Source organism: Siphateles boraxobius, unplaced genomic scaffold (genome assembly GCF_051911475.1).
Source record: "Siphateles boraxobius isolate OS27281-9 unplaced genomic scaffold, OSU_SipBor_1 92, whole genome shotgun sequence".
Classification (NCBI taxonomy): domain Eukaryota; kingdom Metazoa; phylum Chordata; class Actinopteri; order Cypriniformes; family Leuciscidae; genus Siphateles; species Siphateles boraxobius.
This window is the reverse complement of record NW_027509222.1, coordinates 2,744,015-2,888,193: the sequence shown is the minus strand read 5'-3', so window position 1 is coordinate 2,888,193 and position 144,179 is coordinate 2,744,015. Positions and strand designations below refer to the sequence as shown.

The window sequence follows — 144,179 nt, the reverse complement described above, 5'->3', positions numbered from 1 at the left end:
ACTGAAGCTACAGAAGCCCAGTGTGTGGTTATGGTGATGCCTGCAGTGAGCTCTGTTATGCTTGACGTTCTAAAAGTACTGCCGGAACAATTCAATTCAAACAACTTTATTTATCGCCGTAGGGCAATTCAGTTTTAGCCTACCAGTCGTATCATTAAGACAAGAAGACAACACTTAATCAAGCATTCAGAAACACTGTCAATGACATCATATTGCATTTGGGCACCAGAACAAAGCAGCAAATACACAGGCCACAATACATGGACTAAGCAGGGACCAAAGTTCAAGTAGATAAATAAATAAATAGATAATAATACTAAGTAAATAATAAATAAATACAGAGGTTTACGATTCCTAGCGCATATCTATTTGCAACTGTCAACAGTATTTAAAAGCCTGATGGCAGAGGGAATAAAAGAATTTGCATATCTGTTAGTTTTCCTTGGGGCGGCAAGGTAGCGGCGTCCTGAGGGCATTAGATAGAATTCCTGACTAAGAACGTGGTCAGGATTAAGCCGAACAAGGCGAAGCCATATGGGACTTGACTCAAGCTTTTCAGAAATGGATTTTACACTGCACTAAGCCTGGATCTGTGAATCGTACTAAATCTAAAATGGAGCCCAGGTTACCTGATGATGGCCAGCCTATCTGCTTTAAGTGTAATAGGGTGGGGCACATAGCCAAAAACTGTGTGAGAAGAAGCAAACAAACTGTCAAGGAGGATGCATCTGTGTCCATGCCACAGGGAAATACAAACCCTGGGTTCCTGTAAGCCAGATGATGCGAGGGCAATCTCGACTCCCAAGGACTCAGATCATGATCGACTATCCAACATGCTGTGGGGAGACTTTAAAATTGGGGGAGTGAGTGTTTCATGTTTACTTGACACAGGGAGCCAAATCAGTACAATTACAGAACATTTAGAGCACTTAGCAGGTGAAGCAGACGATATGCTTTCCACATTCGGCTAGCTCAAAAGTACTGCCGCCAATGGTTTAGACATCCCATACCATACCCTAATCTTGAGCTACCAGTTGAAACCATGGTAATCACCCCGCCAGACTGTGGTTTTCTAGTAGTCTGGGATGCACATATCTCTTCAGGCATTCAAAACTGTTGTTGGAGCCTTGAAATTCACTTTTATATGGGGGCTTGACAGTGGTACCTTCCCCTTGTGTCCACTGTAAAACCATTGTTTCTAGTACACGTTGTAAATCTCTTCATAGAGGATATATGGTTACAGCCCCTTACCTGGCTGGGTACTCTCTGTCCTGTTCAATCCTTAACCCCCTGGGGTGGGGGGGTCGTGCCACATCACCTCTTGGATCACTTGCAGCAGCGAGACGGAGGAGGAGACGCTGCGAGCGGTGGCAGAAGAGAGGGCAAGCGGGCTGGCTTGTTAGCTTGATTAAAGGTTAACCCATTTAAGCCATCGCTCCCTACCATCTTCCTCTCGAATGCTAGATCAATCATCAATAAGATGGACGAGATTCATTTATGACTGACAACGCAGAGGAATATAGCCAACTGTTGCAGCATGATCTTCACGGAGACCTGGCTGGATTACACCATCCCGGACGCGGCTATCGAGTTAGCCGGCCTCACTGTCCATCGAGCCGACAGAACAGCTGATTCGGGTAAGAAGATCGGGGGAGGATTGTGTATTTACATTAACAACTCGTGGTGCACAAATACGACTGTAGTTAAAAGTCTCTGCTGCCCTGATGTAGAGTTCATCCTGCTTAAATGCAGGCCGTTTTATCTACCAAGAGAATTCTCTATTGTGTATATCTGTGTTGTGTATATTCCCCCAGATGCTAATGCTAAACAGGCTCTAGCACAACTACACGACAATATTAATAACAGCCTGGCTGCGCATCCTGATAGTGTCTTTATAGCAGCGGGGGATTTTAACCATGCTGACTTAAAGACTGTACTACATAAATTTCATCGTAATGTGAATTGTGCAACCAGAGGAGATAAAACACTAGATCAGGTGTATACCAATGTAGCTGAGGCTTACAGGAATATCCTCATCTGGGTTTGAGTGATCATATTTCACTTATGCTTCATCCCCGGTATGCTCCCATCATTAAGTCTGCTGGGCCCGAGGTGAAACTCGTTAGAATATGGCCCAAAAATGCTGTCTCTGAGCTACAGGACTGTTTCTATCACACAGACTGGGATGTTTTTAGAGACCAGGAAATATCAACATGTCAGGCCCTTGATGAGTATACTGGCACAGTTATGGACTATATAAATTTTTGTGTAGACAGGGTTACATCCTGGAAAACAATCCATATCTTTCCTAATCAAAAGCCATGGATGACACAAGAGGTGCGACTAAAGACAGTTGATTAAAGACAGGGATGCACCCTATAGGTCTGGTGACAGTAGGGCCTACAGCACAGCCAGGAGGGCTCTTAGAAGGGGCATCAAGTCTGCCAAGACAATTTATAAAAGGAAGATTGAAGCTCATTTCAACACCTTCACTGACTTACGGCAGGTCTGGGAAGGAATAAGGGCACTTTCGGATTTCAAGGGAACAACATCAGCCTTTGTGAGTGGTTCGTCCACTGTGGCGGCAGAATTAAATCAGTTCTATGCACGTTTTGATAGGGGGAACAAGGCTGCTTTGTGCCCCCACTTGCCCTCCTACGACGATACGTCACCAGTCCTGAGCCTTCATGAAGTGAGACTCTGCCTAGGTAACATCAATCCTAGGAAGGCATCTGATCCGGATGGAGTATTGGGATGGATTGTGCGTCCGAGCTAGCAGAAGTTTTTACCATTATCTTCAACCTGTCGCTGTCCAGGTCATGGGTTCCATCATGTTTTAAAGCAGCAACAATTATTCCTGTCCCTAAACAAGCCAATGTCACATACCTGAATGACTATAGGCCTGTTGCACTCACATCTATCCCTGCAAAGTGTTGGTCATGAAACACTTAAAAAAGGCCATACCACCAGCTTTAGACCGGTACCAGTTTGCATATAAGGAAAAAAGATCAACGGAGGATGCCATTGCTATGGTGCTTCACCTACTGTTGGAACATCTAGAGCAAAAAAAACACCTATGCACGGCTGCTTTTCATTGACTTTAGTTCAGCCTTCAACACAATACGGCCAAATATACTTCTGCTGAAATTGTGTAATCTTGGATTGAACAAGTCACTATGTTACTGGATACTGGATTTTCTAACCTACCGCTCCCAATGTGTGAAAATAGGCGAGCACGTTTCTAACACCATATACATCAACACTGGTGCACCTCAAGGCTGCGTGCTCAGTCCCCTAATTTACACATTTTACACACATGACTGTTCCGCTTCTTTTCCCACTAAACATGTCATTAAATTTGCTGAAGACACAACTGTGCTCGGCCTCATAACAGCCAGCAATGAGAAGGCATACAGGGCGGAGATCGAACTGCTAACAGAGTGGTTTAAAAACCATAACCTGTTACTGAACATCAAAAAGACAAAAGAAATCATAGTTGACTTTCGTAAGTCAAACAATCTAGGTCACTCATCCCTCAACATCAATGGAGAGGCAGTCGAGAGGGTGAAACACTTTAAATTTCTGGGTGTTACTATGTCGGAGGATCTGTCCTGGGGCAGTAGCATTAGTACAGCGGTAGGGAAGGCCCAGCGGCGGCTCTTTTACCTGAGGAAGCTGAGAAGAGTGAAACTCCCCCAGAGGCTTATGATAAATTTTTACAACTGGGCAATTCAAAGTGTGCTGACCTATGGGCTGTTGGTGTGGTTTTCTAGCTGCACCACAGCGGAACGACAGTTGATTCAGAAGGTGGTGAAAACTGCAGGCAAAATCATCGGGACTATCCTCCCGGAGATCTCATCTGTGTACACCTCCCGCTGTCTGCGTAAAAAACACAACATCATAAGAGACCGGTTCCATCCAGCACACGGCTTGTTCCGCCTGCTGCCGTCGGGCAGGAGGTACAGGTCTCTTTCAGCCAGAACCACTAGAATGGCCAACTGCCTCTACCCTCAGGCAGTTAGACTGCTGAATGAGCACCATTCCCGACTACCTCCTTCTCTTACCTAATTTACTCATCAACTGCAATAACTGTGGACTGGACTCTGCATTGTTGCAGCACACATAATTATACATTTTTACTGATTGGTAGTGATTCGCCTCATATGCCCCTTCTTTGTTTATATGTGTCACATTGGCCCTGTTTTTGGTGCTATTATGGACTTTATCATCCAACAATTGCAATAATTGTAACTGGACTTTGCAGCTCTATAAGTGATTACACTTGATATCCCTTTTTCTTAGTTGTTGTCTGATGCGGTGCCCTGTAAACAAACTGTTTTTATTGGTGATCTTTTGCACTTCGATTGTTGCTCAGATGTAATTTTGTTGTACTTGCAATGACAATAAATAAATAATAATAATAATAATAATAAGTATTCGTTTAAGTAATCCGTATGAAAGCAACGAGAGGTACAGTTTCTCAAACGAGTGCTCATTATCTCTAATGTGATCACACATATGCGTGCAAGAGCAATTCAGATGCAAATCGTCCACGTGGAGGAACGTGGACCTGTAACCGCCCTCATTACCTCAATTCACAGCATGAAGAGAGAAGAGAACCTGCTCATTTTGTGCGTTTCATAGAGTTAGGAATACACGCTGTGAGTTTACACTGGCTTTACCTCAGAAGAAGAAAAACACGATTTGAAGATAAGATTTTTAAGGTAAGAAATCTATTCCGATTTATAATAGTTAGCTTGTTATTGGTGCAGAAACGTCCCGGGTTACGTATGTAACCCTAGTTCCCCGAAGGGACGGACGCTGCGTGAAATCGCAGTGGGAACGCCCTCAGCGTGACGCGTCTGAAGCATGAATGAAATCAGTCAATGGAGAGAATGAGCGTACGGCGAGTGACGTCATCGACCAGGAAGCTATAAATATCCCCTGAGTACACAACACGCCAGAACTATAGGTCTAACTGAAACAGTTGGAACCTTAGGAACATAACCTGGTCTCGGAAAGAGAAAGGCCTTAACCAACCAGGAGCAAATTCCAGGCACGAGGGAGCCACCGAAAGTGCTTGAATATCTCCAATTCTTTTTAGAGATGAGAAAGCGAGAAGAAGGATAGTCTTTAGAGTAAGAAACTTTTCCGAAACTTCCTCGATGGGCTCGAAAGGAGCAAGGGAGAGACCTTCTAAGATGACGGCCAGATCCCAAGCTGGTACCCTTGTGCGAACTGCAGGCCTCAGCCTCAAGGTGACACGAAGGAAGCGAGACATAAGCGGGTGTTTCCCGAGGGAACCTCCACTTGAAGGGTTGTGGTAAGCAGCTAAGGCCGCCACATACACCTTCAGTGTGGAGTGGGATAACCCTGTGGAGAGACGGTCCTGCAGGAAATCCAGGACTGTACCAACCGGGCAGTTAACTGGGTCCTGCTGGCGCTCTCCACACCAAGAGGTGAAAAGTTTCCACCTCGCGGCATATAACTTCCTCGTGGAGGGAGCTCTGGATCGGAGGATGGTCTCAACGACCTCAGCCGAGAGACCAGAATCTATGAGCTGGGCCCCCTCAGAGGCCAAGCCCACAGCCTCCATTGCTCTAGACGGGGGTGAAAGATCGACCCACTCGCCTGAGAGAGCAGATCTCTCCTGATCGGTATCTCTAGGGGAGAGCCGTTGAGGAGAGACACTAGGTCCGCAAACCATACCCGGGCCGACCAGAACGGGGCTATTAGCAGGAGACTGAGCCCGTCCCGGCGAACCCTCTCCAGAACTCCTGGGAGCAGAGCGATCGGGGGAAAAGCGTACAAGCGTGACCTCGGCCACGGATGTACCATCGCATCCAACCCCAGCGGGGCTGGATGGCTGAGAGAGAACCACAGCGGGCAGTGTGATGTTTCTCGAGAAGCAAATAGGTCTACCTCGGCAAGACCGAAATGTTTCCATAGGAGTTCCACCACCTCGGGGTGAAGACTCCATTCCCCGGGCCTCGGCCCCTGTCTTAACAGGATGTCTGCCCCCTGATTTAAATACCCCGGGAGATAAAAGCTCTCAGAGAAAGAATTTTCCCCTGGGACCATAGAAGGATCTGACGTGCCAGTTTGTAAAGCGGGCGAGAACGCAAACCCCCCTGATGGTTGATATAAGAAACCACCGATGTGTTGTCTGTCTGGACAAGAACATGGTGGCCCCTTAGGTCTGGGAGGAAGTGTTTCAGAGCCTGAAACACCGCCAACATCTCTAGGCAGTTTAAGTGCCACAGACGATGATGGTCCTCCCACAGACCCTGAGCCCACCCGTGAGAGAGGCATCTGTCATTAGCATAACGCGACGACAAGGAGCTCCTAACACAGGGCCTTGGGACAGAAACCAAGGATCTTTCCACATGATCAGGGCGTGATGACACCGTCGCAAACTCACGATCATGCGAAGCGGATTTCCCCTCGGGGAGAATCCCTTGGTCCTGAGCCACCACTGTAACAGTCTCATGTGCAAGAGGCCAAGAGGTATCACGTTGGACGCAGCTGCTATGAGACCTAGCAGTCTCTGGAACTGTTTTACAGTGGATGACTGGCCTAGCTTGACCTGATCTACTGCAGCGAGAATCAAAGCAATACGAGCAGGTGACAATCGTGCCTGCATCGTCGTTGAATCCCACACTACACCTAGAAAAGTGGTTCTCTGTAATGGAGAAAGAACACTCTTTTTGGCGTTGAGCCTCAGCCCCAGTCACTTGATATGAGCAAGAACGACATCTCGGTGCCGAACCGCCTGTTGTTCCGATTGAGCTAGAATCAAGCAATCGTCTATATAGTACAGAAAGCGGATGCCCTATAACCTCAGCGGGGCTATAGCAGCATCCGTACACTTCGTGAATGTTCGGGGTGACAGTGCTAGGCCGAACGGAAGAACCCGATATTGGTACGCTTCGCCCCCGAAAGCGAACCTCAGGAACTTCCTGTGTTGAGGGAGGATAGATACATGGAAGTAAACGTCCTTTAGATCTATCATGACAAACCAGTCCTCGGATCTGATTTGAACATCCCCAGTGACAGACACAGCGCCCTGTAACGTACTGGCAGGGAACAGCTGGTCTGGGCACTCCACAACCCTCCTCGGAGGGGGCGAGCGTCCCTCGGGAAATCGCTCGCCGAGTCTCTCTACGCCCTGTGAAGGCAGGGTTAGTAGAGCAGACCACTGAGGGCATCGGAAAAGACAGGGCACCGTGTTCTTGTGCAGTGAACTCAGGTCTTTCACGATAGGGACCACCCTCAGAACCCTGACGTTCAGCACGTCAGGATTTTTTTTTTTTCGATGAAGTAGTATCCTAACTCCCTGCTGGGTGGGGGACCCATTCCGCCAGGAACTCTACTAAGGGAACCAGCCTCTCGAGGCTGGCCTCCGGATGAACATCCCGAGTGACAGACACAGCGCCCTGTAACATACTGGCAGGAAACAGCTGGTCTGAGCACTCCACAACCCTCCTTGGAGGGGGCGAGCGTCCCTCGGGAAATCGCTCGCCGAGTCTCTCTACGCCCTGTATAGGCAGGGTTAGTAGAACAGACCCCTGACGGCATCGAGAAAGACAGGGCACCGTGTTTTTGTGCGGTGAACTCAAGTTTTTCCCGATGGGGACCACCCTCAGAGTCCTGACGTTCAGCCAGTCAGGACTTTTTCTACGCGGCCTTTCTGGCGACAATGACTGTCCTCAGATCAGTCCTGCCCCGAGAAGGCCGCGCCGGAGAGCACCCCGCCTCGTCCCTCCAGTTTCTCTGCAGGGGGGCACGAGACGTGACACTCCGCTTCTGCTGTGCTCTTTTTGAAGACGAACTCGACGAAAGACTTTGCTCTGGTTGAACATTCTGCGTGACAGACACAGTGCCCTGTAACGGCGCACCGGCAGGGAACGACTGGTCTGAACACACTAGAACCCTCCTTAGAGGCGGCGAGCGTCCCTCGGGAAAGCACTCGCCAGACCCTTCTACGCCCTGTTTCGGCAGGGTTAGTAGGACGGGCCCCTGAGGGCGCCGGGAGAGACAGGGCACCCTTAAGGGAGGTGAACGCAAGTCTCTCTCGGCGGGGACCCCCCTCAGATTTCCTTTGAGCAGGTTGGCCTGAAAAGCCTGCATAAAAGTCATCGTATGCAAACATGCAGCCGCCTGCCGAGCCACCGAGTAAGCCTTCCCCACCAGCACAGAGGTATATATATTTATTTATTTATTTATTTTTTGGTGGAAGAGCCGGTGCTTTAAGTGAAGACGATGAAGCAGGAGAGAGATAGCTCGCAAGCGTCTCCTCCGCCTACAGTATCGTCACATAACCAGCAGATTTAGCACCAACAATGTTACCATAAGCATTGGACTGATTTGTGTAAATTCTGCTTGAAACCGGTCTAACCCAGGTCTTTGAAAACTCAGCATGAAGATCTGGGAAGAACGGTAAGCACCGGCTAGAAGGTTGAGGTCGTGCAGACAGAAATCTATCATCTAGATTGCTTTTAATTCTAGAAACCTGTCTATCAGCTGGCCACTCGATACTGTTATTTTATTATTATTATTTTTTAGCTTTTCAACAGCCCGAGATAATACATCCATCAAACCTTCTTCATTTGCAGTATAATGTGATAAACTAGTTTTCTCTGATAATAAACTTTCGACATCCAGCTCCTCAGAACTGGAAAATCTCAATTCAACATCATCATGTGCCTCCACCCGGGCAGAAGTAACCGCCGCAGCGCGTGCTTCCAGAGCCGGGTGAGAGGCACTAGATCTCGTCGGAGATAGCTGAGATAGGGCGGAGCCCGTCTCAACGTCGCCAGCGAGATCCATCTGCGAGCCCCAAGACAAGCGCCGCCGCTCTGCCTCAACAGAAGCGGGACCCGAGCCTCGGGGAGCTCGCAGCAAATCACTCTCCTCGAAGAGCGATCGCCGCGAGCGCAGAGTTCTCAAGGGAAAACGCTCGCAATGCTGACAATCGACTCCCTCGAGAGCCGACTGGGCATTGCTGCACTCCCAAACAAGCCACACTTAGCTCGTGTGAATCCCCACCCGTGATGTGCCGAGTACAGGGGGGAACACACTTCTTATACTGCTCGCTCATATTGGTTTTTTTATATAAAATATATATAGTGAAAACTCCTGACAAAACAGACAAACACAATCGACAGATTCAGACACACACAGAGCTGCTGAAGTAACTAAAAGCTGGCGTGTTGTGTACTCAGGGGATATTTATAGCTTCCTGGTCGATGACGTCACTCGCCGTACGCTCATTCTCTCCATTGACTGATTTCATTCATGCTTCAGACGCGTCACGCTGAGGGCGTTCCCACTGCGATTTCACGCAGCGGTAGTCCCTGAAGGGGAACTTCACATTGTACTTGTTGAACTGGTGTCTAAAATGTATGATATCGATGGAAACGTTGAAATATGAACTATAGACAGGCAGGCAACCTTTCAATGCTACATTTATATACTTGTTTGACAGGAGGATGTTTGAATGTTTGATAAAAAAAACACAGTATGAGTGTTTTTATGAGTGTGAGTAGTATGTATGAGTGTGAGTTTGAGTCATTCGTGCTCTGCGTTTGAAAAGCAAAACGCACCAAACAATAGGCTTCATGTTTTTACTCCAATCTCATTTCATAACGTCATAACGATTGGAACCATTTGAAGTTACATATGATAATCCATATATTTTACATTAGTGTAGTGTACTGTCTACAATTTATTGGCCGCCTGCTATAGGCTATTGTTATTATTATTTTATGCAGCCCTACAAGTATATGCCTACAAGGCACCACAAACCTGGTGTCTATTTTATATATATATATATATATATATATATTTTTTTTTTTTTTTTTTTTTTTTTTTTTTGTAGATTTTAAATCACAATTTTAACCAGAAAAATCTAAAATGTATTCCCAGAATTGTGCAGCCATATAGTTTGATATCAGCAATTTTTTTTTTTACAGGGACCAGATGCCACTGATGAGTCCTGCTGACTTAGACATTCACATGAAACTCTGTACATGAACATGGTAAAAGCACCTGATAGGGTCATTATGGGAGGGTCTTTGTCTTTCTCAGGTGTGCAACACATGAATATTCATGATTGATCATGATCCTCCTCGCATAGAGCTTTCTTACATAAAACATGTCTTACAAATTTTAAATCAATATATCTGAATTAGTACGCAAGATGATTTTCACATAGTTTTGAGGCAAATATTCTAGGCTAAGTGATACAATTTTCAAAAGTCTTGTGAAGAAATAATCAGTATGGGTTTCATGACCTTATTTCTCTGACAATTTGTTTTCTCACAAACCACGCATAGACATCATTATCTCAAAACTACAATTTTTTACATACATGCTGCTGACATATTATTGTAGCAGAGTTTGTGCTGAATACAGTTTAATCAGACTTTAGCCATGGAAATGTCACAAGTAAAAGGTCTCATGGCAATATTTCTTGAGCATGGATTTCAACGTTTGGTGCCAGCGCTCCAAAGCTCTCCGTGACTCAGGGTGATAGGCGCTAGACACTGAGTGAGCGATTCCCAATGAGCTGAGAGTTTGTTTGAACACCTTAGAAAGGAAATTAGTTCCCTGATCGGTTTGTACCGTCTTGGGCAAACCATATGTAGTGAAGAATTTGATTAGTGCCTTGGTTACTGACACTGCCGTGATTCTGCACAGGGGAATGGCTTCCGGAAAACGGGTAGCGACACACATCATGGTGAGCAGGAACTGATTACCAACTTTGGTTTTGGGTAACGGACTGACACAGTCAACCATGACGTGTTCAAATGGTTCACCAACCATGGGAATGGACTGCAACGGGGCCGGTGGAACAGGCTGGTTTGGTTTGCCGACAAGTTGACAGGTCCTGCAGGTTTTACAAAAAAAATCTAAAATGTATTCCCAAAATTGTGCAGCCATATGTTGTATAATACATCTGCGATGCTACCATACACCCATTTCTAATGGATGAAGCCTTGGCCTGGGAGAGAGGTCATCAAGTGGTCCTCAACCTTCACTGGGTGTTTCAACCCTTGACCACAACACCCTCCAGTTGGCGGGTCAGCAGTGACTGGCCAGGTCACTGCCCCTCTCCTCCAGGCTTCCAGCTTGTGTCCTCTCTCATGTGCCAGAGCCAACAGGAGGCTCTCTCTGACGCTTCTCCCAGCCTACGAATGGCAGCTTTCCTTAAGTGGCCCCTCAACCCAACCTTTGTTAATATATTCCACGCCGATTGAGCCGGGAATCCCCGACATCCGACATCCGACTTCCACCGTCATCAGCCACGCCATCCACACCTTGTCCCGGCAGTCTTGGACAAGTTGCTGGTATTTGGCTTTTTTCCTCTCTGCAGCTTCCTCACAGCCCTCCTCCCACGGCACCGTCAACTCCACCAGAATGATCTACCTTTCCTCTGGAAACCACCTGATGATTTCAGGCCTTAGAGTTATGGACAATACCGCCTCGGGGAAGTGGAGTCCCCTCTCAAGATCAACCTCCATCTCCCATCCCGGGGCTGACTACATGAGATTCTGCCTGGCTTGGCTGTGGATGACAGGTCTTTGGCCCTCTTTCACAAATGCGATGGTGGTCAGCAGTGGTCTTGCTTTCGCTGGTTGCTTCTTCCTCCTTTCTTGCTCCAGGATGTCTGCGAGCACTGCCAACACCTTATCATGGCGCCACCTGTATCTCCCCTGTGTCAATGTGGTCTTACACCCGGCCAGAATGTGTGTCATTGTTCCTTTCCCACCACACAACCTGTACAGTGGGTCCTCCCTCATCCCCCACCTGTGCAAATTGACTGGGGTTGGTAAGGTGTCGTACACTGCTCGGAGTAGAAAGGATATACGGAAGGGCTCCAGACGCCACAATTCACTCCATGTGATTGTTCTCTTGGGGAGGTTCCACCTCGTCCAGGCGCCTTGGGTTGCGAGCTCAATGGATTTTGCTCTTCTCCCTTCTTCCTCAAGGTTTCGGACTTCATCCTGTATCATGGTTCTCTTCTCCCTCGGGGTGGACTTTGACCACTGCTGAAAATGTGCTGTTCCTAGACCCAATCTTCCAGTGCAAGGGTTTCCGATGATATCTTTGGTCATGAGAGAACATTCTGCCCAGTTAATTGCCGTGCTGGCGGCCCACTTACGGCCAGATCTTTTCCTTACTACTGCTTAGCAGGTGAGTTGGTCTTGAGAGTCCCTATATGTCAGGGACTGTCTGCATTTGGCGACTTTAAACTCCTCCACCACTGAAGACAGGGGAAGCTGGAGCTGGCCCGACCTCATGTAGAGCCCCAAGGTTGTAAAGCTCGGGGGTATTCCCAACCATTTTCTAAGGTGCTTGTTGAACTTCCTCTCCATTTCTTCAACAGTTGATAGAAGCACCTCATATACCGTGAGAAGCCACATGAGTCTCAGGAGCAGGCCATGTTGGTAGATCCAGCACTTATATTTCCCAGGCAGGCCCGACTTCTCGATCTTTTTCAGCCATTCTTCAACTTGTTTTCCGGTGCTGGAGATGCTGTTCCTGTCTGACAGGGAATCATCATACCACTTTCCAAGGAATCTAATTGGGTTCCCCTGGATGTTCGGGATCACTTCCCCTTGAACAAGTAGCTTGAACTTTCCAGTTGTTTTGCCCTTTTGGATCACCAGGCTCCTTGATTTTTTTGGCTTGAAGACCATCTTTGCCCAAGTGGCCATGCGATCCAATTCTCCCAGGACCCATCTTGCCTGCACGTGAGTTGGTGTTATCACGGTAAGGTCATCCATGAATGCCCTGATTGCTTGCTGTTGACATCCTGCTGTGGTCTTCGGCCCTCTTGACTTTGTGCTCACTGCAGAGATAATCAGGTTCATTCCCATGATGAACAAGATGGGAGAGATTGTGCATCCTGCCACTATCCCCTTCTCCTCTGGCTGCCACTTTGTTGTAAACTTGGCGGACTGGAATCGCAGCTTGATGTCTCTCAGGTAACTGGTGATCATACCCTGGATGCTATGTGGGATGTGGTAGTAGTCCAAAGCAACTTGGATCAAATTATGGGGAATAGACCCAAATGCATTTGCCAAGCCAAGCCAGACAACTGTTAGGCTCCCTTTCTTCTCCTTTGCTTCTTGGATGAGTTGGCTGAGGACCCCTGTATGCTCCAAGCACCCGGAAAACCCTTCAACACCAGCCTTCTGGATAGAGGTGTTAATATATCCATTCTGGGTCATGTAAGCGCTCATTCTCTTCGCAAGCACAGCAAAGAAAATCTTTCCCTCCACACTAAGTAGGGAGATAGTTTGGAACTGACTGATCTGTGTGGATCCCTGTTCTTTGGGCACAAAGCACCCTTCTGCCCTTCTCCAGCTTGTTGGAATGGTTCCCTTAGACCAAATTACCCGCATAAGGTTCCATAGCCTTCGGAGGAGCTTAAGGCATTTTTTGTATACTTTGTATGGTATACCGCTGGGACCTGGAGCAGAAGATGATCTTGCGTGCTTGACTACCTCTTGAACCTCTCTCCATGATGGTCACTCTGTGGTGAGGGATATAGTAGGTGGGTCGATGTTGATAAGCCCTTGATTTCCTTCCAGGGCTTCGTCTCTTGTAGGGTCACTGAATGCCTCCTCAACAGACTGCTCCACCGCCTCTTTGGAACTTGTTAGAGTCCCAGACCTCGCCTCCCCCAGAAGTGATTTGGTGAAGCGGTAAGGGTCCTTTATAAACTGGGCTCGAGCAGCTTCCTGCTTCTTCCGCCTCTGCTTGAACCTCTCAGCTCTTCTTGTTCTGATGAGCTGCTCACGGAGGCTGGCTGTCAGCTCTTTTATTCCTTCCTTTTCTCCTGTGCTTGCCAGTTTAAATTGCTTCCTCAGGGTTTTGATCTCCTTCCTAAGTTGTCTGATCTTTCTTTCTCTTCTGTTTTCCTGCTTTCCTGGTCAAAATATAGAATAATATATCAAATATAGTTTGATATCAGCGTGTTCGCAGTTGTTTCGGGTGTACATTTTTTTTTTTTTACAGGGACCAGATGTCACTGATGAGTCCTGCTGACTTAAACATTCACATGAAACTCTGTACATGAACATGGTACAATGAAAAATCAAACACCTTGGAAATGACAGGTATGTACTATGTTTCAATGGCACAAAGGTGTGTGACTGTTCAAGTCTCTGTCTTTAGATCAGTGTGTTCAATAATGTGCTTTTTTTTGTTCGTTGTTGTGTATCTTTGGATTACGTTGTGTTGTAAATAAATCCAAACAATCAAAAAGCCATTCTTTGTTAAATCTCTCCTCATTCTTTGTGTAAGGTTCCTCATAATGATAGGGCCTGATAGCACCTGATAGGGCCATTATAGGAGGGTCTTTGTCTTTCTCAGGTGTGAAACACATCAATATTCATGATTGATCATGATCCTCTTTGCATAGAGCTTTCTTACACAAAATATGTCTGACAAATTTTAAATCAGTATATCTGAATGAGTATGCAAGATGATTTTAACATAGTTATGAGGCAAATATTCTAGGCTAAGAGATACAATTTTAAAAGTCTTGTGAAATAATAATCAGTATGGGTTTCATGACCTTATTTCTCTGACAATTTGTTTTTGTTTTTTCACAAACGATGCAAAGACATAATCACAAAACTACAATTTTTAACATACATGCTGCTGACATATTATTGTAGCAGGGTTTGTGCTGAATGCAGTGTAATCAGACTTTAGCCATGGAAATGTCACAAGTAACAGAAATAACCACAAATGCCAGAGCATGTCAGAACACCTCCAGGGCCCAGAAAACACCTCAGACCCCAGAGGGTTAAATACAACTGAGGGTTGTGAAGTGAACTCTCGACTGGAGTGGAAGAGATAACTATAAACTCAGAAAAGAAACAGGTACTGGCGAATACCTTAACAGACATTCTTAAGAACCTACAGTTAGGTGGTACAGCTGAGCAACAGGCGGAGCTTAAATCTTTGCTATTGAGGTATGTGGATGTATTCACACTGGACGATGAAGAATGAGGATTTTCTGACAAGGTGCAGGAGATCCATCTGGTAGATGTTGTTCATATTTCTCAGCCCTATCGGCGCTACCCACCAACACAGTATGGTGAGGCCAGGGAACATATCACCAAGCTTCATAAGAAGGGGGTCCATAAACATTTCCAGAGACTAGATTTCGTTTTCAACAGATTGGAGGAAATGGGGCTCAATGTTAAGCTTGGAAAATGCAAACATAAATATCTGCTCAAGGCATTGGTACTGACCCTGGAAAAATCAAGGCTGTGAGAAACTCCTGGCACAGTAAATGAGCTAAGATCATTCTTAGGCTTCTGTACTTATTACAGAATGTTCATTGAAGGTTTTTCCAAAATCGCTGGCCCTCTTAATGACTTGTGCCTGAAACAGCACATAATTGTGGGTAAGCCTTTGAGCTTTTGAATAAGAAGCTTACATCTGCTCCAATATTAGGCTATGCAGACTTTTCTCTATCATTTATAGTGGAGACAGATGCTAGTGTTAGGATATACAAACACTGGACAAGAATGTAAGCTTAAATCCAACACTTTATTTAGGTCACATAGTGGGGATCAACACAAGCAGGTGCAGGTTCCCAAAAGCTGGGAAGCACACCTCAGCGTCTGACTGACGAATGGAACACAGGAGCAACAACAGGAAATAAGTTCAAGTTCAAGACCTTTATTTGTCCCCAAGGGGCGATTAGTTTTGCTGCAGTAGCCAAATAGATTAACATGCAGTACACAACAACATCAACATCAATTCAAATACAGGGTCAGACAGATGAAAATAAAATAACAACCACAACATTTAACATTGAAGTTCAAGTATGTCTTATGTGCAGACATTACCTATTCTTTACGAAGTTAAGCAGAGAGATCACAGAGGGTACAAAGGAGAATTTAAATCTGTTTGTTTTGGCTGGTGGCTGATTGAAGCGAGAACCAGAAGGCAGCACCTTAAATTCTACATACAAGGGATGAGAACTATCAGACATGACAGATTCTGCCTTTTTAAGTACATGTCTATTGTATAGTTCAGTTAGTTTTATCTGCTGAATCCTGATGATTTTACCGCTAACTTTATGTACCATTTCTAATGTGTTTTTCCGCTTTAAACTAAGAGAAGCATACCAACAAATAAATGAAAAAGTAAAAATAGATTCAATAAAAGATTTATAAAACAATGTCATCAGGGATCTGTCCACTTAGCCAGCTTTCTCAGACAAAAAAGACGTTGCTGACTTTTCTTACTCAGCATTTCTGTGTTTTTTTCAAAGGTCAATTTGTTGTCAATGATAATTCCCAGATACTTGTACGACTCAACAATTTCAACCTCTTTTCCATCTATAAAGGTATTTTCAGGAGTCGGCTGGTGACGTCTAAAATCAATACACATTTCCTTCGTCTTTGTAACATTTAAGTCTAAAAAGGCTTCTTTGCACCAGTTTAAAAAACACGGTAATACAGGGCCGTGAGATGTTTCAGTGGGGTCCATTAGACTTACTATGACTGTGTCATCTGCAAACTTTATGATATAGTTATTGGTCAGTTCACTATGGCAGTCATTAGTGTACATAATGTATAACAGAGGAGAGAGAACACAGCCTTGTGGAGAGCCGGTTGAAGTCACTGATATTCCAGAAAGATGTCCATTTACTCTCACTCTCTGTGTCCTGTTAGTGAGAAAGTCCAAAATCCAGCCCACCAAGTTGCAGTCCCACCCGAGATTTTCTATGAGCTTCTGCACTAATAAATGGGGTGGGTAATAACAGGTAAGTTCAAGGAGATTGTTCACGGGAGAACTGGAGATAGTTCACTGGAATTCTGTAAATCACTGTAGAGAGTCTGTATCCAAACTGAGGCTTGACAACGACTGAGCTGAAATGTGTGCTTTTATGCTGGAGCTGATTAGGGTGTGCTGAATGAGTTTAGGTGTGCAGAATGTAGGTGATTGGGATCGTTGCATGGTGGTGAGAGAGCCTGGTGACTCTGTGACAGCACTCCCGAGGGCTGGGGACCTCAACGCCATGGTGGCCGCCCTCTCTTCTTGGGTGCTGGATGCTGTGGATGTTGCTGGTGGAACAGTGTGAGGAGAGTGGGATCCAAGATCTTGTAACGTGACCCAACTCCTTCAGTCCGTACCCCTCCCAGTCTATGAGGTACTCGAGATGGCCTCAACAACGTATAGTGTCCAGGATCTCTTTTACCGTATAGATGGGTTCCGCGTCCACAATCTTGGGTACTGGGGGGTCATCACAGGTACCAGGCTCTGTAGAGGAAGCAGAAAGCAGATGGTGAGGTTTGAGCAGGGATACGTGAAAAGTGGGATGAATTCTGAAGTGTGGGGGTAACTTTAACTCAAATGTGACAGAGTTGATTTATTTGATGACCTGGAAGGGACCAATATATTTAGGACTCAGCTTTCGGCAGGGGAGTTGCAGACAGATGTCTCTGGTAGAGACCCACGCTTTCTGCTGGGTTGGTAGATGGGTGCTGGTTGTCTACAGGCAGGGTCCTCAGGGAGCAGCTTTCCTCTCCATCTGCCCCTTAGACTGAGTATGGTATCCGGATGTCAGACTCACGGTCATACTTAGAAGGGAGAAAAAGGCCTTCCATACAGTACATGATATAAACTGTGGCCCTAGATCAGACACCACATTTTCAGGGATACCAAAATTTCTGAATACCTGGTTGAACCTCTGCAGTTTCCATTGCAGTTGGAAGACCTCATAAAAGTTATCAACTTGCAGGCTTTGGAGAAATGGTCTACGATTACTAGGATGCAGTGTGTCCATCTGATGAAGGATGCGGGTAGAAGGCAGCACTGGTTAGTAATTCACCAGAATCGACTCAGAAAAGCTCACATAAAAGCGAGAGAATATGCAGAGGTCAATGCCGCTGAGAGACTCGCTCCGTTAAATGACTAGATCTACTGTCCTAAGGTGTGTGTTGGTCAGACCGTGTATTTGCGTCACCAACCTGCTGGCAGAAACAAGATCCAGGATGCTTGGGCTCCAACAGTGTATTGGGTCAAAGAGGTACAGGGCACCACATGTACGGTTGAGCCTCTGGAAGATCCCAGTTAAAGAGTCCACAGTCGACTTACTCCCTTGTTTGAATCCTATTGTGGAACCAGTGGTAACAGAGAGTAGTTTGTCGTCATCATCTAAGACTCCGGTTGAACAGCTGGATGTTGGCTTATCCGGGTCAGCTGAGGAAGCCTTAGGTGGGGGAGCTGTTTCCCTTCTGGATAGTGTCCAACATCCAGCAGAATCTGAGCCATTGGTTGAACATGAACATTACCCTGCCCCTTCTGTAAACAAACATGTGTCTAGGAGGCCTGTTCACACACCCAGAAGAACCACTCGAGCCAATGCTGGTATCATCCAAATTCATTTAATGCTGTTTCACTCAGTCCTGAAGTTTTTTTTCCCAGGTTTTGACAAGCCTTGGTAGTGTGTTCTTCAGAGATGTGAAGTTAAGAATGTACTGAGTCATTGAGAACAATGACTTCTTAGCATGGGAGAGTGTGGCCAAGTGATATAAATATACATGTATAAATATACTCAACATAGGTATGCTCCCAAATATAATACCACATACACTTAATCCCTATCCTCAACTTAGCTGGTAATGTTACAACAACAACAACAAAAAACATTTAAATCACACACAGGTAGAATTAATCAGACCATAATGAGTCCAGGCAATGGGTTATGTGAAATGTATTTCATGATGGGAAAGCAAAGGAGATGGGAGGAATTCCCTCTGCCTGCAGAGGTGTCAAGTAACTAAGTACAAATACTTCACCTTACTTAAGTAGACATTTTGGGTATCTATACTTTACTGGAGTAATTATTTTTCAGCCGACTTTTTACTTGTACTCCTTACATTTTCGCGCAATTATCTGTACTTTCTACTCCTTACCCGTCACAGAAACCAGGGACACAAGTCGGCAGCACAACTTTCGAGCAAAATGAGAAAGAAGAGTTTTTTTTCAAAATTGGTGAATTTCTATTTTTTGCAGAATCTGTTAATTGAAATCACGAAGAAGCCTCACCATGTTTGAGATAGCAGTATTGGTATATTTAAAAGCTTACATTTTGAGGTTGAAATCAGTTTGTTTTTGGAGATTCAAGCATGCAGTAGGGGCGTGGCGTGTCATTGTCTGTGTGTATTTCCATACTGAATAACCCGGCGTTTTTGCCCCCACCCTCCAAGTGAACCGCATGGCTACTTATTATGCTGTGCTCTGGCCGGCTCTATCTGATATCCAAATTCAATGAAGATGGATGCCGCAAAACTGACAGCGGTGGCTGGCTGTTTCATATGTGACGTCACGATTACTTTGAATGGGGAACGTTTTGTGAACAGGGAACAGAGTTAATGGACTGGCAACAATCTCCATAGAACATGAACTGGCACAGAGAATCGAAATAGAGGATGCAGTTAAGACCTTTGCTGCGATGAAGGCCTGCCGTGCGCGTTTCTGAAATGTAAGTTAAGCTTCATTTGCTCTTTAGTCGTTATTTAAGATGCTGAACCTGCTGATGATATAATGTGCTTGCAGACATTTCATTTGTGTGTGTATACGCACATAAGAAAGTGGTGTAAAGAGATTTGCAACAGTAATTTGAGGAGGTGAAATGTGATTATTTGGAAAATTCCTGTCATGACTGCTTTAAGAAAAATGCCAGCAGGCATTTGCCTCCTGCATAAACTTTAATATTGTTGACATTTTGGGCACACGAGCGTTGCGCACTATTTGCGTTATATGTAGGCCTATGGCTTATTGGTCTTTGTGTGTTGTTGCTGGTTTTGCGTTATATGTACAGGTCCTTCTCAAAAAATTAGCATATTGTGATAAAGTTCATTATTTTCCATAATGTAATGATAAAAATTAAACTTTCATATATTTTAGATTCATTGCACACCAACTGAAATATTTCAGGTCTTTTATTGTTTTAATACTGATGATTTTGGCATACAGCTCATGAAAACCCAAAATTCCTGTCTCAAAAAATTAGCATATCATGAAAAGGGTCTCTAAACGAGCTATTAACCTAATCATCTGAATCAACTAATTAACTCTAAACACCTGCATAAGATTCCTGAGGCTTTTAAAAACTCCCAGCCTGTTTCATTACTCAAAACCGCAATCATGGGTAAGACTGCCAATCTGACTGCTGTCCAGAAGGCCATCATTGACACCCTCAAGCAAGAGGGTAAGACACAGAAAGACATTTCTGAACAAATAGGCTGTTCCCAGAGTGCTGTATCAAGGCACCTCAGTGGGAAGTCTGTGGGAAGGAAAAAGTGTGGCAAAAAACGCTGCACAACGAGAAGAGGTGACCGGACCCTGAGGAAGATTGTGGAGAAGGACCGATTCCAGACCTTGGGGGACCTGCGGAAGCAGTGGACTGAGTCTGGAGTAGAAACATCCAGAGACATCGTGCACAGGCGTGTGCAGGAAATGGGCTACAGGTGCCGCATTCCCCAGGTCAAGACACTTTTGAACCAGAAACAGCGGCAGAAGCGCCTGACCTGGGCTAAAGAGAAGCAGCACTGGACTGTTGCTCAGTTTTGCATGTCATTCGGAAATCAAGGTGCCAGAGTCTGGAGGAAGACTGGGGAGAAGGAAATGCCAAAATGCCTGAAGTCCAGTGTCAAGTACCCACAGTCAGTGATGGTCTGGGGTGCAATGTCAACTGCTGGTGTTGGTCCACTGTGTTTCATCAAGGGCAGGGTCAATGCAGCTAGCTATCAGGAGATTTTGGAGCACTTCATGCTTCCATCTGCTGAAAAGCTTTATGGAGATGAAGATTTCATTTTTCAGCACGACCTGGCACCTGCTCACAGTGCCAAAACCACTGGTAAATGGTTTACTGACCATGGTATTACTGTGCTCAATTGGCCTGCCAACTCTCCTGACCTGAACCCCATAGAGAATCTGTGGGATATTGTGAAGAGAAAGTTGAGAGACGCAAGACCCAACACTCTGGATGAGCTTAAGGCCGCTATCGAAGCATCCTGGGCCTCCATAACACCTCAGCAGTGCCACAGGCTGATTGCCTCCATGCCACGCCGCATTGAAGCAGTCATTTCTGCAAAAGGATTCCCGACCAAGTATTGTGTGCATAACTGAACATAATTATTTGAAGGTTGACTTTTTTTGTTGTATTAAAAACACTTCTTTTATTGGTCGGATGAAATATGCTAATTTTTTGAGACAGGAATTTTGGGTTTTCATGAGCTGTATGCCAAAATCATCAGTATTAAAACAATAAAAGACCTGAAATATTTCAGTTGGTGTGCAATGAATCTAAAATATATGAAAGTTTAATTTTTATCATTACATTATGGAAAATAATTAACTTTATCACAATATGCTAATTTTTTGAGAAGGACCTGTATATGGCATATTGGTCTTTGGGTGTTGTTGCTGGTTTTGCGTTATATGTAGGCTATATGGCATATTGGTCTTTGGGTGTTGTTGCTGGTTTTGCTAAATGAGATGTAAATGAGCCCTATTGTCACTCCCAGCAGCAGAGACAGGTGAGAACTGCACAATCTTTAGAGGTCGTTTTCTCATCTTTGAGCTTTTTTAAGTGCCTACTTTAAAATGGCCACAACTTCTCCAAATATTATCAGATTTCCACATGTTACACATCGTTGGAAAGCTTGGAGATTAAACTTTCAGAATCTATGAATAACTCAAAATGCCCCAGAACCGACTTGTGTCCCTAGTTTCCGTGACCGGTCACAATTGTCTCGTTACTACCATTTCATTTCGGCTTGTTGTCATTCCGGCTTGTCATCGTTCAAAAAAATGACCAATAACACACACGGTTATCTGAGTACCGCCTCCTTGAACACACATCGCTAAACTGATTGGCTTTGTGTTTTCTTTCTAAATTGTGAGAGGCTGTGGTAAATTTTGGTTGTGCGAAGAGGCAAAACTCGGAGAAATCAACAGTTTTTTGTTCAAGGATACGGGGCAAATCGTGTCAACTATTGATTTGACGCGTGATAAGTGGCAAAGATAATCGTTAGTGTGTCTGTGTGTGTGTGTGTGTGTGTGTGTGTGTGTGAGCGTGTGTGTGTGTGTGTGTGTGCGTGTGTGTGTGTGTGTGTGTGTGTGTGTGTGTGTGTGTCTGTGTGTGAGAGAGAGAGAGAGTGCGAGAGAAGAGAGAGAGAGAGAGAGAGAGTGTGTGTGTGTGTGTGTGTGTGTGTGTGTGTGTGTGTGTGTGTGTGTGTGTGTGTGTGTGTGTGTGTGTGTGTGTGTGTGTGTGTGTGTGTGTGTGTTAGAGAGAGAAGAGATTGTGTGTGTGTGTGTGTGTGTGTGTGTGTGTGTTAGAAAGAGAGAGAGAGAGAGAGAGAGAGAGAGAGAGAGAAGAGAGTGTGTGTGTGTTTGTGTGTGTGTGTGAGAGAGAGAGAGTGAGAGAGAGAGAGTGTGTGTGTGTGTGTGAGAGAGAGAGAGAGTGCGAGAGAAGAGAGAGAGAGAGAGAGAGAGAGAGAGTGTGTGTGTGTGTGTGTGTGTGTGTGTGTGTGTGTGTGTGTGTGTGTGTGTGTGTGTGTGTGTGTGTGTGGTGTGAGAGAAGAGAAGAGAAGAGAAGAGAAGAGAAGAGAAGAGAAGAGAAGAGAAGAGAAGAGAAGAGAAGAGAAGAGAGAGTGTGATCGGCAATATTCGAAATGCTTGTCCTTGTGGGGAATTTTTTTTTTTTTGGAAAACAGCTTATAAACAGACTAAGTAGAAAATTCAAAAATTCATTGTATTGTGCAAGGAAGTACATGGAAATAAGTATTTATTATAGTTGACAATCTGCCCCCATAATCATAATTTACATTTCACTGTCACTAGTGTTCATTTCAGATGGAAACTGCAGTGAATTGTATTTTTTGTTTAGTTTTGTGAAAATTAAGTTGGTTGCACATTTTTCCAATGAGCCTAGGTTGGATAGTTTGTTGAAGATTGAAGTTGAGATCTGCTACATTGTTTCACTTTATGTCAGAATACTTTAGGTAAAATTGGATGTGTGTATAATGTTTGTTAAAGTTAGTAATTCAGTTTACAGTGATTTTGAATCTGAGGATTATGAAATCTGTCACACTTGTCAGGATGTTTCGCTGTGCCTTGCTGTTTTATGTTGTTTTGTTTTTGTGTGTGAAGTTTAAATAGTTGCTAGACCCCTGTTTTCTGCTCCATTTTGTTATGGGAACAGCTGTCTTTGAATGCAAGAACCGGGCCTGTGTCAGCACCCTTGAGAAATGCGCCGAATAGCTATCTAGTGCCTATAGACCTCTGTAAGGGGTACCTAAACGCGGATCATTCAGAAAACACTGACTAGTCGAAATATACCATTTTCACATCCCTAACAGAGAAAGCACTCCTTGTGATGATGTGAGACTTTGAACAACTTTGATGTGCTCCATAGGCCACATCTGTCCTCTAGCTGCACAGAACAATGACATTTTATAGTGGATGGAAGAAAACCAGCCCAAAAAGGAATCAATACAAAAAGGAAATAAATGGCCAGAATACACAGATAAAGCAAGCATGGACTGAACAGCTGAGAAATGCAGGGTTACTATAGGTATGTGTCCAGGGTCAACAGTGAGTGAATCACCCTGCTCTTTTCTTTCTATTTCTGCTCTATGCTTCCAGCAGGATAGATAACGTTAATTCAGAATGATTGATCTTTTGTGTGTCTTTGCTGGCTTACTGGAGAGACTCTGAGCCTAGAGGCCCTTGTTCTACATTTTCAATGTCATCGCCTAAGAAACATTCAAGAGGTATTAAAAACGAGTAAAGTGCTTAATACAGATCTATGCCAAATCTACACTCTGTTATTTTCTTTTGATGAACACAAAAATGAATTTGGAAAACACCATAAAAGTATCATGAAAGCAGTATTGTAGCACTCGAGACTAGACTCGAGTCCATCTAAAGCCCAAGCCCAAGACACATATTGTCATACTCTTGGTCTTGGACTCGGGCGCAATTGGTTACACACCAAAAGTACGTCTTTTGTTCTTCATTTTCTTGCAAAAAAATAATGTATTGGCTATTAAATGATAACTTAAGTATCAAAATTACTTGAAAGCACAAATAGGAACTTTTCAGGAGGACTGGAAAGCAACATACTTATAAGTCTGGTGGAAGTTAGCGAAACTATTAACATCTCTTACAGCACCTGTGTTTACAGTGCTGCACCTGCAAGGGCTTTATTAGTATGTGATGGAAGATCTTCCTCCCCTCGTAACATCGTCGCCCCAGCACTATTTGTCGTCTCAAAACCCCATACTCTCTGCAGGAGCAGTTAGCTAAGAGTCAATAGAGATTGCTGTGGGCGGCGTGTGATGAGGTGCAGCTGAAGTTATTACCACCTCCGTCTCTCACAGGACCACAAACACGCTCAAGGTGCCCAGGGTCCAGGCGAGATGTAATGTACTCAGGTCACAACAGAGACGACCTGATAAAACAATCTACAGCTTCTCTGCACAACACATGCTTCACTTCCCAATGTGATGAGAGCACCACTTACCCCAGTTATATGATCACACTTCTCCCATTGGCACTTTATTGCCCTTTTTTAATATATTTTTAATAAAAGGTTCACCAGTGACCCAAACCTCACTGTATCAGTCTAAGCCCTAATGCACACATCTTGCTTCAACAACACATAAGCAATGAGTTTATTATCAGATTGCTGTATTCACTGCACACGTAAACAAATTTTGGCACTTAGCCAATTTCAGCAGAAATTACAATGAAAATGGACTCTAAAACTTTCCAGTATATCCTAGATATGCAATATTTCGCAATACAGGTTTTATGAAGAACCATACAATCATGTGTGTGAAGCATGAACTACTCGCCCATTGTTTGACAGTACTTGCATTAAGTGTTTATTCTACTTCATATATTTATAAGTGTTATGCTACTTCAATCTCATAATGTTGAAACTCTATTGTTGAAACTTTGTCACTTCATTCCCTTAAAAGACCTATTATGAGATGATTTATTCATAATGCTACGACTTCATTCTTGAAATCTACATTTTTATGTGGCACTAAATGCATTTCTGATTTCAAATCTGTAATAATAATTCACAAAGACAATTCCTTATAACCATTTTATTATTTATGTTTGTTATTAAAGTAAAAATATTCAATGTATTAATCCAGAAATAATTTTATCATCTGTATAAAGTGGTGATTATGTTACACAGCAGAGATGTTATCAATGTTAAAGTGCTTTCTTCTATCCCAATTTTATATGCTAATCGATCTACTTCTACCTTTAAATTTTAATTACTACAAATTCATTTCAGATTGTGGATTTCAACTGGAATTCAAAAAGCATTATTAGTTCAAATGTGAATGGCAAACAATCCTTCCTCAAATCATGCAGCTTGTTGAGGAGAGATGTGCTACTCTTTTAGCAGGTGAAAAATCCCATTGACTTAAATTTCCCATAGACTGTAGTTCAGGGAAACCCTACGTTATGGAGACAAAAGATGGCAATACCCGAAATCTTGTCCTTTTGGAGATATTTTTTTGGCCCCCATGAGGAAAAGAGTTTATAAATCACACTAAGTGATGCTTTTTGAAAATCTAAAAATGCAGAACGTTTTCTGTGTGTTTGTGTGTGTGTGTGTGTGTGTGTGTGTGTGTGTGTGTGTGTGTGTGTGTGTGTGTGTGTGTGTGTGTGTGTGTGTGTGTGTGTGTGTGTGTGTGTGTGTGTGTGTGTGTGTGTGTGTGTGTGAGAGAGAGAGACTGAATGACTGGTCACTCCTTTCGATATGACATTGGATATGAAATCAATGATTTATGTTTATACAGACAATGAATTCTTACCTTACCAATAATAGTACAAACACTAGAATGTATTATTGATGTGTTTTAAAGTGTGCTTTAGTTCCATGTGCGATGTACTGAAGTTTGCAATGTCATGTCCAATAAATGTTCAGACGCCTCTTTTTGATCAGTGTTGTCTTACTAATGTATTTTTCATCTTCGTTTCTTCAAATCAATCTTCACACTGCAAATTGATAACCTAGGCTGGTTTACACAGTGTTGAAAGTGTTTTAAAAGCCTTATATAGTCTTTCACTTTCAGAATAAAACTCTTTACATTTAATCAATACTTCATTATGTTGGTCATCATTCTGTTTAACAATGTCATATATAATGCTTTCCGACTTCTACTGTCTTTTCTCTGACATGTTGACAGCCATTCCAATTTGAAGTGTGAGAATATGAACCAGTGATGTAAACTGACATCTGCAAATGGACTAGAAGAAGCCAAAGGCATAGGCCGGGCAGATGCTTTTATCCAACTTACAGGTGCTTTTATGCGAATTACATTGCATTCAAGGTATACATTTTTATATGTCTTTGTATTCCGTGCAAACCAGTAGCAGTGAGTTTTGCATGAGCGTCAACATTTTTATATATATATATATATATATATATATATATATATATATTGTCACGGTGTGGGTTCATGTCTTGTTCCTGTCTGTCCTGTGTTTCCCTTGTCTTGTGTGAACTTTAGTTATCTCCTGTGCTGTGTCATGTTTTGTAGTCCCTTGTAGTTTTTCTAGTTTAAAAGTATCCCCAGGTGTTCTGATTAACCACGCCCTCTTGTTATCTTGTTTAGCTCGTTTACCCCTGTATTTAAGCCCTGTGTTTCAGCCCTGTCTTTGTGAGTTGTTAATGTTGTAATGGTTGCTGTTTCTGTGTTCCTGGTCTGAGTTTCTTTTGTTTGTTTTATTAAAAAATGTGCTTGCAATTGGATTCACTGCTCGCTTCATTCTTCCCGCATCGCTCAAACTCACAACTATACACAACTCACCAAATATGAATCCAGCAGCACGGATATCGCTTGATCTACACAGGCTAGACCGGGAGTTCGCTGGACAGATCACGGCCTTGGCCCTGGAAAGCCTTGATCTGTTCCAGTATACGTGGGGATTTGTTCCTCTTGCTGCCTCCTGCTCCCTGGATGGCGAGGCAATTAAAGTCTGTTACCGGCTGGGGGCTAAGGAGGTCAACCCGGGGGAACTCCCCGATCTCTCCGGTCTGGGCTGGAGAGAGGCGCTCTCCAGATGTTTGGAGAGCTTCATCCCGTGTCACGCCAGGCCTTCACCGCTGGTCCCTGTTCCGGTGGTCCCAGTTCCGGTGGTTCCCGATTCCGGTGACGGAGAAGGAGGAGAAGAATGGCCTCCTCAACGACGTGTCCGGTGGCTCCTAAGCCAGAGACCGTCCAGCCAGAGACCGTCCAGCCAGAGATCGTCCAGCCAGAGCTTCACGTCAGCTACGTCCAGCCAGAGCTTCACGTCAGCCACGTCCAGCCAGAGCTTCACTTCAGCCACATCCAGCAAGAGCCAGTCTTCGAGCAAGAGCCAAAGCCAGTCTTCGAGCATAGCCAGAGCCAGTCTTCAAGCAGAGCCAGTCTTCGAGCAAGAGCAAGAGCCAGTCTTCGAGCAAGAGCCAGTCTTCGAGCAAGAGCCAGAGCCAGTCTTCGAGCAAGAGCCAGAGCCAGTCTTCGAGCAAGAGCCAGAGCCAGTCTTCGAGCAAGAGCCAGAGCCAGTCTTCGAGCAAGAGCCAGAGCCAGTCTTCGAGCAAGAGCCAGAGCCAATCTTCGAGCCAGAGCCAGTCTTCGAGCAAGAGCCAGAGCCAATCTTCGAGCCAGAGCCAGGCTTCGAGCAAGAACCAGAGCCAGTCTTCGAGCCTAGAGCCTGAGCCTGTCGCCTGTTCGCCAGAACCGGAGCCAATCACCTGTCCGCCAGAGACTGAACACACCGCACTTGAGTCTGCTCTGGAAGACACAGCGCTCATTGTGGTGTCCATGGCTGTTTTGTGTGTGTGGGCAGCACACACATCAGCGACAGCCCATGAACCCAGCCCAGAGTTTCCTTCACCATTGGTCCTGCCCAGCACAAAGCCCTCTTCGCTGCTGATCATGTCCAGCCCAGAGCCCGTTGATCCTGCGCCAGAGCCCGCCGATCCAGAGACTTTCCTCGTCACTTCTGCCGATCCAGAGACTGTCCACGTCACTTCTGCCCAGTCAGAGACTGTTCACGTCACTTCAGCTGATCCAGAGACGGTTCACGTCACGTCTGCCATGTCAGAGACTGTTCACGTCACTTCCTTCGAGCCAGTGTCTAAGGACAAGATGGCCGAGCCAGAGACCATTCACGTCACTTCCTCCGAGCCAGTGTCTACGGACAAGATGGCCGAGCCAGAGACCATTCACGTCACTTCCTCCGAGCCAGTGTCTAAGGACAAGATGGCCTATTCAGAGACTGTTCACATCACTTCCTCCGAGCCACTGTCTATGGACAAGATGGCCTATTCAGAGACTGTTTCTGTTCCCGAGCCAGTGAGTGTGTTGTCTGTTCCCGAGCCAGTGAGTGTGTTGTCTGTTCCCGAGCCAGTGAGTGTGTTGTCTGTTCCCGAGCCAGTGTGTGTGTTGTCGGTTCCCGAACCAGTGTGTGTGTTGTCTGTTCCCGAGCCAGTGTGTGTGTTGTCTGTTCCCGAGCAAGTGAGTGTGTTGTCTGTTCCCGAGCCAGTGAGTGTGTTGTCTGTTCCCGAGCCAGTGAGTGTGTTGTCTGTTCCCGAGCCAGTGTGTGTGTTGTCTGTTCCCGAGCCAGTGTGTGTGTTGTCTGTTCCTGAGCCCGAACCAGGGTGTGTTTTGTCTGTTCCCAAACCAGTGTGTGTGTTGTCTGTTCCCGAGCCAGGGTGTGTGTTGTCTGTTCCCGAACCAGGGTGTGTGTTGTCTGTTCTCGAGCCAGTGTGTGTGTTGTCTGTTCCCGAGCCAGTGTGTGTGTTGTCTGTTCCCGAGCCAGTGTGTGTGTTGTCTGTTCCTGAGCCAGTGTGTGTGTTGTCTGTTCCTGAGCCTGAACCAGGGTGTGTGTTGTCTGTTCGCGAGCCAGTGTGTGTGTTGGCTGTTCCCGAGCCAGTGTGTGTGTTGGCTGTTCCCGAGCCAGTGTGTGTGTTGGCTGTTTCCGAGCCAGTGTGTGTGTTGGCTGTTCCCAAGCCAGTTTGTGTGTTGGCTGTTCCCGAGCCGGTGTCTGCTGTTCCTGATCCGGTGTCTGCTGTTCCTGAGCCAGTGTCTGCTGTTCCTGAGCGGTGTCTGTTCCTGAGCCGGTGTCTGTTCCTGAGCTGGTGTCTATTCCTGTGCCGGTGTCTGTTCCTGAGCCGGTGTCTGTTGTTCCTGAGCCGGTGTCTGCTGTTCCTGAGCCGGTGTCTGCTGTTCCTGAGCCGGTGTCTGCTGTTCTTGAGCCGGTGTCTGCTGTTCCTGAGCCGGTGTCTGCTGTTCCTGAGCCGGTGTCTGTTCCTGAGCCGGTGTCTGTTCCTGAGCCGGTGTCTGTTCCTGAGCCGGTGTCTGTTCCTGAGCCGGTGTCTGCACCTCCCTGGCCGCCCGAGGGGTCGTCTGCACCTCCCTGGTTGCCCGAGGGGTCGTCTTCACCGCCCTGGCCGCCCGAGGGGTCGTCTTCACCGCCCTGGCCGCCCGAGGGGTCGTCTTCACCGCCCTGGCCGCCCGAGGGGTCGTCTTCACCGCCCTGGCCGCCCGAGGGGTCGTCTTCACCGCCCTGGCCGCCCGAGGGGTCGTCTTCACCGCCCTGGCCGCCCGATGGGGTTGTCTGCTTCGCCCTGGCCGCCCGAGGGGTCGTCTGCTTCGCCCTGGCCGCCGCCTGCGCGTCCTGCTCCGCCCACGTTCCATGGCCCATGCCCGCCATTGCAAGGCCCTGGTCCTGTTCCCTGCGCGGACCTGGCCCTCCATCCCTCCCCCAAGACCGCCTCCACTTCAACACCCTCCTGAACTTTTTTTTTGTTTGTTTTTTTTACGGGCGTCGGGAGCCGCCCATAGGGGGAGGGCTATGTCACGGTGTGGGTTCATGTCTTGTTCCTGTCTGTCCTGTGTTTCCCTTGTCTTGTGTGAACTTTAGTTATTTCCTGTGCTGTGTCATGTGTTGTAGTCCTTTGTAGTTTTTCTAGTTTATAAGTATCCCCAGGTGTTCTGATTAACCACGCCCTCTTGTTATCTTGTTTAGCTCGTTTACCCCTGTATTTAAGCCCTGTGTTTCAGCCCTGTCTTTGTGAGTTGTTAATGTTGTAATGGTTGCTGTTTCTGTGTTCCTGGTCTGAGTTTCTTTTGTTTGTTTTATTAATAAATGTACTTGCAATTGGATTCACTGCTCGCTTCATTCTTCCCGCATCGCTACATATATATATATAACTTATTATTATGGCACTGCAAGTAATAATTTCAGTATTTTTCTGTTTACTAAATACTGGGAAAAACTCAGCCATCAGATTAGGGCACTGTAAGATACTGTTATTTAAAACAAGACAAATAAACTTGCTTTGCAAAACTAATTGTGAAATTCTACCAGGCTACACATCTCACTCTTGAAGTCTGCCCACTTAGACAATTTTTAAAGTCACTTTCATTTGGTCTCATCCCACATTTGCTGTCGAACCTTGGAGGGTTCGGAGTGACATGAAAGACTAAACCGAGTCTGTTTTGGGAATGCTTCTCTAGAACGTGTTAATGGACTAGTCATGTTCCTGGTGGAGGTCTCAGCTGGACGTCCATGTGGCATTGATGAACCCTGTTATCACTCAGTTCTTCAAAGCCCATGTTGCACTAGCAGGATTGTAGTATTTTGTCTTACACTGACAAACAGTTTTGAAAGTTTTGAAAGATGTGCAAATACTAATATAACACCTTTGTTTTCTTCCCCTTACCTAAACACCTTTCAAGATATATCCCAGTGGTTGTCATGGATCACTTTACAAAGACATACACTTTTTTTTCTGCACTTTAGGCATTCTCTTGACTATAAATAACGTTGAACGTTTTACTCTCAGTAGAATATTAGCATTAGTATTAGGGTTAGTAGAATAAGGAGTTAGGGTTGGTATATAAGTGGACATATACTTGCAGTTACTTATAGTTCACTTTACTCATTGACACCCGCCAACCCGCCACATGCTGGTGTGTAACACAGTCTCTTCCAGGTGTGAGTGATTATGAATGATGTACAGGTGGGACCCAATGAGGGTGATGGGAAATGTAGTGCAGAGGATGATGGTGACTACGTGGAAATGTGACACATGCGTGCAGGTTACGTGTTTCTTCCAGTGTCTCAGAGCAGCTCCGTTCACAGTAAATGATGCTACACACAAACTCAGTCTCTGCATGTGCTGTTTGTTTGGGTTTCCAATAATGTGCATTTGGGAAAGCATATTCAGTCTGATATGCTTTGGGTTTCATGGTGAAGTGTTGCATTGTTATAATTAACTTGCGTGGAGCGTCTCAGCAGATCGGTAAAAAACTCTATCTCTGCATATGCTGTGAGTTTGGGTTGCTTTTAACATTCATCTGGGAATGCAACGTGTGCCATTTTACCAGATTTGTAACGTAAATCATTTATAAATCAACGCCAACACTGGAGAATACATCAATATTTTTGTAAATATGTAAATTCTTGTTCATCTATCGTAAAGAAGTGGCCAAATATTAAAGATTAAGTGGACATTTGTATTACATGTTGTTTGGCCAATATTAAACAAGGATTTGATCTTCTGTAAAGTGTAACAACAACAATCACCAGGCCATTGGAGCCCTCTTCAGACATTTGTTATAACATGTAAGGTACATAAGTTGATTGTTCATACTGATGTATTACATTATGTATTTTAATAGCATTGTTCGATAAATGATGTGATCACTTGCTTTTGTTGTATTTGAACCCATTATTGTCTCATTGTTGTTATATTTGGCAACACTTTGAAATGAGGTTGTTACATGTATGTCCTGTGTTTCCCCCTGCATTGTGTTTTTGGTTCAGTCCTGTTACCTAGTTTTCCCTGTCTCTTTAATTAGTCACTCCATTCACCTGTGTTAAGTAAATTACCTGATTATGTTCCTTTGTTTGCCCATGCATTTATACCCTGTTTTCTCCCTCAGTCATTGTCTGTTCTCGTTTGTAGTATACGTGTTATGTGGTTCCCGATTTCTATTAAAATTCCTCCTCGTCTTCCTCGTGCTTCCTATCACCATGTACCGTAACAAAGGTTCATTAGTTTTTTAGTTAACATGAACTAAGAATGAACAATAAATGTGTTACCGTATTTATTGATCTTTAATAAATTTATTGATAATTTATTGATCTAATAAATTATTAAAATCTCATATTGTATTTCTTAACATTAGTTAATGCACTGTGAACTAAAATGAACTAACAATTAATGACTGTATTTATATTAACTAACATTAATAAAGATTAACAAATACTATAAGAAATGCATTTTTCATGGTCAGTTCATGTTAGTTAATGCATTAACTAATGTTAACAAATGAGACCTTATTGTAAAGTGTTACCTTGTATTTTAAGTTGTTTTAAGGACTATTGTTCAATTAGGTACATTTTTATTATCACAAAAGATACCCAATTACTCGTCAAAATAATCTAATGATTACTCGAATAATCCTCAATGATTAGTTTTAGATTAATCTAGATTAGTTCAAATATTTCAAATTGCACCTGCATTATTTTGCACTTTGTGACCATCAGTCGAAATAAAAATATTGTCTCGTCTCATTCTCGTGAACCCAATATATTGAGTGTTAAAGTTCTAAAAAGTAATACAGGTTTATCCACTAAAGTAATCCATGTTTAATCCTTTGGTTCTTTGTAAATTGTAATGCAACAGAGCCATATTTACAAGTCTGAAATCATCCACAAAAAACAAAACAAAGTATAACAAAGTGTAAACTGTATTAGTGAGTCTGTAAGCTGAACTATTTGCCGTGTTTAATACTTCAAGTTAAATATGTTTCAGAGCAAACTCTAATCTGGAATAGCAATACAGTGCTGAACTCTGCAAATACTGTTGTAACATTTTGCTGTTTCATTATATTACGGCGCACTCTCCGTTTGATGTTTCTACTCCAAAAATAGACCCTGCCGCACCAAGGTCATGGACTCGATTCCCATGGAATCCATGAACTGATAACATGTGAATCTTTATTCTAATATAAGTCGTTTTAGATCAAATCGCCTGCCAAATGCAGCTATTTTTGGATGAGTCGTGACTCAAAAAATGGGTCACAGGTCTGTTCTGAGATAGTCATGAAAGAGAAAACGATGCTAAATCCAACCTTTTTTTTTTTGAGAGTGTTACAAACTAACCATATCATCATAAATGGGTCATTCATTCAATCTGGTACCTTTTGGAAATAAAAAAGTTTTCCAAACTTCACAGACTTCAATTCCACTATTTACAGAAATATTTTAAGCAACTGACTGAAACAAAATGTCCACCCAGTTATGGATAAATATATAAAAGCCGTATGACATAAAACATTTTAAACTTTGAATAGACACTAAAATACTTCAGCATTAATACATTGGTAATTCTTTACAATAAGGTCTCAGTTGTTTACATAAGTTGATGCATTAGCTGACCTAACAATGTATTTGAACAGCATTTATTAATTTTTTACCAATGGAAGTTAATAGAAATACAATTGCTTTGATTCATTACATCTTTTGACTTTAAAATGCGTTAGTAAATACTGAAATTATTTTTTCAGTTTTTCAGCCTGTACCATGTGAATTATATTATATCTGTGGTTTATGGTCATTTTAATACATTTTATTTTACTTGTGTACAACAACAACAAAAACTGGTACAGTCTGGTCACACTTTGGGCTCTATTGTAACTATATAAGCACATAGATTGTTACAATGTCATAGCAGATGCATTTGCTATTTAAACAACGCGGCACAGAACTTGAAAATGATAACTGTGTCGGGCTGAAACTAGCAAAAAACACTTGCGTTGTGCCTGGCGCTGCATTGCGGAGGGTGTATGATAGGGCCCATAATGTCCAAGGTCAAATTTCAATAATTGCATTTATTTTGCTTGTGTACAAAAACAAAAACTGGTACTGTTTGGTCACACTTGATGTCCAAGGTCCTATTTCCTCATGCAAAACCAGTTGAGAACCACTGGTCTATACAACCCTGCATAAGTTGAAATGACTGAGCAAATTTAGTTTATGCTGATTCTAATGTCTTCTACATTCAACTTCAGGCACCAGCTTCAAGCTTATCACATTATCCAAAGGAGCAGCTGCCTGGAGGAATCACATGTCAAGTCCTGTCCAGGTGATTCCTCCAGCACCTGGGCCATGTCAGCAGAGCCGTCGGTCAGCCTGCGGGAAGCTCGCTCTGACCTCATTTATGCGGAAGAGAGAGGCTTTTTTGACAAGCCAAAGCATGTGCACTCATGCAGACAGCGATACAGACTGGCTGCTTCTGAACGCTTAAAGAATCTCACCAGACGCAAGAACAGGCATACTCCAGCCAGGTTTCATCAACGCAATGCGTGGCATCAGACCTTGTTTCAACTTAGTAAATCACTTGAGGAGTGACACAAAACCTTTTCACTTGGTAAATATAATAATTCAGAAACAAATATATCTCACTTATAGACAGCACTGCGTTTAAGTGGAGAGCTTGGCTCAATTCTGGCTCAATGTTTCCCCCAGACTCATGCTAGCGAGTTAAGCAGACGCTTATATGTCCTTGTGTTGTGATTGAGAGGACCAGGTGAACATTCTGGTACCAAATCTTTATTTGGAACTCCACTAATATTGTGGCATTGGTTGCGTAAGGAAATTATTGCTGCCTTTGGGGAATAAGGCACAACTGGCAAATTTACAAAGAAAATGATGTTTCGCACTGAAGATTGTAAATGATAAAAATGGAATACAGTAACAATTTATAATAAGTTTCCACTTTTTAACATTATTTAATAGGGGTGTAACAATATATTGTGTCACAATATATTGCAATACAAAAATGCATTAATATGTTTCGTGGATAGTGACAATAAGTATTGTGTATAGTCCACCCAAAATGAAAATTACTATGTGTGAAAAAAATCAAGTTTTTAGAGTTTTAGTGTCATTGCGACATTAAACTACTTATATAATGCTGAATATAATGTATAATAATGCAATGGGGGAATATTTGTGGGTCTTGATAATGCCATGTGTCTGATGTTACCAGTAAAAAGTGACCAACATTATATTAAATATATCTAGTCAGTGACAGACTGTAAGCATCTGAAATAATTCTGTATTTTCAGCTTCAGAATCATGAATATTTTTATTCTGGTGTCTCTATTGTCCTGTGCTTTGGGTTATCAGCACCAAGTCCAGGGCTATTCATTTACACATCCAATGTAAAACCGAATTGAGCATTTTAATCAACAGTACATTTTTTGTTAACCTTTTACCATATGTCTTGGAGTTCAGTATTGTGATATGTATTGAATTGTGAAATAAGGGTATCAATCCATCCCTAGTAGTTAATCTTTGTTAGTGTTAATTTTAACATCTACTAATACAATATTAAAACCAAAAGTTGTATCTTTTGATATTATTTAATGGACCTGAGCTGACATGAACTAACAATGAACAGTTGTATGTTACTGTTATTGTGCATTACCATTAATACCTCTTTCAAGACTATTTAAATATAAAAAATGGCTAAAATGGAACGGGTTAAACTGTTGCCATTGATGATTCTTGTGTACTGTTGCAAGAAGCAAACAATTGGTAAGATTATCACCTTTCTTAGTCACAACAACACAGTGAAAGAGTTGAAGAGCTTTTAGCATCAGGTTAGTAGGAAGTCCCCTCTCTTGAACGGGAAGGAAAAGCTGTTATACACCATCCAATACTAGTTAATGGAGAAAAAACAACTGGTTTCTTGTTATATGTTGTGTTTTTAAGGACTGGAAATTTGCTGCTCCCATTTGCGTTGCAAAGGGGGTGAACTACCATGGTTTTTGTGCACTTTAAAGTAGGTTACAGTCAAAGCTATTCATTTGTCATCTACGACAATGTGATTAATCATGTAAGGGCCAGTGTTGAATCCCCCATTGGGCTGTGTTCACCAGGTGGCTCATCCTGAATGTCACTGCTCAGCCTCAAGGAACTCAGCATGGCTCCGCAAAAACTGTCAATCAAGTGCGCTGGCTGAAATCAGTTCTTCCTACAGTATATCCTGTTTGCTCCCGTTCTCACTTTTAAACACACTGCATGGTTTAATATACATTACCATACCTGTCAACACTCCCGTTTTTCCCCGGGAGTCTCCTGTATTTCACACCCATCTTCTGCCCTCCTCCCGTTTTGTTATTTCTCCCGGGAAACTCCCATAATTTGTATGGCCCAAACCTCTTCATATGAATAATCACATCAATATATTTTTCCAAGGTTGTTCAGTTGCCAGATCTTGTATGAAACGTATCCTACTCACACAATCGACACATCATTGGAAACCCACAACCCAGCTGTGCTTTTGATATCTGCACAGGTAGTAGACGCGGGAAGTTGAATCAAGCATCACTGGTAGAAATGGGAGGAGAAGGCTCAGGTGGTCAAGAAAAAAAAAATTATATATATATATATATGTAAATTTAACGAAAGAATTTAATTTCATATCTCGAAGCCATATCGACAAAGCCCACGCCTTTTGCACTGATTTTAATATCGGACACAGTGTCACAGAAGGGCACACATTATTATCATAATAACGTGACGTGACTTATTCATGTTTATTTTTATGTTTTTTAATAAATATATATTATGTACTTATTTATATTTATTTAGCATGTATTTTTTATTGATCACTTGTATTGACCGAAATTGGAAATGAATGGGAGACAAATTTCATCTCTTTTGGTACTGCACCCAAACAAAATCTTACTGAAAGCTCAGTTTTTGAGATGTCAACCTCAAATTTCTTTAGATTTATGGCTTTGATTTTTTTTCCAGTTTTACAGTAAAACATGTTTTGAAAAAATATTTATTTTCAAAAATAAAAAAATAGTACGTTTGTGAGTTTTAATAATAATAATACATTTTAACTATTATATAATGTTTTTTGTTTCACTTATTAAAATTTAACAATAATCTGCCATGAGTCTAACTGTCACCGTCCCGCTACCGGGACACCTAAGTTTACTTCACTATATTGTTATTAAATCCTCGAATCATGACAAACTATATATCGTTGGAAAGGTCTAAGACTCCAAATAGATATTTTACCACTGTTTTTACCACAAAAATAGATTTGTTTATAACAAGAGCGCACCTCAAAAATCTACATCATAACAGGAGTTCTGGCCTTTGTCACAAAAAGTCGACGCACACACTTTTAATAACTGAAACGTCTCGGTTACCTATGTAACCCTTGTTCCCTGAGTAGGGAATGAAGACGTTACGTCGGATGACGACGAATGGGGTTTCGCTTAGAAAGCCTGTCGACTTCGAGTTTACAAAACGAGCCAATGGCAAAGAAATGCCATGGGTCTGCGGAATTTGCATAGCGTATCTCCGCCTTACCTCGTGGGTATAAAAGGAGGACGCTGGCAACATGCAGATATGTTTCTGCTCTGCCGCTCCTCGGCTTTGGAATGCCCTCCCTGACCATCTGAGAGCACCACAGACTATTGAGACTTTCAAAAAAGGACTAAAAACATTACTTTTTAGCAGAATATATGAATTTTAACCTTGTACAATATCGTTGTTGCACTTTTTTATATTTTACATTGATGTTTTTATGATCATACCTGTAGTACTTTGAGGTTTGTCTTAAATGTAAAGTGCATTAGAAATAAAATGTATTATTATTATTATTATTATTATTATTATGTTTCTTCGCTGAGGAGCCAAGACTGAGCTCAGGCGATCCCCGCGGTACAGCGGAAAGTGGCAGGAAGACGTAACGTACGTACTCAGGGGACGAGGGTTACATACGTATCCGAGACGTTCCCTTTCATTGTCACTCCGAGTTACGTCGGATGACGATGAATGGGGTTACCAGTCTAATCACGCCAGCTTCTCAGCTGTCTTCCAGTGCCCTGCGTAAATCTGAGATCCCTGTCGTGAGACTGGCACGGACGAATGACTCCTATTTAGCACAGCAATACCAAGGTACACTGGGGAGCATATCTCATAGGTTTAGAGGAAATATGCAATTATTGCCAACCCAGAGGGGGGGTGGGGGGGACTAAGAGAATACACATATGACCCGGAGGGAAGCATATGGAAAAACACTGGAGTGTCCAGCCGCAGGTGGAATATTTCAACCCCAGGGGTGGCAAGGTTGCTTGCCAAGGGAAAGAAACATGCTCAGAGAGGCTTACAGTGGAAATACACATGTGGGGGTCACTCAGAGGAGGGACCATGCACAAGGGAGGAACCTAGCCGACGCGCAGACAATAGACACTGGCGCCGACGTCAGGAGTGCTGGAGGAACTATATCGAATATATCGCACGTATCCAATCCTTGGAGTGGAATGGCGAGCAAGCGAAGACACCTGAGCGGGTGCAGTACTAGCTAGTTGAAGCGAGTACATAAGAGGACACAGGCTCCACTCTGAGATTATAGAATCTGGCGAATGTGTTCGGTGTCGCCCAGCCTGCAGCTCTGCAGATGTCTGCTAGCGAGGCGCCATGCGCTAGAGCCCAAGAGGACGCCACACTCCGGCTAGAGTGGGCAGTCACACCAAGGGGGCACGGTCGACCTTGCTGCTGGTAAGCCAAAGCAATGGCTTCCACCAGTGTTAATTTTGGCAGCAATTTTTGATTTAGTCTTAGTTTTCATCTTCAGACGAAAATGCTTATTGGTCTTAGTCACATTTTAGTCATTTTGTCTTTCATAGTTTTAGTCTAGTTTTAGTTGACGAAAAGTCATTGCATTTTTTTTCAACTTTGTCATTACTTTTAGTCAAATTGCAGTTACCGAATTTTGGCATATGTAGCCTAGTCTTCAGACAAAAAATGTCATAAACATTTTTCTCTCTAGGACAGTTCAGTAAGCTTATGAGAAATTTGAATCAAGGTAACAGGCTGTATTGACATTGCACTCTAGCAGTAGCACTTGTGCAATTCTACATATCCATTTTCCTTAGTTCAGTGGTTCTTCAATTATTTAGAGTGCCGTAACCACTCTTCCACTTAGATTGCTGTCACACCTTTTCCATTAAGGGACAATATTTGCCCTCTTTAATCGATTTTTCCAATTTATTTTTTACCTTTATAAATACCTTTATAAAATAAATAATGATTTAAATAAAACAATGTTCAATAAATATGCAATGATGGTAAAAACGAAGTTATACTTTTAAATATTAAATTAAAATGGCCACTAGGTGGCGGTAAGTCTGTCTATAGTTTATGAGTGTGCCATCGAGCCATTCATTCATTCAGTAACGAAGCAAGTTGCTGTACTTATGAACGGATCATTGAATCTCACGATTCGTTCAAAGCCACAGATTCGTTCACGAATCACTGCTGTGTGCTGCAGTTCTGCTGTGGCGTTTGTTGCAAAATAGAGCAATAGCCTACTGACAATACAGTTTTAAATGTAGTAGGCCTACATCACTTAATGTTACCCTTTTGTTTGTTGAACTGTTGTATAAAATCAATGTCACATTTGAAATCGTGTGGATATTCGGGAAACATTGCATTCTTGCTCGTATAGGGCTAATATGATCAACATTAAAAACACTGCTGGATATCATCCTGAATTTTGACCGCAGATTTAGTCTCACAGACAGCGCAAGCGGCTAGTGACAGAAAAAAGACAGACTGAATGATACTTTAATTTAAGTAGAAAATCTCAAATGAAGATCGCTGAACTCTGTTTTTTCAGATCATCCGCGCTTCTTCAGCATGTAGAGAGAGCGCCCGCGCATGGTTGCAGATACTATTGAAAAGACCGGTTAGAAAACGTGTTATTTAAACAGAAAATTTTAACTGGGGATTAAATTACTGAAATATGGCAACCGTAAGCATGAACGCTCGCAAACAGTCTGTAATGTGTGGTCTTCTCCTTTATTCGACAAAACAAGTGGTTTTGGTAAAGTCTTGTTTTTGTTTTAACCGATCAGTCTCGTCTTTTTTCGTCAACGATATTGCATGTGTTGATAGTCACAGTTATCGTTTAATGACGTGGGTGTCGTCTCTCATCGTCTCGTCTTAGTCAGGGGAAAAAAGGTCGTCGACGAACATTTTTCGTCATAGTTTTCGTTAACGAAATTAACACTGGCGTCCACTATCCAGTGAGACAACCTCTGCTTGGAGAGAGCCTTTCCCTTCAGCTTCCCACCATAACAGACAAAGAGCTGGTCTGAGGTCCTGAAACACTGCGTCCTGTCTACATAAGCGGGGAGAGTGCTCCTGGGTCTGCCTCCTCCAGGGGCAGCGCTTGCAGGTTCACCACCTGGTCCCGGAAGGGAGTGGTAGGAACCTTAGGCACATATCCAGGCCGGGGTCTCAGGATCACGTGAGAGTAAGCCGGCCCGAATTCCAGGCACACTTCGTCAACACCGGCTCAGGAACAGACACAGACGAAGCAGACGACCCATCAGGCGGCCAGGGAGGTGATGACCACTCGGGCGACACCGGCTCAGGAACAGACACAGACACAGACACCGGCTCAGGAACAGACACCGGCTCAGGAACAGACACCGGCTCAGGAACAGACACCAGAACAGTAACAGCCACAAGGACAGACACCAGAACAGTAACAGCCACAAGGACAGACACAAACACAGAAACAAACATTGGCTCAGGAACAGCAGACACTGGCTCCGGCTCAGGAACAGCAGACACTGGCTCCGGCTCAGGAACAGCAGACACTGGCTCCGGCTCAGGAACAGCAGACACTGGCTCCGGCTCAGGAACAGCAGACACTGGCTCCGGCTCAGGAACAGCAGACACTGGCTCCGGCTCAGGAACAGCAGACACTGGCTCCGGCTCAGGAACAGCAGACACTGGCTCCGGCTCAGGAACAGCAGACACTGGCTCCGGCTCAGGAACAGCAGACACTGGCTCCGGCTCAGGAACAGCAGACACTGGCTCCGGCTCAGGAACAGCAGACACTGGCTCCGGCTCAGGAACAGCAGACACTGGCTCCGGCTCAGGAACAGCAGACACTGGCTCCGGCTCAGGAACAGCAGACACTGGCTCCGGCTCAGGAACAGCAGTCACGGAGGAAGTCTTCCTTCTCTATAAAATATTCATGCTGCTGGATCCGTTTGATGACGGAGTCATTCTGTCACGACAGATAGTGGAGAAGTGGGTGGATCCAAATGCAGCAATAGTATAGTCAGGGCAATCCAAATCATCGTCATCCATGCAAGCATCATAATCCAAATAATCAGAATCGTAGTCATCAATGCCAGTGTCGAAATCCATTTAATCAGTCCGAATAATAATATTACAAAACAAGCAAGAACAAAACGAGAACAGACAAGAAACAAACCTTAGAGTTGCAGCGTGACAAACAATACAATGACTCTGTGACATAAACTAACAAAAGGTATTTATGCACAGACACTAACAACATAAATGGGAACAGCTGGGTGCAATCACAAGTGATGGGAACAAACAAGGACTATGGGAAATGTGGTTCTAGAGTGAATGGATACAGGAAGGAAGGGACTTCTAGGGGACACCGAGTGAAAACACAACCAGACACTGTGACACACACACACACTCACAAAATATATACTAAAATTCAAACTAAAATTAAAATTAAAACAAAATATCCCAGAAGTCCCCCTGTAGTCAATTATTTTATCCCTTAAAACCAATCTTTGATCACCAAAAGGACATTTTTAAATGTTTTTTTTCCTTTTTTTAAAAAACATTTCTTCATGCCTTAAAATATCTTGAATGTAACTCGACACCCTTGCCTCATTTAGGCCCCGTCCACAATACTGCGTTTTCGTTTAAAAACGGAGAATTAAAACGAAAACGATCTCAGTCCACACCAGCGTTTTAGCTGCGTATTAGAATTGATCTCCGTCCACATTAAAACGACTGAAAACTCGGATCACGTGACCATTCTCCAACACTGTGCATGCGCGTGCCGGTGTAAACAGGAAACGGATGGACTATTCCTCAGATTTGATGAGGAAGCAAGTAACGTTAGCTACCTCTGCAAAGATTAGAAAATGTCGAAGACCAGAGATTTCTTTTCATGGACCGCCGCTGCACACGGGAATTGTCATAGATCGCTCGAATAATAGTTTGCCTCCGGCGCATGTAGGCAGTTATAGCATTGTAAAATGCAGAATTTGCTTGCACAACAGCTGCTAACAAAGACATCAAAGTAAGTAACGCTTGTAATTCGTTATCCATGTTGCACTCACTAACATCAGCTACGTAGTCCAGGATGTTTTTGTTTGTTTTCTTCCGGTGACGGGACATGTGATGGGTGGCTGACGAATCAGGGAAGGATACGTCATGGGTGATGACACCCAATCATAGAGCCGAGCGTGACCTTCTACGTCATCGTTTCTAAACTCCTCCGTTTTGTCCCGTCTACACTAAAACGCCCTCCGGAGATTCAAAACGAAAAACGGAGCTGCCGCGTTTCTAAACTTCTCCGTTTTGGGTCTTCGTTTTTCCCGTTTTAGTGTGGATGGGAGGTGCAAACGTAGCAAAAGGTCTCCGTTTTTAAACGAAAACGCAGTAGTGTGGATGGGGCCTTAGTATACGTGGTTCTATGAATATGCAAATGAGCCCCGCCTCCACTCACTCACTCAGCTCAGAGATCCACTCGCTGATGATCACACGTTGATCTGATTGGTTAAAAGGTAGTTTGTGACCTCAGAAACACCAGCGATTTCAAACCGTGTTTTTGAGACTGAGGAGAAAATACTCAGCAATGATGTTGACATGAATTTGCACATGATTTGTCCTAAAGCATATTAAAAAACCCACATAGACATAAACAACATTAAACGCTGGATTTCCACCACAGGGGGACATTAACAAAAATTATAATAGTATATCAATGATAATAAAATAACACTGATCATACCCCACATATCCCAAATTGTCAAGAAGATCTCCTCTGTTAACGTTTCTAAATGATCAAACATTCGAGTTCCAGCTGTCAAGGGTACAAAAATAGGTTGGGGGAATATGATACACACTGGGCCTAGAAACCAGTATATAATAGAGAGTTTGGGGAGGGGGGTGGGGGAGTGGGGGGCTGGGGGTCTTTCGCCATAGAAACTACTCAGATCACCTAAGAAACCCCACAGCTACACTCAAACCACGTACAATACAGAACAGAACAGCAATGCACTGTAATCACCCTCGGCTCTCTATGGTGGTGCTTAGCAAGCTAAGCTCATAGATAAATGTAAAAAAAAAAGAAAAGCTAGTTAATATTGCATTTGAGAGAACAAATTGGGCTATTATGCGTTTTTTGTAGCTCAACCATGACGCTACACTAGCAATGCCAAGGTTATGTTTTTTTGTTTGCTTGTTCGTTTGCATGTTTGATTCCCATGAAATGCAAGACATGATTATTTTGAATAAGATGTAAGGTGCTTTGGATAAGTGTCTGCCAAATGTTTAAATTAAAAGTATTTGAAAATAATTCGATATTTGGCATTATTTGTAGCTCACGGGAGACAGGAACGTATTGGGACTTGTTGGTCTTGTGGATTTTCGAGCAGGTGCCATACTAAAGATGTCTCTTAAGATGTCTAGTAAGGGGTATATGCCAAATATAATTTTAGCTTGTGCTCATTAGACCGAGACCCCCCAGTAGGTTTGTTATTCTCCTATCGTGCCACAGTGGATGCGTGTCTAGGCATACTGGAGAGCCGTGATAAAACTGTATATTTCACTCCAAACTGGATGAACTGCAGAGATAGGTGGCACATGTGTGGGAGATCTCTCCTGTAGATCAGCGATAAAGCATCAAAACTCCCACATGCTCATCACGTAACATTTCCTAAGCAGAGGCTTGTAGACCCCTTGTTAACTTTTTCTGTCTTTTCCACATGCATTAATCAAAATGGCGACACTTTCAAATAGCTATGTTTTGCCATATGCACAAATGCCAAGTTAGGCCTACAGTACTTAGTAACCTTTTACATGACCATTTTTTCAATGTTAATATTTATATTGTAATCTGTTGTATGTGTGGTATGATATGGCTTTTGGTGGTTCATTCAATCAGAATTTAGAGTCGGAGAATGCTTTAAGCCTTAAAGTAAATCTCTTTCTGCACTGACTTTTGTTAAAAATATGCATTACCACAAGGTTATTTCACATATAAAACATTCGTTGTTGATTTTGATTTTCCAGCTAACGCCACTATATCATAATGCAGTTGCCATGATAAAAGGTTTTAAACATACTGCCCATGATAATCTCTTCTATGACCTTATGGATGGCGTGGCAATACTTTATCCTTGTCAGGATGAGAATCCTTTAAGCCTTTCATTAGTTACTCTCGCATAGCCAGACCTTCATACTGACGGCAGAAGGTCTGGACTCCATCGCAGATTTCATTGGCCAATGATGCCCAACAGGACGTCTGACTGACATGTAAAGCAACCAATCACAGTTCTTTTTGTTCAGCTTCATGTTTGTGGGCGTGACAATGTAAAGTCGATGGCCCTACAATAACAAAACAGTGTTCAAAACTCTTAGACGTATTTTAGAGTCTAATCCCCAGGTTTCACAGACTAGCCTTAAGCCCAGTCCTGGACTAAAATGCTTGTTTGAGCTGTTTTACATTTATTTATTCATTTAGCTGACGCTTTTATCCAAAGCGGCTTACAATTGCTATATTTCAGATATATTTTATATATTTTGGAGCAACTAGGGGTTAAGTGTCTTGCTCAGGGATACATTGGTGTCTTACAAGTATTTTTACAAGTATCAAGTATTTAACTGATATATCTTAAAATATGTCAGTGCCACTGTTTTGTTGATGCACACCAGTAATGTTTTTTTTTCTTTCTAAGGCACATTTATAAAAGCTATTTAAATGTCCTAATTTAACTAAGCCCTAATCCTGGCTTGGTCTAAATCCTGTCTGTGAAACAAGGCCTAAGAGTCAGATACTTCTCATTCTTTTTAAAATCCAGTGTTTCGTTGATCCTCCAGCTAAGTGAGGCAGGTCCTGATTTTGTTGAGTGAGACGCATTTCTGGGTCAATATATTTTGTTGATCCTGAAACAACATTCCTGTCAAAAAGGTTATCCTAACCCTATCCCTACCTCTTAACCTAACCCTAACCATAAATTATCCCTAGAATCGTAGGGAATAAGGAATAAGGAATCTTTTGACTTGTCCGTCACAACCCCCCTCGGCCCCTTACCTCCCGCTACCACGCCCCAGCCTATCCTGATTCTAAGCAAACATATTTTGTTGATCCTGGAATAACATTCCTGTCCCAAAATTTAGTCCTTACCCTATCCCTATCCCTACCCCTAAACCTAACCCTACCCATAACTTTTCCCTAAAATCAGAGGGAAATGATAGATGAATAACACTCATGTTGAAGTACCTTACCCTGGTTCTAAGTCTAAACTTGACATAAACTGTAAACTTGTCCCTCAAATCTGATTGGTTGATCTGAAAGTTGTTCCGGGATCAACAAAGATGTTGATCCAGGAACATGTGGTACTTAGTGAATTCACGTTCACCGAAATGAGGTTCTGCATAAGTGCTCATTGTCACAGGTGTAAACAATACAGCTTTCTTGTTCCATGAGGGGGTTTCGCATCACGACGGCTTTGCTTCCTGGCGGACCGTTAAATAATGTGACACACGAGTCTCCCGGAAATCCTGTAGAATTCAACCAATCAAAAGATGACTTTGAAACTCCTGAAGTGTTTCCAATTTTGTGTGTGTCATACACATCAAACATTCAGCCAATGATCAGTGGGCGTGACGTCTGAGACTGAGACTATTCATAGTTGACTTAAAACTTACCCATAATGTATGTCTCAAATAGTGACATTGTGCATTAATATTATGCAGGGGAACCTGCTCTAGAAATCATACTTCATTTGAAGTCAGAATGTTTTGAAGTCATAACCTTTTACCATTATGATCTTTTGAGAGTATTTGTGACCACAAATCAATGTAGTAACCTACATTAGGCTTTATTTAATCACCCAGTTAATGGCATGTCGATCATCATCTTTAAAGTCGAGCTGGGTTAAACCTCATTGCATGAAATTACAAACATCTGCAAACCTTTTATTAATGCAGACATGATATGCATATACAAGTACTTTTACCAGTACAGCTACAGTATAAGGACATTTTAAAACACAATCTGGTATGGCAGCAACACCGTGTGAAAGAACAGATTATTAATAGAGAGGATTTTTTATCATTATTGAAGAATATTTAAGCAATCGTGTTCTCTGCATGAGGGATCTTTGTAATTAACCTCAGTTTCATTTTTTAGTGTTTGAATGCAGTGCATCAGTGTGGTCTTTCTGCCATCTAGAGGCGTAAAACGTGGACGCTGTTCTACTGCGTCAACCAGGTTTTAAAAAAAGCTTTCACGTTTTGACCCACCCTTGTTTCCATGGTGCTGCTTTACTGCCAAATGATATTGAGATTTACAGAAATAACATTTGGCTCTTTATTAAACCAGAGGCGATATTAGAAACAGGGCCAAAGGGAAAGGCTCAATTTCATCAGCTTAAATATCAAACTTTTTGGCATTTATTTTAAAACAGGTATTATACACTTTTCAACAACAAAAAGAATTTCGGGACACATCAAAATGAAGACACTCCACACTTTCTGCAAAACATGTAATGTGATGAGATACAAATATAGTTATTCTTCTAGGACGTCTTCTTCAAATCATCTTAACAGCAGTTGCACCAAGTCATTTACGGTGTGTTTGGTCTGTGATGAAAACGCGAGGTGAAGCTTTTTCTACAGGCTATATATAGAAATAAGAAAAGCTCGACTTTAATTATGTGAATTTCTAGTGTTCAAAAAATATAATTACATATTTGAATGCACAGAGGACATTTTTATCAGGGAAGTTGGCTGGGAAAATAATTATAGATAATGCAGCTGCTGTAATTAGGTGCTCTTTTAATGAACAGTGTTTTAAAGCCAAGCGCAGATTGTGGGAATTAGTCAGATGTACAGTCTAGCACAATCCATTCTCTGAAACCTGGTGGCGGTGCCAATTCCAGTTTGATAAGGGGAATTTTGTATGTTTTTAAACATTTCATTAGATACAGTAAAATGTGTGTATGTGTTAATAAACTGCAATGTGCCATCTCACGTTAAATCACTATATTTCTATTTACATTTTGGTACACATGTACCCTAACTCAAACCTTAAGGTAGATTGACAGTTTAGAGCACAATCTGAAGCAAGTCAAATGTCCAAAAAAAAGCTATCCTCATGAAGAGATCAAAAGAAATAAACCAATAAAAAACATAAACATACATTAAAGGTTATATGAAGGACACAAATAGCATTTAGGTTAAATGACCAATGAATAATTATACTTGCGTTTACCTACTGTAATTACCAACAAAGGATTTTACAGTTAAACCGAAAGAAATCCAATCCCATGCAAATTGTATTGACGTAAATGAACGAAATGATCGAAGTGTTTTGTCCCAATGTCCTCATCATTTACCCTGGCCGCACATATTGTCAGTCTTCCTGGTAATTGACTACTATGACCACCCCCCTCAGACTGCAACCATACACACATTTATCAAAACCTGTCCGATAAGTGCTGTGCGTCTCTATTGTGATTCATATTCTCTCTCCCGAACTGATCCATCAGGACTGTCTCCCTGGTCTTTGCTCAATATCTGATTGACTGTGATTCATGTGACACTCACCTCACCAGCCCAATCAAACACAGCTTTCAGCAGCCACGACAGTGAGCTAGACCTGCCAGCTTCCAGACATCTACTAGAACATTCTAATATGACCTAGGTTATATAACTGAGAATCTTCAAAGACATATTCACGGTGAAGGAAAATCCCGAATGCGTGTGAAGGTCTGTGAAAACAAGCAACAAAACTATGACAGTACTTGTTGGAGTATCACACTATTAGTTTAGCAACATGTTAGCTTCAAACTCTATTGAGGTCAGTTGAGCTGAGCTCCTTGTGCGTGGTGTGATCGGATAAAATTGAGGTTCAAAGTGAGATGGCATAAAATGATGGGAGAGTCATTTCCTCTCCAATGGAAAAATAACCTTCCAGCTGTGCTAGGACAATCAAACTCATTTATCTCAAATATGATGTATAATAATTCAGTCAGTGCAAATTGGCCAAATATGGGTTGCTTCAAACTGGCACAAAATGTTAATTCAGCAAGTGAAAAGACTGAATACTGCAAGTTAGCAGTTCAAAGCAGCGACTTGGCCGTAGGAGGCACTTCTGAAGAATACAAAACACTTCTACTTGGATTCAAAATGCAATGGCTCCCTCTTTCTGTGGCTTTTAAAACTACATGGTGTCACTGCCCAGTTGCAGTTGAGTGATATGTTAAAGAAAAGGTTCTAAGACATTTTTATCATTGTATTTAGGAGGATCCCACTTAGGGGAAGACTAATAGAAAAGCATAAAACTTTGCAAATGATTTGTGGAACTCTCAGGTATGTTTTCCAGTTCTGCTTTGGGAACCAAAGAAAAGGGACAACGCCCTCAAAGTCAACATGAAGTCAAAATTGACACAGTTTACGCCTTAATGCACATCCCTGGTGGTATTGTGCATGGTCCACCAAGTTAAAGTCAAGTCACCTTTATTTATATAGCGCTTTTTACAATACAGATTGTTTCAAAGCAGCTTTACAGAGATAACAGGAAAAAATATGTTGTAATAGTCAGTGCACATTGTTGCATAGAAAATATGTTTGTCTTTGATCCGCCCTACTTTTTTCTCACATTACTAAAGCAAAATTGGTTGCAAATGTTAACTAAACATAATGAAATACTGATAAAGTCTGACAGAGAAGTGTGCTAGTTTAACAATCTAATCAAAAAGACTTTATGATGTCACTTCCTATATAGTAATCCTTTTTAAAGGGGTCATGAAATGCTTTCTTTTAAATGTTTTATTTATTCCTTAAGGTTCACTTATTAGCTAATTGCTATTTTGTTGAAAAAGTCAAGTCATTGTTGGATCGAGGAAGGGTTGTTGGTGCTGTTTTTCTGGATTTAAAAAAAGCATTTGACACCATTAATCATGGAGTTCTTCTATCTAAATTACAAACTTTTAATTTTGCCACTGGCACTATTAAATGGGTAGAATCTTACTTAACACATCGGACTCAGTTTGTTAGAGTTGGCAATCATCAATCAGGTGTTACTTCTTTGTCTGCAGGTGTCCCACAGGGCTCTATTTTGGGGCCATTTTTATTTTCTTTGTATGTAAATGACTTGCCAAATGTTTGTCCTAATGCCAACATCCAAATGTACGCAGATGACACAGTAATCTTTGCACATGCTAACAGTGCAGCTCAAGCTGCTGATTGGCTATCAAACTCGATGCAAAATATAACAGAATGGTTAAATCATAATTGCCTTCAGTTGAATATGTCCAAAACTGTATGTTTTTTAGTAAATCAAAAGGTCACTGTGCGGAACCGGATGTAGTCGTAGCAGGTGAGACTACAAGTGTTTTTTCTATTATTATTTTTTTATATATTGACCCATTGTTTTGTTTTATATGTTGGTTTTAGTTGATATTAACCTGTATGTACTAGTTTAATCCATTTTCTTTTTTTTTCTTTTTTTAGGTGTGACATATTAAGATCTGTCCAGGAACAGCAGATGTAAAATAGCCTTTTGGCTAATTCTGGCATACTATACATTAATTTATGTATTATTAGTATGCGATTAAATAAACCTGAAAAAAATAAGTAAATACACTTATGATGTTATAAAGCAAAATTTTATGCACATAAAACAGCCATATATTTTCTAAACATTGTCATTTTTAACCTGTCAGAAACACTGGTTTTGCTGCTGCATCTCCTTTAAGACTTGTTAGTAAATGTCCACTTTTATGCCTGGCTAATGGGAAGGTAAAGTAGAAGCTGATGCAAAGGTAGTCAGATGCAAACATCTACAAATCTACAAAAGTGTGACGTCACATTGTGGAGGAAGTAGTTTTGGCAGCACTTTTTTTGGAGTGAGGAGGAATTTTTGAAATCTGAAACTTTTTTATGCTGCAATGACCTCTTGTATGTCAAAATATCAATACAAATTTGATTCCTCATGTCAAATTACTTGAAGCAATTGGATGAACTTAATAAAATTGTGTTTTTCACATCTTACCACTCACCAGTCTTTCTATCTGAGTCCTACCATAACTTAGCCCAGAAACTATTGATACTATACTGACACCACTTTAGATAGACAATATCTGACTTTAAAGAGAAAACTAAACATTGAAGAATGTGTTTTAGCACCTCAGCATACTTGTTCTGCATAATGAATTACAATCTGACACATTTCGGAAAGCAATATGAACGAAACTGAGCTTGTGTAGCTAGAAGCACTTGCGTTATACTCATACTTTTCTCCAATAGAGGCCGGTGACAAGAATCTCAAAATTAAAATGCAATTCAGAGCCTTGGAAAGTGGTGCATTGCTGCAGTTGGAGGAAGGGGGGGGGGGGGCTGGGACACTGTTGCTAGGAAACACTTGTGGCATCGTTGCACACTCTCCTTGCCAATTCAAACAAACTGAGGAGCTTGAGTGAAATGCCATGTGACCCCTCCATGGGCTTCGTCCAACATCTTCATGCTGCCCAAATTTGCCCAAATGTGTATTAAAGAGAGCCCTTGAGTTAAGTTATTGTCTCACTCAGGCTGGTTAATCTGTGTTAACTAAAGTGTCATCTCTCTTCAGCACCCCCTGGTTGACACCATAACCCTCTTCCAATTGCATTACTGGATGCCATATCGATTGTAGACACAACTTTCTGCAATAAACACATGTGAAATCAAGGCACACACTCCATAAATACATTAAACTGTGCAGCAGAGGTTTCTCATCTGTATTAAAATTCAGTTTGTGCAGCACCAGAAGCCCCTGGAGTCCAAGAGAAAGACAATATCTTCCTCTCTGAATTAATACACCTGAAGCTACACATTCCCAGAACCCCCGGCAGCAGTAATCTCCTCTTTATACACACACACACACACACCTAAAAAAGTTAGTGACAGAGCAAAACATAGTGGAAGGGTATTTGAAAGTTGATGCTAATGATGATATGACGTAAATATTATGTAACAGCGTACAATATTTTGAAAGACCTTACAGATGCCAAATTGTGATTGGAGGCTACATAGTCCTGCATCCTGGACTAACAAATGGATCAGATATGACACCAGAGTAATATTTCAAGGAAATAACCAATTAATGTAATGTTATGTTTGGTTACACTATATACATACAAATGAATAGGTCTGTACCTTGTAGGTTTGTACAAAATCAAAGGGGTTGAGGGTCTTTCAGAAGAAACTTCTCTTGCCCACTTTTCAAATTTGAACAGGCTTCCATTAAGGCAGCACAGATTCCCACAATGTTAAATCCTTAGGGAAGTTAGTGAATGTGTGTGGGTTATTTTAGTTAAAACTAAAACCATATACAAACTATACAGACATATAAAAAAATAAACACTATGTAACTCTTGGCCCTCTAGCAGTTAAAAAACAAAGCTGCATTCATTTTGTGGAAGAACATTCACTACTAGGCTTAAGAGATATAACCGGTTTAGACAGAGGGGATCTCAGGCTGACTAGCTAAAGACGTTACTGTAGCTTCACCCATTAACACACACACTACTGCCTTGAAAATAAATACCAGCACAGCACTACAACAACCATAATGAAATGATCTTCACAATAGATAATGCTTTACACTACACTCTGTTAGAGAGCTAGATATAGCAATTTATCTGTCCAATAAAATACTTTACTCTCCTGTTGAGTGAATAAAACGCCACTTCTAACATTTCAAATCCTTCCGTTCTCGCCATCTCCAAAGAGCCAAGCCGATGTTGATTCTTGTTTTATTACAAGCTCTGCGCGTTCTCTTTTTTCCAGCAGACTGTACCTCTCTGTTTGACGGTTGTTTAAAACGGGTGATTCCCCAGAGGTGTGGAGATTTAGCTGCTACATGTCAAACTTTCTCTCTCACTGTGACAAAATAACCTACGCACACACACACACACACACACAAACACACACACACACATTAAACTAACCTATGCCACTCCCCCACCAGACACACGACAAGTCAAAGTAGAAATTTATAACAAGACACTCCAGGGCGAATGACGTACGCAATTTCCCATGAAAACCATCCTGTCAGGTCCAAAATATAAACACTTATAATGGTGTTTATAAACTATAAGTAGTGTACCTTTAACTAAAATGAAAAAAAAAAATATATATATATATATATATTAATAAAAACTAGTTATAATAGTATCTCAATGATACTAAAATAATACTGGTTAAAATAATAGTGCCCTTAACCAATCGTTTGGGAAATGCATATGCTGAAATAATTGAAAATTAGATGTTGCTGGACAAATATTTTGCAAATACAAAGCAACTTGTGAATGTCCATCAATGAGGGATTAACTGATTAAATAAAACATCTATTGGCATATAAAACACATCAAAATTACTAAAACTTTAGGTAACACTTTATTTGGATAGTCCACTTTAGACATTCTACTAACTAAAAGTAACTTTGCAGCTACATGTCAACTAACATTAGACTATGAGTAGACTGTCTGCTTAATATCTGCTAACTATTTATTTTGTTGGTCCCCCAACAGATATTTAACTGACTATAAGTAACTTAGCAACTACAAGTCAACTTGTTCTCCTAACCCGAACCCTAACACCTAACCATAACCTAACAGTCTACTGACAGTCTATTACAGTCTACTAATACTCTAATGACAGTTAGTTGACATATAGTTGAAAAGTTACTTTTAGTTAGTATAATGTCTAAAGTGACTATCGAAATAAAGTGTAACCAAACTTTACCTTAAATTAAAATGAAAACAGAAAATACAATTAGAAAATCACATTCAAAATATTAACAAAATCTATATCAATGATACTAAAATGGTACTGAAGAAGACAAGGATGTGATACAGTTCAAATGTTTCTCTCATGTTTCAGTTACTTTTCTAAAACTGTCTCTTAAATGTTGCAAAGGAACATCTTTACTGGCCAATATCAACATTGGCAAAGCGAGGCTCATCATGTGGCATAAGCTCATGTTTGCCTCTGCTGACACAGGGCTCATTTTGTTCTGCTCTGGGTTCTACACTAGGGTAAGCACTATTTTAATTGTAAACTACATGTATCCTTGGATCTGTATATTCAATTGAAACAATGATTCCATATTTTGTGATGTCATATTCACAACTATTTCCTGCTTTTTCCCAGATATTTGACCTCAAAAGATGTTGATGAAAATGTCCTTGATTTTTCTTTTCCTGGCGTGTTGTAAGTAGACTGACTCTCTAGGCATCTGTAATGCACTGTAATATAGAAACTACAGAATTTGGGTTTCTTCAACTACTAGCACTTTCATCAGATTTATTTTTGTAATGGTCATATTAAACTTAAAAATGTAGATTTTTACTACTTTACAAATGTCTTTTATGTACATTTTATGTCTGAGAAAAAGAAAACATATGGTCACCCTGATGTTTGATGGTTTGCCATTATTCCATTTTAAAAACAAACATTATGATGGGGGTATGTATATGTATTTATTGTTATTACTGTGTGCATTCAGGTTTAAGTCCCCACCAGGATAGAAAAACATGCACACACACACACACACACTGCATAGATACTTCATTATTTAATCACACTGGCTTTACAGCAGGTTGTGTTGGCTGAAGTCAGATTAATTCAGCTGTTGTTTTTTTTTTTTTTTTTTGGTGTTATTTACCAGTGGTCACTCTGCTACATTTACAGCTGAAAAAAGTAAACTAGGCATGTTTAACAAGATTTCATCTTTAATATGAATTAGTTTGTCTGATTTTTTCACAGTTTTTTCTTGTATACTTTTAAGTTCCATTTATTTGGTGCTTTGTTCAATCTCAAACCATTATTTTATTTTATTATTAAAATGTCAAGATGTACAAGAGTTAACTGTAATCTGGGCAAACATTAAACTTAATTTTTGCTGAAATTAAGCGTCTCGCTTTGGTCTACACTGGAAGTGTTTTGTTTGTTCTGCTAAACTATAATTACTAAAAGTAAAACTGAAACTAAATAAAATAAAAACTAAATAGAAATGTCTTTGCAAAATGAAAACTTAACTAAAACTAACAAAACCATTAATGAAACTAACTAAAACTAAACTGAAATTTAAAGCAAAATTGAAAACGATTTTTAAATTAAAAACTAATTTAAAAAAGCAAAACTATAATAACCTTGGTCAGAAAGAGGGTGGAAAATTGCCATGCATAAAATTAAATAAACTTTTTTTTTGGTAAAAAAAAACTGTTTAATAATGTTTTTATTACTTTAAGAGTGGACATCAGGCGAAAATAATAAAAATAGTATGATATATGATATATAGTATGATATAAAAATAGAATCCATCGTTTTCATTACAGAATGCTATGTAAGACATTTTGCACTAACATTATTGAGGAAATTATATCATGCTGTTTCAGAAAACAAACAGAAAAATCTACTGTATGTTGCATGTATTGTATGTCCATTGTTTGATCCATTTAATATTAAATTAAATAATAAACTGCAAAAGAAATGTCCATAAAAACAGTGCCTAATGAAAACAGTAATTTTCCGTATAGATATTTCACAGGTGTTTTATCCGTATTTTGAATTACATTTTGAATTGTGCTGTGTTATAAGATTAAAGAATAATTCTGTAAACTTCTGAAGAAAATGACCAGTAACTTTTGTTTTTTTTACTTTTTTTTGTCTTACAGTATAGTAAGTTAGTATAGTAAGTTTTTTACTTTTTTTTGTCTTACAGTATAGTAAGAGTGTGAAACGTATGTTTAAAAAGATCCCACATTGAAGAAATTGCCCCTAATTAAAGAAATATCCTTCTATGAAATTAAACTCTTCAGAGTCCTAAATGACTGGAAAGAGGACAGTTATTTCCAAGTAGCATAGATTGATAGATTGACTGAGGAATTAATGCACCAATAATGCTGGGATTAATGAGATCGTTCCACTTACTGACTTCCATAATTACATACATAATTACATACATGCTGTTGAACAAGACCAGGAATAGATGTGTGTTTTGGATCATTAGACAACATATTATATAGGAATTTGTCATTAACATTTTTGAAATTCAAACCTCTTGCAAAGAAATTTTTTATGAATGATTGAAGACATAAATTCTAAGTAAGCTGAGCATTGGATAGTTGTCAGTGATACATGCTGTTCCAAACCTGTATTACTTTGTTTCTTTCAGGAGACACAAAAGAAGATAATTGAATGTCCATGATCCTCTTTTCCATACAAAGAAAGCATACAGCATACAATATCTAAAAAGAACAGTGCTATTATAAATACTGCAAAAGTTATGTATATGACTTATGCACTGCAGGTCTTGATTTAGCTTTGTGGGGAATAGACTGCCAGTACAAAAATGGGTTGTACCATGTTTCATGTAAGTGATACCAAATGACACTAGTTATTGTGTTTCTTGTATCCAAGTAGCGCAGTAGAGAGAGTATGGGGAAACATCAGTGAGATTTGAGTTATTGTGGATGGGAAGATTTTATTTTGTTCCTCACACAATGCTTATAATACATCCTAATATATAAATATATTTAATATGGACAATAATGGTCTGAGACAGCATGAGTATTATGCAGATTTCTCTTGAAATGTTAGAAAATTGCTCTCTCAAAGCACTAATACAAAACAAAGCCTTTCAATTTGGAAAAACTGCCAGAATAATAGTGTAGCTTTGAATGCCAAGCTTACAGACTGCCAATTTATCCATTTCAGGCCTGTGGAAAGAAATGAACGACTAACCTGCCAGAAGACAATAAAACTTATCTGTATTTTTATATTGTGCATTATTATTGAATTTTATTGAAATAAGTATTTAATTTTACAGAAATATAGTTTTAGAATTACACATGTAAGGTACGTTATAAAATGGACCGTAACAATGGTGAATGGTGTCTGGTCAATACAGAGTTCCAGCTGTGCTATACTCAACATAAAGTGAACCAGTGGGGTTCTACTGTACAGTAAAATCCCATTCATTTCTTCCATAGAGATATGGATTTCTAATGATAACCTAAACCTTTCAAGGGAGATCTAGCATGAGCACTGAGGTTAATGTGTCAAGCCATCCTAGGTGTATAAGTTCTTCTTTCAGCCAAACACAATCTGAATCATTCTAAAAAATATCCTGGCTCTTCCAAGCTTTATAACTGGAGTGAATGGTACCTTAGCAGATGTATACGCAGCAGGGGGATGTCCTCGGCAACGGACAGGTAGAGGGGCAGCCCCTGGCGATCTGGTGGCAGCAGCATCCCGACAGAGCAGGATGTGAATTGTCGAGAACTGCTGGGCAAAGTCCTCGATAGTGATGCCGAAAAAGCTGGCCTGTGAGATGGGGAAGTCGAGAAAGCGGATTTTGTCAACAGTGACAACACTTATTTAAGAATTGCAACAGAGGTTCCCTTTACGAAGTAGAACTTTGACACTGCGCCATGGAGTTGAAATAGAACTTTGATGCTGTGTCATGGAGTTGATGCTATGCCATCAGCGTGACCGGAGTCTGAAGCACATATAACAAACATGCCAATCTCATTGGCCGATGACAATCCATAATGTCACAGGCGGATTGACAGATATACATCATCAGCTTTTTTCTCTTCAGGAGCCACTTGTTTGTATGTGCGTTAGATAAAAGATGGGTGCGTTCATTACGTTGCATTCACTGCAAGCTCTGTCCTTGCTTCATTCTCTCCTGAGGGATGAGATTCTAGCGTTTGCACGGAGTGTGAGGAAATCTTGAGTCAATGGGAGGCTATCATGGTGATGAATTCATAGTAAAAGGCTCTTATATTGCTTGATTCTCTCTAGGGATAAGAATCTAGCGTTATAACAGAGCACATTTGGCTCTCAAGGGAGCTAACGGAGCATTAAGTTTAAATGAAAAATAGAGCTGAATATCATCTGCATAGCAGTGGTAGGAGATGCCATGTAACTTTATGATCTTGCCCAGTGAAGTTGTGTAAATGAAAAGAGAAAACAATCTCCCATCTGTCTTGCTCCGCTCTTTCTCCGAAGTATCTTTTTCCAACGTTGAGCCATATTCACCTATATACTAAGGTCAAAATTAGAACTGCATGCTCCCTTATGGATGGTTGCTTGGTAAGTGTACCCCCTAAGGGTTTTGTAGAGTTATGCAGGACAATATGGATTCCCTCTATGGGATGGGATGGATGGGATGGGTGCTTTATAGGTCTCTCTAGTATGACCCATGTTCAAGAACCTGACAAGTAGAGGTAGACGGCATACTATAGTTAGTGCTAGAGTAAAGTGCTAGCTATAGCAGATCCTGGAGAAGTGCCTTCATTTCAGGGTTAACCTGCTCTCCCCCAGTGTATTGGGGTTTTTAAGTAGGACATATCTCCCCTTTGGATGGCCCTAGGGGTTGATGCAAGGTGAAGGGAGTCATGTAGGGTGTTATAGATTGTTATAAAAACTGGTCTTGAAGTAGGAATATCCCTCCCCTTTGAATGGATGCTCTACTATGGCCTTGGTTTGAAAATGCTAATAAGTAGAGGAATTTCACCTGTGGGTAATCCCTACCATCCAAGAGCAACTTCCAAATCATCAGTACTCATCTTGCTGGATCTGTCTGCTGCTTTTGACACAGTTAACCACCAGATTCTCCTCTGAACTCTCATAGTGAAGGGCATCTCAGAAGCCCCACTCCAGTAGTTCAAGTCTTACCTCTCAGTGTGTCTTGGAGGGGTGAGGTGTCTAAGTCGCAACATCTAGCTACTGGGGTGCCTCAGGGCTCAGTGATTGGACCTCTTTTCTTCTCCATCTACATGTCATCACTTGGATCTGCCATTCATAATCATGGCATTTTCTATTACTGTTATGCTGATCACAGAACTCTATCTCTCTCATATCGTCTTCCTGTGGACATATATATTTTCTGTGCTCACTTGAAAATTCTGCGCCATCCTCGATATATCCACCGAGGATCTCGGCGCAATATCTGTAAAGACACGCAGTTCACTTTTTTGGTTAACGACGTCATTCCAGTAATTTCATCTTGCCGGTCTTCTTTAAAGTCGGATGCAGAGTTACGGTCAGTAAACCCGCTAAATCTCTTTTCTATCAAGATTTCATCTCCAAATGATGAAAAAGCTGAGTCAACGACACTGAGGATGGCCTTGATAAATGCAAGGTCATTATCTAATAAATCATTCAATTTAAATGACTTTTTCATTAGAAACTCACTGGAATTTTTATTTGTGACTGAAACATGACTGAAACTGGATGAATTTTCATCTCTTGGTGAACTTTCTCCCCCGGATTGTGCTTTTTTTTAGCACTCCAATACAGTCACGGTGGTGGTGTTGCTACTGTTTTTAAAAATCATTTTAAACGCAAACAACTACAAACGGATGTGTATTCCAGTTTTGAGGTACAGTTAATGAGAATCAACATAGGGGGTCCTGTATTATGTGCATTGATTTACAGGCCTCCGAAATTTAACAAGGATTTCATCCAACAATTCTCTGAGTTCCTCTCGAAATGATGTTTTATTAACGTAGTTCAGGAGGAACACGTCAATAAGCCACTCAAGTGCCACCTGCTGTCTACAATCATTCATTCATACATCTTCCTCCGCTTATCCGGGGCCGGGTCGCGGGGGCAGCAGTCTGAGCAGAGAAGCCCAGACTTCCCTCTCCCTGGACACTTCCTCCAGCTCTTCCGGGGGGACACCGAGGCGTTCCCAGGCCAGCCGGGAGACATAGTCTCTCCAGCGTGTCCTAGGTTTTCCCCGGGGTCTCCTCCCAGTGGGACATGCCCGGAACACCTCCCCGGGAAGGCGTCCAGGAGGCATCCGGAACAGATGCCCGGGCCACCTCAGCTGACCCCTCTCGATGTGGAGGAGCAGCGGCTCTACTCTGAGCTCCTCCCGAGTGACCGAGCTTCTCACCCTATCTCTAAGGGATCGGCCAGCCACCCTGCGGAGAAAGCTCATTTCGGCCGCCTGTATCCGGGATCTTGTCCTTTCGGTCATGACCCAAAGCTCATGACCATAGGTGAGAGTAGCAACGTAGATTGACCGGTAAATCGGGAGCTTTGCCTTACGGCTCAGCTCCTTCTTCATCACAACAGACCGGTACATCGACCGCATTACTGCAGAAGCTGCACCGATCCGTCTGTCAATCTCCCGTTCCATCCTTCCCTCTCTCGTGAACAAAACCCCAAGATACTTAAACTCCTCCACTTGAGGAAGGATCTCTCCACCAACCTGAAGTGAGCAAGCCACCCTTTTCCGACTGAGGACCATGGCCTCGGATTTGGAGGTGCTGATTTTCATCCCAGCCGCTTCACACTCGGCTGCAAACCGTCCCAGTGCATGCTGAAGGTCCTGGTGTGAAGGGGCCAACACGACAACATCATCCGCAAAAAGCAGAGACAAAATCGCGTGGTCCCCAAACCTGACACCCTCCGGCCCCTGGCTGCGCCTAGAAATTCTGTCCATAAAAACTATGAACAGAACCGGCGACAAAGGGCAGCCCTGCCGGAGTCCAACATGCACCGGGAAGAAGTCTGACTTACTACCGGCAATGCGAACCAAGCTCCTGCTTCGGTCATACAGGGACCGGCAGCCCTTAGCAAAGGACCCCGGACCCCATACTCCCGGAGCACCCTCCACAGGCCGCCGCGAGGGACACAGTCGAATGCCTTCTCCAAATCCACAAAGCACATGTGGACTGGTTGGGCAAACTCCCATGAACCCTCCAGCACCCTGTAGAGAGTATAGAGCTGGTCCAGTTTTCCACGGCCTGGACGAAAACCGCACTGTTCCTCCTGAATCCGAGGTTCCACTATAAGCCGTATTCTCCTCTCCAGTACCCTGGCATAGACTTTCCGAGGGAGGCTGAGAAGTGTGATCCCCCTGTAGTTGGAACATACCCTCCGGTCCCCCTTCTTAAAAAGAGGGACCACCACCCCGGTCTGCCATCCCAGAGGCACTGTCCCCGACCGCCACGCGATGCTGCAGAGGCGTGTCAGCCAAGACAGCCCCACAACATCCAGAGACTTGAGGTACTCAGGGCGGATCTCATCCACCCCCGGTGCTTTGCCACCAAGGAGTTTCTTGACTACCTCGGTGACCTCAGCTAGGGTGATGGACGAGTCTACCTCTGAGCCCTCAGCCTCTGCTTCCTCAATAGAAGACGTGACGGCGGGATTGAGGAGATCCTCGAAGTATTCCTTCCACCGTCCGACGACATACCAGTTGAGGTCAACAGCTGCCCACCTCCACTGTAAACAGCGTTGGTAGGGCATTGCCCTCTCCTGAGGCGCCGGACAGTTTGCCAGAATCTCTTCGAGGCCAGCCGATAGTCCTTCTCCATGGCCTCACCGAACTCCTCCCAGGCCTGAGTTTTTGCCTCCAAAATCACCCGGGCTGCAGTCCGCTTGGCCTGCCGGTACCTGTCAGCTGCCTCAGGAGTCCCACAAGCCAACCAGGCCCGATAGGACTCCCTCTCAGCTTGACGGCATCCTTTACTTCCGGTGTCCACCACCGGGTTCGGGGATTGCCGCCTCGACAGGCACCAGAGACCTTACGGCCACAGCTCCGAGCAGCCGCTTCGACAATGGAGGTGGAGAACATGGTCCACTCAGACTCAATATTTCCAGCCTCCCTCGGGATCCGGTCGTGGCTCTGCCGGAGGTGGGAGTTGAAGATCTCTCTGACAGGAGACTCGGTCAAACGTTCCCAGCAAACCCTTACAGTACGCTTGGGTCTGCCGAGTCTGTCCAGCCTCCTCCCCGCCATCGTATCCAACTCACCACCAGGTGGTGATCAGTTGACAGCTCCGCTCCTCTCTTCACCCGAGTGTCCAAGACATACGGCCGCAGGTCATATGAAACGACCACAAAGTCGATCATCGATCTGCGACCTAGGGTGTCCTGGTACGTGCACTGGTGGACACCCTTATGCTTGAACATGGTGTTCGTTATGGACAAACTGTAACTAGCACAGAAGTCCAATAACTGAACACCGCTCGGGTTCAGGTCGGGGGGGCCGTTCCTCCCAATCATGCCCCTCCAGGTGTCACTGTCGCTGCCCACGTGAGCGTTGAAGTCCCCCAGTAGAACGACGGAGTCCCCAGTCGGAGCACTTTCCAGCACTCCTCCCAGAGACCCCAAGAAGGCCGGGTACTCTGCACTGCCGTTTGGCCCGTAGGCACACACGACAGTGAGAGACCTATCCCCAACCCGTAGGCGCAGGGAAACGACCCTCTCGTTCACCGGAGTAAACTCCAACACATGGCGGCTGAGCTGGAGGGCTATAAGCAAACCCACACCAGCCCGTCGCCTCTCACCATGGGAAACTCCAGAGTGGTGAAGAGTCCATCCTCTCTCAAGGAGTGTGGTTCCAGAGCCCAAGCCATGCGTAGAGGTGATCCCGACTATCTCTAGTCGGAACCTCTCAACCTCACGCACCATCTCAGGCTCCTTCCCCGCCAGCGAGGTGATGTTCCTAGTCCCTAAGGCTAGTTTCCGTGTCCAGGGATCGGGTCGTCGAGGTCCCCGCCTTCGACTGCCACCCGATCCTCTCTGCACCGGCCCCTTACGTCTCTTCCTGCAGGTGGTGAGCCCACGGGAAGGCGGTCCCACGTCACTCCTTCGGGCTGAGCCCGGCCGGACCCCATGGGGAGTGGCCCGGCCACCAGGCGCTCGCATACGAGCCCCAACCCCGGGCCTGGCTCCAGGGTGGGGCCCCGGCTGCACCATACCGGGCGACGTCACGGTCCTTGAATGTTTGTCCATCATAAGGGGGGTTTGAACCGCTCTTAGTCAGACTCGTCGCCTAGGACCTGTTTGCCTTGGGAGACCCTACCAGGGGCATATAGCCCCAGACAACATAGCTCCTAGGGTCATTCGGGTACTCAAACCCCTCCACCACGTTAAGGTGGCAGTTCAAGGAGGGGCTGTCTACAATCAGTAACCAACAAATACTCTAGTATCATCAGCTGTCTACAATCAGTAATCAACAAATACTCTAGTATCACCAGCTGTCTACAATCAGTAATCAACATATCTACCCAATCAGCACGAAGGCAAACCATATATTATCACAGTCAAATCCACCTAAGGATTCTCTAAACACTTCAGAACAGGTTTCGCCTAACAGCCGCCATGGCGGGGCTTGAACTCTTCCCGTCCGATGACGAATCTCTCTACTCTTAGGACTCTGCATCAATTCCAGCCACCCCAAAGAGCACCATTACACCACCAGGCGCTGTCACCGATTCTCCAGCTTCAGTGTGCGGTGGGGCCAGATATACAGAGGTCGTCTGCACCATATTTCCCCATAGGAGGCACGAGCTCAGTGACTATCTCGCGATTGTGGCAGAGCTCGCGTTATCCTATGGGGGATCACATTTTACACGTACCACAAGCTGTTTGCAGCTAAATGCGCTGTCCAAATCACCCAATGTAATCAGTGCCCATATTGGGGCGCGCTCGACATGGATCTCCACAATAAAATCTTCTTGGGCGTTTCCGGCACAGTCTGAAATATTTCCTGCACAGTCTGAAGGTCACTCGCCCATTCCACCACGTCTTGCCCTCAAGTAAATCCATCAATTCCTCCAATTCTGGTTGTGTGAACTCGTGAAATTATGTTTTATTAACGTAGTTCGGGAGGAACACGTCAAAATAAGCCACTCAAGTGCCACCTGCTGTCTACAATCAGTAACCAACAAATACTCTAGTATCATCAGCTGTCTACAATCAGTAATCAACAAATACTCTAGTATCACCAGCTGTCTTCAATCAGTAATCAACATATCTACCCAATCAGCACGAAGGCAAACCATTTATTATCACAGTCAACCCACCTAAGGATTCTCTACAGTCTTCAGAATCCCTCCACCACCCCGTCTCCTCTCACTCACCAGGTCACTTCCTAAACCTTGGGGAGATACTCTGCATTCGGGCCAATTACCAAGATCAGAGCCCTCTCCCCAGACAGCACGCCAAATAAGTTTACCAATTTAATCTATCCGACTTATTTGTAAGTGTGAACTCGTGAATATTGTATCTCGCTGTGATAGACTGTTGATTCTAGGAGACTTAAATATTCATATTTGCTGTCCATCTAAACCTTTGGTGAAAGAGTTTTTATGTCTTATTGAATCTCTTAATCCAGTGTTTCTCAACCTTTTTGGAGTATTGGAGCCCCATAATATCTGAAACCAGCCTCATGGACCCCCCCTACCCCTGTTCTCACCAGCCTTCCACTGTTTTATTTCCATTCACAATGATTTTCACAGTTAAACGCTATGAATGCAATATCAGTGAATGCAAGTTAAGTAATTAATATATTTTTTTAATGACTGGCAACTAGAATTGCATCTGGCCATTGAATTTGATTGCATCGAAATGGCACAACACATTACACAATCAATCACAACAACATTGTCAATTTCAGAACAATATTCTACTGCATTCTATAAAACATCACATGTCCATTAATGTCCAATTTGAGATTATTTTAACAACGTCCATTTGAATGTTACTTTCTTTTGTAAAATGTACACTTTTTTAATACTAAAATTTCATTCTACTGCATTAAAATTACACAACAAATGCTTCATATACAACCAATTCTTTGGAACAACATTCTCTTTCAACACATGGAACAGTTTCAACACTGCCATCTATGTAATTTGGCTTTAACTTTTTAACATGTCCATCTGAATGTTATTTTACTTGAATCTTTTGTTTAATGTGAAATTTGCACCTGTTTATCACAAATAAGCTTTTACATCCTGGGGTGAAGTGTAGCAACAGCAGCAATAAGGTTCCTCTCCGAGCTGAGTCTGTTTCTCTGTTTTGTCTTTATGTGTGCCATGGCTGAAAATGTGACCTCACACAAATAGGTTGATCCAAAAGGCAGCAGTTCATACAGAGTATGTTTCCCAACATCAGGGTACTCCTTTTCAACATTGCACCAAAACTGTGTCAGTGATGTTTCTGAAAACATTATTTTCAAACCCCTATCTGAGGACAAATCAATAAGTCTTACCTGGAGAGTAACAGGAACGGTCTGTGTGCAGGTAGTCACAAAAGGGTTCCTTATCCAGTCAAGTGCAGAATTATGAACCTCAATTTCAGGAAAATATGATCTGAACTCAGAGGAAAGTTTGTCCAAGTGTGCCTGTACTGTCTGCAGAATGCTCACTTTTTCAGCTCTAGCATTAACAAGACACATGACCAGCTGAGGGAAACTACTGACATCCCCATTCTGGCATTTCCGACACCAGATCTCAATTTTCTTCATGAACCCTGAAACTCGATCATACAGGTGTAGGACAGTTGTGTCTTTACCTTGCAATTCCAAGTTCAAGTCATTCAGCCTGTTGAAAACATCTGCCAGGTATGCTAAATATGCCAGCCAGCTGTTGTTCTTCAGCACTGGTGCAAATGAATGCAAGTGCTCAGAGAGAAAGTCATTGACTTGATCACGTAACTCAAACAGTCTCTGGAGTGTTTTTCCCCTTGAGAGCCAGCGTATATCAGTGTGAAGCAACAATTGCTGGTGTTCAGAATTTGCTCCATCACATAGTTTTTCAAACAGTCTGGCATTTAGAGGTCGGGATTTAATGAAGTTGATGATTTTAACAGCATCTTTAAGGACTTAGTGTAATTTGGGGCACATACGTTTTGAAGCGTCTTAATGCCAGGGTTTACCTGTTTTACGCGTGCGAGGAATCCACGGGTGCGCCCCCCATTGATGCTGCTCCTTCCGTGCAGATATGTGAGCAGCGCTGCCAGTTCAACGAGTGCTCCGTGAAAAAAGAATCCACAACATTAAAAACATCCTCGCCGGTGGTTCTGGCCAGCATTGTCTTGCAGAAAAGAATATGTTCGGTGATATTATCTTTGTCTTTGAAGCGAACAAACGCTACCAGTTGTGATTTGCCACTAAAGTCAGTTGACTCGTCTAATTGTAAAGCAAAACAGTCAGACCGCTTTAATTTTTCCACCACTTGCGCAAGGATATCCGCAGACATATCATCAATCCGACAATGGTTTCATTGCGTGGTTAGACAGGACCTCACCACACAGAAAACACAATGGCTGTGGAGGCTCAGTAGTTGTTGTGGTAAACCCAAACATTTTGTAACTGCTTTGATATTGACGTGCTTTTGTTCTGTCCTTTTTAATTCGCTTTTCTGGTGGGCTGGAATTTACTTGTCTTGTGTCAGACCCGCTGGTAGATGGCCCATCATTTTTTTTAAGCCACCTGTCCATGATTGCTGCTCTCCGCGGCCCATGCGACAGTTCTCTTACTGAAATCAACGCGCTGTAAACGTACTGGATTGAATAAAATGGCGGCAAATCGCGGCAAAAATAAAAACGCACAAGAGGTCATTTAAAATTATTTGTAATTTTAACCTTAATTCTGGTTTTAGTAATACTAAAGTAATTAGTATTAGTAAAATATTAGTAAAATATTAAAGGAATTTACAATTCCTGATGATTTAATGTAGCAGCACCTCTCTACAAGACATTTTTGACGGATGAGCGGTCGTTCTTTTCTATTTTTTCTATTTTAGTAATACTAAAGTAAACAATAAAGCTAAAAAATACATTTTAGGATATTTAAAAAAAAAATTTTTTTTAACGTTTTTTCGGACCCCCTGCAATTTTGCCACGGACCACTAGGGGTCCGCGTACCCCCGGTTGAGAAACACTGTCTTAATCTGTCACAATCATTCTTTTGCCCTACTCATAAATTGGGGCACACTTTGGATTTGGTGTTGTCACACGGTTTCCCGTAACAAATCTAAGAGTAGTTGATGCTCTATTTCAGACCATCGACCAATTGTGTTTGAATCTGTCTGTGTTTTTCCCACCTCGACTCACACTCAGTCTGTGAGTTACTGTCGTTTCATCCAACCTTCCACTGTCAGCTTATTTTCCGAGTACTATCAAGCCAACCTTGCCGATGTTGTCCCCTTTGACGAATTAAACGCTGAAGAGATGGTGGAGGTTTTTACTAAAACCTGCTCCATTTCTTTGGACTCTGTTGCTCCCATTAAGCCCAGGAAAGCTAAGGGAAAGGGCCCCGCCAGCCTTGGTTAAATGATTTTACTCGCTTTCTTGGACAAGAGTGTCATAAGGCAGAGCAGAAGTGAAAAAGAGATAAACTCCAAGTTTCATATGAATGTTCAAGCTGCATGCTTACTTGGTTACCAAAAGGAGGAGGCCAAAATCTAAATTCCTCTCAAAACTCATTACAGAAAATACAAATGGGCCAAGAATGCTGTTTAAGAAAATTTATTCAGTACTAAAACCCTTACCAGCTCCTTCCATCTCGGGAAACCTGTGAAAACATTTTAAAAAATGTTGATGATAAAGTTTTGGTGATCAAGGCTTCCATTAAGCAAAAAATATATAATCCACCCTCGACCTGTTCACCAATCGATTCTCTAACTTGTTTTCGTCCAGTTATCTCTGCTCAGCTAGTTGATCTTGTTTCTATGGCAAAATGTTCCAGCTGTGAGTCTGATGTCGTCCCTACTCGTTTTTTAAGGAAGTGGTTGAAACTTTGAGCCCAGCTGTAACCGCTATTATTAACAGTTCTCTAGCCAATGGAATTATCCCTGCAAGTTTTAAACATGCTGTAGTTCACCCTCTGCTTCAAAAACCTCATCTGGACCCATCTATCCTTAACAATTTTAGACCTATCTCCAAGTTGCCTTTTATTTCTAAGCTCTCGTCCATTATCAGTTGAATACCTATCTCAGTACATCCAATATTTCTGATACTTTTCTTTCTGGTTTTAGATCCATGCACAGTACGGAAACTGCTTAGTTGAAGGTCAGCAACGACCTTTTGCAAATCCTCGATACCGGTTCACATGCAGTGTCTTGTTGGATTTAAGAGCTGCTTTTGATACAATTGACCATAGTATTTTGTTGTATCGGTTGGAAAAAGTGGTGGGTATTCAGGTTGTCGCCTTGCAGTGGTTGGCCTCTTATCTTAAAGACAGAACCTTCTCAGTAGATATGGGGAAGTTTTCATCGTCATCAGTTCCCCTATTATGTGGTGTGCCCCAAGGGTCAATTTTAGGCCTGTTCCTCTTTTCACTTTATATGCTACCATTGCGTGCCAGTTTTGAGAAACATAGGATATCCTACCACTGCTATGCTGACGATACACAGTTTTATCTACCGGCAAAAACTGACAGTTCTTATCCCTTGGACATACTGGGCCCTATCTTGCACCCGGCGCAAATGACTTTGTTCACTGACGCATGTATCATTCCTTTTTTGCACCCGCGCAAAGCGGACTTTTCCCTCCACAGACACACGTCGGTTAACTAAGAAATACACTTGCGCTCCCCGGGGCGGTTCAGCGCAAAGAGGAGGCGTGTTCTCTTTCTTTTACGGCCCTGACGAGAACATTGATCTCCTCGCATGTGAACCGATTCTGAAGCGCGCCTGGTAAATGCGCCGTTATAATAGTATTGCGCCACCTCGTTCATCATGCTCTTAAAGGGAATGTGATATAAAGCTCTTATTGGTTTCTTTCCTGTTACGCCCAAACCACACCTATGAATAATGAAGCTACTTCAGACCAACCCCTTTTAGATTTGTCCCAGGCGCAAAAGGCATTTATCCCGCCGGGAAAATAGCAAAAGCGCCGGGATCCGCCCACAAAGTTAATTGCGCTTTGCGCTTTGACACTTGCGTTTCAGATCGTTAAAATAGAGCCCACTGTGTGACTGTTTTGAGGAAATCAAATGTTGGATGGCAAATAATTTTCTGCAATTAAATGAAAGCAAGAGCAAAAGTTTGATTTTAGGCCCATCTAGGTCCTCATCAACTTTTAATTTAGGTTCTATCCCCGTCAGTGTTCAACCTCATGTAAGGAATCTTCGTGTTACATTGGATTCGGCACTACATTTTTAAAAAACAAATCAGTTCAGTGGTAAAGGGCAGTTTCTTTCATTTGAGATCAATTGCGAAATTAAAACAGGTTTTGTCTCCAAAAGATTTAGAGACAGTAATCTACGCCTTCATTACATAACGCCTGGACTACTGTAATTCCCTGTACTGTGGCCCGCCTCAAACAACAATCTCTCGCCTGCAAATTGTCCAAAATGCTGCAGCGAGACTTTTTACCAGTACAAAAAGGAGAGATCACATTTCTCCTATTTTAGCCATTTTACATTGGCTTCCTGTTAAGTTCAGAATCGATTTTAAAATTGCTGTTTTTGTGAACAAGGCTCTATCTGGTGTTGCACCAAAATACATACGTGACCTTCTTATTCCGTACACTCCCCAAAGAACTCTTATGTCTTATAATCAGTGGCTTTTAACTTTCACACGTTTTCGTTGTACCACTAAGTGTGGTTGGGCCTTCTCTGCTGCAGCACCTAAACTATGGAACAGTCTGCCCTTTGCTGTGAGGTCTGCTCCTTCATTAGCCAGATTTAAATCGTGTCTTAAAACTTATGTATTCTCTCTGGCTTTTGATTAGATCGCTATTGATAGATTTTATATATTTACAATTTGGATTGTATTGGGTGTAATGTGTAAAAAATTGTAATGTGCGAAGACAGAACTGCTTTGTGGTTTCTGTAATATCCTTAAATAATATTAGGAGATGTCCGTAACCTTGTGAACCTTTACTCAACTCAAGACAGCATCAAACATACATTAGTTCGGCAAACCCCAGAAAACAAAAAAACACATATTCACCCTAAAACAGGAACGCCCTCCTTAGGATTTTAGCCCTATAAAAGAACCTCACTATGTCAACAGTCAGTCAATACATTACACCCCTTTTCCCCAGTCCACAAAGCCTGAAAATCTTCTTAGAGGGCGATGCTCTCTTACAGGGTATCTCCGAGAATGAGGGTACTCAGACATGCTCTCAGCTCCAGCTCCAGTAAGGTCAACATCAGGGTTTCCCACATCAAATGCAGGCAGCTGTAACTCAAGCATTTCATCCCCTGGGGACTCAGGCGGATGGACAGTGTAGCCATCTGGCTCGGGGCTTGATTGGTCAGACAAGGGTGCCGTCCTGTCCAGCAGCTGGCCAACATGTCGTCTGTGCATTTGCCCATCACCAGCTCTGACCTTGTATGACAGGGGACCTGTGACGTCTACAATGATTCCAGGCATTAACTTAGAATCTCTGGTGTAGCTTCTCATGTTCACCAAGTCCTTAGGTCTAAATTCTCTGACTGTGCCAGGGCATTTTTCAGCATTCAGCTCCTGTTTGCGAAGCATATCATCATCATGGTCAGGATGCAGACGATCCAGGGCAGTGGTGAGTCGCCGATCCATGAGCAACCATGAGCAGGACTTTTTCCAATTGATAAATTGGGTGTGACATGCTATGACAACAAGAAGCGAGCAAGCCTGGTCTGCCATTCACCCTTGGTGATGCGGGACAGGGCCCTCTTGGTTGTCTGCACCATGCGTTCAGCTTGACTATTTAAGCTTGGGTGATAAGGTGCTGTAGTGACATGTCGAATGCCATTGCACTCTGCAAACTCTTGGAATTGCGCAGAGGTGAACGAAGCACCGTTGTCTGACACTATGACATTGAAAGTGTTGCAAAAAGTAGTCTCAGTGTGTTGATGACATGGAACTCATCCGAGACACCTCCAGCCACTTGCTATGTGCATCAACCACTATGAGGAATATTTTGCCCTGAAAAGGGTCTGCAAAATCAATATGCAGCCGGGACCATCTTTTTGTTGTCCACTCCCAAGGGTGCACTTTCGCCTTAGGAGGTGCATGACGTGACTTCTGACAGGTTTCACATGCCTTGACAGTCTCCTCAATGTCTCGGTACATATCCGGCCACCACACATAACTCCTTGTGCGTCCCATCATGCCCGGGTGTGCGTCATGCAAAATAGCCAGTATTTCTCTCCTCGCCAAGCAAGGAACAACCACACGGCTTACCCATAGCAAACAGTTCTTATGTGCAGAGAGTTCATGGCAGCGCCAAAGGAATGGTTTGAACCGGCTATCCATTACATCAGCCGGCCACCCATACAGCACCTAGCGCATTACTTGTGCTATGACAGAGTCCTTGAGTGTAAGGTTAACGATTCTCTCAGCATGCATGGGTGCATCTGGCACCATTTCAAGTAGCAACACTTCCAATGGTGGTGGTGTAACCGCATCAGATGCTGGCAAGGGTAAGCGACTCAGGGCGTCAGCATTGCCCATTTGTTTGCCCGGTCTGTAGCACAGCTCATAGTCGGAAGCTCCAATGATCAAACTCCAACGTAGTATCCGTGGTGAAAGGATGGCAGGCATTGGCTTGGTGCAGGAGTCCAAGCAGGGGTTTGGGGTCTGTAAAATCACGAAATGGCGGCCTGCGAGATACTGGTGGAACTTTCTGACTGCAAAAACAACCGCCAATGCTTCCTTATCAATTTGGCCATAATTCTGCTCAGTGGTAACCTGGGAAAACCCTAACAAACTTCCGGAAATTTTGAGATTTGCTCTGCAAGTCCGTCTGGCCAAGAGACCATTAAAGCCCATTTCCAATTTTTCCAAATCGAGGCACGAATCACAAACATTGAGGCAGGCTTTACACGATGACGATACCGCAGCGACGTTGAAGCAGATTTTGTACATCATCTCCTTCATCGCTCTGATTGGTTTTAGGTCTGTCCAATTGCGCCCAGAGGTATTTGAGTGATGTCCGTTGGTGACGCCTCTTTTGAAATGGGCTCTGAATGAACCCTCCCCAGACCCACTCTCAGTTACAACTGAGAAGTGTGTGCTTGTTTGTTCAGTATAACAGTGGCCAGATATGGCCTCTGCCCCGCTCTTTCTGATTTAGTAGTGGTGCTGTAAACAGAGTAATCATTCTGTTCTTTGTGAGTTATAATGTTTGTGTACCGTTCTGCTGTGGTGCTGGCTGCATCCTTGTCAGTACCATGTTTAGTCTTTGTTAAACACACACGAGCAATGTGTCCTCTTTTTTAACAGTATTGGCATACAGCAGTTGAAAACCTACAGGCTTGTGGGGTGTTCTGACCACCACATCTGAAGCATGGCTTGTTACGTTTAGGATTTTCATTTGAAGCTGCTGTCTTATGTACTGATACATGCGCATGGGCTGCATAATGAACATTATCCTCCAGTTGTGATTTGTTTTGATGCTGACGAAGTAGACGAGCATTTAACAATGCTGTTTCAGCAGCAAGTGCCTTTTCTTATGCCTCTTTAAATGTTAGCGTAAGTTCAGCCAACAGGCGTCACTGTAGTGCTTCATCCATAACCCCGCACACGATTCTATCACGCAGCATTGCTTCTAACTGAGCCCCGAAAGCCCAGTGCACAGACAAATGTCGAAGCTCAGCAATATAGTTTGAAATGCTTTGATTAGGTATCTGCTTACAATTGTGAAAATGAAAACGTTGAACAATCTCTGATGGCGCTGCTCTGTAAAAGCATTTTAAGGCAGCAACAATGTTTGCATAAGACACAGTAGAGGGCTGTGTTGGGGCAAGCACTGAACGTAACGTGGAATACGTTTTTTCACCACACACACTGAGCAGCATGGAGCATTTTTTGGGCACGGATGTCCTGGAGTTCTTAGACGGAGAGTGTGCAGACTCCAGGACGAAGTAGGCTGTGCAGGCGACCAGGGTGGAGCTGGCTGTGCCGGTGGCCATGGCGGAGAAGGCCCTTCAGGCGGTCGTGGCGGAGACGACCCTTCAGATGGCCACGGTTGAGATGATCCTTCGGGCGGCCATGGAGGAGATGACCCTTCAGGTGAAGATCAGTCCGATCAGGCATGACGTGAAGATCAGGCTGACCAGGCATGACGTGAAGATTATGCCGACCAGGCATGAAGTGAAGATCAGGCATGACGCGAAGATCAGGTATGAAGTGAAGATCAGGTCTGACGTGAAGATGAGGCATGACGTGAAGATCAGACTGACCAGCCATGATGTGAAGATTAGGCCGACCAGGCATGAAGTGAAGATCAGGCATGACGCGAAGATCAGGTATGAAGTGAAGATCAGGCATGACGCGAAGATCAGGTATGAAGTGAAGATCAGGTCTGACGTGAAGATGAGGCATGACGTGAAGATCAGACTGACCAGGCATGATGTGAAGATTAGGCCGACCAGGCATGAAGTGAAGATCAGGCATGACGCGAAGATCAGGTATGAAGTGAAGATCAGGCATGACGTGAAGATCAGGTATGAAGTGAATCACTTTTATTAATTAATGTTTTACTCTACAGTTGTTCAGTTTTGAGGGGGATATATGATATTTTTTTAATTTGTTTACCAAAATGATTAATGATATTTAAATAGGCTACAGGTTTATTAAAAGTAGCAACGTTTTATGTAAAATTCACATTAAAGAAGACATTTCGCAGTTTCATTTATGGTAAAAACATGAAACGTGCCATAGTTTAGTGGAAGATTGCTGCCATCAACTGCAAAACAAACACTGTTGCTAGTGCTCAATGAATAGTTTGTGCGTGAATGACATTTGGATGATGACATCACTGTTTTATCCAGAGTGGCTATATATAAATGAACTAAATTAATAATTTTTTTACAACAAAAATAAACTGAAAAAATCACTGAACATACTAAAGCTGGATTATGACACTATTTTCTTCTAGATCTGCTGTACAGGAGAAGCAAACTTTATTGCATTATTTTCCTGTTATCTCTGTAAAGGTGCCTTGAAATAATATGTAAAAAAAATAAAGCAAACTTGACTGCTAGATTTAATGCTCTTGCTATTTGTGTTTAGGCTGTAATGGGCTGTGATGCATTGGGCACCAGGTAAAATATTGCCTAGGGCAGCAAATTGGTCAATTGGTTAGTTTGTATGTTGTGATTGCTTCTATTGTTCTCCTCATTGGTAAGTCACTTTGGATAGAAGCATCCGCTAAATTATTAAATGTAAATGTGATGGCGTTCCCCCATAGCATCAACCCCATGACGCAGCATCTTGTTCTCCTTCTCAGGGAACCCTGGTTAGATACATTACCTAGATGTTTTTTATCATTCCTGGAGCCTCCCCAGCACTGTAGATTTAACCCTTGTTCTAAAACTAACAATATTTGCATGAATTCAAATGTTTTTCATTAAACTTGTATTTTATTTTAAACTTGACTATATTTACAATATAACAGCTTAAATTGAAAAACTGTTTAACCAATATTTATATTGCTTCTTGCAGTTTTTCTCATGGGTATTTCCCATGAAAATGATAAGAAAGCAAGAGAAAGGAAAGTTCAGGGAAAGGAAATGAAAATAACCCGACCTGATAAGAGACTGACCATGATTGGAAGAGGCAGAGAGGTCTTAACCCGGACTAGAGGAACCAAGCCAAGAAATGACATGGACTGCACCAGCATTGGAGGCATCTGTCAGTATAATACCTACATTTGTCAGGGAAGATACCTAAAGGATAAATGTCGGGGAGAGATATCTCGCCAGTGTTGTACACCAGGTCTGATTTTCCATTATTTGACGAGATTCTAGATCTGACTAAATGTTTGTAGGTTACTTTCAAAACATTGGACAGAATAACTTATTTGCCCATTTTTTTAGCTGCAGTGTGGGGTACTCTGTGTGCTGGCAGTCATCACAACAGAGTACGAGCTTGTGACAGCTATGGTTGTGGTGGTTTTAACTCCAGAAGGTATTTCAGAAACAGCATTCCTCCTGAAACATCATCCAATATCCAAACACCTGAAATGCCACAACTTACAAAGCATATTTGGAATGGCATGGAAGGATAGTGTTTAATGAATTTGCTTAATAAAATAATGTTTTAATGAATATAGTAGTACTTTATATTTTTATAATGTAGTAATCATCTTATTTAAAAGGGTCACATGATGCGATTTCTTGTTTTCCTTTTTCTTTAGTGTGTTATGTAGCTCTTTGTGCATGCATAAGATCTGCAGTTACAAAGCTTAAAGTGTCAAACCTAAAGAGGTATACTTTATAAAAGTTAAGGCTCTACCACGCCTTCCTAAAACGCTTCGTTCAAACACGCCCCCACAAATCTACGTCAGGGTGTGGGGGCAGTGTTTCATAACACCGCCCAAATGTATACACAAACAAAGAAGGCGGAACCTTTATTCTGGCTGTATTATTGTTGCCGCCGGCACCGTCATGTCGTGGAGACGATGTGTTTTTCGTTGCGAAAGCCAAGCTACTTTGTTTTGCCTTCCAAAAGAGGACACAATTAGAAAACAGTGCTTATGCTTTATGTACAACACTGTTCCAGAACAATACAACTAAAATTTTCGACTGTGTGCTGCGCATTTTTTCGGAGGACTGTTTCCAGAACCTGCGAGAGTACAAGGCTGGCTGTGCACAAAGGCCTATTCTAAAAAGTGGGAAAATTCCATCTTTGCATGTACATTCTGGCACACAGACACAGCCTGCAAGTATGTTCACATTTTAAGAATTTTTCTATTGAAAAGGCAGAAGTAATGCCATCATCTCCAGGCAATTTATGTGCCAAGTGAGATGACAGGTCTTTCAGGTGTCTCCCTTCTGAGCTCTCTGAGCTCACAACTGCTGTTTTAACAGCATAATTTCTGTCTGTTTGTTGACGGTTGGTTAGAGGGCAAAGAAGTAGGTGTTTCACTGTTTCGGTTCACTGTTCAGTGTTGCCGCGGTCATTCCCCTGTGTGCTCCGGCACTGGTGACGGGTCCCATTTCCTGAAAGAGCAACACAAGTGCGTTTGCGTCTTTTTCGAGATGTCAACACATCCGTGTGTTTCTGGATGCGGTCTTGCCCTGTCCCCCGCTGACGTTCACAATGGTTGCATCACGTGTTTGAAAAAAAAAAAATATATATATATATATATATATATATATATATATATATATACTCATTGCGAGAACATGACTATTGCAGTGTTGAGATCGAGTCTCGCCTTCATGCGTGAAGGTGGAGTCCCCATTACTACGCCACGCTACGTCGCCGTGTGGATGGGTGATCATAGGATCATAGTGAGGCTTCCCCGCCCGGTAAACAATCCCTGTGGGCCCCTCCCTTCTCTATCACACCGTAGCCAGTGGAGCCCCCCGTTGAGCGCGCTGGTCCCCCTGTAATGGACCGACCAGCCGTTTCATTCGGTGCCCCTCCAGAAGACAGGATGCCAATTGCAGCATCGCAGGGTGAGCTGACCTCTGGAAATAATGACCGAGCCAGATCCAGAAATGTCAGCTATGCTGAAACGGGCTGCTGAGGCTGTCGGGCTCGAGTTGAATCCTCCACCGTGTCCCGAACAGTCTCGGTTGGATGATTGGTATCCCGGGGTGGGCTGCGCATATTTTCAGCTCCCTGCCCCAGTGCCTTTCTTTCCCAAAGTGCATGGAGAGCTTACCAGTTTGTGGGCTGCACCTTTTTCTGCCAGAAACTGTCTGAGTAGCTCCTCCCCCCTCACTATCCTTGAAGGAGGAGCGGTGGTGGGTTATGAGGCTATCCCTCCAGTGGAGCGGTTTGTCGCGACACAGGTGTACCTGTGTCTGGCGGCAGCTGCCTTTTGGACAGAGGATCCTTGTCTCCCCCCTAAGGACTGTGAGTTCTCATCCATTCTGACGGGCAGAGCTTACAAAGCCTGTTGGCAAGCCACCTCCTCTTTGCATGCCATGGCGTTGCTACAGGTTTAGCAGGCCAGGGCACTCATGGACATGCACGAGGGTAGCCCAGATCGTGCACTCTCCCGGGCACAAGCGTTGTGGCGATGCTCGTCACCGAGGGCGTCCCCCTGCCGCCGCTCCTGCTCTTGCTGGGCCTCCGCAGCAGCCTCCACCCAGGCCTCAGCATGGAGCCAGCCGCAGGCAGGCTGCACAGCCTCTGTCAGACACTGCCAATCCAGGTGGCAAGCGTAAGGCCAAGCATCCCTGACACAGGCCACCCGGGAATGGGGGAACAAGCTCTTCAGATTGTTACTGTTCTGCCGACTCAAAAGAAAGAGTAAAATCCTTTGTTCCTGGGTCCCAAGAGGGCCAGACTGGTGGTGTGTGACCCTGTAAAGCCTTCCACCCCTCAGCCCCCTCTTGTATCGCCAGCTGGCAGCTGGGTGTGGTTCGAGGACCCGGTCACGCCTTCTCACGCACCCCCTGCCGTCACATGGAGACAGGTAAGTGTTATGCACCAGACTCAGACCCCACTTCGGGCCACCTTCAGGCCTTCCGAGCCGGGTCCCTGTCCTCCACCTCACTGCCCCACCCCGGGTACGTCTGTGATACCTCTGGTTCCCTGCCCCGGTTCGTAGAAGCCTAGAAAGTGCTTCCCAACCGGTCCAGTTGGCTCCTCCGTACCATCAGACTCGGCTGTATGATTCAGTTCACCCGGCGTCCTCCCAAGTTCAGCGCTGTTCGTTACACTTCGGTGTTGAGCGAATGTGCCCTGTCATGCGCACGGACATCGCACTCCTACTGGCGAAGGATGCGATTGAACCGGTTCCTCCAGCCGATATGAAGACCAGCTACTATAGCTCGTACTTCGTTGTACCCAAGAAAGGTGGTAGGTTATGGCCAATCTGGCCAATCCTCGGGCTGAGGATCTCTTTTTCCGGTAAGGAGCTGTACTCAGTCTAACATGCCTCACAGTAGGAACGTGTCTGGTCGGTGCTTTCAGATTTGAGAAAGGGTCCCACTGAAACCTTTTCAGAGGCTCCTGGGACATATGGCAGACACAGCTGCAATGGCTTCCTCAATATGATGACCGCTTCAGCACTGGCTTAATGGCTGAGTCCCGAGGTGGCCGTGGCAGAGCGGCATGCTCCGTGTGACAATCACCTGGCCGGGCTCCAAACCTTCAGGTTCTGGGTGAGCCTCCGACTGCATTGGCATCAACTGCCTCGAGTTGCTGGCAGTACACCTTGCTTTGAGACACCGCTGCTCACTAAGCCTGTACTGGTCTGTGCAAACACTGTGACCGTTGCACTACGCTATGCACTGCGACCTCACATGTCACAACTCGCCCGACACCTCCTCCTTGGGGTTAGAAGCTTCTGAGGTCGCTTCAATCCACTTAATTTTCCGGCCTGCTCAATCGTGCCGCCTACTAGGCCTCACGACAGCCTGGGGCCCAGGGAAAACTGGAGACCCCATGCCCAGGCAGTCCAGCTGTTTAAGGACCACATCAAGGCCACACAGTTGCATCTGTTTGCCTCTCCGGACTCGTCCCACTGCCAGTTGTTTTACTCCTTGACCGAGCGGATTACCCTCGGCACACAGCTGGCCCTGGGGCCTCCGCAGAGATGCGTTTCCTCAGTGAGCCTTCTTGCACAGCCCTGTGCTAAGTCAGGGAGGAAAAGGAGCAGGTCTTGCCCCTTATTGGCCCAACCAGACATAGTTTCCCCAAACTTATGCTCCTCACAACAGCCCTTCCTGACCCATTCCTCTGAGACAGTTCTCAGGGACGGGACACCGTTGGCACCCGCGTCCAGACCTCTGGAAACTCTGTCTGGTCTCGAAAGGACAGGACACGGAGGTTCTAGGTGATCTACCACAACATGTCGTAGACACCATCACTTCTGCGAGAGCACCCTCTACGAGGCATGCTTACACCCTGAAGTGGAACCTGTTCATTGAGTGGTGTTCTTCTCTCTGAGAAGACCCCCGAAGATGTTCAATCTCTTCCGTGCTTTCTTTCCTGCTAGATGGGTCAGAGGGAGGGCTGTCTCTCTCCACCTTCAAATTGTATGTTGCCTCCATGAATTGACGCACATCATGATGTAGTGGATACAATCCATGGGGAAGCACAACTTAATCGTCAGGTTCCTGAGGGGAGCAAGGAGAGAATCCACCTTGCGCCCCCCTCTATACTCTTGGGACTTATCTCTGGTGCTACTGCACTCAGAGACCTCCCCTTGAGCCACTTCAGGCAGCTGCTTGAACAGTTGAACAGAACAGTTCTCCTGCTTGTTTGGCCTCTATCAAGAGGGTAGGGGACCTGCACAAATTTCGGTCAACGAATCGTGCCTGGAACTCGGGCCGGCCAACTCTCATAGTTACCTGAGACCCTGGCATGGACATTTGCCCTAGGTTCCTAACTCTCCCTTTAACGGGACCAGGTGGTGAGCCTGCAAGCGCTGACCAGGAGGAGGCAGACCGAGCCCTGCCTAACCCCCTCGCTCCTTGCGGTTATAGCTGGACGGAACTTAAAGCCTCAGGACCTCAGACCAGCTCTTGCCTGTTACGGAGACCAGCAGAAGGGAAGGTTGTTTCCAAGCAGAGGTTGGCCCACTGGATAGGGGTTGCCATCATCTTGGTGTGTTTACCCAAGTTGCACCGTGCCCAACTGGGTAGTGAGCCTCTCCAAAGAGAGAGTGTAGCTCCTTCATGGGCGTTGACACAGGGTGCCTTGCTGACAGATGTTTTAGAGCTGCGGGCTGAGCGACACCAAACACGTTCGCTAGAAAAATAGCCTATGTGTTGAGTCAGTTGCTTCCCATGGGCTCCCTTCACATGAAGCCAGTTTCACTGTAAGCCCTTTTCGAAGTGTCGGCTTGCTGCGCCATTCCCCTCCTATGGACTGGATACATGCTCCATTCTTGCTCCAGTAGAGTTCCTCTTTAGCCGAAACCCTGTTGAGCTCCTCCACACTCTTCGGCAACGGACGTGGCGGAGCGTCTGATGCCAGGCCTAACACTCGTACGCACTGGTGGAACCTGTGTTAGGCTGGGTCCCATATGTTGTGATCCCGACGGTGATCCCATATGTGTGATCTTCCACGGTACGGCTCCCTGCTGCGAGCAAGTGTCTTCCCTTGGCAGAGCCCGCTCTACCGTCACTGTCCGGTGTGTCTTCCCCCTGTTATAGGCTGGAGCCACCTCAGTGACATTCCATATGTTTTACTGCCCGGTAACACCCAATCCATATGTGTATCCTCCACATGTTACTTCCCTACGGGCAGGATGTGGCTTCCACAGCATATTCCTTTCCAAAGAATGGGAAAGCTTTCCCAGTGGTCTTGTGGAACAGCAGTGACTTCCCTGGCCTAATCTCTGTCCCATTTCCACCTCAATAATGCGGGGGGATCAGGAGGCTTTTGTCTAGGCACTGGAAGGTAGCCGCACTAGTGGCGTTTTAATTGGGATCCCAATCAGTAGTCGACGTGAGCGACTGAAAGGGAACATCTCTGTTAAGTGTGTAACCATCATTCCTTAAAGGAGGGAATGGAGACGTAGTCCCGTCGCCACTATTGCTGGACCACCGCAGACTCGGGGCTGCGCTCTGCTCCTCAGCGAAAAACAACTGGTGTGTGCATCCACTTCCGTTCCCTCCTTCAGGGAACGAGGGTTACGAGACGTTCTTGTCACTATGTGTGCAAACATCACCATATTCAACATCCCACTGCAGCCAGTAAAATGTCCTTATTTAGTTGCCTAGGCCAACCAATGTGGAGCCGGGTAGACGAAGCACCCTGATGGAGCGAAAAGGATGGAGGACCACAGTGAATTCGATCGATCAGAAAGCTAAGGTGGAGGCTGAGGATTGGAAAACCTTGGCTGGGGCGGCAAAACTCCCGCTTAATACAAATAATGATGATGGCAGAGAGGACAAAACATTCAAAAGTGTGGTTACACTTCACGAGAGTTAATGCAGACAACACTCGTTGTCAGAAGTGCAACAAGATGTTTGCATGTAAGGGCGGAAACACAAGCAATCTGAGAAAGATTGACAGAGAAAGACAGAGAAATGCAAGGTTTTTGACTAGCTAGCTAGCTCGTCTGTGGTTGCCATATCTACGTCAGGTATGTATGCTAGCAACCTTCCCAAATAACAATGACACAAAATCATCGCATAATCGAGATCTCTCGCGTCATCGAAACAATGTCAAGAATCTCCACCATTGATCCAACATATTTTTGATCATTAAAATCATGTGAAATCAACTTTGTTCACGCCATTTAAAATAAATGTACAATCTCCCTAATTGGTTTGATTACCTTACGTTGAAATTATGTTGACTTAATTTGGTAGAAATTACGTTATGCATTCAACATATTTTCTACTTGTTTTTAAAATCGCAAATAAAGAAAAATCAGTAGTTTCTGCAATCTTAAACACTAAGAAATGCCTTCACACTGGTGCATTAACAAATATATGTATAATATTTAGAACTGGTGCATTAACAAATACATGTATAATATTTAGAACTGGTGCATTAACAGATAGATGTATAATATTTAGAAATTATACCCAGAAATTAATTTGTAATGATGAAATGCAGACACAGAATTATCTTATTCATGTGAACATGAATTCATGATCAAATGTAAACATTGTCCACACTTTGCAAATTTTTGTTATATATATATTTTTTTTTTTAAAGCTGCAGCTACTATGAACCAAACCACTCCTCCTAAAACCTCTGATCTAAGACAAGCCCAAATGAGGATGCCTCAGGAGGATGCCTGAGGAGAGGGTGAACGACTGCCACTTAGCCTTGACCAAGTTCATAGTGAAAGGCCTACAACCCTTTGCAACAGTGGAGTCCAACTGTTTTAGGTGACAGTCTGTCAGTAACACAGTATATAGATGTTTTGTAAAAAGGGTTGTATTTTAGCCCCATCATGCCACAATACAATAAACAAGAACACAATAATTTAATAATGATAACATAACAAATGAAAACTATAATACTTTTTACTGTAGGGATATGTGCAGGGCACTCAACTTCTGGAAGGAGGGGTATATTTAGGGTTATCTCAGTGACACATTAATTCCTTCCTGGTATGGTGTTGAAAAGGCCAATGTGATCAGTGAGCTGAAGGATGTGCCAAAGCTGGCCATCACATCAGATGGGTGGACCAGCCTCCGGCAGGATCACTATCTCACAGTTACAGTGCATTACACAAGCCAGGGCAGTGTAAAACAGAAGGTCCTCCACACCAGGGCAGTTTGAGATAGAGCCGAGCAAGATTGTAGCTGTGACTGTTGATAATGCCGGCAATATGGATATTGTTATCAAGAAGCTACAGATCCTAAAAATAGGATGTTTTGCACATGCATTGAATCTGGCTGCACAAAAAATTTACAAAATTGCATCCATTGATAAATGGGCAGCCCGAATCAGAGCAGTGGTTGTGTGGTTCAAGAGATCCTCCATGTCCAGAACAGTTTTGACAGAAAAGCAACAGCTCCTTGGTAAGTCAGTTCAATCTTATAAGTGTTATTTTGAAATTCACACATCTAACAATATAATTCAATATTCAAGTGTTGGGTAATTAAATGTGTGTTGTTTTGTTGTTGTTGTTGTTGATGCAGGCTTTCCACAACACTCACTCATCCTGGATGTCAAGACCAGGTGGAACTCTCTATATCTAACGATAGAGAGATTTATGGAGCAGTATCCAGCGATCCAAGCAGCAGCCTTGGACCCACGACTGCGAAAAGCATTGTCCAAGGACAACCTGGACTTTCTTAAGGCTGAGGAGTAGCTCATGAGAATCCTTTATACATCCACATTGTGTGTGTCATGTAAAAAGAATGCCACCTGTGGACAGATCTTACCCATCCTTCAAAAACTGGAAGACCATTTTACTGTGAAGGATGAGGATATCATGTTTTGGCTTCAATCAAAGAGAAGGTATGGGAGAACCTCTCCCAGCGATATTGAAATGAGGACATTCAATCCTTCCTGCATGAGGCCACAGCAGTGGACCCCAGATTCAAAGGGAGGACAGTCAGTGATGCAACTTGGGACAGACAGAGGAAGAAGGCTGTTGACACTGTGACAGGGCCAACAACAGGGCTGGAACATACAGACACAGAGCACCAGCAAAAGGATGAGTCATCTGAAAGAGAAAGTGAGGAAATGAAGGAGACAAAACAAGGAGTGCCTTGGAGGAGCTCAGAGGAGGACAGGAAAATGAGGTTGACCATCCAACAGGATACCTCGGACTTCACCCTTAGCGAACATGTTGACCTAGAGGTTGAGCTCTACAAAAGCCTGCCTCCCATTGCTATGGCTGAAGATCCTGTGATGTGGTGTTGGGAGAAGAGAGCTATTCTGCCCCTCCTCACAAACGTTGCAACAAGCTACCTCTGTGCTCAAGCCTCCTCCACCCCAAGTTTTCAACTGCAGGAAACACATAAAGACAGGAGAGGTCCCGTCTTTTGCCAGAAAAGGCAAATATGTTAATCTTTCATCGGAAGAATGGTTAAAAACTCTGAGTCCTTTTGCAGCCTATACCTGCATGCCCCAACCGTGTTGCTTTGTACCAGTGTATGTTCTTTTACAGAAAAATATAGTTAATTTCATTTGTTTTTTGTATGTTTATTTTACATTTTTAAAAATAAAGCAATGCTAATTCTGTTCTCAATTTGTTCCTTTTTTTTTTTTAAACACAACACAAAGTACCGATAAGAATACCATTAAAGTACCGGACCGATAAGAAGTATCGGTAAGAGTAGTAATACAGTAAAAACCTTAACAATACCCATCCCTATATGTAAATGAAACGTATATCGACCTGAGAATCCTTTTCTCTGATAATATTTCTGCAATCAATTTAAATGTTTTCTATCAGCTGTTTAGAATTCGAATTAAGGATCCAAGATCAGTCAGTCAAATGTGTTTGCAATAAGATCTGAAATTGTTTGTGATTCAGTTTGATCACACACTGAATTGTTCGTAATAGTTTCTCACACCGAAATAGAAATGGGATACTTTTTAAGACAGAAAACCAAAAGAAGTACAAATAAATTGTAGGAATCAAAACTTGCAAATGTCTTCTGTCGTTTGTCAATGATGATAATAATGAGTAAATGTGACCTTCATTTAACAAAAAGAAGCAAAAAATGAAATCTGTCCACTTCAATAATCAACCACTGTGAAATCAAAGTGCTTGAAATTAAGGAACCACCTCCAAAGCACTATTTTATTAAGCAAATTCCTTAAGTGGCATTCTTCTGCTAAAGGTTATAGTCCCTGACATAACAGAACATGTTATGCAATAAAAATACCTTGGTGCTGCATGATGATATGATAAACAGGTGTTTTGTATCATGTTGTTATAATGTTGTGGATTTTAGTTTGGCCGAAATGATCTGTTGACCAATCAGAAGCCTGTAACGAACTTACAAACTTTAATAGATTAAACATTTTTCTATTTGTTTTAGCATTTTCCAGAACAGTAACTACAACTCTTGCTTCGTTGTTGCTTTTTAAGACACGTGATTTCTCTTGTATCTTCAGTGATGGAGGTATCCACAAGGGAATTGATATTGTGTGCAGTGATTATGGCATCATCAACGCTCCTTTTTCTGGAAACCTCAGTGGTCCTGTTGGGAGAACTGTGAGAGACTCTGTTCAATATGATGGTGTAAAACTCTATAACAAAGGTATATGACATAATGGCTTCCATGAAAAAAAAAAAATCCTTGTCACTACAAAATAAAATAACTATCCATCTGTCTACACTCTTAGCCCGAATTAGTTGACTTTACTAAAAAAATTGCATGGAAACCAGTTCCACTAATCCATTTTAGTTTTTACACAGGGTGAAACTAAACAGGTTAAGTTGTATTAACATAGAATCTTAAGTGGGTGCAGTACACAAATCAAGCTTACATTAGTATACTTTACTGAAAATCATTAGTTATCAAGTCACATTATTATTTTTTTAGTATAGGTTTACTATTACTATTAACCAACTAACAGAATGAGTTAAACATTAAACATGCCAAATTATTTTAAGTGGTGATAAATGTTATATTTATGTAATGTCTTATAATTTGAAGAAATAAACAACAACATTTCAATGTTTTTTTTGACCAAAACACTTCATAAGCAAACCTTTTTGCTTGTTAACAACTTTAAATTGTTTAGAGGAACATGAACACACAGTATTCAACAACATGCTATATCCTATTGAATGATGACAGACACACTTTAAAGCTTCTCACAATTCCTATGAGCAAATTTGAATGTTAACGTTATAGCTAAACTGCGAACCGACAGAAGGACAAAAAAAAACTAACGTCGACCGGCACAATTAACACTACGTTAACTTTTCAGCGTTTAACTAACATCGGCCCGGTTTTTGGGTAATCATTTTTGTCACAAAGATAAGATTTATGCACTTACTGTTTCACGTTGCTTCCAAAAATCCCTGTTTAATGTGCAGCAATAGCCAGGACGAGTAGCCTCTTCAGTTCAAACAGCGGGCTCTGCTCACTGTCACCTGATTCAATAGGCCCCTCCCCTCCCATACAGAAGCGTGACATACGGTGTTATCTCAGCTTAAAGAGACAGTTCACCCAAAAATGAAAATTCTGTCAGTATTTACTCACCCTCATGTTGTTCCAACCCCGTAAGACCTTCGTTCATCTGAGAGCTGGATCACTCCTCCATAGGCTTCTAAGGGATTGACACTTGCCAGTCCCGAAAAGTTATTAAAGACATCGTTAAAATAGTCCAAGTGACTACAGTGGCTCAATCTTAAGTTTATCAAGCGACGAGAATAAAAACAAACATAAATAACGACTTTATTTCAACTCTTCATTTCCTTCTCTGTGGGCCTCGAGTCAGTTAACGTAGTGTGATTGCACAGAGCTACGTCACACGTAGGCTCACTATTGGCCGACGCTGGTCATGTGTGTGATGTGTATGACGTATAACAACAGAAGCTTACGCTATTACCAGGCCCGCATTAACCTGCCGGTAGGCCCTGAGGCTGAGAGGTTTGGTAGGCCCACAATAAAATAAAAAATCTAATGACCACGTTTGTCTATACAACAAAAGCAGACGTTTCTCTCGGGGAGATATAGCCTAACGAAGACAGTATTCCATAAAAAAAAAATCCTCAATCCACCTCCACAGCACAGGCTATACTGGAAAGCAGTAAATAGAGCATTGTCTTACCTTTTAGAAGTGCTTTCGTCTTGTCTTCTTGTCTATTTTGCCTCACTAAACTAACAGTAAAAATACGTTTCCATTAAAAACAACACTTAATCATGAATAACATAAGTGTTTTTATATGTAACTTACATTCAGAAACTGTATTTGAAACGAATTAACAGGGATTAATAAGTAAAGATACAAAAAAAACATAAGAAATAACATTTATTGATTATAACTGATTTTATGTGACATGCACAACACGGACCGATGAGACAGATGCACGCAGCGGCGCGCTGTAGGACGGGTTCGCTTCGCGTTGATGAGCCGCTAACAAAGTACAGTAATCTGTTCATAATGGTCACTCTTTTAAAATGTTAGCAAGTTTAAATGTCGGCATTATCATATGTCTAAAGAATTGAAGTCTTCCAGGTAAAATAAGAGCTAATTGATGCAGTTTATTCTGTCTGCTATTTTGTCTGCTATGCTGTCAGCCAGTCCTCGTCGTCCTCTGCAGCGGCTCCAGGTAACGGTCCCCTGGCTGTTTGCTTGTCCTCGCCACTGTTCATCGGTGCTCCGCTTAATGAGCTTTTTTAACAATTCCTTCTCACTGTTTTCTCTCTGTCGCAATATTTTTCGCTTATGAGCACCACTCTCAAACTTTTTCTTGGCCTGGCGCAAATCTAAAAGGGGTTGGTCTGAAGTAGCTTCATTATTCATAGGTGTGGTTTGGGCGTAACGGGAAACAAACCAATAAGAGCTTTATATCACATTCCCTTTAAGAGCATAACGAGGTGTGCTTGTTCCATGGCGCAATACTATTATAACGGCGCATTTACCAGGCGCGCTTCAGAATCGGTCAGGGCCGTAAAAGAAAGAGAAGTGACATTGGGGATGGGACAAACCCACCCAAATTAGCTTCGGTTAAACATGCATATAATAATTTGGGTAAATGTGTAAGCTTTATGCGTATTTTCCCCATCATCATGGACACAACAATGATTTCCCTCGTGTTGTATCATTTGCAAGAAGTTAAATGCATCTGTGTAGATGAGAGAATCATCTACAGTGTATGCGCGTTGTTCACACTCTGTATTATGGCCAAGCATGCGCGCTTAAAATAGCATCTGAATGTACGCGCAACGCGCCACTGACTTTAGACTAGTTTTTTTCTGGTCAGTGGCGCAATTGTTTTATAGAACAGCAAAATAGCATGAGGGAAAGTTTGCGCCGGAACACGCCTCCTCTTTGCGCTGAACCGCCCCGGGGAGCGCAAGTGTATTTCTTAGTTAACCGACGTGTGTCTGTGGAGGGAAAAGTCCGCTTTGCGCGGGTGCAAGATAGGAATGATACATGCGTCAGTGAACAAAGTCATTTGCGCCGGGTGCAAGATAGGGCCCAAAAAGTATCCTCGTCGCTTGATAAACTTAAGATTGAGCCACTGTAGTCACTTGGACTATTTTAACGATGTCTTTAATAACTTTTCGGGGAACAAGTTTCGATCCCTTAGAAGCCTATGGAGGAGTGATCCAGCTCTCAGATTTAATCACAAATATCTTAACTCGTGTTCTGAAGATGAACGAAGGTCTTACGTGGTTGGAACAACATGAGGGAGAGTAAATACTGACATAATTTTCATTTTTGGGTGAACTATCCCTTTAACATGATCATAGCACTCAATATTTCGTCTGATTAGTGCAAACAACTAATTATATTTAGTAGCTAATTTGATTTTATATCACCACTTAAAATTTTTCATTAACACAAAATCCGGGTTAAGAGTTGGAACATATGTTGTTACATTACATGTATATGGACTAGTTTTTAAACTTTTAAACTAGACATACTTGTTTGTCTTTGACCCATATTTACCTCCCTCTACATCGGCTGCTGTTAGTAGAAATGCTGACCCCCGCCCCATTACTGTCTTTACTTATTCTGTGTCTTTTCCTCAGTGCACTGTGTGAAGATCTTCAACATCCGTCCATATGGTTACTTTGGCTCTGTTGTTCAGGGAAAGGCCATGGGTTACCTGTTACCACAACAGGAGAATTTCTCTGGCATCACCTCACACCTGGAACTCCAGATGTGTGATGGCACTGATCCCTCGCTCTTCATATAAGAAACGTTTCTGGATGATTAAATCAGTGATCCTAAATGCTTTCATTATGAATTTTAGTACATGGCTTTAAAGCTTCATTTAAATAACATGACAAATTGACTGTTTTTACCAGCTATACAATATAAAGTATTTATTTCATGAAAGTACCACAAGATGGCAGCACAAATCTACAGAAAAATAGGGAAACAACAACAGTAATAATAATAATTATTAATCCTCTAACTATTATTATTATCATTATTATTATTATCTTTTTCACATTTACTCCATACCTTCTCACACATATTAATAAATTGATTTACTTTTGAATGTACAAATAAATAATCTCAGACTATGAACTGCAAATAGATATGTGATCAAACGATTTACTAGTAGTTTTACTGTAACCTCAAGCATCAATCTTCAATCTTTTTCTTCTTTATTTTTTTGTCTAATGTTCTACTTGCGTAAAAAAGATATTCTCTCTCTCTCTCTCTCTCTCTCTCTCTCTCTCTCTCTCTCTCTCTCTCTCTCTCTCTCTCTCTCTCTCTCTCTCTCTCAAAAAAAAAATCAGTCCCCAGAATTTACAGTTTGTGTCGCATTGCTAATTTGTTGCACATATAAATACACACGTTGTTATGGTAACTATTTTGCAGGCATCCCACGAAAGAAAAAGCAAGGATGATGCTGCACAATGTTGATGAACAATATGAGGGGGAAACATGTTGTGGCAGGCCTTGTGTTTTGTATTCCTGCTGTTACAATGTTCATGTTCACAGTAAAATATTTGCTACATTTTTGCCGTGAGCTATATACACAGAGGGTAAAAATCACGTTTGTATCAAATTATTGTGCGTTTTCCCTTTAAGTGATCCCACTGAGTTGGTCTCATCTGAGAGCTAAATGACGAATCATACTATGGCGAAGGATTAGTTCATGAATATAAATGTAGTCGTAGTGGCATTCCCAGTAATCATCTAGTCACGTAGCCTATTTAATATTTATAAGGCAACCCTTCACCATATTTGGAATAAATAATTCGGAAGCTGGCGAAACCCACTTACCAATGGCTACCCTTTATCCAATCAGTGATGGTTGTTGGGCGAACGTCGCGGTACGTATTTAATATTAATGAGCCAAGGAATCCCATAGTAGGATGTGTGAATACGGTGGGCTTTAATTAAATTAGAGTCGGTGAGCTGGGATAGGCTGGGAGTTCACTCGGTCCAGACTGCAGGAAATCCGACGTGGACTATAAACCCGCAGAAACGGATAGACAAATAATCGAATGACTGTAAATTCATGCAGAAAACTTCATCGGATTTTCTGCTGTGGCTCTGAACGTTATTGTGTATCTGTTTTTAGTCTGAGAGTGTTGCAACATGCCACGGCGGACTGTACTAGAAGTAACTGTTCAAGACGTGCAAAAGAGAAGAAACCCCAACAAACACTATGTAAGTTGACACCGATTGACATCTCTAAAGACTTTTAACGAACTTTTCCTAATGTTTTTTCTCCTAATGATAGTGTTCAGGGATGTATTTTGAGAATGTTTCGCTGGTTGGTCTGAACAAAGAGGCTGGAGATGTGATCAGGAGGATCAAGTTACACATCAGCACAACACGCTCAAAGAGTTGATCTTTTACATGTATCTCTTTATTTCTGTCATACTGATGCAGAGTATTAAACTCTTCAAGTGTTAGGTAAAGTCTCCTGACAGCTGTGAGTAATAAGGCATCTATACTGCAGTAATAGGGTCAATCCAGATGTTTTCACATCTGCATAAATATAACAAAGACACTTATGAGCCTATTAGCTTAGACTGTATCTGTTTATATAGGTTTATATATACACATACATACTAACATATGTGTGTGTGTGTGTGTGTGTGTGTGTGTGTGTGTGTGTGTGTGTGTGTGTGTGTGTGTGAAACTTGTCCTGTTCACCACACCCTTAAAGTTCTGAACACCCCCTAACCTCCTGCTATTGAATGCTGCCGTAGGTTCGGCTTTTCCAGTCCAACAAAGCCAAAGTTTTGTGTATTTTAATTAATCTTTTGCAGATTAAGTTGCTATTATGCTTTGCTATTTGTGTTTTTACTCTTTTACCTGAAGCAGCTAGCCTATTACCGCTCAGATGATAATAAAAAGTCACTTGACACATCATTTAAAAGCTTTCTTACAATGCATGTAGGCAATCTGAACTCTGTAAGCTCTATAGCTCAAGGTCATCGGTTAGATTTACCATGTTGTTATTTTCCCCCGATTTAGACCCTTTTTGTTTCTGTGCTTTGATACAGTGGTGAATTTCACTTTATTTGTCAAATTGTCATATTTCACTCCAAATATGAAAGAAAGAAAAGAGTAATTTAGCAAAAATGAAACCTCTAACAATATTTCAATTGTTGAGATTTATACATTATGGTTTTATTTGTTGAATTTAATTTATTTTATGCTAAAAACATGAAACGTTGCATTACAATAATAATGAGTAGCTAATTAGAATCCTATATTGTGAATGTTAAGAATAAATAATGTTCTTTTTATGTGATATTTGACTTTTAATGTATATACGTGTAAATATTTAGACAATGTAGAAAAAACTGTTTAATCATTAAAAAAAAATTACAGTAAAATAGACAAAATAGCCCAATTGTTTAAACTGAATTAACTAAATACGTTTTTTAACAATTAACTTGACTATGAATTTATTTATATGATTTGTAGACCCCAAGCTGTCAAACATTTTAAACACATTTAATCCATCTATTCTGATAAATTTGTCTTCATTCAAGTCCAGAGTAAGTCGTAGTGTCACGCACACTGTTGCACCGCTGAAAATAAAATCTACTACACAATAAAATGTGAAAAGAGTGGTGGCAGTGACAGTGCGTTGCGCTGACTATAGATAATCACGTCAAGGACAGTATTAGCTAGTAAAACTGTTGGCATGCCATTTATGAACGTTAGACCTAAAATTCCAACATAATATTAATCCAATTATTACCGCTCTACTCTGTAATGCGTGTTTTAATATGTCGTAAGGAAAACCTATTTCACCATCTATTGTATGAAATGAATCATGTTTGACGTAATTAAATAAGGGATAAAACCTATCACTATACTGGGGATTCAAGACATGGGGAAATCAAAAGAAGAGGCAGGGAAATCCCACTACTTCTCTGGCAAAACACATCCCGCATGTAGCCTATGCATTTGATTTGACTGTCATTTCTATTCATAGTGAATTAGCTACAGTACATTTTAAAGGGTTCAACCAAAAATGCAAATTATCCCATAATTTAATCACCCTCAAGCCATCACCCTCAAGTGTATATGAATTTCTTCTTTCAGCCAAACACAATCAGAGTTATATTAAAAAATATCCTGGCTCTTGCAAGCTTTATAATGGGAGTGAATAGTAACTGAGATTTTGAAGCCCAAAAATGCGCATCCATCCATCATAAAAGTAATCCATACGACTCCAGTGCGACTTGTTTAAGAAAAATATCCATATTTATAACTTTATAAACTATAATCACTTGCTTCACGTAACGTCTGGACTAAGGCTGAGCAATTTTATCGATTCTGCGACATAAATCGATAATTTTTTCCCCAAGAAAGTATAGATTTTTAAGCAGCGAGTATCGATACACAAGTCCCATTCAAATCTCCCGAGTTTACCCCCATTCGCTTTAAAGCTCGGAAGTTATCGGTTCTGCTGTCGGTACTGGAGAAATTAAGAAAATACACGTACTATTTATTATTGCTATAAAGATGTAATCTTGAACATGTTTATCTCGCCAGCCAGTTCTATATATAATAATATTAAACCATTTGTCTGTGATGCAATTTTGCTCTATAGCTAGTCCAGCAGAGAGAGAGCGATCTCTCACGCGGAGCCACAGCGCGCACAACACGACAGCCCTTATGACTGACAGAACTAAACATTCAAACGTGGTTACACTTTAGATCTGGGATATTATTTTATTTTTATTTTAGATTTCGCCTTTTAGAGATTATAAAAAGAAGATATTTGAGATGAAACCATTACAGACTAGACGCAGAGCAACTTCCTCCCCTTCAGCGATGTGCTGTCATTTCTTCCTAAAACCCAAACTTACCGTCAGAATCAGCACGATCGGTGATTGTTTTAAAATGCAGTCTCTAATGTTGCTAAATTGCGGACGCGTTTAATCATTAAAAGAGCTATTATAAGCACAAAAATCTGCGCAGGAGCTGTTCAGAAGGCGACGCGCGCTCCGAAATGGACTGCAACGAGACAAGAAAAGCCCTTAACTTGGCTTCATGTGCGCATCCAGTGCTCGAAGTGGGGCGGTACTCGACCCCCGCCAAATTATTACCCCCCTAACATTGGTAGGTTTAGGATTAGTTGTGGGGGAGGGGTTTAGGATTAGTTGTGGGGGAGGGGTTAGGATTAGGGGTGGGGTTAGGATTAGGCAATCAGGTACTAACTTCAACGAGGGGGGTAATAATTTGGCAGGGGGTCGAAATTCGGCACAACACCGGTACTTCTCGCATGTAGGCGGTACTCGACCACTGACAGAAAAAGCGCCAGTGTCACGCCCGTTGATGTACTTCGTTTGCAGTGCGTATTTTTTCCGCACCCATGTTAACAGGTTCGAGCTTTCACACAGCACGCGCATGCGGTCCGTCAATGCACTCCTGGTGCTGTGCGTATACAGCAGTGCAGAGATCGTTCCGAGTCTATTTTTTGCTGTGCTGCACGCGGTGAATTAAAGTGACAGCTCATGGTTCGTGGTCAAAACACAGATTGACATGAAAATATAATAACCTCACCATAAATGCATTTAATTAAATAAAATGTAATAATCTAAATGTATTTTTGGACTTGCAGACTTGGAGGAGTTCCGTTTTCGCACGCACGTGCACACACGCACGACTTGTTTTAATAGGCTACATTTATGTTGTTAATAAATAACAACAAGTTTTGTTATAAGTTTTGTTTTTCACTGTAGAAATCTCAAATGTCATGATTTGCCAATGCAAGAGAGTACCGGCACCTTTCTTTTCCCACTGCAAGCACTGTGCGCATCTAAACTATCAAATATACATACATATATAGAAAATGACCAGCTCTGAGATTCACTGAAACACAGTCTATTCACTTAAACACAGTTTATGTCTTTAATGGACGTAAATAGTTAAAATAGATAAATAGATAAAATGATGGTGCATCAGTCACCTATTAGATCTGCACTCGTCTTAAAGGGGCAGCAGTCTAATAAACCTCCTGACGATTGAGCCATTAATGCGAATCAGACAACAAAAGGCACTCACAGCTCTTGAATGAATAACTTAAACTTGTCCAGTCAGAGACATATATTGTGTAATTGATGTTTTTAGTTTTCAGTTCAATTAATTCAATCCAAGTAAATGGAACACTCACAAGATGTCACCAAAATCACTCTGTCCCCTTTAAATCTTTCAGAAAATGATGAAAGTGTATCGAATTATATCGAATCATATCGTTGGCTGAATATCATGATATATATCGTATCGTGAGCTGAATATCGTGTATCGTATCGTGAGATTAGTGTATCGCTACAGCCCTAGTCTGGACGCGAATCTAGTTTCAGCAGAAGAGTGACCTCTGACCCGACGCATGATATTGGATGTAGGAGTAGCGTAAGCTTCTCTCGCGGTTCAAACTATTTCTCTGCCACATTTTCTTTAAAAATTCTAATTCGTGACCAGTGTTTTATTTTGCTCTATCCTCTGCGCTTCCGCGTTCATCAATACGTCACGCGTGGGGTCAGAGGTCACTCTTCCGCTGGAACTAGACTCCCGTATGGCCGGAAGCCAGTGATTATAGTCCATAAAGTTATAATTATGGATATTTTTCTTACACAAACGCATCACTTTGCTTCAGAACTTCTTTGTTAAAACTTGGAGTCATATGGATTACTTTTATGATGGATGGACACACTTTTTAGGGCTTCAAAATCAAAGGTACCATTCACTCCCATTATAAAGTTTGGAAGAGCCAGGATATTTTTTAATATAAATCATATACACCTAGGCTTGAGGCTTGAGAATGAATACATTATGGAATCATTTTCATTTTTGCCTGAACTAACCCTTTAAGTCTACATTTTGCCAGTAAATGTGCTCCCTGGGAATAAAACCCATGAGCTTGATTTGTTTTGAGCATGTTGTACCAGCCCAGCCCCAGGAACACAAGTTGGTATGTCATTATGTCAAGAAATGTTAGACATAAGGACGTTTATTAGTCTTAGATTTACATTTTACTTGTACTCATTTAGCAGATGATTTCATCAAAAGTGGCTTACAAATGAGGAGAACAATAAAAGAAATTAAACTAACCAAAGGGCAAAAATATATAAGTGAAGTCCCAGTTAGTCTAGCACAGTTCACAAAGCAAGTTTTTTTCTTTAATAAATAGAATATAAAGTGTTAGTATTAATGTGTCACTTTTAATTTCAGTTCTGTATATGTGTTACTGCAATTTCCTGTTCGTATGAGTCACTAATTTTAAAAATAATGGAGCAGCAGGTTTTACGTCATTCAGAACAAAACACCACATGAACGCAACAGCTGCCCATGTGCAAGTCGAGTTGTGTACAATCTGATGGCATCCTCAGTAGCGTTTCTCTGAACAGCATGATCTAGGAAGCCGGAATTTTAATGTGATCCAGGTTTCAGTGTTGTGAAGAGCCATTATAGACATAAGTTAGCCTGAGAAAATCCTCAGCTAGGCTCCCCGGCTGAATGCAACGTAAGAAAGCAAGTCGATTACTATAAACATCACTAATAGCCTGCGGCAGACGCTCTATAAAACACTGTATCGAGTTACTGATACTGATCAATAAAGGACCCATGATTTGAGATGTGTGGGAAATCAACATTATTATAAATAATAAAGTATTTCTATATTGCTCAAAGAAGCAGGTCATTGGTGAAGTTCTCTCTGGAGGCTGGAGATGTGATCAGGAGGATCAAGTTACACATCAGCACAGCACGCTCAAAGAGTTGCTATTTTACTCTTTAATTCTTTTTTACGTATGAGTAGGGTATTAAACACTTAGGCCTGGTTTCACAGACAGGGTTTAGATCAAGCCCGGATTAGGCCTTAGATCAATTATGACATAGCGTTATAACGGATCACTCATAAATGATCCTTGAGCCGTACGGACCAGGCCCTACAGTTCGGTACGCATGTGAGTTGCCAAGTTGAACCATTATAGAGTGAAAGTATTTTATGTCTGAAGTGTCTGAAGTGAACGTAAACGGGTGAGAAAGAAATGGGATGTGATGTATTATTGCATTAGCTCTTAAAGAGACAGCAGCCTAATAAACCTGCCGCCGTCTGTGTCACTTCAGGAGAACTCGGGTCAATTTTAACATTGAGCTGATTTTTTTGTAAATTTGGAGTGCTGTCAGTACAGAGAACAACGACAAAAATCGGTGTTGCCTACACCGTGTTATCCTCTTTTTAAAATCTGCACCCTGTTAACTTAAAGGTGGGGTGTGTGATTTGGAAAACGACCGGCAGATTTTGAAAATATACAATTCAAATGGTCCTAGCTTCTTTCCTCCAACGCTGGCTCTGACTCCACCCATTCGAAGAACAAGGATGCGCAATCATGCACGAGCGAAAACTCAGATGCGCGAGAGATTGAAATGACGAATCTACTACTTATCATGGAACCGGCTTTACTGACGAGATGCGTATGCGTCACGGGCTTTGAGTATGCGCACGAAGGAGGTCACGCGCGCTTGTGGGACAACCGTTTGATTTGACGAACTTACTGTCCAATGATTCCAGGTGGTATTGGAAATGTTTGGCTGGAGTTTTTCGAGTCCTGCCCGTTCCACAGATTAGAGCCCGAAGCCATTTGTTTTGAGAATAATGGCTGGCTGATGAAGTTATTGGCTGGCTAGCCGGCTCAGCCAAAACCTAAATGGCTGCTGCAGCCGCCAAACTTTTCATAGCTGCAAATGGCTGAAGCTGCCACTTCATGTCTACAGATGTCTATGTTATACTGATTTACTAGATCTCAATATTTCCAAGCAATGCATGGCTTACACTATATTTCTACAAAATGCAATACAATGTAATAAAGAAAACACCAGATTTTACTTTCCCACGTATGTACATATTTATTTTGTAGTCTGATCGCGGAGAAGTAACGTTATGTTGATTAAGAACGCAAACTTTTGTTGAATTTATGAGAAATCTACAGACGCAAACAGACGAAGTGTAGTAAAATAAATACCTAAATGTGTATTTCGGACTTTTTTTCACCACAAGTCTGTAAGAAGACATGGAAGACAAATATCCAAAAATCTCAAAATTGACCAGTAAAAAAAAACGATGTTTTTGGCTGCCGTGTCTCGCCTTAATATAAACACACACTGTTATCAGTATTATTTTGGACAAAGTTTTGCACATTTAACTTCAATGTACACTGAAGCATGCGTCGTTAATTAGCAATGTGGAAACGGTGGTTTGTTACTGCAGTAATATCACGTTCAGTGCTATAAATCTCTCCGTTCCAGAATATTTGGTTCATAACATCATATCTTTGATTCAGGTGTTTGTGCAACCGTGCCCTGAAGATTTAACAAAAGTCTGGCTAGGCCTAAGTTAAAAAAAAAAGTAAGTAGGAATTAGCAAAGTATGTGAGAAGTGAGATCAAAATTACCTTGCTTGCTTCTTTCCGCCATTTCACCTCAGTGCGAGAAAAAAATGCATCGCTTCTTCTGTACGGAAAACGAGCAATTTTAATTGGTCGTCAATTCACTGTGAGTCTGTGTATCGTAGCAACGAGCACAAGACTGTGCTGTTATGAATCCAGTGGGAAAATAGATCTCGTGTATTGTTTATATATTCGTGTCGTGTGTGTATGTCTCTATGTGATAGAATTATTATTTGATGCAAATAATTCTAGCCAGCTCAGCCAAACTTTATCAGATGGCGGCTCAATTTGGCTTACGAAATTATTGGCTGGCGGCGGCTGAAATTCTAAATGGCGCAAATGGCGGCGCCTGGCGGCGGCTTCGGGGTCTACCACAGATGATTAAATTGCTTAATTTTCATTTCAGTGCTTCTAACTCAGTGGCTGTAAGTGGGTTAGGAATAGGATTTCAAGTTATTTTGAAAAAATGGACAAAAAAAAATCACATACCCTACCTTTAAATGGGGCAAGTTTTAAACCTGCTTTTAGCCTCTTAACATCCTTGATGTGTCGTTACAAGTGCACAGCCATGTGAGTGATTTTATTCAGTATGAACACGGTGAATCTGACTGCAGAAGATGTGAAAGATATGAATAAAAGTGATGTTAATTCAGCCAGCTCACATACATGTATTTACTTCCTGTTTTCGGTCGAAGTCCACAGTAGTCGATTGTCGAGTGCGCGCGCGCGATCATTGGTAAATTAGTTAATGCTAATGCTCCTTTAATGGTAATCAAACAACAGCAACTATCAATATAGAACACCTTAGTAAGCTCATAAAAAACATCCTGCAACCATCCATTACACATAAACTGCATCCAAAAATGACATTTTTACACCATTGCTGTTGTTTGTAATACAGTAGTCACACTGTATGTTTAACTGAAGAAGTCTCTCACTTTCATATTATAATGTATTGCTGCCCACGAACACCCACTCTCAGCAAGCTGTTATTTAATGATGAGCTTCTAGGTGGGGATCGGGGGTTGCATTAAAGTTCAACTAAAAATTTTAATTCAGTCATGATGTTGTTTTGAAACCAAATGACTTTCTTCTGTGCAGCACAAAAGAAGAGATAATAAAGAATAGCAATGGTTGCTGTTTTCTATGCAATTGTTGTTTTCTATGCAGTGTTGATGAAGGGACTGCGGCTCAAAAAGTTTCAAAAGGATTATAAAAATACCATGAAAGTATAATTAAAATTAAAGTGTCTTCTGTCTTTTGGAGCCAAACTATCTTTGTATGAGGAATAAATCAAAATTCAGTCATTATTCAATGATAAGGTTTTCCTCCAGTTGGCTGTTAACCACTGTAACCAAATCAAATCAATGAGTGAATTAGTCTGATTCATGAACGAATCGTTTAGATATGAGTCACATCAAAGACAAATTCAGTGTGTGATGGCTTAGTTTTAGTCAAAGCTGTCATATGGCTTCAGATTGAATGTAGTGCACAGGTCATTAGAGACACTTTTAGGATGTAGGTATGATGCTTCTGCATCTTTTTAAAGCTTTTAAGCTCCAGTCCCCCTTCGTCATAGTTGCATGAAAAAGAGCGCAATGTACTGGTTACTTGTACTGGTTTGGGACTATGAGGGTGAAAACAATATAAGAAAAGAGAATTTTCATTGTTTTGGTAAACTACACCTTTAACTGATAAACTGTAAATGTGGGTTAACTCTCATTTTCTTTTCTTTTTTACTGTAGGTCTACATTATCAAAGTGGCTTGGTCTGATGGCAGCACTGAGAACATTTTCAGGCGCTACAGTAAATTTTTCGACCTTCAGGTGAGTTGTGTACTAGTACTAGTACCAGTACTAGTTAGGCCTACAGTATACTAATGTGATCATAAAAATGTGAATGAAAATCCAAATATTAGCATCCTTTTGGCTAACATTAAGCATAATGGAAAACTTAACCAGTGTGGCTATTCTTTGTCAAGGGAACCTTGATGAAGTGATGCCAAACCTTAAGTTTGATGTCATGTGCAGAACTAAAAGCTTAGTAGTTGGAGAGATCGACATGGATTTTACTGATGGCCACAGAATTGCTGAAGTTTATGTGGCCGGAATTCAGTGGTGCGACAGGAAAAGCCATCATATTCATTCTCTGTTTGAGAGAAGTGTGTAGCTTTAGGCTAATTTGAGTATGCTCATGCGACAAGACCGGTGAACTGGATTTTAGGCCTGTTGGTGGAAGTCTGCATTTTCCAATATGGCGGTGTCAGCATTTAAATCGGTTACCTTTTGTTTGTTTGTTTTTCGCTTCAAGAAAACTGCAGCTGATTGTTTGCATGTTGGTCACACGGTTCTTGGTCAGATTGGCCACATTTTGATCCTGACAGGCTATGTACCAGTGTTCCACACATCATCAAAATTAAAGTTAACTTGAAGAAATTGTGACTGAAATATATTACTTTTGTACAGTACAATGTACTTCTCAAATTAATAATAGTAATATTAATAATACCATTATTACTTAAATAATAACTTTTTTCACACAATTTTTCTTTCATATTTTAATTTTAAAGGGGCATTCGGCAACACTAGCTATTTCTTCGCTAATTTTCACTTTTGTTGTGGCATGTTTTCTCAGCGAGCTCCCCCTACATCTGTGAGGCGTATATTTCACAACAATGTCGTAAAAAACACACTTGCGGCCCCTCCTCCCCCTTTCTACCGCTGCTCATGTGCATTTGTTATTATCGGAGCCGGCCAACTTTATCGTGTGGAGCTATGTCTACCGAGGTGGGTAATACATCATACACATTGAGGGCGGCGTGTGTGTTTATGTCGAATTGCCGTAAAGCAGTTTGTGTTTCTCGCTCGTTCTCGCTTCTCACGAGACTTCCTATTTCCAACTTACCGGGACGTTAATCCTCATGTTGCAAGGTTGGTTTTCCGCCTGGGAACGCTGGGGGGAGCGGGGAAAGTCACCATTCTCACCAGAACAGGTTATTAAACCATCCAAATGATTTCTAAACGGTTTTATTAAGTTGAAATAGTTGCCGAATGCCGCTTTAACAGGAAACTTCAGTTGTGCTGCACTTTGCCAAAAAAAATAAAAAAAAATATTAATGTTAATGTTTAATGCCTACGTTTGATTAGCACTGTTTTTGATAATACATTTGTATTAAATCATAAATCCAGAAAAAATAAAACTGACAACACAGAATGTCTGGAAAAAAAAGAGTTTCATTGGACCTTAAAATAATTGGCACACTGAATGTTTTGATTTATAAGGAAATTCATGAGTTGTGCAATGACATCTCGTCCAGACTCACATTGTCCTCTTAGTCATCTTATTTTTTTTCTTTAAGACTGGTCATAAAATTAAAAAAATAAAGTCTATTACATAAAAACATAATTTATCTATTTTGAATAATAAAAAAGAGATTCCTTACTCCTTTGCTAACTGCAAGTTTTTAAGACAGTTTTAAACGGGTGGTTGATAATGATTTCACTTTTTTAACTTTAGCTAGTGTGTAATGTTGCTGTTTGAGCATAAACAACATCTGCAAAGTTACGAAGCTCAAAGTTCAAAGCAAAGGAAGATATTTGCTTTTAAAGAAATCGTTTTTAAGGACTACAACAAACAGCTGGTAGGGACTACATGACATTCCTCCCAGGTTAGTGACATCACCAAACCTAAAATTTACATAAACACGATATATAGATTATTATGACAGAATATGCTAATCATTGACTAGAAGATAACTACACATAATAAGATGCATACATTCATCAACTAAACATTCAGAAATGTGCTGTTGCATTTTACATGTTGTCACTTCGTCTTGAGTCTCTCCATTATTGTCTGACTCAATTTTGAACATAAACATTGAAATTTTCAGTGCATGTCTGTGTGAGGTAAAAGGACACAAGCTATTGTAGCTCTGCCCCCTGTGCCGGGAGCAGCAGCTCATTTGCATTTAAAGTGACAGACACAAAAACTGTGCGTTTTTGCGGGTGACAATTTTAACATGATATATTAAAATATATGTGTGGTATTTTGAGCTAAAACTACACATACACACTCTGGGGACATCAAAGACTTATTTTACATCTTGTGAAAAGGGCATTATACCACCCCTTTAACAAAGAGGCTAAGTTTAAGGTCCAAAGACTGCACGTGTACATTAATAATATATTATATTAATACTAAAATTTTAAAAAGAAAAAAAAAATTGTTTTTCGAAATGACATTGAATTAACATTGGATCTTTATTAGGAGGCTTTTCTGGGCAAATATCTATTTATAAATTGTGATTAATTTAGTTATTTAATCATAATATTTTGTAAGTTCAGTTTAAATATCATCTATTGACAGCCCTAATAATTATGAATGTAAAATCAAGGTCAGGAGGTCATTGAGTATGACTTAAGGAAGCCAGCAGTTCTTGAGAATGAGATCACTAGTTTAATGCCTAATATAAATTACACACAGATAAAAGCACTAAACTTCAAGGCTTGCGAGAGAACAAATTTTATCGGAACTTCTTGTTTCCTGGTGTACATCTGTGCTGACTCTTCTTCTCTCAAATTATAGGAGCCAAAAACTTGCAAACAGTTTATAACGGAAACCCACTGTTATTAGAAGCACAACTGAAGTTATTCACAAAATTTTGACAATTGGTGGGAAATCCCCATGGGGAGGTGTGCCACAGCTTCTTGAAAATGTTACAGGATCTTTTCTATGATGGGCAATTCCACAGAAATGTGACCATTACCATGGAAAAATCAGATTTTTAGCAAATGAAAAAAGCCTTTCAAATAATTCATAGGTCTGAAAATGTTAACTGTAGCGGTATAATGGATTTTTTTTTAAATATTGTAATATTATGCGTTAGGCGTTCTATGGCTGAACCTTTCGGGGATCAGACAGAGAGATAAGATGACTCTTCTTGACTCCCTGGTTTTGCCATTTGACCTCTTTGGCACTGCAGTTGAGGATAGTCGAGAGGTTCAGAGAGATAAAGGTTCAGTTGTCTGCATTCACTGTATATTCCCCGCCATGGCTCTGAACCTTCGGCTTCAAAAGAGTTTGGAGAGATGGTCGAAGGGTAGCGTGGCTGCCCACACCCTGCCTCTGAGGAGTCGAGCGTCGAACCGGCGTGCGCGCAGGAGGGATCTGTGAGAGGTCTTAGAGATGGACCTCATCTTGAGATGTTTCCTGGCCCCCATTGGGCTGGAGGTGACAATGGGATATAGACATAGTTTGGTCCAGCATTTTTTCAGTACAGGAGGAAAAAGGTGGATTTATAAGCAGAGAGATGGGAGAATCCTCATTTTGCTTTTTGACTGCCCCCTCAGCACTGTGCTTGAGGAGAGAGTGTACACTTGCTTGTTGTGCGCTCCTTTTCGGAGTGGCGACAGAGTTAAGATAATCGACTGAGAACCTGGAGTTAATAGCAGTGCGGGAGCCGGCCCTCTTCTAGTTGGGAGATGTAGGCAGCTGCGACCCTACATCCCTACATGGTTTAATCATGTTAGTCGTTTTTTTTTTGTTGCTTCCCTGGTTTGGAAAGGAGTATGTGCTCCATGCATGGCGATGAAGTCAGAAGTGGTTCTAGCTGATCCTGGTGGTGGTAGCAGTGCAGGATCGTAGAGCTATAAGTAACCTGGCCTCTTCCATGGAAGCTGTTGGTGGATGTATGCATAGCAAACGCATCCCTGAAGTGCCAGCCACATCAGCCCTTTGAAGGCCTCATGGACACGTCAACAAACCTGTCTCCATACCGGCGTGATGACTCCGACCCGTACCAGATGAACTGGATAAATATTGTGAAAGTTCTGATCCCAACTGACTTCTGACCTATAATTCTGCCTAAATCATAGTCATACACTGTTCGTTCGTTGGCCAGAGGAGGACTGGCCCCCGACTGAGCCTGGGTTCTCCCAAGGTTTTTTTTCTCCATTCTGTCACTGATGGAGTTTTGGTGCGCCATTGTCGCCATTTGCTTTTGGCTTGCTTAGTTGGGGACATTTAATTCTGTATTTAACAATACTATTACAAGATTATTTTCCTGTTATCTCTGTAAAGCTGCTTTGAAACAATCTGTATTGTAAAAAGCGATATATAAATAAAGGTGGCTTGACATGACATAGCTGGGGCCTCCCTAGCTCCCGACAAAGAATGTTCCAGCACTGGAGCTTGAAGTGAGAGGCTGAATGTAGAAGCATCACTTTATAAGCCCTTCTTCAGAGTACGCAAGGTACCGAGTAGACAAATAGGTACAAGGCCACAGTGCCGGTCCCTTGGGGGTGGGAGGTACGAGCCTTTAAGATGACGCCCGAGTGAATGTCAATGTCACCTTTATTTATGTAGCACTATTAAAACAACACAAGTTGACTAATGTGCTTTACATCATCACCGAAAAGTAGAAAAAAATACTACAATAGTAATAGAATAAAACAAAATCAAATCATATTAGTTAGTTTAAATTAGTTTTAAAAAATTCCATCAAAAGGACGAATAGGCCAGGGCAAACAATTATGTCTTAAGTTGTACCTTAAAACATGTACAGAGTCAGCATCCCTATAGTGAATGGCGATGGATAGGCAGAGACACTGCTCTTCTTGTTGCTCCCCCCGACAGGTCTTGCTGCAAGGTGATCGTGCTGACAGAGTTCGGCTCGGTTGCAAGAATACCTGCCCTCTTCCATTGAAGTTATTAGAGATGCACCATTATGAACATTTAGTCCGAAACCGATAATTCTTTATATTTCAAAGCCGATAACCGATATATTGGCAGATAAATCTAAATCCAAATTTGTATATAATTTCTGAGATCCTGGTTACAAAAAACAAAAGTCACCATTAAAAGCCATGTCCCAGGCACACAATTATAATGATGTTCTCATTATAGCCTATATATCAGACTTTCATTTTGAACTTAACCGTATTTTCCTTCTTGAAGTGATACCAATCATATTTAAAGCAATTCAAAACCATGATGTTGAACAGTCCGCATCTAAAGTTTCTCAGCTGAAGGAAATAATCCATTACGTATTGGCTTTAATATATCGGCCCGATAACGATAACACTAAAAAAGAACATATATCGGTTGATACCGATATGGTGGCCGATATTGTGTATCCCTAGAAGTTGTTGGTGGTCGAGTTCCCCTTTCTCTGCTTCCCTCTTCAGTAATGTGATAAGCAGGAACAGCGGTAGAGTTAGAGGTGTTCCAGTTTATGCTTAGTCTGAGGACATTAGCAACCTGCACTTTTCTTTTGAAGTTGTTTACTGGCGTGATTTTGGTGTTGCTTCCTCTTGGTTTAGCGGTAGAGTTAGATGTGTTCATCTATGTAAGGATGGGAACTCCTGCCCTCATCTTTTAATGCGTTGCCCCCACATAATGAAGAAAAGTGGACTATCCTTTCCTTCCTGGCTTGGTCTTAGAAAGTGCTTATTCACATCCTTTGGGCAGGCATTTGGCTGTATGGCGGCATTGGTATTGACGTTCCCATAGCATCAATCTGATGCAGTGTTGAATTCCCTTGAAAGAGAAGGTCTTAGTGTTATGGATGTAACCCCGGTTCCCTGAGAAAGGGAATGATACCGTAATGCCATACAATTTTTGTGGTTAAGTTTGATGGTGTTCCTTCTTTATTTTAAATGTCTACAACCATGTGTTATGGACAAGACACTTACAGTCACTTCATATCAAATCACATGGTTATATGATGAAGTGGTGAAATAAAAAATAAAAAAACAATGCTCATTTGTTTACCAAGATAATTCATGTAAATAGCTAACCACTGAAATAAATAATAATAAATTCAACTTGGAATAAAATAATTTGTTTTGATCATTTTGACACAGATTGTGATTAGAAATGCAAACTAATAATTTAGTTAACTTCATCCTATCTTCAGTACTGGTGTTTTGGTGTTTGAATGTAAACAAATAGTTGTCATTCACTGCCATGGGCTGACTCATATTTATTCATTCTTTGTTGTCTCTATCATTTGATGCATATGACTGCTGTGGTGACTATTTCCTCAACTTCCCCTCCAATTCTCTCAATCTGCCACTTGTCTTTCTTCCTTGAAGAAGCATGAGTTGTTGAGAAACTAGTGCTGATGCAGCACATAGCAGCGACGAGGCAGGGCATGCAGAGAGTAAATACGACAACCACTAATGCATTTCAGTAGTGAATCAGATCGTCTGTGATAGTCGTCTGAATGTGGATACGCTTTCATTTTTTTCTCTGTATTTGAGGGTTTTGCAAATGGTGGAACATACATTTACATTCATACCACAATTTTTGGGATTGCGAGTTTTAACTAGTATTTGATTAATGACATCACAGTGAAGAATTTATTTAAGTTCAATTAATCTTTCATAGCATAATTTTATCAGATAATATCAGTCTGTGTTCTCTAAATTCATGTTCAGGATACAGAGTTTGCCCTTTTGAAAAATATGTATTCTTTAGCATACTTTTAAAAAAGCTTAAAATAATTTACTTAAGAATTTCATCAAGTGCAAAATGAATGTAATGTTGTCTGAGACTCAGTCGCATGCTATTACAATTCAACTACAATTACAATCAAATTTATTATAGAATGCAAGTAGTTCAGTCCACTTAAGCAGGACTTGAGTACATCTACATATGTCATTTTTACTTCCATTGTCTTTGAAATATGGTTAAAGTATGTACTAGGGCTGTCACTTTACGTTCGAAAATCGATTGCACGATCGATCGGACCAACCAACACAAGTTTCGAAAACGAAAATAGGGAATCGATTTTAACTGCCTTTTTTTAAACCAAAAATGTGTTTTAGGTAGACAGATCAACACAGTACACAGAACATGTAGGATGTTGAAAATAACAATGTTTTTTCTGTTAACCAAATGCTTTTTAATATTTGCTATTACTTCAGTGCAAGTGAACAAGCGCGCCGTTATTTGTTGCTTTGTGACGTGTGTGTTCAAGCAAGCTAGAAATGCGCAGATTCTGCGCAATACGCTGTATTTAATATATCATGAGGACTCACGAGTTGCGTATTTGCGCTAAATCCACGCAGATTTGGCTTACACGAACTTCCCCAGCAAAGTGAGTAAACATAGAAACACGCCAAATTGGCTCGTGATATGACAGCGTTACCCGCCAAAGTTCATTTCTATCCGAATTTGGCGGGTGTTAATTTCAATCCTTGAATGTTGCACTCCTTTTTGTCATTGTGCAACAAACTTCACGCCAATAAATCATCAGAAATATTGCTGAGTTGTGCGCGTCTCAAGCACCCTTTTTACGTTCGTCCTAATGCCTGTTAGTTGTCCGTGGATTTGCCAAAATTTGGTGTTGAAAATGGAAACGTCTTTAGACATGGAAAAATCGATTTTACAATCGATTCAATGAACACATATGTCTCAAAAATCGAACAGGATTTTTTCACAAAATTGAAAGCCCTAGTATGTACTGACAAATGTACTGACGAGCATTCAGGGGTAAACTAAAATATACTTAATAAAAAATATAGTGCCTTGCACACCCGAATCATTCGTAGGCACAATATAAACTAGAAAATATATAAATCATGGAGGCAACATGCATGTAAATATATTTGTAATTACACATTTTTAATGATTGAGTTGCAATTTACTAAAACACACACACATACAGAGTTACAATTAAACAACAAATCAAAATAAGTGGAGTAAAAAGTGTGGACACATCTACTCATTCTTAATTATTACTTTCCCCACATTTTACAATAATATTATAAAATATTACGAAATGCCACAAATAGAGTTCAAACAAAGTCAAAACTATAGTATATTTAAGCTGTGGATTTATAGGTTACATCTCTGCACAATCTGGACCCCATTTTAAAACAACCAGTTTTGTAAAGATATTTGTGTGTAGACACATTTTATATTTGCCCACAAAACTCATTTTCAAGTTTTTGCGATCATGATAAACATAAATTCCTCTGTATTGTCGAAACAGCTGAAGTTCTGCAGAACACTAGCTCAGGCGTGGCTCTCAGACATATGGATGTGATTATCATATGTGAACTCCAGAGAGACGTGTGTCTGCTCTTCACATCAGATAGACGCCTGTCATGTGGGAAGGGCTCTTCTCTTTGTTCAGCTGAGGAAGAACTGATGGTATGGATTTATCATAAAGGAATTTCAATCCTCCTATAAACAACATTTACTGGATTTATATGTTCTTGGCAGCTTTTACTTGTTCTCTTCTCAGTTCCTCACATCCACGGCTGTTACTCTGAGGGGCTGATTTACTGTCTTTTATTGAAAACACTGGGTCTCATTCATTAATAATTATGCAAATTATTCATATTTACTGTATATGCATAGGAGAACTTCTCACAAAAATAAATTAGCCTAATTCACAAAACGTACGTACGCACAGTACGCCTCTGACACCAATTGTACGTACATGTAAAGAAACTTCGCAGCTCAAGCTGTAATGCACCTTCTCTTACTCTTTTCCTGTGTCTGTAAGGCCACCCTGAGTTTGTAATGTTTACGTACATGTGGTTTCAGTTGTTCCTTCCGTTTTCCCTGGAAATTTATATTACGTTTTAGTATGAAAGTTGTTAATGAATCATGATTTGTTCGTGGAAATGTGTATGTAGGGTTAGTGAATAAAATATTAGTAGTAGTTGGTTCACCCAGTGTCATTATTTTCCCACTCTTGTCGTTCCAAACCTGTTTGACTTTCCTTCTTTTGTAGACCATAACATTAGTTCTTTTGTAGAATGCAGCCACTGTTTATTTCCACAAAAAAGAGAAGAGGAATGGAATGAAAGTGTCAAACATAGTCATAAATTTAAACCAAGGTTAACTGAAAACTCTTTGCAGTAGTTGTAAAATTTGATTTGCACTTCCACGTACAATGCGTAAGAACCAGTGACATAAAACGTGGCTTGATGCGTCACAACATATTTTGAAGTCACAAAAGGGAATGATATTTGAAATGTACAGGGGTACACAGTAGGTGTACTCAGTCATTTTTTGCAAAAGAAAAAAGGTTTTATACATAAATTCATTAAAATGATGTATGAGATGAAGAATTCAGACATACAGTATCAGTGTTCTAGAAGAAGCTGTTTTCCTCTTCATGTAGATATGATGCATTAACTTTGTTACTACTCACTATTGGTGTGTCTATCAGGATTTTTGATCGTGAACGATTAAAATGTCTCCTCGATCTGCTTTTGAAGAAATAGGGCAGTATCGTACTGCACTACAGTGCTTTCTATCAGTTGCAGTTCTGGCGCCTGCGTCCCAGCATATGTAAAACGCGACGTGCATTCACATTACATGTTAACTTTCAGTTAACTTAAGTCAACATCATTGCTGAGTATTTTCTCCTTAAAACTGCAGTGAACCAAAGACAGTCTCAAAAACGGTTTGAAATCGCTGGTTTTTCTGACATCATAAACTACCTTGTAACCAATCAGATCAACGTGTGATCGTCAACGATTGGCTCTCTGAGCTGTGTGAGTGAGTGGATGCGGGGCTCATTTGCATATTCATAGAACCGTGTATATTAAATGAGGCAAGGGTCAAGAGTAACTTGTTTATTAAAAACTGTTTAAATGTCATTTTGCTGATGAAAGATGAGTTTTAAGGGATACAATTATTGACTACAGGGGGACTTTAAATTCGCATGCTGTTCTGACCAACCAAAACGTGCACACATTAAAAGCCTGTCAAACAGCTTGTGAGTACTAAACTATGTTATTAAGTCATTATAATTGCATTTAAACTGTCAAATACACATAAGGTTTACATAAACACAGTCGGATATGTCTTAAAGGGGTGGTAAAACACGATTTCACTTTTCTAACTTTAGTTAGTGTGTAATGTTGCTGTTTGAGCATAAACGACATCTGCAAAGTTACAGCGCTCGAAGTTCAAAGCAAAGGGAGATATTTGCTTTTAAAAAATTCAATTTCTAAGGACTACAGCAATCGACCGGTTTTGGACTACACGACATTCCTCCGGAGTTGCTGACGTCAGCAAATCCCATTATTTACATAAACCCCTCCTCCGAGAATACTTAATAAGCGGGGGCGAGGCCATTTTATATTGCTGTTTTGGAGATGAGTTGTCGCAATGCCGTCGAAACGCTGCTGTTATTTTCATCCTGGTGGCAGGTCCAATTTTGTTCAACCTTATAGGGACGAGGGAGTTAGGGATCAATGGTTAAAATATATTTTTAACTCGGTCCCTCATAATTATGACCCAAATCTCGCTCTCTGTGCTGCACATGTAACAGAGGAAATCTTCCACAATCTTCGCAAGTTCAATGCAGGATTCGCACATCGGCTTGTCCTGAAAGATTGAGCAGCTCCAACTTTAAAAACAGAAGCTTTTGTTTACGAGCCACAACCTGTAAGTATGATTTATTTTCGTCGATGTGTTTTCCTGCAATAGTTCGTATTATTAATTGTCATTATAGCAAGGAAGTAAACAAACGACAACGCTGTTTGGCTCTGCTGGTTTGTTAAATGCTCATTCATACTTAACGTTATCCGACAAACACCTAACGCTACAAACTTTTTTTTAATCTCAAGAGCGAACTTGGAATTGATTAGAGCTTTTATGCATTGTTTATCTACATGCTTGTTTATCTACAGGCATGCTAAACATGGTTCTCTGTTTGATTTGGCAGCCGATGTTTAGTGTTCGTTTTGCGTTAATAGTTCTGTCGACAGATATTTGGCTACAATCCTTCTAAAAATAAACAAGTAACGGTGGTGTACAGTCAGAAACGATCACTATAGATCCGCAGTCTTTACTCAAAAAAATCCCTTTGAGGACTGAAGTAGAATTTGTTAGAACGATTATATGAAATTCCTGTTTATGAAGCTTATTTTTTTGTAATTCTATAATAATTAGTACAATTAAATAACAGCATATCTAAAAAGTAATGAGAGAACAACAAAAAACAAACCTTTCTGAAACGTCATTTAACAGCCGTTCTTGAACAGGTTCTGCTCGATCCTCTTCACTAACATTCTCTGGGTCCGTTGCACAAAGTACCGGTAAAGGTACGGGACGTGACGTTTCCGGAAAACGTGCACTAGACGGTAAGCAAATCACAACACACTGGGCCAGCTAACCAATCTGAGCCCATTGCGTAGTTTTGAGGGACTGGCTTCATAGAACCCGGAAACCATCAGACCGTTTTTACAAGGAGGGGCAAAGCAGTGTAGAATAAAGGTAAAATATATGAAAAATAATGCAATTTTTAAAAAACGAAGCATGAAGACATGTTACAGTGCACCCCACAAACACAATCAAGCCTTCGAAAAAATGAATTTTACCACCCCTTTAAGTGAATGTAAACATTTCTGTATATTAGATCTGGGAGGTCTTAAAGTGACATCTACCTAATCTGCTGCCGTTTCATTAAAGTCGCCATGCAATCAAAACGGAAGTGTAGCAATGTTTAAGATTCAGGGAAGAAGGAGGCAGGAACCGGCGAACATTTAAACATTTTAATCAAATAAAACCAATACAAAAACAAAAGTATAAGCCAGCAGCCCCTCACGGACGACTGCTGGCCACACAAAAGAGAAACAAAACCCTAGATAAAATCAGGCTCCTTCCTCTCACGATCTTCAGCGTCGTCGCTCCTCCTTTTATGCTTCCGCTCCTCCGTGAGAGATGCGAGACCGGTGCGTCCTACGGGTGACGTCATGTACACTACGTCCATATTTTTTTACAGTCTATGCTTTTAGTATGAATATTTTAGTCTTACTTTTATCTATAAGCTAGTGTGCTTCAAAACAACAACGAAATTCACATTTAGAAGATTTTAGAAGCGTTCAAAACTTAGTCTTTCACTTCCGCCAATAGGGAATGTGAAGATGACATCACGCCGTGTTGCATTATGGGTCCGCCGCCGTATTTACAGGATCGCGCCCTATACCGCCGTATTTGAATGCGTGTGTTGGAGGCTGTCTTTGGATTTTCTGTTGAGATTTTTATAAACGTAGATATGTTTTGTTCAGTGCTGCTCGATAGGAGGTACTGCCATAGCAGGTACACGATCGTTCAGGGAGGAAACTGAACAACGGAATACGTTTTTTCAGCTTTCCTTCTTGGGAAAAACAACAAGGGAAGCAGTCGAGGAGCTGACGAGAAGACGCCGGATCGCGTGGGTTGCCAAAATCAGGAGGAAAAACTTCACTTAGTTACTGTCCTCCACTGCATACTACGTTTGTTAAAAGTTGTACAAAGCAAGAGGTTGTGTATTGTATATTCCCTAATGACTAACAGTTAGGAGGATAGTTGATGAATGATGTTGAATTTGTGGTTCATGTTAGCAGATGATAAATCCAGGCCACATTGCATGAATCAAATTATATTTATTTTGTTTTCAATTAACAATTTGCTTTGATATTCTGTACATCTCTTTACATGCCCTTTTAAAATGTTTGTGAATCATTTTTTTATATAACTTCTTAATAAATACATTAAGTGAATAAAGTTAATAATATGTATAAAGTTAATAAAACCCTTTAAGTACACATAAACTGGGATGGGCAAAGATACATCAAACTATTTTAAAATAAACTACCAAATATCCTCATTTTTACACATGTCAACATTAACTGATGACAATAAGGCACAGCTGTATATAACAAGTTACCCCATCTTGTGGCATTATAAAGGAGGCCTAATGTACAACTATTTTTTTCTTGCACAACCTTAACATGCTGAAAATAGCAAGCTAACATTAACTATGAGAGCTGCTTCTCAGGTCAAATAGCTAGAACATTATGTACAATGGTAATCAACTTAGCATAGGCTACTAAAACGAACACCAAACCTGAATCATATGTATCAACGTTGTTTATCGCCGACAGTTTGTTCAAATAAAGTTTTTTGGCAGTGGCATTTAGTTTCTACCGGTAGGGTCCCTTCTTCTCTTTTCCTTTAAACATCTCCATTTCTTCCGTTCTTCAATTTTACCTCGTTTTAGCCAAACACACCCACTATTATACCAAAGTTAAATAGAGATCGTGCCTGTAAAGATGGTGCCCAAGTCCCATTATGCAATACTGCGTGACGTACCTTCACATTCCCTATATGGATGAAAGATTTTTATGACATCACTCGCATTCCAAATAGACGCTGAAGCTGCGGCTGAAATCGGTCACTTGTTTACACATTTACTATTTTCTACATGGTGAATGGCACGTAGTGCACTATATAGGGGATAGGGAACGATTCAGACAGTGTAAATATGCTTTCCATTGGGGCGAATGAAGTCTGATTTCATGTTAGTGTCACGTGGACCACCGCAGCTCCAGAGACACAACACACAGGGTGGATCTTGTAAGTCATTTTTGCGAGTCGCCACAGATCAGAAAAAATATCGGACACATTTGAATTCTGCACAGAATGCTGTATTTTAAAGTGACATGGCGATTAGGAGGAGAAACTGTTCGAGATTAGATGGAAACTGCAGCTTTACCGACTCGATCTCAACGGCTCTGGCCGAGCTGGGATATAAACTAAATGCTATTGGTTATCTTTAAAAAAGGGGAGGAGCTGATTGATATGCCCCGCCCTGTCTTCCTGTTTCAGTGGAAATGATGTTAACATATTGAATAATGCTGCGTGTTTCATGGCACTTCGGTGGGCCTTATAATATTAATCAAAAAACAAAAGACAATCAGTGAATCAGTGTATATATCATTTATACAGTGAAGTCTATGTAGTATTTTATTTTTATGTTTGTTTATTCAATTTCTTACTTGAATACTTATGTTAAATACACCTATTGTGAAAAAATAAAGCACTGTTTATTTTATTTGTATATTTCATTGTATGTGTAATGTGCATCGTTTTTCTTATGTTTAATAAAAGGATAAAATAATAAAATATTGCCACCCCTACTTTGGCCTAAATGGTCTGTCACTCTTTTTTCTTTTATATTTTGTTAACTTGTAAGGCTACATTTTTAAAATAGGGAAATTAGTTTGGCTGTACTTCTCAGTTACTTGCAAAATTGTAAAACCAACATGAAAAAATCATTATAAAATCGTGAATCTTGATTATACTGGAAAAAAAAAAACGTGATATGATATTTTTGCCTTATCGCCCACCCCTACTACTTACTACTCAAGCGTAAACATAAATGTATATCTAAAAAGAACAAGCAAACTATACAGTATAGTGTAACAACAGACACAATACTAAAGACACAACATGTCTGTCACAATGTAGTAAACTCGCACAACCCAGAATGAATTCAAAGTCTTTAATTAAACAAGCATGAAGACCATGGTTAAGCAATAATATGTAAAAGTGGCTACTTTAAAGATGTTCATATTAAATATAGTTTCAACTTGTTTTGTAATCTTTGTAACATTACATAATTTCCATACTTCTAGGCCTATTTATTTTATTGAATTTACTGTTTCTAAAATGTTGAATATAGTATTGAAGTATGAGTACCTGTGTCCTATTTTTTTTTACTGGTAGTGTTTGTAAAATTTTAAAATGTAAAATAGCATTATTAAAATTGAAGCCATTTATATGACTGTCAGGCCTGCTGAAGTCTAATACACTGTGTTGGAGACCACTGGTCTACAAAGTCCTTTGCATTATGAAGCTTTTAGGTTTTATTTTTAAAACAGTTATTATGTGAAGCTATAAAATGAAGTTTCAGAAGAGGCAGACTCTGCTCTGTAATGGACCCATGCTACTCATTTGTCTGTGCGAAAGAGAAAATAAAGAGTTTTATAAATGTGTGCCGTCATTCAGATGCTGCTGAGTCACAGTAGAAGACATTGTTCCTTCGCTTAATGAATTGGCCAACAACAGTGAAAGCTTTGTCTGGCAGAATGACAGTCTCTCTTTGCTTCGTCATTATTCTGGAAAAGACACGAGTGAGAACTACGGCACTATTAATGTTTAACTTTTAAATGTGTCAGTGCACTGCATTCCTTTAGTGCTGTTTACGGCAAAAGTGTATGGTAAAAAATAGTGAAGCTTTCAATTTTCTTTACATCTGTTGTTTTTATTTGTTCAGTTAGACTTACATCATGCATTTGCAACTCATTATACATGCTGTATAAGCAAAATGAATCACACATCATAATTATGTGATCTGAAATACCAAACTTAGGCTTGTTGGAAAAACTTGCCTCTACATAGATTTTTGTAAAACTCAATAACATACCTATACATACAGATTCAGTCTTTTTCACACAAATTATGATTACAGAGGTAGATTATCGAATAATCTATTTTCATGCGGTTCACTGCACAATACTGTGATATGGCCTCAAAACACTTTTATCTATGAATGCACCGATATAAAAAAATTGGCCGATACCGATAATTCTTTATATTTTAAAGCCGATAAATAAATCTAAATCCAAAGTTTTATATAATTTTGAGATTACAAAAACAAAAGTCTCATCATTAAAAGCAATGTCCCAAGCACAATTATATTACATATAATGATGTTCTTATAATTTTATGTAGCCTATATGACAGACTTGCATCGCACATGTTGCAATGTACCTTTTTGAAGTGATTCCAATCACATTTCTAGCCATTAAAAACCATCATGTTGAACAGTGCCAATCTGAAGTGTCTTAGCTGAAGGAAATAATCCATTATTTATCGGCTTTAATATATCAGCCAAATTTTCTTATCAACGTTAAAAATGAACGTATATCGGCCGATACCGATATGGTGGCTGATTTATCGTGCATCCCTACTTTTATCATAGTGCATGATATGCAAGAAGCAACGTAATATCATTTTGCAGAAATGTCACCCCAGGCACGTATTTCCAATGAGCCTGGGTTGAAGATGACAGCTATTTTTTTCACTGGTTAGCTTTATGTTGAGTATTGCATTATAAGTAAATTGTTGGGCCTTTCAAATTTCAGAACTGCTGTGCTGGAAAACGTTGCTCAGCTGATGAATTCAAGCTCTGCTATAGTCATTAGTGAATGAATGTGTAAAATGCACATATGACCTACTTTAGCATACTTTGGAAAGGCACAGGTGTGATTTCATTGGTCCACAGCTGCTTTTGGACTGGATTAAGGGCCTCTTATCAAATCTCTACAGATGGAAGGAAAATATTAATTGGTGCCAGCAAAGAAAAATAACGTATAGCTGTAAGTGATCATTACAGGGTATTCTGGAAGTATTAACGGAGGGAAATGTTCCACTATGTCAGTAGATCTATGTAGAGCACGCAGGGAGGGGGAATGATCATTTGTTGAATGGACTGTAATCAGCGACTTCTCATTCTCAATATCCAGTCAAATCCCTAATTGATTCATTCAAGTCCTGTCCTACATTTTTAATCTATGAACTAAAATGAGTTGTCTTTTCACATTGATGTTAAGTTTTTCTGTATTTTTTTTCCAGATGGAGCTTCTGGATAAATTCCCCGTGGAAGGTGGACAGAAGGATCCAAAACGCAGAATCATTCCCTTTTTACCAGGTAAACATTATTGCAGAATGACTCTTTGCATACATTCAAGTCAAGTCATAGACTACAGAAATACACGATCTCTATCGGCTGCGTTCACACTGCAGGGGCTTAATGCTCAATTCCGATTTTTTGAAAAAAGTAGATTTTTTTGCAAGGCCGTTCACATTTCCAATTAAATGCGACCTTTTGTGATCCCCTGTGTGAACGAGAATGTGAAATGACCCAGAAGTGACCCCCATGCGCAGAAGAGTACTCAACGGTCAACGACGTCCAAATATTAATTAAATTAGAAACCTCGCTTCCCTTCCATTGACTGGTCTCAGCATCGTCCGCCAGTTGTTCCCGTCCCGCCTACTTCAACGCAGAATTATGACGTTTGTCGCATATCAATGACATGGTCGGATACATGTGACCTGGCCGTTCAGAATGAAGTCGCATTTCAAAAGATCGGATACATATCGGATTTGGACCACATTCCCAAGTGGCCTGGGTCGCATTTGAAAAGATCGGATCTGTGTCGTTCAGACTGTCATGAAAAGATTAAGTCAACTTAATTAAAGTTTGAGTATATTTTACACTATTTCAATACTTCTTTTGTTAAAAAGTGTAACAGTAGTCTTTGAGGACACAACTAGTTTACACATTTTTATTTTCCATTGCAACTACTCTGTGAACTATTCTACAAGAACTTATAGGCATACTGTTAGTTTACTAGCTATATACGTCCAGTTATCTTTTTAGTTTATTAAAGTTTACTTTTTAAGTATTTAACAGTTTAATAGTTATTATACTGAAAGTATACTTTCTTTAACTGAACTTATTATACTTACAGTTTACTCACACTGTGGAAGAATTGTTAATAAAACCAGCCAAATGTATATCTGGTTCTGTGTGTTATACACTTTATATAAAAAAGTTCTGGTTCAGATCCATCCATGTACTATTTGGCCTGGGTATACTTCATTTTCTGTGTTCTGTTTAGAGTCGGTCAAACTTGGTCCTGGTGGGCCACTGTCCTGCAGAGTTTAGCTCCAACCCTAATCAAACACACCTGAAAAAGCTAGTCAGTGTCTTCAGGATTACTACGAACAAAGACACTTGAAAGCAAGCCTGCAACCTTAGCCGGAAAAAGCGTAACACATGCTAACGCTGCGGTTTGCAGAGAAAGAGACTAGAGGCCATTTTCTTTGAATGGATGTCAATGGAGGAGAGGGTTCACTAAGGTGAATAAACCAGTTTTGTGATGAAATAGCTTATAATTTAATGAAGCGACAACCCATTGACTAATCTTCAACATTTTTGCTCTTAAACATTCATTTTGAATGTATCTATTTTAACACCCCCAAACAAATTATGTTCTATATGAGAATTTACGGACAATATGCAAACTGTTATCGACTGTCGCACAACTCTGAACGAAATTCAATGACGTAAAGGCGTGATCCAAGTTAGCCGTTATGCTTTCTTGAATTGAAGTGCCACGGACCCTCGAATCTCTTTTTTTCTCATATTTTCTGTCCAATCAAATGCTCTCTATAAACTGAAGCTCCGCCCCCAACATTACGAATAGATGATGAATCACATATTTACTGTTTTCTACATGGCGAATGGCACATAGTGCACTATATAGGGGATAGGGACCGATTCAGACAGTGTAAATATGCTTTCCATTGGGGACACTGAAGTCTGGTTTCACGTTAGTGTCACGTGAACCACCGCACGAAAACACAGAGCAGATCATACCGTAGTCTCACGCGTGACTCATACCGACTCACGCAGACCAGAAAACGTATCTGACTTATTTGAATTCTGCACAGAATGCTGTATTTTAAAGCGATATGGAGGAGATTAGGAGGAGAAACTGTTAGGGATTAGGAGGAAACTGTGGCTTTATCGAGCTCAACGGCTCTGGCTGAACTGTGATATAAACTAAACGCTATTGGTTATTTTAAAAAGGGGAGGAGCTGTTCGATATGTCTCGCCCTGTCTTCCCGTTTCAGTGGAAATTATGTTAACAATAATGCTGTGCGTTTCAAGGCACTTCAGTGGGCCTTTAAGTACATCTCTAATAAGTACATAGTTATAGTTCAAAACAATGTGGGCAAATTAAAATAACAGCAGGTGTCTTGCTTTTTTTTTTTTAAAGTTACTTCATTAAGAAATGTACTTTTTATATGGTTATATAATAATTCAGTGATATCTTCTGAACATTTTTTAATAGAGGCTCAATTTTTTCTCAATGTAGCCTAGTGTTGATATGGCAACAAGTAAATACACTAAGTTTTGTCATGCTAGCATGTGTGTTACAACTAGCCCCATGTTAGGTTGTGCCCCGCTCACCCTCAGAGTACTAGCTCAACACCATTTACAGCAAGTTCAGGATGTTACAGTTAATTTGTTTAGAATGAACATCTGGCTGTAATTAAGCAAGCTGGAAGGTTTGTTTGCTTGTGAATCAGACAGTCTACAAGCACCTGAATGTCGTCTTACATACCAGCTCTTTACAACCGTTTAACAAGTGTCTGGGCTTACTGACACAGCACTTTGTCACCAATCTATACAGAAACTCCTGTAATTAGCTAAGCATCATGTACACACACTCAACATCCATTTGTGAGCTTTGTAAACACACTCATTGGAATGCACCATTTAAACAATCTTTATTCTGAACCTGTCTGTCCCATGGATAATTTGGGGAAGGATTAAAAAAAAGGTCATTTTAAAGGGGCATTCGGCAACTATTTCAACTTAATAAAACCGTTTAGAAATCATTTGGATGGTTTAATAACCTGTTCTGGTGAGAATGGTGACTTTCCCCGCTCCCCCCAGCGTTCCCAGGCGGAAAACCAACCTTGCAACATGAGGATTAACGTCCCGGTAAGTTGGAAATAGGAAGTCTCGTGAGAAGCGAGAACGAGCGAGAAACACAAACTGCTTTACGGCAATTTGACATAAACACACACGCCGCCCTCAGTGTGTATGATGTATTACCCACCTCGGTAGAAATAGCGAAGAAATAGCTAGAGTTGCCGAATGCCCCTTTAATTAAAAAAGCTATATTATAATAGCTTTAAAGGAACATGCCATCGCTTTTTGAAATAGGGTTTTTTCACCATCTCCCCTACATTTAGATACGTGGGCAAACGTATTTTTGTCTCAGTGCATGCTTTGTCTTAAATAGCAATGCAGATTAAGACTAGGCGATTTCCTAGGCAGATATTGACTTGGGACTATATTGTCTTTGAAGCACAGGCGAAGCACTGCTACTTGGGCGCAGAGATATCACGCAACACCTGAAATCTCTGCGCCCAAGTAGCAGTGCTTCGCCTGTACTTCCCCCTCATATAGTCCCAAGTCAATCTCTGCCTAGGAAATCACCTAGTCTTAATCGGCATTGCTATTTGTACTTGTTGTGAATACGCGGGCCACAGGAAGTAATTCAATTATTTATTTTTTTGGATCACTTTTACTCACGACATGCTATCCGGTAACAAAGGATTCCATTCATTATGCTACGCTAAGCTAGCGGCGGCACTATCAGACTAAGACAATGCAGTGCTTGGTTAAATGTATAGGCCTATATGTAACCATAGTTACTATGGTTTCTGATCAGTTAATCTTCGCCCAGCTGTTCCTGTTTAGTGTCCTCATTTACTATGTGCATTTATAATCCCTTTTCTGTTCAGCCCTTTGTCGGTTATTTTTTGTGTTGACGTGGTCGTATTATTCCGTGTTTGCTATTGGATTAAAGTCTTTGCATTTTTCTCCTTCGTCGTGTGCTTTCTAAGCCACCATAAACGTGACAATAACCGACCCTCTAAAACGTGTAAACTATGGACTCACCAGCATTGCATCTCCTCCAGCTCCTCCTCCTCCTCCCCAAGAACCGAAGGTTGCTGGGGTATTTTGGCTGGATGAACCCATGAAGCTTGTCCAGGAACCAGATCCGGATACCATCAATGCCCTGGAGTCTAAGCACGCTGATCATTCCACCCCAGATCCAGGAGCGGTCCTGAACCTGATAGATCTGTGGTCTGCGGATCCAGTTCCCACCCAGATCCTCAACTTCAAATTCTTGCCTTCTTCTCCAGTCTCGTCCGGATATTTGGATGCCCTGGTCGTCCCTGACTTCTCTTGTCCCATCTCCCCCGCTGGTCACGGCCAGCCCCCGGGATCCGTCGTGCCACTGATGTCATCTAGCTCCACGGCTCTGCCCCTTCGCTTGCTCTGTGCGGTTCGTCAGCTTTGCTTCGGGCTTCCCCTCCACCAGCTTGGCATGAGCACAAGTCCCCGGCTACACATTGGGCCTCCAGTCCCAAGTCCCCATCTCGACCCGTCAGCCCATCGACCTTGCTTCGGCTCTATGCTTCCTCGTCACCTCCGTGGCCTGTCTGCCCTGAGACTCCGCTGGCTCCCTCGTCCGTCCCGGTCGGCCTCCAGTGGTCGTCACTCATCTTCTGCTATGGACTTCCGGGATTCCAGCGGTGCCTACACCCCCCACCCCTACGCCGTCATCCGGCTCCTTCCTTTCTACATCCTCCCTGTCATCCTCGCTAGCTCCAGCGTCGCCCCGGTCAGCCAAGTCCCCTTTTCCACCTTCGTCCCGTGAGCCACCAGCTCAGCATCAGGGTTCTAGACCATCAAAGTATCCATAGACCATCAAGTGCTCCGCCGGTTCCTCCACTCACCCGTCGCCATCGATCGCCTCTCAGGTTTCTGCTCAGCCCTTCAGCCGAGGCTCCACCCTGCCTCCACCCACCGTCGGCATCACCATGGTGTTTCTCTCTGACTCCTCCGGGTCGTCCCTGTTCATCACCAGCTCCAAGCCCTCCTCCAAGACCCCTCCCTCCTCAGTTAGACATTAGTCGGTGCCAGGACGCACCTTTCCGGGGGAGCATAATGTCACAATTATGTTCCATTTAGTTGTTCCTGTCGTTTCTGTATGAGTTCTCGTTAGTTACTTCCCAGCAAGGAATTTTACGTCTAAAAGACGTCTGATAGCCGTCAAAACACAGCCCAGACGTCTATGTTTGTGTAAATTTGGTCGTTTTCTTTTGTGTTAAAGTCTTTGTATTTTTCACTGTCTTCTTTGTCGTGTGCTTTCTAAGTCACCATAAACATGACTATATATATATATATATATACATATTCACACACAGTATATAGTAGTCAATTAGATAGTGTAGAAACTTTTTTGTATCATTGCATGTTTCTATTTTGAAAGACAGTTATCAGGTTTATTTTTGTCAAGTGTCCTTGTCAAACCAAAATATGTTAAGTTAAAAGACACTGTATTGTTCTCTCACACGCACAATTTAAGGCCTTGAAACATTGACACAAATGTTTGTCACAAACATTTTCACATTTGATTTGTCTGTTCAGACCACTGCATTAAAACGGCAGATAAGCTGAATGGAAATGCAAACTTTCTGAGAGGAAATAATGCTTATTGAAAAGCAGAAATACCTCAGGTCTGGTACACTCTGGTACACAAATCACTATGCAACTTTCAGCTGGCAAGTTTTCTTCACAGTGCAATAGAAAAGGGATTAGAACATATCTCTGTAAAAAAACTGAATATTCATCTAGTTGTAAACTGACTTTTAGCCAAATCCCATTAAAAAAAGTATTGCTTAAGTTCAGATATATATATATATATATTTTTTAAACGCTAATGCATTAAAGCTTAGGGTACTATTACACAACAACGAAATGCTTAAAACGGAGAAGTTTTTCATTTTTGAGTTTTTCGTATACAGACGACACCATAGTCAAAACGACCCCCATTCACACGGATAATCACGCGACTAAAACGACTAAAACATTGTATTCTGCTGCCAGGCCATTAGATGGCGATGAAACACTGTAGACTGAACATGTAATACGCATGTGCATGACGTCATCGTTTTCAGAGATTTGCGTTTTTGTTATCGACACGGAGACCGTTTTCAAAACTTGCACTTTGAAACTCATTTTCAAAAGTTTGCGTTTACAGGCACCCAAAATGAAAGGCCAAAACGCATAAAAGGTTTTCAGTTTTTAGTTGAAAACGGTGTCGTGTAAAAAGCCTCTAAGATTTAGGCCATATTTACACATAGCCGGGTATTTAGAGAAACGAATATTTCCCCCCCTCCGTTTTCTATAATAACATCGTGCACACAACATCGTTTTCAAAGAAGTTGTCCTTTACATCAACCCGCTTAAATACGCCGTCGAGCGCCATCATAACTATGCCAAACTGGGCGCTCACATGACGTTAAGCATTTTCTGGCTCATGATGTGACGTTTGAGAACCTAAAACCCCGTTTCTCCCAGTTGACACGGCAACACATAACCGGCGTTATCAGACTTTGGCCGGAGTTTTTAGAAATAATCGTTTTCTGTGATAAAAACCTGGTTTTCATGTTAATGAGAGGCCAAACCGCATGGTAATATCTACATCTTACCGTCATGTAAACGGGGCATTATGGCCCAGGTAAAGAGATCCTCCTCTTGAAATCCGATCACAAGTGGTCACAGGAGTCACGTGTAAATACCAGGTGTAAATGGTCTGTGTTGCCTTGATCATTTGGATCATTGAATTGTTTGAGGTGGCTGATAATACCAGGTGTAACAGGGTTTGTTGTAAATTGACCAATCCAAGGCCATTTTGAGAGGGTGTGGACTCTACCCAGCTCCACTCAGCACATGAGGTCCGGGGCAGTAACCCAACACATCTACACATTCACACCACATCACACACACACCAAGGTGTTTTTCAGCCTCATTCTTCTGAATGTGCCATTGCTAAAAAATCTATGACCCTAGGACCTTGTGGGGGATAGCCTAGTTGTTTTCCCACATGTTTCACTTTAAAGAAAATGTTTTACTACATTCAGCAAAAAGGGACCACAGTATATGGTTTTAGGTTGTGGTGAGTCGTTTTAGGATATGAGTCATAAAACTTAAGATTCTCATTTGTGTTCATTTCTTGGTATTGTTTTATGGGCCACAATCTTTGTTTGGGCAAGTTTCATGCTTGTGGTCTTCCAACATCTGATAAAATGGTCATAAAGCATGAAGGGACATTCCCAAAAGTTTCCCTTTTGCCTTTCAACCCCTGTAAAGAGTGCTGATGAATTTGAGAATGAAGATGCTGATGAATGCAGGGTGTGTTTATAATAATCGTCTTCATTTCCTAACAGGAAAGATTCTCTTCAGAAGAAGCCACATCAGAGACGTGGCCATGAAACGCCTGAAGCCCATAAACGAGTACTGTAGGGTAAGTTAGACAACAAACAGTACACACAACAAACCATCTCACCTGGGATTAGCATTATTTTACACAAAAAAATGAACACTATTAAATATTTACATGTATAATATTTCAATGCACAGCCCAGTCCATGCTGCAGAAGTCACCTCAAATAAAAATGCGGAAGTGCAGATTCTAAATGAGAGCTACTCTTCCGTGAATGGGAATATTTTCAGTAAATAATCAAAAAATAATGTTCTTAGCCAAATTGTCTTTGATGTCCATTGTATATTGATCGATATACTGTTCAAAAGCTTGGGGCCAGTAAGATTTTCTTATGTTCTCAAATGCTGTATTTATTTGATCAAAACTTCATGCAAAAAAACAGTAATGTTGTGAAGTGGTATTACAATTTAAAATAATGTTTTATATATATATATATATATATATATATATATATATATATATATATATATGTATATATATATATATATATATATATATATATATATATATATATAATTATTTAAAATGTAATTAATTCCTGTGATGCAAAGCTGAATTTTCAGCATCATTACTCCAGTCTTCAGCGATCCTTCAGAAATCACTGATTTGTTGCTCAAGACATATATCTTATTATTATCTTATTATTATTATTATCAATCAAAGTGTAAAAACCATAATACAGTTTAACGTCCAGGATTCTGTAATAGACAGAAAGGTTGAAAGAACAGCATTTATTTGAAATAGAAACATTTTGTAACATTATAAATCTCTTGATTGTCCTTTTTGATAAATGTAATGCATTAGCTGAATAAAAGATAGTGTGCGTCTTGCTATCCAACATCATCTGTTCTTTGACTATTAATGAAAATCTCATTAACATCACGTTTGACTACCAACCAAAGCACAACCGAAACAATGTTCTTTTGCAAAATGCACTCAGTTTTGTTTAACCGCTAGAGGCCAAAATTTACATAGTGTACCTTTAACAATATGTCATTATCATCACAAATAATATCAACAAAACTCACCACCACACATTGTACCAAAATGCATGTGAAGGTTGTTCAGAATTTTATTCCAGAACGTGATGATTTTTTTAAATAAATGAAAATGTTTAGTTTTTAAAGATTTCAAGTCAAAAAGGACCCAAGAGTATTTTCACCCTTATATGAATTCTTTCATAAAAATGTTTTTTAATCGTCCTTTTAACTGTTGGAAGGGTATGGAAAAAAACTTGGTCTGAACAGACACATTAACAGCCATTCATTCAAATTAAAATTTGTATCGTTCTGAAAATATTCGTCTAGATGTAAACTGACATTTAGCCAGTGTAAATTCCATTTCAAAAAGCATAGCTTCAGTTATTTGTAATAAACTGGCCTTTACAAGACGTTTACAGAGATTTTTCAATGAGGTAAGCAAGAACCACACTGGAAAAAAAGCTTTTCTTACTCAGTATTTTTGTCTTGTTTCCAGTCCAAAAATCTAAAAATTCTTAAATCAAGATGCATTTACTATATGAGTAAAATGACAAGATATTATGTCCTGTTTTCCAAGGGATTTCATTAAAATTAAGTAAGTAATTGATGCTTAAAAAAAGCAAGATTATCTGCCAACGGGGTAAGAAAATAATCTTAATTCAAACAGAAACAACATTATTTTTCTTACCCCATCGGCAAATAATTTTGCTTGTTTTAAGCATCAACTAAATTTTAATGAATTCCCCCAGAAAACAAGTCTTAATATCTTGTGTCATTTTACAACTTTAGTAAATGCATCTTGATTTAAGAAATGTTTGATATTTGGACTGGAAACAAGTCAAAAATACTAATTAAGAAATGCATTTTTTTTTGTAGTGGACTTTCAGAGAGATCAAATATTTATTGTACAACTTCAGATCAGTTTTTGTACGGTGGTCTGCTGTGCGACTTGAATTGCCTTAAGATGAAAGACTGTTCTGTCTTAAGTGACTGTTGGGCTTTCGGTAGAAGGGAAAAAAAGCTAGGAATCCACATTTGGCAGCGTAATGTCTTCTTTAGGGCAGGGGTTTGGAGCTGCGCTGACTTAGCCTTCGTCAGCACATCATGGCTTTTTGTTGACTTTTTAAAGGGCTGTTTCCAACGGAAACTGTATTTTAAAATGTTGCTTTAAGTGTTTTTCTTTTTTTAAGGTGCCTGTGTGAGTGGTCATGATCTGCGTCTCGTTTTTACCTCTTTTCCTCTCTCATTAGACACGTCTGACTGTAACTATGTAATCGTCAGCTGATGAATCAGTGCTGTTGTGGTTGGCTATAAGAAATGATGCCTAAACTGGAGGTGCATAAATTAAGAAGAAGGAAAAAAACATATAGTTAGATCATTGCAGTCTGATTTACGAATGACTGAGTCTTATGAGACAGTTATTATAGACAGTTTTATTTGAACCCTGAATAACTGATACCAGTGTTTGAACGAGTGTCCTGCATCTTCTGTAGTATTGCTATGAAAATATGTAAATTCACGTCTTTTTAAATTGAATTGAAGTATTTTTTGTATTTAAAATCAAGGATTATCCGCTACATACATACTGTATGTTCTATATAGTCTGCGTTTGTGTGGTATGAATGAGATCCTGATGTACTGTATCCACCGTGTTGTCTTGTGATTTACAGCATCAGTTGTGTTACTTAACTGCCGTTCACAACACAACTGTCCATCAAACCGCTCTTCGGAAACTTGCGGGAAGCAGTAGGTCATCTTGGTACGTGTTGTATGAATACTGTGAACTCCGACATACTACTCTTTTCAGATACTTTTATTTCGTAGGCACATTCAGATGCAGGGTTTATGGCGCAGTGGATAAGACACATGCCTTTGGTGTGAGAGACCCGGGTTCGAATCCACTGTGAGACACCAATGTGTCCCTGAGCAAGACACTTAACCCCTAATTGCTCCAGAGGCGTGCGACCTCTGACATACATAGCAATTGTAAGTCGCTTTGGATAATAGCGTCAGCTAAACGAATAAAAAAATAAAATAAATAATAATAATAATTATGCTAAGTTTTAGGGTACGTTTACACGTGTACTAAAATGGAAAGGTTTGTCCTTTAGGTTTTTTTACGTACAGACGACAACGTTTTCAAATCGATCCCGATCCGCAAAAACGGATAAAAAAAATGCTGTATTCTGCTGCCAGGCCAGTAGTTGGCGATGTCACTTTGTAAAGTAAAACTACACGCTTATAGACTGAACACGTAATATGTATGTGCATGACGTCACAGTATTCACAAATTTACGTTTCTGTTGTTTACACAGGGATCATTTTCAAAAATGTGCACTTTGAAACTTTGAAAGTTTGAGTTTTCAGGCCCCCAGATTGCCTTTGTAGTGTCAATCATCGGTTCCCAGCAGGGGGGTCTCGGCCCACAAGGGGCGTCAGCGAGCTCTTTGGGGGGTCGCGTCATATTTTGGAAAGTGTTGAACAGTGAGCATTAAAGCAGCAGTCTAATTGACTAAAATTGTATAATGAGCGAGTACATCATGAATCCATTTTCCAAACCGTGTTTTTGCCTTATCCTGAATTACTATGGTGCACCTATATATACATGTTTATCTTGGGACTATATTACACTGGTTCGGGCCGTACCGCTGGTGTAACCCTGAACATGCGTGACTCGTCATAGACATAAACAGAGAGAAGTAGCTCCGGCTACAATGTTCTTCCGCAAGATGCGTTATTCTGTTAAGAAACGCATGTTTATTAATCTCTAGAGCGGCAAACGGACATATTACATTAGCTAATTTTATTCACGATCCCCTGGCTGACCAAAAAACGGGTTTTCAACGAGGTCCCAGACACCAGTCATTTTGCTATAGTGTATATTAATTATTTTTTCCCTACTCACCAGTGTGAATACTGATATTTTTGTTATTGCATTCCAAATAGGGCCAATTAATAGGCTACTCCTAGGCTTACGTTCTTAAATTACAAATGGCCTACTGATGTTTTTGTTATAGTATTTTCAATATTATACGCTATTATTTGTGCATAAACAAATCTGGTTATAGTAATAAACATACTGTTTAAACATTTTATCATCCTTGCCGCAAGCTTACAAGAGCGACAATATCATTAAATGTGAAGGGGGCCCTAAAATATTTTCTTGGGGAAAAGGGGGTCAGACAAAGAAAGGTTGGGAACCACTGATGAACGGCCAAAACGCATTAACATTTTTTAATAATTCATTACGCAGAATACTGTCTGTATTCATGGCAGTCTGTATACACTGGTTTCCTTGGTTACTATTTATGTTACGCACTTGTTTCAGTTTCTGTTCATCAGCCTCCCTTCTGCATTAAGCCTTCAGTTCTTCGTTCTGTGTTGATTGTCTTGGTTTTTACGTGGTTGTGTTCATAGCTTATTCCTTTGATCTCCTGAGTATTTACTTGTTGGATTTTGGATAAATTAAAGAATGTGTTATTGATATTCCTTCATCTGCAACCTCCGTTTCTGACACACTTACACAATCTCATACTGTATAACAGCAAGTATGATGGACACTTCTGATCAGGCATTAAAACAGCTAACCCTTAGGTCCAAAGAGGACCGGGATTGAATCTTTCCTGATACTGAAGTCATTTCTTTTCACTGAGTTGTGTGTGAGTGGCGGGTCATTTGTGATGTCATGAAGTGCAGATACAGCTGGATACGGTGGGAAAGCCCACTATTAGCAGAGACTCTCAGGCACATTAATAACTGTCAGTGTGAATGCCCCTTCCGCTGACCTACTCACTTTTTTGTATGCTGGAACATGATCTATATTAATTGGGGTGAAAGGTCAGAAAAGCTGTTAAGATATTTGTTTTGTCGGGTCTATGGCACTCCACAGGTTATTTTATTGGGTAATCAGGTATACTAGCAATTGCTTCAGAACTTGTTTGGTTTTTGGTCATCTGGATTTTATCAAATCTTTTCTTTTTTTTCATCAGACTGCTAAAAGTAAAACATGGAAAAAAAATCTATGTTTTTATTTAGTTAGTTAGTTAGTTAGTTAGTTTTGCTTGAAAAATGTCCATTTAATTAACCCTGTAAAGCCTTGATATTTTATGTTTCAAATGGAACCGTATTAAACCTTTAGAGAAAATATAAATTAATAAAAAAACGTGTGCCTGTTTGTTTTTTTGAGAATCAATGTATTTGGCATGCTTTTATGGCTCATATAGTATGATGTAAAAGAATATGGAGAATAAAAAGCTCATACATGGACAAAAAGAAGAAATTCTGATAGCTTGTAATGTAAATCAAAGATTTTTGTATTGTAAGTTTTGATCATGTTGTTCAAAACAGGCTTTATAGGGTTCAAGATACAACTGGACAACACTTGCAGTAATATTATTTAAATGGTTAGGCAGTTTACAAGTATATACTACAGTATTTAATGAGCAATAACCTATTCCTTTTTGAACAGCCCATGGCCTTATTTGGGCATATACATGAACAGTCTTATCTTTCTCTCTCTCTCTTCCACTTACTACTCGCATAAAACAATCTAGGTAATGCACCCACAGTAAAGAGCACCCAATCGAGTCCATTTACTATAATTGGCCTCCATATAGCCAGTGTCCTCAGGGAATGCTAATATGCAGGGAGGTCAGGTAGTGTACCCTGGGGAGACATCAATCTGTGGACATCAGTGATATCCATGGAAACCGACATGAATAAGATCCATATCCATCCAATCATCATGCAAACCCAATGCTAAGAGGTAAATCTTACATCAGCCTCGGATGGTTCCTTCTCTTAATAAAATGAGCATGTTTTTGCCATAAAAACACCCTTTTCATTAAGAGAATTGAGCATTGGACCAACACGCAAATATGCACATTAAGTGTATTTGGCGAGTCAAAACCAGCTGTGAAAAGTTGGCTCAGGCTGTGCAATGCTGAATTTGGAAAAGGGCACCTTGAGCAGTAGCATCTGAGCTTTGAATTTTAAAATTCCTGTCAGGTCGGACATCATAATTCAGCACGTGGACAGAAGAGACCTCCTTCTGAAGGACACAGAGGCACTCAGCTTTATTAAATAAAAGCTCCTCTGCCAAAATGTACAACAGCAAAAAGCATTTTGTGTCGAGCCGAAAGCATGTGATGTGGGACTAGATTTGAAGTCTGCTGCAGTTTTCTTTTGTTGCTTAGCAGAAAAGCTCATTTGGGTCATTGCGGTTTCAGACTGTCTGCTGATAAACAGACACCTCTAAATCATAGACTGTAAAAAAAGATGGACAAAGCCCCTTCGTTCTCTTCCATTGGCGAGAAGTGAAGCCGCCATTGTCCCGATATGGCGCTGACATCTTAGGACTTGAGTCTGCGCAGTTGCGATTTCGGGACCAGACCTGCTCAGTAGTGAGCAGGAAGCTAAAGCCGCGAAATCAACGTCCCGCTCTGATCCCGCCCTCTCTCTCGCTGAATCAATCGTAAGCATGCGCCTCTGCTGCAGAACAAACCATTATGTCGGTGTGAAATAATTAGTTATAGAAATTTAAATATACAATTTAAAGCTCCAATCTCCTCAGTCCTCCAAAGATCTCTAAAAAAAGTCCGTTGTTGCTTCAGTGACTAGTTTGCTCAGAGAACCTGTCAATCACAGCTGTCAATCATGTACGCCACAGCGCCGTTTTTATAGCATCAAATAACGAACTAAAAACAAACTTATTTTAAAAACAAACACTTGAAATTACATCAGTGTGATGAAAACTACAGTAAATGACAGAAACTATCTTTGGAAAAAAGATATGTGAAGTATAATTTAATTGTTTAGTTGTTGTCACGTCCCATTGATTACATGGGGAGGCGGGGTTTATGAGCTATACTAGGACCGGCCACTGGGGGGCGATCGAGACGCTTTGGCTTCACTTTTCAGGGATTGCGCGGCACGCTTGCTCTAAACAGCTTGCCTTCGATAGTGCAAATCTGCCCTCATGTCATGCCTCGGGTATGAAAGCATACGACTGAGATTGCGAGGATAATGTCAGTGATTTCACATGTAAGAGGCGTTCTCAATCGCTGGAGCTCACCAAGGAACTGAAATTTACGTTTGATGATGATACATGAAAACAAACACCAATGAAAACGAATGACTTCCAATCACATTGGCACTGTGAATCGCTCTCATTGTGAATGTGTGTCTGTATATGGGAAGCCATGGGAACTGTGTTCTTATTTGATGGGTTTGACTTTTGCGTGCTGTAAGAGTGTGTTCTTTAGATGATTGGAGAATACATGACTTATTCTAAACAACCTCTGTTGGTTTGTTTTATTACCTCATAAATTTTGACTGAAATTGAACAACGGTAGTGTACGTGAATATATGATCCTCTTATCGACAACTCACATTTCTGAATGTACGTCATAATAACGAGTATTCATGAATATTGTCCTCTCAGGCTCTGATCCAGCTGCCAGTGTATATTTCCCAATGCGAGGAGGTTCGTGTGTTCTTCGAGACACGTCCTGAAGACCTTGACCCACCTAAAGAGTAAGTTACACACACATTCAAAATCAGTAAAAAATAGCTTAATAACTTATTGAGCCTTAATTCATATTGAGCAGTTTGTTTTTTAAATCAATAAATGTCAAAAAATAAATCAGCACTAGCCTTTAGTTTACACCACAGCTCGACAAAGCCATGATTTGCTGCTTGTTATCGCTAGTCAGGATCGTTAGTATGTGTAGGAGTTGGCGTTCTCGGGGTATTAAGCATTTATTTGGAGACATTTGTTGTGATCTTGTAGGCGTTCACTAGCACAGAGATTTTCCAAAACCCCCAAGTATGATCTTCCCCTTGCAGGGACCCCTTCCTAAATATATTACCGCAGTTATAGATCTTGTCACATGTAAACACCAATTTGTATAGATATATTTAAGAGCAAATTATTGAAAAAAATCTGTAAAATACAAACTTTTTATTTCGATGACTCTGTATTCCACCCACTCTTATATATAATGCAGCTAATATGTTTTTTCCGCGAAGACAACCATTTTTCAGTTGAATTTATATTTATCACATGTAAATATTTTTCCAAAGCAGCTTGAGTGAATGTTTGTGTAAAGCAATCAAGCAAAAGGTGACAGTGGTGAGGAGAACTCAAAAATAATCATGATTACCAACCAGTTTGAAACATTAATGGCAAATTTGCCATTAAAATGACTGAATTAATAATACATTTAAAATGTTTTTTCAAAACTCTTGCTGAGTGCTGATCCACAATTTATTGCTTAGAAATTGTATTTATGTTTATATATATATACACATACTGTATGTATATTCTAGAAATAAAATAATCATTAACTGAAATAAAATAAAATGTAAGTACTAAAATAACTAAAACTAAATAAACTAAAAACTAAAACTATACTGATTGTACTATTTCACAATTACTATTGTACTATTTACGGCTACACTTTATTTTAAGGTGTCATTGTTACAGTTTAATTATATATTTAAGTACTGAGTAATAATAATTAACTACATGTACTTACTATAGAGTAAGGGTAGGATTAGGATTTGGTTGAGGGTTAATAATTTACTGTTATTACTATGGTGAGTACATGTAACATAAGTAACAAGGACATTGTAAAATAAAGTGCCTCCCTATTTACTATTAAAATTACTAAAACTTTCAAATGGAAAATATAAAAATAAAATATCATCCAAAATATAACAGAATATCAATAATACTGCATTAAAAAAAAAAAAATCAACATTATAAATACCTAACTTGAATGTCTCTATTTACAGGGAACCCAGTGGAAAAAAGAAATCTGGTAAGGAACTGATTTATTTTGAGAAAGTGCCATGAGTAAGTTGGATTTTTCGAGTTATACTTCACTTTGACTGTGGTTAGTGTGCCCTCTGGTGACCATGCATAGATCCCTCAAGTCAAAATTTCATGAGAGATACAATATCATCCAGGAAACTTTGAAATCTACCCTTAAATGTGGATGCTTTCATTCCTTAGTTACTTGAACATTTCCACCTTCCCTCTCTCTCATTCCTGCTCTTATTCATGTTCCCTCATCAGGCATTGTGGAGCGAGCGTCTTCTTTCCTAAAGAGAGGTAGTAACAGATACTTGCTTAGCCATGCTCTGTGTGTTTGACCCCTGGAAGTGCGGCTCTTCTGTAGAAGGGTGATCTTTAGGTGGGCGAGGGTAACGCTTGGTGCTCAGTTCCTGTGTGATGTGCATGGCAGTGTGGTGGTGGTGCTTTACTGGAGGACCGTTTAGCAGATCCCTCGTTCAGGATAGTTTTTACACTAGTCTGTAATGGTAGTGGTAAAAGTTCTAGTGTTCATTTATAGTAGTATTGGTTTCAGCAGCAACACAGCTAACACTTTTTTTTCAGAGGGTAAAAGAGAGCAGCGTCAACACCAAATAAATACAAGTGCATTCAAAAACATCAGTTTTGAGGTAGAATATGAGGCTGATGTGTTCTTAACCTGTGTGATACAGTATTCTCAAACTTGATAACTTTAGTATTTTATATCTTAGTGCATGAGGTGTTTTTTTGTTATGAATTAATTGTGCTCTCTTTAACCTTGTGATTAAAATGTTCATCAGGGCTTAAAGATTTATATATATAATCTAAACTGTAGTCATTCCGAATTGTACATGCTTTAGCGACATCTTTTTTGTTCATTTAGTGGAAATAATACTTTATCTCTGAATGATTTCAAAATCATAAGAAGCGAGGAATATAATCTATAGTAGTCAGGATGCTTTATATCAAAGGAATATTTGGTTATCATTTACTCACCTTTATGTTGTTCCGAAGCCATGTGTATTACTTTCTTTCTTCCATAAAGGAGAGATTTTGAAAACTGGTCATGCATATCTTTTATATGCATTGAAATCACATAGGAACTAGTAGTAGTCCATTCAAGAATTCTGAATCCATTCAAATTTTTAAACATAATTCACCAAGTGCATTCACATTTGTCTGATCACTGTTGAAAGAACTATTGGCGTTTGGTATCACTGACGTCAGACCTGGCACAATCTGTCTTCATTCACCAAGTTTGAAAATCCTCAACTGAGATTTCAGAGCTTCCGAAGAAGGTCATCAGTGAATAACAGCTTAAATGACGGTCTATTTCACTATGCTGTTTTATGAATTTTGAAGACTTGGAATAAAGCACAAGAGAGGCTATTGTTGTCATCTTTTTTAAGCTTGTCAGCCCCTGTTTTGCTTTCATCCTATGGAAAGGCGCATCCCGCTAAACATCTCCTTTTTGTTCACAGTAGAAATAAAGTCTCGTGGCTTTGGAATGACACGAGAGAGAAAATCATAACAATTTACATTTTTTAATTGTTTTATGTTTAAACATATTAATATAATTTAAGTTAGCCAACCAGTTTCAGCCAATGCCTACACCCCCGTTCCAAGGTTTGGGGTCAATATATATATACAGGGGTTGGACAATAAAAATGAAACACTTGGTTTTAGACCACAATAAGTGAGATTTACAAACATAATTTCGGGAGGAGTTAACCCATCTAATCTTTCAATTAATATAAGTATTAAGTATAAGTTTCAATTCATATAAGCAGACGCTCACCTTGCTCTGGCATCAGCTGATTCGGCATCCCTCCACCTCCCCAGCTCCACCAACATAATTTAGGCATCTTGCTACCATACTCCTCATCCAAGCATTAGTAGTCCCACTGGGGGTGCACCTAAGCTCGAGTTGAAGCTGCTTCCTCGAGTTCCTCCACTGCGGACAGCAAGCCAAATACTCTTAACCTTATTAGCTTGAAGATTATATGGGTAAATGAACTTGTGAATTTATTAGTATGGTGTAGGGCCTCCTTTTGCTGCCAATACAGCATTGATTCGTCTTGGGAATGACAAGATTCAAGTCCTTCACAGTGGTCAGAGGGAAGTTGAGGCATTCCTCTTCCAGAACAGTGGTCGGGTTAATCATTAATATTAGCCTAGATGTCACGCACAGCACCGTTGACTGAACATCTGATGCATAAGGCACACAAAACTCGTCATCTGATTGGTTGAATTCTACAGGATTTTCGGGAGACGTGTGTGTCACGTACTTTAACGGTCCACCTGGAAACAAAGATGCCGCGACGCTAAACCCCTTCATGGAAGAAGAAAGCGGCCGTGTTTACAACCATTATATTGTGTGGATTGCAATATCTGATGTACAGCTGTGCTATTGCTCTTCTAACTCAACCTTCACACTCAGCTCTTACTGATGGAATGTAAAATCAGTGAAGATTGGCCATATATGGGCATGAATCCTCCAACACTATATTGACCAGGTTTCAGTTTCATTGTCCAACATTCAGGGATAAATTTCATTTTAAGATTTATTAAATTGTTATAATATTTCACATTGCTGATTTAACAGTATATTTAGTCGTATAAATGCAGCTTTGGTAAACACAAGAAACTTTTTCTTACTGACTGTACATTTCAGTGTTAGTGTAACATTTAGAGTTTCAACCTAAACTGATCACTGAAGTTAAGATGGACAGACATGTTTGTGAAAGTCCCTCATGAAATCATTCACAGAAATTGGCAAATTAATTCAGCCGAAACACAATCAGTCTTTGCTTCCATGATTTGGTACAAATCACCTACTAATATTAATATAATATTATGCACTGCAATGGTGTTGTTTATGCCATGGATTATATCGTTTAGGCTCAGGTAAATGTGCTTTATAGATTAATCAAGCTGACAATTCCCATTTGATAATTATTCCGCTCTATTCTGTATTTGCTGTAGCAGTGTTGCTGATTTGGTGTGGGTTTGTTTCCTTGCAAGATTCCCAGCACTAAAACCTCTGGCTTTCCTGCTTTGATCTTTTCCAATCACGTTTGCTTCCTTCTTCTCTTGTCGTGGTGGTGGTGGCACGCTAGGAGAGTTGTCGATACCTGTCCACTCTGTCCCTCCAGGAGGAGACTCGTCCTCAACTGACCCGCTGCTGCTGGACCAATACGTGGCCGTCACCGACTACGAGAAACAGGAGAGCTCTGAGGTCAGCCTGTACGTGGGGCAGGTGGTGGAGGTCATCGAGAAAAATGAGTCCGGTAGGATCCTTCACTATTATTGTCAATCGCCATAAAGTCATTCAGACCTGCTCTGTTAAATGAATTCCTTCATGATGCTCCTAACCCATATGATGTTGTCTCTTCTGTCGGCTTGAGCAACTGAGCAGGCATTTATTATTTCCTTTCCCAGGCTGGTGGTTTGTTAGCTCCGATGATGCTCAAGGTTGGGTACCAGCCACATGTCTGGAAGCTCAGGATGACCCTGATGATTTCTCATTTCCAGCAGAAGAAGGTGAGTCCTGCATGTCATCAAATGTTCCACATCAATCTCACCTGAATAAAATGTTTACAACAATTTAACAAAAAGTGCTACCTCCTGTTTATTCAGATTTGGGTTCTCTCAAAGTTGAAGTGTGTAATTTTTGAATGTTTAATGCAGAGACTATGGGCCTCATTCATGAAACTTAAATAAATATATTGTAAATATATAAGTAATTTGCGGATTCACAAATGCTTTGTATACCACAGATTCGGTAGTTAAGTGTGTGTGTATTAATGAATTCCAAACATTCGTAAATATGGTGCGTGTGCACCAGTGGGGATTTCTTTAAGACTGCAAGGGAAGCTCGGCTTCCCCTATAATGTAAAAAAAATAATGGTCAAATATGAACACGTTCATCTGGAAGACGAGTTCGTTCAGAATCAGCGTCATTTAGCAGGTCGGCTGACTCGATTTCCTTCTCATTCATTCCCGGAGCGTCACAGTGCATTTCCTGTTGAAGCCCAGCGTCCGTTGACTTCAATGGGGCTATTTTAAACAGTTTTTTCAGTGCTTTGAAACTTGGCGGCCATTGGATAAATCTGCGATTATGTGCCGCCCACTGACGCTCAACTTCCGGGGCTGGACTCCGGGCTTCTGCGTGATGATTGGAGGGTCTGTCCAAAGACTGCATCTCCTTTTGATTGACAGCGGTTTTGTACTATAAAAAGTCGCTGAGGCTGAAGCTATTCAAGCTCAGTCCCATCGCGGATTTTACAAGTGTAGTCGAAAGACAAACCTATTTCTTGGTATTTGCTTGGCAAAATTACTAGCCAAGTTTCATTATACATTTCACACAATTATACACCACATTCCTGGTTTCAGTTTAACCTAATTCCCACATTTCCTCCGTCGAGTTTAATATATATCTTTTAGATTGTTTGTTCATTCATTCATTCATACATACAGTATATATATATATATAAACAAATTTTATGATGTAGGCCGAAAATGAGCTTCCCCTCTTTGAAAGACCAGCAGCCACCACTGGTGTGCACGCTCATTCACAATTAGCATAATCGCCACCCATATATATATAAAAATGCAGTAACCAGCCATATTAACTTCTCCATTGTTATTCAGTCATTGTACAAGTAGGATGATTGGTGTAGTATCGGTGTAGTATTTGTCCCTCCTCCACTGTGATTGGACTGCTGGGTAAAGTGACAATGACGAGTGCTACCTATTACCCAAAGTGTTACAGTAAAAAAAAAACTTGTGAAATATTATTATGGTACATAGTGCATCAAAATGCAATGTCAACAGTTTGCCTAAATTAGAACACAGAACGTTTAAATGTTTTACGCATCATTTACGCGTGGTAGGGAGCAGGTGTAAATTTCTTTCGTTTCAACTAACATTTTGAATCCGAAAATTTACATCAGAGCGGCTTTATGAAATTTTACACAAAAAGGTTTCATAAATGAGGCCTTATAAGTGTAAAGTTGCTGTCATGTCAATAGAAATCCACACAGTCTTCAATTTTACTTGAGGATAAAATATTTCCCTATGTAAATTTTGCATTGTGTTCAAGTTGGCCGTGTTTATTTGCCGCATTGACCTACAGAAAGCTGCGTGCTTTTAAAGTGACTTCTGTGGGAGCTGTGCTATTGATAATAGACAATGGACCTTTTTTGCCCATGAAGTCTTAAATGGGTTGTGAAACACAATTTTTCTGCCACTTTCACAGCATTGTTCTGTTTGAATAGTCTCAGCTTCTGGCTCAAGCAAGTGACCTCAAGAAACCAGTAGCCCGAATGATAAATCGTTGCTGGACTGTTTGGATAAAGCTGAAAGTATACGTCACTTGACCGCATTCCACTCTGGCTCACAGACAGTCTGTGTGATGTAGTGTTCATCATCAGCACAGTCCCGATGTGTGAGCACAACGTTCGCTTGCAGCCCGTTTTTTGTGGAAACAACAGCATGTGCAATTGATTTGAACACTTGAAAAGAAAGGTCCACCAGATAAACTTTAAAAGGCATGCACTTTAAGCTCTTCTTAAGACAAGAGCACCACAGAAAATGAATTATACCACAGCCTTAATACCTCAAATAGTAAGATTTGCTGAGGAGAGGTGCTTTTACATTTCAAAACCCCAAAGTATACTTAAGTTTTGACGTGAATGCTTAGCGTATACGTATAGCCTAAACACATTACCTTTTCTAAGGTATACTCCATTTGATAATGTGCGCAATTACTCAACACATGCACAGTAGTGTCTGTGCTATTTCTTTCCAAAAGATATAACCAATAAAAATGTCTTTGTACTCTTAAACAGAGCTGCGTATCTCTGAAACTCTTCTATTGTTGATGCTGACTCCACTAGTTTGTTTTTTATAATCTCATCGCACATTGTATACATACCCTAGTGTACATGTAAAACACACTGTATACTTTGGGCTTAAGAGATCAGACTTTTGATGACTCTTGATGAGCAAGTTTTGAGGATAAAAGAACACAGAGTGTCAAATGTTTCCCTCCCAAAGCAATATGAACTTGGCAAACCAGTTGTTGTTGTTGTTTTTTCACAAAAGTCTGGAGTTCTTGGGTTTATATGCATTGCTTAAAGGGATAGTTCACCCAGAAATCAATATTTTGTCAACATTTACTCAGCCTCATGTTGTTCTAAACCAGCATGAGTTTCCTCCTTCTGCTAAACACAAAAGAAGATATTTTTAAAGAATGTTGGTAACCAGACAGTTGACAGTAGCCACTGACTTGCATAGTATTTTTTTTTCTTACTATGTAAGTCAATGGCTACCGTCAACTGTTTGATTACCAATATTCTTTTAAATATCTTCTTTAGGTGAAATAACCCTTTAAGCAAATGATATAAACCCAGGAACTCCAGACTTTTGACACTAATCCCTTTAGTGACGTGAAAATTACACACTTTACCATTCAACAAAGTTATAGAAAGGAAGACTTATTCAGATGTTATTCATAAAGAGAGATGAGAAGGATAGAGTTTATCAAATTTAAGTGCAGTTTCTAGTTTTACTTCAGGACTACATGACAAAGATTGTATATTTGGTGGCCCGACATAAAGAACCGTGGCCTTAGGTTTTCACATGTGTCTGCTTGCTCTCTGCTGGAGTGTGCCGGAGATTCTGGTCACTGCCGAGGCACGTTGGTCGCCGGCGTACTTTAGGGGATCTATTCAGCACAGGCTTTGGTCAAGGTGGAAAGCATACCACTTTATCACTCTATTGTGATGGTCGCCCCCACCCCCGCATTTGTGACTTCTGCATGCGCCATTGCATGAACTGCACTGTATGTGGTGTAGAACTGAACAAAGCATGAATCAGGGAATTGTAACACAGGTGTCATTATTATTATTATTTGTACAATACTTTCAATACTTCAGTACTTTATTTCCTGAGTTATATCTTGTTTACAAAAATAATTGCCAAAGCACATGAAATAACTCATGCTCCTGCAAAATAAATGGTGTTGGTTGATGCATGACTTGTCATGAAAACTCTGTAAAAATGTCAGACAATAAAACACAATCACAATTTAAACCAATTAATCACACAAGCAAAGAGCAGAAGAAGTGGCCACCTGTGGCACCTGTGTGTTAGTCATTATTTTTTTGTATTACAATACGTACTACACAGTTAAATACATACAGTAATGTGAGTTCGGTATTCTGCTAATTATATCAGAAGTAAATCAGAATGATTCACACAGTTTCATAGTGTGTTGTGCTGCACAACCAAAACATTTGCATTCAATATTAAAGTAATGGAGAAATAAAAGAAAAAAAGTTAAAACTGAAGCTTGTATCTGGCATAAAAACGAATGTATGAATATAAGAATCATTTAAACCTGGTGGAGTCGTGTTATGTTTAGATTGTGATTTTGTTGTGAGCATGTGAAAATAATCATTCTTCCCAGCAAATGTGCTTATGCTGTCAATACTCTGTTGAGTCTCTGATCAGATCCTCTCCAACCTCCTCCATCTGCTATTCATGACAAAGCTCGAGAGAAAATGCAGATTGCAAGCATTCATCTACTGTAAAATGTAAATACAAATGTGAAAAGTGACAATTTTACCACAATATCAAATTTACCACGTTTCCATTAAACTATTTTAGCAAAACAATGAGAGCATTATTAGCTCAATTAATCTTTTAAAGAAAATGTATGGATGTCATTGCATTGGATAAGAAAATATTCAAGTGCCATTTATTTTATCGAATAATATCACAAGCAAACCTTTCAATCAAGTTAAAGAATTGCACATATCTATTGATAAAACAATGATAAACTGTTCAAAATGTAGAAAAAAGTGTTTGGATAATTTCTGGTTGTCTAGCTTTAGAGAAACATTGATGTTATATGTATTCATTTTGTGCAAAACAAAGAAAACGTAAGTGGTAAATTTGCTGTAGTGGTTGAATGTTATTCATGACCAGCATATTTACCTAAAAAAAGTTGAAATATTCTTTTCGTTTCCTCAGAGGAAAAGTACACCGCAATCTATCCTTACTCTGCACGTGATCAAGATGAAATTGATTTGGAGAGAGGCATGACTGTTGAGGTCATTCAGAAAAACTTGGAAGGCTGGTGGAAGATCAGGTAAAAACAAATGCAAATGTACTCAGAAAAAAGGACAAAAATACTTAAGCATTTTCTTGAATAGAGCATTGTCCCTTTCACACCATAGATACCAAGGAAAAGAGGGCTGGGCCCCGGCGTCCTATCTGAAGAAGGCTGACATTCTCAGTCAGAAGATGGCGGCTGGTGGCCCCGTTCATGCCAGCACTAATGACCTAGACGTGGCTTTCAAACAGCAGAATGCCAACAAGGAAAATAAGGAGAATCAGCGGGACCGGTTTTCACCATTTTCAGACAGCAAGCGCAGTAAGCAACAGTTTGTTTGATTCTAATCCAAAAAAATTCAAGTATTTCTCCGATCAATCTAATCTAATGTACAGTCAGCCAGACATTATTGCAAAATACTTCCCAAAAGAGTGATCAAGGCACCAAGCTGAAGTAAAAAAATATTGATGCATCCCTAGTTGAGTCTTTCAAAAATACAATGGCCTGATTAGCTCCATTTACTTGCTTGAGATTGTAGTGCACTCTCAGTGCTGAGTTGCATCAGGAAGGGTATCCGGTGTAAAACATATGCCAAATAAACATGCGGATGATCGACTGTGGCGACCATAACAAGAGCAGATGAAAGTGAGAGAGACTTGCTTGAAAAGATTGTTGGCTCTCTAAACTCTGCTCTCTTTTCTTTTGCAGAAGCAGGAGCTCGACAGAGACCTCCACCACGCCGGGATCTTACAATAGTAAGGGTGATTCTTCTTTTACAATTGCATCTCAAGTATTTCTAAAAGGTTCTACAGGATACTCAAGATTTTGACGTTCTAACTGTCTCTAATTCCAGCCACGAGGAGTGAACCTGCCTAAACCCCCAGTGGCGCCGCAAGTAGAGGAGGAATATTACACCATCGCTGACTTTCAGACAACCATTCCAGATGGAATTAGCTTTCAGGCGGGAGTGAAAGTTGAAGTGAGTCAAAATATTACTCAAATACATCTAGCTATTACAAATGAATTTCTACATTTACCTCATACCCTGTATTCCCAGGTCATTGAGAAGAACTCCAGTGGCTGGTGGTACATTCAGATTGATGAAAAAGAAGGCTGGGCTCCAGTCACATTCATTGATAAATACAAGAAGACTAGCAATGCCTCTAGGCCTAACTTTTTGGCTCCCCTTCCTGGTGAGATGGGTCAGCTGAAGTTTGATGATACCTCAAGCAATAATACCAACTCTGAACTTAGTTGGTCCAAACCCTTGCCAGACGAACCTTCATCCAATTCTGAATTTTCCACCCGTTCCAAGCTAAGAGAATGGAAGCCCAACGCCGTCAAGGGCAGCTCCCATTTTTCTGCGCCCTTACCACCACCCCCATCCTCACCTACTGCTGAAGAGAAGCCGGCTTTACCTCCAAGGAGAGAATCCATCAACAAGAGCCTGGAATTGGAGGACAAACCCAAAGTAGACCTTTCTAAACCTGTCCTACCCAAAGTAGACCTTTCTAAACCTCTCCCACCCAAAGTAGACCTTTCTAAAGCTCTCCCACCCAAAGTAGACCTTTCTAAACCTCTCCCACCCAAAGTAGACCTTTCTAAACCTCTCCCACCCAAACCACCAATCTCAGGGGTCATAGTCCCATTGGTGACGCCAAAAGCAGCTCCTCTCAAACCAGACAAACCCCCAGAGATGAAGAAGGAGGAGAAGAACAAGCAACTCTATCTGCGCAATGAAATGGGCTTGGAGTGCGGCCACAATATCTCAGCCAAGGAGGTGAAAAAGTTTAACCTAAAGCATGTGGCCAAGCAGCCTCCCAAACCCAAACCAGATTCACTCGAAGAGAAGCCTGATTCGCCCAACCCAGCCCCCTTCCTGAAGCCGAAACCAGTGGTCAGACCAAAGCCCCCCCCTGCAGTGAAACCAGAGCCGGTAGCTAAGAGTGAATTGGACATCACAAACCTTCGGAGTAAACTTCGTCCGTCTAAGCCTCCAGATCTCAGTGGCAACTCAAGTGATCCCAACCAACAGAACGACATGCCGTCCAGTAACCCCCTGAATAATGGCGGAACAAACGAAGAGCCAAAATTCCCCCCTAAGCAACAAAACGGCCATAACCCGTCAGAAACAACTAAACCGCCGACACCTGCACCAAAAGAGCCTCCCCAGAGGCCGTCTGTGGCCCCTAGAAGGCCTCCACCACCAAAGAAGAGTTCAGAGCCAGCCAGTCCTACTGACACCAAAGACTTGCTGGAAGCCAAGCCGGCTGCCCCTCCTCAGAGCAGACCCCCGCCACCCAAAGCGAAAGCCTTCCCTTTGCCAGCCTCCAAAGAAAAGGAGAAGGAGGAACCCAAGCCCAAAGTACCTGTGCCACCAAAGCCCCTCTTTAAGACAGAAAAACCAGGGCCTCCGAGAGACAAACTCCCTCCCCTTATCAAGGAGCCAGCCAAAGAGGAGCTGTTCTTAGCCGTGGCAGACTTTGAAGGAGACGAGCAGACACCTGGCTTTAAAGAGGGCGCCGTCTTCGAAGTGCTGGAGAAAAGTGGTAGCGGCTGGTGGTTTTGTAAAAATGTGAGTGATGGGCCAGTGATGGAGGGCTGGATTCCTTCCAATTACCTGACCAAGAAACCTTAGGTACTCTCGGCATCGCTGCCTAAAGAAAACTTATTTAATTAACATCTTTATTTATGGGTACCTTTTTTTTAAAATCACATTCCATCCTTTGCAAGTTCAAACAGGCCATAATAATTAGTTTGCTTGCTTTTTAATTGTGTAACTCTCCCTTTAGTGTGCTTTCATACGCTAGCACTGTTACTTGCACATTCTTATGTTAATCAAACCTTATATGTATCGCTAAGGGTTTAAGTGACTATCAATATATCAATGACTTTTCACAGCCTCCATGATATTGTGCCTCAGTATAATATGCAAAGCGTTCTGTGCTTTTTGCGTAGTATATGCAAATAAGTAAAGCTTGATATCTGAGCAGTGTATATCAGCAGATTGAGTCTAGATTAGAATATGAGTATGCTTCTATATTACACATACTACAAAACCTTACAATTAGACAGTTGGAGCTTCAAATCAAGCCTGGAGAACTTAAACACTCTAGCTTTATAACGCTACGTTTCCAGTTTGAGTCTTTTAGTTTACAGCCAAGTACAAATAGTCATAAATATTGTAGGTTCTAAGACTATAAAACTCTACAAACCACGTTGCTTGTTTATCTACTTAAATTTTCAATTGTTTGGTTTCAAGCTTCACTTTTTATCGACTCTGCACTGTGGAACTGATGAGTAAAGGGAACGTGTGGAATGAGAAGATGCAAGAAATGTTTAAACACACAGCCTTAAGGTTTACAGAACGGTGTGACCCATTTCTATTCTCATTTCATTTCTATTTGATTTCTGTCGTGTACATGTTATGCAAACATTGATATAAAAAGCAACTCTGTTTTGCAGTACCAATTGTCCACATTAGTGAATAATGGATTACCTCAGAGCAGCCATACTTTTGTCAATCTTTTATATGTCAGTATTGCCCAAAGTATTTTCATACCATTGAATAAGGTGCTTAGATATTTTACAATCATTGTCAAATGTTTCAACATTCATGCTTGACTGGTTTCAAGTATACATTTGATAAACATGTTTATTGTTAACACTACATCTGGAAATGTGTATTTTATGTTACTAAAAATATTTTGTGTTTTGTTTTCCATTCATTTGTTTATCAGAAAACTAAATCAGTGTTAAATAGGTGCCCAGTGGGACTTGACAATACTGGGAGCACCAAAAATCATACGCTGACTTTGCTCTACGGTCATTAGCTCCTGGTTGCTATAAAATGCATCCATAAAAGCAGTCCATCTTTAAACGTGCCACATGCAAGTGCCTGAGCTAGGAAAGGATAATGGAAGGTGTTCTATCGTTGAGAGGTATTGGCTAGAAAAATACTATGAAAGGATAACAGAGTGAAGAAGGTAAACACTGTAAGTATGAAACATGACTGTTCAAATGTGTTTCTCGAACCAGGAACAAAAGCAAGATGACATGGGTTACCTTATTATTTTTTTATTTTTTTGTGTGATCTTTTGTTAATAGTATTTTTGTCTTTTAACTTTTTTTTTTACATAATGTAAATCAAATAAACATTTTAAATAGTCAACATGATTTTTTATTATTATTATAAGTAATCCCATGGCAACACGTTATGATATTAAACTGTTAGTGAGAGTTATCAACTGCACACTTTATTCTGTCTTTCATTTATATAATTGTCTTTTTGAGTTGTCTGGTTACTTTATATCTAGTTTCCCTTTTATTGACAAAAGAGAAAGAAATATAGGTTTTTGAAGCTATATGGATTTTTGAAGTTGGAAAGATAAGGGGTTTTCAAACTCCCCAATATAATGATTAACTAAAAAGGAGAGAGGGATGCGTAGATGTTTCTTTTATAAATAAGCAAATGTATTTCTTGCAGTAAAAAAAATAAAAAAAATATATATATGTATATATATATATATATATATACACATCTATAAAATCTTCTAAATATAAGTAAACGATGGACTTAATTCTTTAAAGCAGAATGAGAAATATCAAATTATGGGGGGGGGGGGGGGGGGGCTTTTTATTATTGCCAAGGAAATGAACAAAGTTTAAATGCAGCACGAGTAGCCGATCATACATATTCAGTTCAGTGTTTGTTACATGCATAAAAATCAAACAAAGTACGGATGGATGGATGGATGGATGGATGGATGGACATGATTGAGTTGTTTTAACTGAAAGAAACTTGCACTAATATATCTTAAAATATGTCAGTGGCACTGTTTTGTCTCAATATTCAAACCAGTAATGTTTTTTTCTAAGTCCCGTTTATAAAAGCTACTTAAATGCCATAATTGATCTAAGGCCTAATCCTGGCTTAATCTAAACCCCGTCTGTGATACCAGGCCAATAAAGCCGTATTGTCCTTCCACTGTTTCCTTTCTTGTTGGAAGGTAAGGATTAGTTTAATGATCAGCGGAGGGAAACAACAGTCTATACAAAAGTCTGCCAATAAAACAAAGTATGCGAATCACAGCAATGTTAATATTGATAATATTAATAAGTAATATTGTTTAACTTTTTGTTAAACATTTTACCACCTTAATTAAAACTTAGCCCAATGTAAACTAAATAATGTTATAAAGTATGGCGGATGAAGAGTTTTTACCTCATCTGCTCTTTGAATCCAGGACAGTTCTGCACAGTTAGACATGTTCCTGAGTCAATATATTCAGTTGATCCTGGAACAACATTCCTGTCTGGAAATTTAATCCTATCCCTACCCATAAACCTAACCCATAAGTTATCCCTAAAATCATAGGGAAGTGATAGATGAATAACACTGATGTAGAAGCACCAACAATGATCCTAAGCCTAAACTTGACATAAACTGGAAACGTGTCCCTCAAATCTGATTGGTTGATTGGAATGTTGTTGAGGGATAAACAAAGATGTCGATCCAGGAACATGTTGTACCTGTAGAAATCCGGTTCTGCTACGGACTCACACTGGTACTGATTTTGCGTTACATTGTTTTTCTATATCGACAAGTACTAGAATGTCTTTTTTGTTTTTTTAAACGCTTTTT

General features: G+C 41.1%; 2 protein-coding genes across 4 annotated transcripts; both read left to right on the top strand.

Annotated features, from left to right (window-relative positions):
* The first annotated feature begins 53,218 nt into the window (after nucleotides 1-53,218).
* Nucleotides 53,219-87,497, top strand: LOC143733164 (leukocyte cell-derived chemotaxin-2). The gene is made up of 6 exons (XM_077224741.1): nucleotides 53,219-53,264; nucleotides 53,380-53,439; nucleotides 73,425-73,697; nucleotides 73,799-73,889; nucleotides 83,427-83,572; nucleotides 87,026-87,497. Exons 2-6 carry the CDS (start codon nucleotides 53,397-53,399, stop codon nucleotides 87,190-87,192), a joined length of 720 nt encoding a protein of 239 aa, XP_077080856.1. The 5' UTR covers nucleotides 53,219-53,264; nucleotides 53,380-53,396; the 3' UTR covers nucleotides 87,193-87,497.
* Nucleotides 87,498-87,752: 255 nt separating this feature from the next.
* Nucleotides 87,753-142,706, top strand: sh3pxd2b (SH3 and PX domains 2B). Of its 3 annotated transcripts, XM_077224796.1 has the most exons (15): nucleotides 87,753-88,625; nucleotides 97,621-97,701; nucleotides 114,311-114,386; nucleotides 121,562-121,638; nucleotides 129,040-129,131; nucleotides 130,395-130,420; nucleotides 130,678-130,713; nucleotides 133,569-133,703; nucleotides 133,855-133,956; nucleotides 138,454-138,571; nucleotides 138,660-138,856; nucleotides 139,244-139,290; nucleotides 139,389-139,514; nucleotides 139,593-140,012; nucleotides 140,073-142,706. In XM_077224796.1, exons 1-15 carry the CDS (start codon nucleotides 88,554-88,556, stop codon nucleotides 141,171-141,173), a joined length of 2,706 nt encoding a protein of 901 aa, XP_077080911.1. In that variant the 5' UTR covers nucleotides 87,753-88,553; the 3' UTR covers nucleotides 141,174-142,706. The 3 variants fall into 3 exon arrangements, with proteins under 3 accessions (XP_077080911.1, XP_077080909.1, XP_077080910.1); XM_077224794.1 differs by having other exon boundaries at nucleotides 87,754-88,625; nucleotides 139,593-142,706; XM_077224795.1 differs by lacking the exon at nucleotides 130,678-130,713 and having other exon boundaries at nucleotides 87,754-88,625; nucleotides 139,593-142,706.
* The last annotated feature ends 1,473 nt before the right edge of the window (nucleotides 142,707-144,179 follow it).

Bases quoted from the DNA above. Each gene is read 5' to 3' on its own strand.
- sh3pxd2b (XM_077224794.1), top strand. From the start codon at position 88,554: ATGCCACGGCGGACTGTACTAGAAGTAACTGTTCAAGACGTGCAAAAG. The intron at 129,132-130,394 runs GTAAGTTACACA...CTCTATTTACAG, and splicing joins GACCTTGACCCACCTAAAGA to GGAACCCAGTGGAAAAAAGA. The intron at 139,515-139,592 runs GTGAGTCAAAAT...CTGTATTCCCAG, and splicing joins AGGCGGGAGTGAAAGTTGAA to GTCATTGAGAAGAACTCCAG.
- LOC143733164 (XM_077224741.1), top strand. From the start codon at position 53,397: ATGTTGATGAAAATGTCCTTGATTTTTCTTTTCCTGGCGTGTT. The intron at 73,698-73,798 runs GTCTGATTTTCC...CCATTTTTTTAG, and splicing joins TCGCCAGTGTTGTACACCAG to CTGCAGTGTGGGGTACTCTG. The intron at 83,573-87,025 runs GTATATGACATA...TCTTTTCCTCAG, and splicing joins TGTAAAACTCTATAACAAAG to TGCACTGTGTGAAGATCTTC.